The sequence below is a fragment of the Oryza glaberrima genome, chromosome 7 (assembly GCF_000147395.1).
Source record: "Oryza glaberrima chromosome 7, OglaRS2, whole genome shotgun sequence".
NCBI classification, from domain to species: Eukaryota; Viridiplantae; Streptophyta; class Magnoliopsida; order Poales; family Poaceae; genus Oryza; species Oryza glaberrima.
This window is the reverse complement of record NC_068332.1, coordinates 21,451,638-21,568,982: the sequence shown is the minus strand read 5'-3', so window position 1 is coordinate 21,568,982 and position 117,345 is coordinate 21,451,638. Positions and strand designations below refer to the sequence as shown.

Sequence of the window (117,345 nt, the reverse complement as noted above, 5' to 3'; positions counted from 1 at the left end):
GTGATGGCTGTTGAGAGCGTGGGCTGGTCCGTGTTGTGTTTTGTTGTGTTGTGTTGTCCCCATTTTGTCTGCATGCAGGCCTGCCCGATCTGTGATGTGTTCAGCAGCCGTTGCGCTGCTTATCTGGACTGTTCCTGCTCAGTGACAGCGTTGTCTCACCGGTTGAAAACTCGGACGTTAGAAAGCTAAGCTTGGCTATTTACTTTCCTGCTTGCCAGGCCATTTTTACCGAATTCTCCCTCAGTTCCATTTTGTGCATGCGCAGTTCAGGAATTTGGCACTGGCTCACCATACCCATTCGCCGGCAGGTTGGGGACTAGCAGTTGACAAAAATCATGGTTAGTTCGTCTCCCCTAAAAATGGATGCTACTAGCCCAAATGTCCAATGCCGAGGTGCTGATTTGGGTGCTTTCTGCTGGTGAAATGGAGTATGTACCAAGCGATACCATTAAGCCCGGGCAGTGAAGAGCTTCTTCTTGCTGCTAGTAAGAGCTTGGGCGAACGTCTTACTAGCTCGGGAGTTAGTCCCTGTTTGATTCAGCTTAGAATTATTATAATCTAAATTATTATGAGTAAACTGAAATAAACAGATAGCTTATTATGATAGATTACTACAATCTATAAGCCAAATTACTATAATCTGACAATCCACTCTAAAGGTGTTTTTTCTAGATTATTGGATGGCTAACAACTAACATACAACTAATAATCCAGAGAAAAAAAGTTAACAGCTTATTCTATGTCGGCTTATTATAATCCAACTTATAGTAATCTGACTCAATAATCTAGATTGCAATAATCTTAAGCTGAAACAAACAGTGCCTTAGGCTCTGTTGCCGCTTACAATATATTTTTTTTATAAACGTTCTACAAATATTGATTTCATCCTGTGATTAAATCTTTATTTTTTATGATAACTTTAAGTTAATTAAATCAACTGAATCAAATGGTTACGATCTTTGTTACTGGGTAACAATATTTTAAGTACGCCTAACATTGGTCTTCTGGTATACCACTAATGTGTTTATCGGTCATTGCATGGTTTCGTTCATAACGTTACACACTACTATTTTATGGTTGCCGGCTGAGTACTGGAATTTCGTTAGAAGAACTTCTAAGTTTAAAATATGGTGCAAAACAAAGCTGGCAAGTGGCAACAACCGTAGACTCCAAGTCTTGGAGTGCAATGCGTAGCCAACCAGACAATCACCGACGCATGGGTAGATCAGCATCTGGACGGACTTGCTAGTGCTTCTCAGCTTAGCAACGACGCGTGTAAATTGCGGCCATATAGCCTATAGCAACATGCGAACTACCGCTTGCGTTTGCGTGGACAAAAAATGGTTTTCCATTTCACCTACTACGCGCAAGCAACCAACGGGCCAAAGCAAGCAGAGACGGTGGTAGTACTACGGTGAGCTGCGTGTGTGCTGTGCAGATGTAATGCATTTTTTCCACCGACATGAATTAACTAACGACATCAATTATCAGCGAGCATAATTGACACCCATATATGTATACTAATGCATGCACTGTTTGGTACTAATATAATATGGTTCCAATTTGATGATTAATATCATTGGCATGTGCAAACGTACATGATTATTACATCCACAAATTACTACATGAAGCCAGTAAATTATAGATATTTAAATCCGAGTACCTAGGAAAATACCGTAAAATATTCGATGGAAGAGAGCAAGATATCCCTTCAAATAGCTTATTCTAACATGGAATTCCTATATCTTAAAATTATTTTTTTAAGTTGATGAGAAAATCCATAAACGCTCTATGGAGTACTAGTAGGAGAAATAGAAGTCAGTTTTTGACTATCCGATATAGTATACCCCAAGAGAGTTTTTACACTAGTTACAGTTTGCCTTGCAGTGATAGTCACGGATTGTGGAGTTAAAAATCACGGCAAAATTGAAGTTATTACTCACCCGTGACCGTAGCACGGACGTACGCACGATTCCCTGCACCTGGGGGGGGCGGGGGGGGGGGGGGGGGGGGGGGGGGGGGTCCTTGGGCCACGGCTGTTGCTGTTGCTGTTGCCGCTGTCCTCCAGCACAGAGCGATGCGAAATTGATTGTTCCAGGCTGGTGTTTTCTCCCATCCCTTCTTCCATAGTACCATACCTGCTTGGCTGCGTGCACCGCAGCAACGAGTGTACCCCAAACCACGTTATTGTGGATCGATCATGAGTGATTAGCCTTTTCACGGGAGGAATGCGTAAATAAATGATGGATAAACCTGCAGGCCAGTGTCGGTACCGCATTTAATTAGGGAATCATCGAGCTGTGGTTTATTATTAGTCGAGCGGAAGAAAAGGGATTTGTAGCGGCAACGGCAACGATAGCGGCATCGGCATCTTCTTTGCAAGTCTTGCAGTTGCTTGGAGCCACGTTCTGGAATCGGCACAGGAATATTTTGTCAGAATAAAGATGTAGATCCGCATCTAATAGTAGTCTTGAAAAAGAAAAAAAAGTAGTGGTATTACCAAGCCAAGAGAAGTTTCAGCATAGAGCAGGTAAATATAGGCAGTATGCCAGTAAATCCATCTCTTTCTTTGGCCTTCTAACAGCATGTGTGAAGCTGCTTTTTGAGAGGCATAGATAGATCTCATGATCTCATCAGCTAGAGCAAAGATGCCCAACACCATCATGGGAGTTTCAGCGCATCAGACCACGCCTCATCGCATCTTCTCATGCCATCTGCATATGCAAATAACCAAATACTCTCCCCGTCTCTAAATATTTAACGCCATTGACTTTTTTAAACATGTTTTACTGTTCGTCGTATTTAAAAACTTTTATAAAATATGTAAAACTATATATATAAAAGTATATATTTAACAATGAATCAAATGATAGGAAAAAAATTAATAATTATTTAAATTTTTTGAATAAAACAAACGGTTAAATATGTTTAAAAAAGTCAACAGCGTTAAATATTTAGTTAGTATGAAATATGCCTGACATCCTACAGGTTACAGCTAACAGGGGCAGGGCCGTGCCAATTGCCAAATCAAAATGCAGAGCAACAGGTTGCCTTCCGGACGCCGCATTAGGGCTTGAGAGTTCAATATTATGGTCGGCTGTCGGTAGAGGTTACACTTACACATGTCGCCTGGGAAAGCAAACTGAAGCATCGATCTTCAGGGATGAAATTTCTGCAGAAAAATGTTAAGTGGGAAACCAAAAGAGACCCGTCAGAACACTGATAATTGGTAACTGACGAGTACATGACTAACCTAACCATATGTGCAAGATAAGAAGTACATGAAACATTCATGACAAATAAAACGTTTGCTTCCAAATGCCAGCAAATACAATAAAGTAGGTCGTATGTGGTCATATTTAGGCCCTGATTGGGGGAGCTTTTCCCAGCTACAGCTTTTCCCTTCTGCTAGAAGCTGCCCCAAACAGTCCACAGCTTCTAAGAATCTGTAGTTACAGATTCTGAAAAATAAATTAAGAAGCCAAAAGCTGGAGAAGCTTGGTTTTAGAGCTTTTCTAGATTCTTAGAAGCTGGCTACCAAACAGCTGCTTCTCAGAATCTAAAGCTCCCCAAACAGGCCCTGCAGGAAGATTGACATCTCCTGTCAGTATGTTGTGTTGTAGCAGCTATTACCACTAGAGTTTCTACAGCAATCATTATAACCTTCAGAATCTTAATGAAACCTTTGCTGGATTCAGGCATGAACTTTGATGTTCATATTGCAATATAAATGAGCAATACAGCGACTAACAAATAATGAAAAACAATAATGAGGCTCATCTTGCTTTGCTTTGGACAACTTTTTCATATCTTTGGACCATCAAGAAAGAAAAATGCATATTAGCTTACATGTCTTCGAATTGACATTGACAGATTAGCTTTATAACTTTATATGTAGCCCTCATTAATCATTTGAAATCAAACATTGAATACCATTGGAAGTCTCAATGCACTTTCACTAAAATATGAATAGAAGATCCATGTGATGCTATTAAAAGCAACAAATAAAATGTAGTACTAATAGAAATGCACCTCACAGATCAAGACAGTAATATTTCTTTCATCGTCAAAATATACTCCAAACATATTTTTCTTCAGCGAGCGGACAGCGAGTAATATAGAACACATTTTAATTAGTCAACATGAGCACAGCGAGCGATGCAGCCCAGTACATCTTCATTGACTACAAACATATACATCAGTTTTCCACTTCTTTCTTCTGCCAATATACAAGAATTTTTCGTATTTTCAGAAGAGAGATGAAGAGACAAGTTAATGTAAAATATTTCCTAGAAGACAAGTACCAAATGGTATATATTTTGAACCATTAGCTTTAATTATATCAGCCTGTACCATGCATAAACATTTGAAAAGAAACATACACATGTAACACATTGTTTACAGGAAAAACTTCCACCCGATCAGATTCAAAATGCTACAGGCACCATATACTAAAACAAGGCGGCTCATCTATCTGGGTTGGAGGTTTAACAAATATGAATATCTCAGCAAATTGAGCAGACAAACTAACTATATACCATTGTCAGTGTTCTCTTCCTTATTCAGAAAACAATTAATCCGTGTGTTTCTGCTTTGAAATACAAGTCACCAACGTCAACAGGTTAGTGTTATCTGGTAGTCATGCTCAATAATACGAAGAATATATTCTATTTATCAACTATCTTTGAGTGTACTTTGCTAAAACTTCAAACAAATTTTGCTGTTCTTGTTTAGAATATCCAGGATGAAGCTGAGGAAGGTTGCTAACAAATATTTTGGCATCAGTCAACTTTCCATTCCTACAATAGCCCTCCACTATTGAATTGTAAGTTCTCTCATTGGGCTTGCAACCTTGAGTGACCATATAGCGTACTAACTCAATAGCTTCCTCAAACATTGAGTTGGAGACATAACTCTTGACAAAAATATTGTATGTTACAACATCTGGTTTCAGACCTGAACATTTCATCTCAGAGAACAATCTTGATGCTTCTTTCATCTGTCCTTTTCTTCCATATGCATAGATCACAGTGTTATAAGAATATCTATCAGGGCGCACACCACTTGACTTGATCTCAGTGAGAATATTTTCACACTTTTCACAATCACCTAAACGAGAATACATATGCATCAAGCTATTGTAGGTAGCAGCACTGAGGTTGATAGCACTTTCCTTCATCAGTGAAAGAATCTTCTCAACCTTCCTGACCATCCTGTTTTTCCCATATATGGAAACCATGGCATTAAGAACATTAATATCCAATGAACACCGCTTCTGTCTTAGTTCCAGGAAAGCCTTTTCGGCCTCAGCTAAATTATTAACTTTGCTGTTGACCAAGATCAATGTTTTCACTAGCCAATTATGTGGTTCTATCCTCTCTGAATATATATCATCTGATAAAGCTTTCATTTTGTCTAACCTCTTTGCATTTGCATACGCATGAAGCAATGAAGAATAACTATACTCATCTGGCTTACAATCTCGCTCCTCCATCTCAGCAAACAACTTTTCTGCTTGTTCCCAACGCCCACCACGAGCCAGGGCAGACAGAACAGCATTATAAGTTGAAACATCAGGGTATATACCGGCTTCCATCATCCTCTTGTATATCTGCATTGCTAGGTCAAACAAACCACATCGACTATACGAACTAATAAGTGAAACATACGTATCCCTCTCAGGGATGTAACCAGCTTTCTTCATCTCCTTGAACACCCCAGACACTTCAGAATCCAAACCATTCTGCCCAAACACAGCTAAGAGCGTGTTCCAGGTCACAATATCCGGCACAAAACCAGCAGACCTGAGCTCATCAAAGACAGCCATCATCTCTGGGAACTTCCCCCTCACCCCATGCATCTTGATCAATGCATTGTATGTGCACAGGTTTGGCTTGCATCCGTTCCTCACCATTTCATCATATTCCACAATTGCTGCATCAATTTTGCCAGCTCTGTCAAGGCCAGAGATCAATGTCGTGTATGTCACCACATCTGGCTTGATTCCCTTCACCTCCATCTCCTGCTTGAGCGCAACTGCCTGTTCCAACAACCCATCCTTCACATACGACGAAATGAGTGAGTTGTAGGTCACCACACTGGGTGGGCAGCCCACACGCTCCATCTCCTGGATCACCTCAATTGCTTCGTCGTGCCTTCGCGCCTTACCATATACATCGAGCAGCGAATTGAATGTGACCTTGTCAGGTTCGAACCCAGAAGCCTTCATTTCATCGAACACCTGTGCTGCCTCCTTGTAAAGCGCCCTACGGCGGCAACAGCTGATGAGCGTGTTATACGTATACCTATCCGGCGCGACGCCGTGTTCCTTCATAGAGGCGACGAGCTCCACCACCTCCTTCCATGGAACGGCCATCTTGGAGTACACGTGGAGCACGACGTTGTAGGTGACGATGGCGGGCTGGACTCCGCTGTCCACCATGCGCCTGAACACGGCGACCGCGTCCCGGAACCGGCCGGCCCGGGAGAACGCGGAGACGAGGGCCGTGTACGCGCCGGCGTCGGGGCCCGGCGCGGCGTCGAGGAGCGCGGATGCCTCGGCGAGGCGCCCCGCGCGCGCCATGACGCGGATGGCGGTGGCGAGGACGCGCGGGTGGTGGAGCACGCCCTCGCCATGGAGCTCGCGCGCGGCGTGGAGGGCGGCGAGCGCGGCGCCCGGCTGGCCGCGTGAGCCGAGGGCGCCTACCACGGCAGCCAGCTCGGGCGCGGGGAGCCCTGACAGGAGGTCCCGCGGGGAGGTGGCGCGCCCCGGATCGTCGAGGAGGGCGAGCAGCGCTCGGCGCGCCGGGAGTGAGAGTAACGGCGGGAGGTGCCATGGCTGCTGTCCTCCTCCTCCTGGGCGGCCGAGGCGGGGCTTGCGGGAGGTGGAGGAAGACGGCGCGGGGTGGGAGGACGAGAGGAGGGAGAAGATGCGGGGAGGAGGGGAGGAGTGCGCGGAGGCCTGGGAGATGGGGGAAGACGGCGGCGGGGCGGGCGCGCGGAGAGGGAGAGGGAAGGCGAGCGTGTCGGCCATGGCGGAGGCGGGGGGATTCGCCGGGGTTTAGGGGTTATGGACGCCGGCGGGGTGGTCGCCGCCGTGGATGGAGGAGGATTGGGTGGACGTGGGCAACTCCGCGGTTTGGATGGATTGGAGATTTGGAGATGGCGGGTGGTGGTAGTGGGCCGGGGAGGGACGGGCTGAAGTGATGGTGGGCTCTTGCGTAGTGGGCATCACTGGGCGGGGTTGGGAACGTGACTACGGGCTACTGGGCCTAACACAGCCTAAGACGAGGGCCCCGTTTGATTTGAGGGATAAGTCCATTTTACCACCCTAAACTCTTCGCTTTGTCTAAAATACACCCTCAAACTTCAAAACCGGGTATTTAACACCCTTAAACTTTCAGTACCGTTCATTTTTCATCCCTAATGGTTTGTAGGGCAGTATTGGTACAGTAGGATGCCACGGGGTTGGTGGCGAACTCGACGCGGTCTAGATCTAGGGGCTAGAGGCATCGATGGCGTGGGAGAGGTTGAAAGAACGGGAGCTGGGCTGCAGTGGAAGACGAGCGGACGGGAGTGGAGGTCCGCATGTCCGTCGAGGCGGAGTTCGAGCTTACCTGACCTGCCCCAAGTTGAGCATGCGATGGAACTCGAGGAGACAATGGCGACGGTCGAATTTTTTCCTTGCTGCTACCGTGGATCAATCTTTCCTCCATTGGACAAAGTTGGTTTTTTCTTTCTGCGAGCTAGTAGAATGGATCGATTGGTTCAGAATCGATTTTTCCCTTTGTGCAGGCATTGATGGACTGGTAAGCGACTCATTTCCGTTGTTTAGGTGAGCAATCGAGTCGAAGAAGCAGATCATCTGTCTCATGCAGTCCTACCCGAATGCGGCAAGGGAAGAGGACACGCAGCTGTAGCTCAGAGCTCGAGCTCCAGGCAAGGACAGCCACGAGACAGAGTTTGGCACATGCCGACAGAGGTGGAGCTCCACATGCGCGGCGGAGGCCGATGAGGAACACTCGGGTCTCAGGGAGGCACGGATCTCAAGCTTGAGCTCACCTGTGCCGAGATACCAAAGGAAGGGCTCGGGAATGTGCCGCTCAACCTTGACCTCGCCTGCGCCAAGCTGCCGGAGAGTGAGGCGTAGTTCGTTGTGCTCAATAGAGAGAAGGAAGAAAGGAAAAATGACAGGTGGGTCCTAGGTTGACTGGATTGCCTCCTAAGCAAAAACCAGAGCGGTTTGGATGAGGGGTATAAATTGCATGGTTTTAAGAGATGAGGGGCGTCTAATACCCGGTTTTAAAGTTAAGGGTGTATTTTAGATAAGTATAATAGTTGAGGGGTGTAAAATGGACTTATCCCGATTTGAACGGACTATTATACCATGGATTGTCTACAAATTAATTATTTTTATAAATAGAATTTTCAGAAATAGCTTAGAACAAATGCTCTAAATAGTGCAGTAGAATAATGATTTCGAGGAAATGTTATTTTCTGTGAGTTTTTGAAGTTACCAGCTTTTAGTGTTTTTTAAGATAAGGGGAAGAGTTTTGTTAAAAATAAAATTAAATCCGACCCAACTAGGGATGCACAAAAGTCTAGAAAAATAAAATAGAAAAAAACACTAACACAAACCTTAAACATATCATGTTGTCTTGTAGCAGCTCACTCAAATAGAACCAAGACAAGAGGTTAATCCTAGTTATTTACTCCGAAACAACGCCCTCGAGAAATACATGACATTTTGTCTGCCGCTGCTATTGGAACACAAGGCTAGATTGTTATTCGAAGCCTGACATCACACCTTCAACAAAGGAATAACACATAAGCAGCGATGTTGTGGAATCATTGGGTTTTCACTCTGGAGTGATTGCTAGTACTCTGTGCCATCATCTGGATGGACTTAGCACAATCCACTCACAATCTGATCATAACCACAATTCCACAAAACCGCCTTTAGCATTCGCTGACCAAGCAACCAATATATCAGATTGCTAACTATACAGACCAAGCAGTACCCATGTGTAGCCACCAAGGACAAAGTACTAGCCTACTGGATCTGCCACCACCAAGCGAATGAAAGAAGCCATCATCGAACCGGACTACCGAAAACATGAATAAAATTATCGTTGAACAGATCAGTATGGAACTTATTGGCACAACCGGATAAGAGGGTGCCATTGCGCCCTTCATCAGCTAGACCAATATCCCTTCTTGGATCTCGTTCGGATTGATGTGATGTCCTCCGCATTGCATGTTTATCGACCCAAACAAAGCGGATTGCCGGTTGGAAGAGAGGATCAGCGGTGAAGGGGTGTCCTTGCTAACTACCGATTCAACTCCTCCGACATCCATGGCGAGCACGGTCACAACAGCGATCGACCGATCTTCCTGCTAATTCGCACATGGTGTTGATCTCTCCGATCTACTTCATCGTGGTGTTGGGCGGTAAAAAAAACTACCACCATCGTCACCAACGGCGGCGGCGGAGGCAGAACAGGCGTTGAGGCAGCTGGTGACGACTAGGGCTGCTGAGGCTCCTTTGGAGTCACCCACGGGAGGCAACCTGAGAGGTCCGCGTGTGCCAGATTTTAGTGTGACAGGGGTATTAAGGATATGTTAAACTAGGGAATTTTAATGTGCCAGATTTAGACCGGTGCGTGTTTTTCGCGTCAACACATGGGAATTTTAAGAGCTCTAATCCAATGTTTAAAATAGCGGGTCTAATAATTTTTAAGTAAAAGTTGAAGGTTGGATGGTTTTCTTTTTTTACTCTAAATTTCTAGGATTTCTCTAATTTTATTAGAGCGTCACGCGATAATGTAGTAGTGTTTACAAGATATTTAATAGAATTTTAGTATATAATAGATTTCTAGGGTTTCTCTAATTTATTTGAGAAAAAGTTTAATGTAATTTTAGTATATAACAGATAGATTTAAAAGACGGTTTAAAAGAACATTGATTGGATATTTCTTATAGTTCTTAATTTAACTAAATATATTTATATTTGGGAAGTAATATATTTTATCTTTATATTGTAGAAATTCATATTTGAATGTATGTTTTTCTGTCTGTTTTATGTACATGTATATGTTTTTTCTTCCAGCGAAGATTAGGAAAGTTTTGTTTTCAATCACGTACAACGTTTGTACGTACGGAAAGAAAGCAGTTACATTTGTAACGTGCAAACTCATTCGGACATGAGGAAGTTATTATTTTTTAATCTAATGATGTAAAATAATGGATCCATCAATTTAAGTGAAAATTAACGATGAGATTAGATAGTGCATGTGGTGACTTCGGAGTGTTTGTAGGAGTGCCATGTAGCGGCTTAAGATCGTTTGTAAGAAGTTTAATGGATTTTTAGGATATAAAAGATTATAGGGGAGGTTCATTACTTTCGATTGGTCAACAACGCAAGCAACTAACAAACAAACTAACAATAGAGTCATAACATGCAATGCAAATTAATGTATGGATCACCTGATTAATTGGGTCGTCGTTCCATTCCCAGCCGATCGATCGCTTCAACTATTCGATATATATAGCTGCCCTAAGCAGGATCGGTTATTTATCGATCGATTGATTGATGTGTGGTTATGGCCAGCGGTGTGGTGATGGTGATGGTAGTGGTGACGGCGACAGCGATGGCGATGGCGGTGCAGGGGAGCCGTCACTCGGATTTCTTCGTGGAGGGCGAGGTGTACTGCGACACGTGCCGTGCCGGGTTCGTGACGAACGTGACGACGGCGATCCAGGGCGCGCGGGTGCGGCTGGAGTGCCGGCACTACATGAGCGCGAGCGGGTCGGTGGAGAGATCGGCGGAGGGGACGACGGACGCGACGGGGCACTACCGCATGGAGCTGGTGGAGGTGGACAACCGCGGTGCCGAGTTGGTGTGCGCGGTGGCGCTGCTCAGCAGCCCGGTGCCCGAATGCCACGAGATGGAGGTGGGTCGCGACCGCGCGCCGGTCACCCTCGTTCAGGACGTCGGCCTCGCCACCATGGTCCGCCGCGCCAATCCTCTCGGCTTCCTCCAGACTATGTTAGCTAGATACGCCAATACGGATACGCGATACGTGGATACGAAGATGTGACATTTGTGAAAAACTAAGGATAGGGGGATACGTCTATATATATATTAACAATATAAAAATTTAATATAAAAATTTATGAACTCTTGCATGGAAATAAGCTCGTATAATGTCATAGAAATATTTTCTAATAATTGTAATTGACTAAGGTTGGTGAAGCGATTTAACCCCAAGAATGATGATGCAGACTGAAGACTGCCAACTTGCCAATAACTTGCCAACAGGTTTATTCCAAGAGTGGAATGAACATACACGTCGAGAGTGTTAGATGCATTAGCACTTGATATTCCAATCCGAAATTTCATCCGATCTAAAAGTAGCACTTTGTACCAAGAAAATAGAAAGAGGGACAAGAAGTTAAAAAAGAAAAAGAAAATCATTGCTAACACTAGCATAGCTGCATGGGAGAGGCCAACAACTGAATCGACCGATGGAACTTGCTTGCCTCACGGCTGAAGTAAGTGGTTGCCTGGTTGGAGATGGCGCCGGCGGCGGACGGCGGTGCTATGCCTGGCGGCGGCAGCACTGCATTCAGCATCCGGTGTTACGCCCGCATATGGCGACGGCGCACAACTCTGCGATTGGCGTCCGTCAGCGGCAGCGGCGCTAGGAGTCGCGAGCCGCGTGGGGTGTCGGGCCATATGCGAGAACCACGGAAGCGACGAACGGCGTGGAGTTGCAGGATAAAGCGATGTTTAGTTCTCTCGATCGTATCCAGAAGGTATCTCAACGTATCGGGGGAGTATCCAGATTTTTTTGATTTTTCTGAAAATCACCAATATCGCCGATACGCATGGGATACGTATCGGATACGATACGTATCCGTATCCTTCCACGTATCAGATACGGATACGTAGCTTTTGGGAAGTATCCAGGTAATTCTCAAGAGCTACGCGCTCGGCACCGCACCAAGCTACTAGCTACCTCGTACAGTGCTCCCTATATTATTATTTCCTCTTCTTGCTTTTATATTTATATTATATCCGTGCGTTGTAACGGGTGAAAAGATTCTAATGATAATATATATTTTTCATGTATAATCATGTTAATAACAATGTTTGTATTTTAATGAGTGGTTTGTTTTTTTATAAACGGTGTTTTTTTTCTTGCGCGATTTTCTCAAACCATTTTTTAGAAATGACGTATTTCTTTCTAATATTTTTTTCCCTAGCATGTTTTTTTTTGCATTTTTTACTGACGACAAAAACCATATTTTTTTCTCCCTTTTTTCTTTTATTTTTTTGTGTTTTTTGCCTGTTTTTTCTAACAATTATTTTCTCGCGCTTTTTTTTGCTTGATTTTTCAAATGTCCTTTTTTGCTTTTTTTTTTCCAATATAGGAGAATATATGACGAAATAAAAGCAGTATAGTAGATGGCAAAAAAACGATGGATCCTATCCGATTCAAGCATCTATCAATTTAGTATTTTCTCTGACAGTTTTTTCAAAGCAATTTGTTTTTTAATAGACGGTGTTTTTTGCACGGTTTTTTCAAACCATTTTTTAGAAATGGCGCGTTTTTCTGACCGTTTTTTTCTCGCATGTTTTTTAACAAAATTTACCGACGATGGAAATAATTTTTCTCGCGCATTTTTTTATTTGTTTTATGGAAGATGGAAAACATTTTTTAGCGTTTTTTTTGTGCTTTTTCTGACTTTTTTCTCACAGGTTTTATTGAACGGTTTTTATTTTCTCGTGCATTTTCTATTTTTAAATAGTTAGATTAGATTAGAGATAGAGAAGAGATATATACTAATTAGAAATCGCACTATGTTTCGCACTTTTTATTTTTTTCTCGCGTGCATTTTTTATTTTATACGAACCAGCTTCTTATTTTTTAGGAACCATTTTTGTCGTCACTTTTTCTTTTGCCTTTAAAGGAATCACATTTTTTTTTCTCTTTTTTTCTGTTTTAAAGGAATTGGATCTAGTGTTTTTTTCACCACTTTTTTTTGCCGACAAAAATACCAGACGAAAAAAATTTGTCCGATCCAAAACAAAACTGGCGAAAAAACCGGGCGAAAAAAGAAAAGAAAAACCAAATCTGTCCGATCAAAAAAGGGCGAAAAAAAGAAAAGGAAAACAAATCCGATTCCACGGTAAAAAAAGGGCGAAAAGAAATAAAAAAGGAATCTGTCCGATTCCTAAAAAAACGGGCGCAAAAAAAAAACCAGGTGAAAAAAAAGTCCGGCCAAAAAAACGAATCCGCATGGACGCGGTAAAAAAAGAGCAAAAATATTAAAAAAAACAAATCTATCAGATTAAAAAAAATAATTATATGCGACGTGGTAAAAAAAATCGAATCCTAATATATTTGACGCGGTACTATATATCTCTATCTTCTCTATCTCTACTACTTAAAAAATTTAAAACGTTTCCTATGTCCATAATAACGAAAAAAGGGCGAAAAAAACATTAAAACAAAAAACAAAGTTCGATTCAATTTACTTCCGTCGTCCGTGAAAATCTTATCTTATCTTAATCTCAATACTACATATATATATATATATATATATATATACATATATATACTACTTAAAAAATTTAAAAATAAAAGAAATTTCCGTCGTCCGTTGGGAAAAAAACCGATAAAAACAAAAGATCGGAAAAAAAAAGTCCGACTCCTCCAATGGAAAAAAAAAGAGAGAAAAAACAAAAAACGAAGAGAAAAAAACTTCCATCGCAAAAAAAAGATGTCCGACTCTAAAAAAATCCGACTCCTCGGCGTAGAAAAATAAAGGCGAGAAAAAACAAAATAAGAGAAAAAAACTTCTACTATAAAAAAGAAAAAAAAGGTCCTCCGTCCCCGCCTGTGCGATGAAACGCCAGCCAAAGAAAAAAAAACGAAATTGAGCAAAGGGATAAACTAGATTGAAGTTCCTAAAATTAAAAGAGGATAAATGATATTGAAACTCCCATAACTCGAAAAGAGGGAATAAAATATATTGAAATTTCTCGACAAAATTGTCTAAATTCGAAGAACCCTAATTTCAGGTAAGAACCATAAGAGTCAAATCCAAATCAATTAAGATAAGGGTTCGGGTTACTTACCGGATTTGAAGCCCATGAGCTCACCGGAGCTTTCCGGGAAGCGGCATCGCCGCACCTTCACCTCCTCGCAGTCGTGTCGGGTTCCCTGCGCGTGCGCTGTCCTGGAGCACCTCTCCACCGTCCTTTGCCGAAGACGGGAAGCGTCGGCTTGGCATCGCCCCTACCGCCGACGAGGTCCAGGCCGCTCGGCGCTCGTCGCCGTTTGCACGCCCACCTAGCCGGACCGCCGACGTCGTGGCACGGCTTTGCGCCGCCCTTGGGTGTGCCCCCTAGCCGGCGAAGCAGGAGCCGCTCAGTGGTCGTCGTTGCACGCGCGCACCAGCTTGCCGGACCACCGTCGTTCCGCTCGCTCGTCGCCGGAGAGAAATGGGATCAAGAGAGATGGATTTGGGAGCTAGGGTTTTGCCCCTCTCCCCGGTCGACGCTTCATTCGTCGCGGGGACGATTGGAGCCGTCCATTAGATCGGACGGCTCAGATTCGCCCAGCGTTGGGCCGTCACCGCCGTTGATTACGCTGCGCCCAATGGGCCGCGGAAGTGTATCGGACCGTCCCCGCATATGTGGGCCGCGCTCAGCTGCTCAGCTTGTGGGCCGTCGAATTGACTCAACTCGCCGAAGATGGGCCAGCCCAAGTTTGGGCCGGCTTGGGAAGACCTGGGCCGAAAGCAAATTTGATCAAACAATGTGGCTCACATTTTTCAAATTAAAGTCCATTGGATAAACTCTTAAGTAGGCTCGAAAAATAAATCTAAAACTAAATCCTAAATCCATGCTAATTGATCAAATTAGACTCGGTTCTACCTATTTGTTAATATATCAAATTAGACTTGATTTTTACAGATTTGAGGTTTTCAAGGTGTCACACTATCAAACGGTGTTTTTCTTGTTGCAACGCACGCACTATTGCTAGTTAGAAATAATGTGTAAGATAGCTAGACGACGATATAAACTTACATAAGGGGATGTGGTTTATCATAATTTAAATAGTATATAGAATGATGATCCAAATGTAAAAGTAATATGATGTGGCTTTATGAGAGAAGATAATGAGGGAGATAATTGCGACCATAGATTAATCATTTGATGGCTAGAAACAATTTGAGGTGATATGGCTTAATGAGAAAAGAGAGAAATAACATTAACTAAGTGAGGATGAATTGTCTAGGTATATGGATATTATACAAAATGATGGAGAGATATATTGAAATATTTTGAGAATTATGTGGAATGATGATTTAATATGCTCGGATTTTTAAAGCTCTAAAATTTTAGTGAGGGTGAACTATATAAGCATATAGGATATTATAAAAAGTGATGGAGAAATATATTGAAATATTATGTGAATTATGTGTGATGATAATTTAATTATCATGCTTGTATTTTAAAGCTCTAAAACTTAATAAATTAGCATGCTTACATGAGGTTTGAGATGTAATAATTGTTAGTGGATGATGTGGTATTTTTGCATGTTGAGCTTTAGAATTTAGAAAACCTTAACTTTATAGAAAGATAGGATATTAAGATAATGGAAAATGTATTTCATCTCCAGACTCCGGTCATATACCCTATAGTTCAACAAATACTTTCACTCATCACTCATTCTTTCATCTACCTAAAGTTCAACAAATACTTTCACTCATCACTTATCACACATTCTTTCATGCCTCACTCAACGGTCTAGATTATCCGATTGAGATCTGACGGCCGGAATAGCTCCCGCGTAATCTCGCCCATGCGCCCCGAAATTTCGCCCGTTTTTCATCCCGATCGATTCTAGATCACGAAAAAAATCGGCCCCTATCAGTTCGCTTTTTTTCTAATAAGCCAAAACGGTAATAAGCCAAAATGGCTTATTAGGGAATAAGCCAAAATGGCTTATTAGGGAATAAAAATAAATTTGTAGGTAAAACTTATATATATATATATATATATATATATATATATATATATATATATATATATATGTTCTTTGTAATTTAAAAGCCAATGCTAAAAAAGAAACTACGTAGAAAATATCTTAAAATCAATATCAAAATTAAGTTTGAAAATTTAAAATTTGGCTTATTGGGCCGCCCTCGGCGCCGCCGCTCCCTCGCAGCCTCGCCCTTCACCTCTCCGCTGACGCCGCCCGTGCCTCACCGCCTATGTCGTTCCACCGCGCCACTACGGCTCCTCCCTCCCCGTCGTCCCTATCGCCCTCTCGCCGCGCCACTTCCCCATCGGCCGCCCCGATGCACGCCGCGTCCCCCCGCGCCACTACGACGCCTCCCTCCCCGGCGTCCCCATCCCCCCCCCCCCCCCCCCCCCTCGCCGCACCACTTCCCCATCCGCCGCCCCGATGCACGCCGTCGCGTCGCCCGCGCCTCACCGCCCCCGGCGTCCCCCGCGCCAGCGGCAGAATGGCGCAGGCCACTTCATGTTCCCCAGGTACTTCGAATCTGAGGCCTCCTGGTTGTGGAACAAGGAATCACTAGCACCCTCCTCCCTCTCTGCTCTACTCTTCTTCTTGCAAATGGCTGCTTCTGGATTCCTGTGTCCTGCCTGATGCTTGCTTGCTTGTGCTTTGCAAAGGATTAACGCCTAGACGTCGTGCATTGGATCTGGCGGGAGTGCAATTGAATTCCTCATGCTACTCATTTCAGATGATTCAGCCACCTGTAGAAAATGTTGAGTGCATGATAAAAAAAAACTAAATTTTCCTGTTGTTTACTTGTAAATTGGGATTTGCACTACAGCAATCTACAAAATCTACATTTTTCTTATCTGTTGGAATGGGGCGGTGTGGATTTTTGGTTAATTTTTCCAACGGCAGGATTTTAGCTCGATGATACATCACGGCAGATACACTTGGTTCTGTTCAAGAAAGATTAACTATGCATTCTTTATTTACTGATTAATATTAGTATGCTTTACATTCTAGCGTGTGAAACTGTTAATGTTAGTACTGCATTTCCTTTACTTGGTTGTAGGATTCATGTGGTCTCACTTGTGTTGATGTCTTAGCAAATATAATTCAGATTGCCCTGGATGACATAGCATATGAATGATCTGAGATGTCTTATACCCCGAATATTTACATGCAGGATTATCATTACTTATTTGCGTTTGTTGCACCGTCATTTCATTTATGTAGGTATTGCCTCGTGATGAAGCAACATTTCGGTTTGTCAATGAAGCCAACAAGACCAAGAGCGGTAGTTCTCTGTGTCACAAGGTAGCTGACCATTATTAGATCGAACAATGGTTTTATCAGGACCTAGCATACATATTCAGACAGGTGGTCTACGGCGTGGCAGCGGTGCGGTCACAAGTTCCACCACGGTGAGTGCCTTTCTGCGTTCATATCTCCCTGTACTGATTTGATCTTGACTAGCATAATTATATGCTATCATGTTTGCACACACTGCAATTATTTCTCATATTTTTACCTCCAATCGTATGGCAGCAGGTTCATGGTAGCACATGGGTTTGGTAAATCTATTCCAACGAGAAATGGTAGTGTTTGATCATTCCCTTCGTTTTGTATAGCTTTGGTTAACCTTCTGGGTGAGGTGCACTACAATTCCTTGTATGCCATTGAAGTTGAGTGCTTCTGCTTTTTTGTGATATGGGAGTGAAGAAAAGGTTTCCTACAATTCCTCTACTTGGCCTCAGATCAAATGATTTGAGGGGCAGAAAATGAAACATGATGGTATTCAGTATCAAAGCTAAGTTTTTTTATTCTTTTTGCAGTCATAAAATTTGATGGAATACTAATGCCTGTTGCAGGGTAATTTGCCCTCAATTTGAGGTATTGCCATGAGTATTATCATTTTCTCCCTGCAAATTGCAACAAGGTAATTTGCTGCTAGAAACTTTGCGCATCTATTTTTTAGGAAAAAGTACGAATTACCCCATCGAACTATCGTGGTCGTCCGAATTACCCCCCTGAACCACAAAACAAGACATTCTTCACCCCCAACTATACAAACCGGACGAATTACCCCCCTCGACCTAATCCGTGGTGGTTTTGGTCTATGTGGCGTACGCGTGGCAGTCCAGTTAGCATTTTATTTATTAAAAAAATATGGGACCCACATGTCATAGTCTCTCATCTCTCTCTCCTCTGTCTCTCTCACTCTCCGTCTCTCTCACACATCCTCTCTCTCTCGCGCGCGGGTCAAGCGGCAGCGGCGGCGCACACGGCAGGCAGCGGCGCGGAACGGGCGGTGGGCAGGGGCGCGCGGGTCAAGCGGCAGCGGCGGTGCGCACGGCGGGCGGCGGCGCGGGACGGGCGGTGGGCAGGGGCGGGCAGGCGAGCGGTCGGCACGAAGGGCGCGGACGGCAGCGCTCATGGTGGTGCGGGGACGGGCGGGGGCGGGCAGGCAGGCGGTCGGCGTGGACAGCGCGGACGGCTCCCGTCCCGCACCGCCGCCCGCCGTGCGCGCCGCCGCCGCCGCTTGACCCGCGCGCCCTTGCCCACCGCCCGTCCCGCGCGCCCTTGCCCACCGCCCGTCCCGCGCTGTCCCACGCCGCCGCCCGCCGTGCACGCCGCCGTTGCCACTTGACCCGCGCGGCGCGCGCCCCTGCCCACCGCCCGTCCCGCGCCATCCCGCGCCGCCGCCCGCCGTGTGAGAGAGATAGAGATAGAGAGTGAGAGTGAGAGTGAGAGTGAGAGAGAGAGGAGAGACTATGACAGGTGGGTCCCACATTTTTTAAATAAATAAAATGTTGACTGGACTGCCACGTGTACGCCATGTAGACCAAAACCACCACGGATTGGATCGAGGGGGGTAATTCGTCCGGTTTGCATAGTTAGGGGTGAAGAATGTCCGGTTTTGTGGTTCAGGGGGGTAATTTGGACGACCGCGATAGATCGGAGGGGTAATTCGTACGTTTTCCATTTTTTAACACCGTACCAGAGTTTCCTGTAGTATATATTACAAATTGATCAATAATTGCTGGTTATAACATTTACAAGGTGTTTTTTAAATGGCTACTTCGTTATAACATGGTGTTCTGTTCATGTGAACTTGTGAAGTGGCTGAGAAAGTCTTTTTAGCTAAAATGCAGTGTGCTATGTTGTGAAGAGTGAAATGAAGTAATGGCAAAAGGGTGAGACATGGGCTTATAGTTCCAGTGATATGAAATCGTTCATCCCTGTCTTGATTCCTAGAAGATTTTTTTTTCCAAGTAGCTTTGATGAAATGTAGCAATGAGTCAATGACCAAATTTGTAATAATCTTTGTATGGATCTGAACACCATCGATATGATTTTTTTAATGAACCTCTTGTATTATAAATGGTTGTTTGCGGCTTTTTGTGGTTTACTGCTATTTTGATGGATGTCTTTGTCTCCTATGTCACTTGTACTTGTGAATTTGTGGTTATAGTAGTCGTTGCTCCAAATGTTGCCGTAGCATTAGTATGGACATGCTATTATTACGTGACATATGTTTCATATCAAACTGTTATTTGGGTTTATATTCACGCCCTCGTGCTATGTGCTCAAAGGATAGCGGCCAACGTGTGCCTTATCTATCCCGTTACCACTCGCCGCTCATCTTCCTACACATAAAATTTCTAATCCACTTTTTAAGTTCAAATTATTTACTCCAATTATGAAAATTTGTACTTGAAAATTTTAAATTTTCATTTCAATTTTTAAAACTTTCAACCTTTTGATTTTTGTTTGGCAAATATTTAAATTAGAGGCCTGAAAATGCATCTTTTAAATAAATATTGGCGATAGTCCATTCTATTAAACCCACCCAGTATATTATTCTTGCCAAGAATATGTCTGACATATGACATATATTGAATTAAGACTCAATTGCACAGATCATACAAGAAATAGTTTTTGCTAACATGATATTTTAAAATTCTTTAAAGAGAAATAAACTTGCACCGTAGTGTTTAGCACGGGCATATTACTAGTGGTACAATAATGGAAAAGGCTCTCTACCTTCTAGAGGTCATGTTTAAATGGATTTAACCCAAATATGTTTTCACTTTGCAGTGACTCAATTGTGAAAAGAAAAATTGGCACGTCACACAGATTTATGACTGCTAAATTCTTATGAATAAGTGTAGGCGTGTAGCAACTTTTTCTAGATTGACTGCTAAATCAATTTACCATCTTTTATTGGATTGTCAATTTTTCTAGATTTTTTGTAGATCAATTCAATTTTTGATTGGATTATACCATCCACATAGTGTATCTCATATGTTTGGGAATTGGTCGTGCGTGTTAATAAAAAAAATTAAGGAACTATTTTTTTAGGGGCTTCCGCTATATGTTGGGCTCTTTGGCTTAGTAGAAATGAATGATTTTTGCTAAAAACACCCTCAAAAACTTATTTGTAGGTACTTTTCAAGGCAACATATTAGCTCCAGGGTTAGGCTCAACTACAAAGGCATGATGATGATATAAAGCTAATAAATGATGCATGTCGTAAACTTGAATCGACGATTATGCACCTTTTTACCAACTTCGGAGGGAGATTCTGAAATACTATAATTCAGTAATTGTGGATTCTTTTATCTTGTGTTGATGTTTATTAGTTTGTGTTTATTTTATGTTATGTCAGTGCGTGCTATGTGTGTTTATGTGTGGATTTTGTAATAATTGGTTGTAGCTTATTGAGTAAAGGTCGGATTGTTTATTCTATTATCTTAAAAAAAGTATAGCAAATTGGCTAGAAAATAAGATGCATGTGATGGACAAACCAGCTAGTAAAACGTGCTTTGTCTCAGTCGTAGGCTTGTAGCCTTACGTAACAAACTCTAATGATTGGATTTTGGATCCTCTTACTTGCATGGTAAAGTCAAATGAGCACAGTATCTATGACTCTGGGGATTTTGTAGCTGTCCAATTGTGCAACGAATGGACAAAATATGTGCTACATTATCCGATAGAAAATTTGAGCCGCTACAGGATATGTATACTTCTCTGCACCATAACTACAGTGAATCACTTTAGATAATTGTAGCAACATACTCGTGCTACCATTCTCTGCCTTAATTTGTACATGCAAGGCTAGTACTCCCTCCGTCCCACAATATAAGGGATTTTGAGTTTTTACATGTAACGTTTAATTACTCGTCTTATTCAATTTTTTTTGTAAATATAAAAATAAAAAGTTGTGCTTAAAATACTGTGGATAATAAAGTAAATCACAAATAAAATAAATAATAATTTTTTAAAAATTGAATAAAACGAGTGGTCAAACGAAACGTTGTAATCAAAAACTCAAAATCTCTTATATTATGAGATGTGATGGAGGGAGTACAAGTTACGGGATCCTTTTCTTGAGCTATATTGTTTAAATTATGAAATTCTAGATTTTGACTTTAACGACCAAAACCAAACTGACGATAGCCTTCCAGAAGGCGACATTTAGTGTTGGGGTTGTCAACGATGGGAGCACCGATATCAGTGATGCTTATGGGCGTCACGCATCTTCTTGGAGACGATGTTAGCTGATGCCTTCTTCCCCAACTTCGTATCTCGGGGTTGACTCTCTAAGTGAAAATCTAGTTATAAATGTTCAGAACAATGATGGCAATATCTACAATGTCATGATCTTTTTGGAGACATACATTGGAGATAGTGTGCTGGTGAGGCATTATTGGTATCGGATTAGCTTTGATGGCTATGACGTTGGGTAAATGACTAATTTACTTAGTTACCTTCAATGTTATTTTCTGCTTTGGTTTAACGTTAGTCACTCATGGTGATGTATGCCAAATTCGATTATAGAAATAATTGACGTTGGGAAAAACTAAGGACTACATATAACTTGTACACGTTGGGCAAAACAATGGTTATGCAGATAGAAGTATTCTTTAATCTTTAAAGTGATATTCATTTTTTAATCAAACTGTGAATTTTTTTTTCATTTGTAGTCATTTGCCCTGTAATTTTTATGACAATTGATTGTAGTTTCTTTAAAGAAAAACCGAAATAAATTCTATTGTGTTAAAAATGAAAGAAACAGATGGCAGCGTTAAACTCCACCAGGGCTTGCAAAAACAGACGGATCTTGTGCAGGAGCATGAATCCGGTGCAAATCTAATGGTGAAAGTTCAAATGATTCACAAGAAAAAAAAATGGGTTAAGTATTGCACTTTCAGGAAAAGAAAGATGGCACACAGCGTCTCTCCTCAAGCAAGAAATGGACTTATTTAGTGATTTGCAATTGCACACGAGATGCAGTGAAAAGAGATGTGTAATTTTAACATCAAGATCCCTTGTTTAATCTCCAACACATTCAAAATCCTTTATGAAAATAAAAAATGTCTGGAGGACGTCTTTCCCTCCGAATCTCCCTTTTTTTTATTTACAATTGCACACCCTAAAGTTATCGATCGGAGCACACGCGTGACGACGTGAGCAGCCTCTGCTTTCTCTACCGGTTGTATACATACATGCTCAACGAGCTGTATGTATATAATTGGATGGTTAGTACTTCATATATACTAACGTGGAGGATCTCATCCTGGCCGGCGTCGTGGCTTCTTGGCCGGTGAAGGGCTCTCCGCCTCATCGTCGTCGTCGGCCTCCTCGCCGCACCGTCGTTGCTCGCCGGCGATCTCCTTGATGGGCGCCACGTTTAGGTCGAAAGCGGCGCCCACGCTCGCCGCCGTCTCTGCACTCGAGACCGTCGCCGACACCGATGGGCCATGCAAGTAGTGGAACCTCTTGTGCCCGCCCAGCGCCTGCCCGGTGGCGAATCCTCGCCGGCACAGCGAGCAGACGTGCCGCCGCCGCCGCCCGTCCGCCTCCGAGGCGGCGGCGGCGTCGGCGGCGACGCCGCCTGATGATGCCGGAGCAGCAGCAACGACGACGTCTCTGTGCGCGGGCGGCGCCGCCGCCGCCGCCGATGGCTTGCGGTGGCTCGCCTTGTGTCCGCCGAGCGCCTGGTACGACGCGAACGCCTTGCCGCAGAGCGAGCACCGGAAGTGGAGCTCCGGCGGCGGCGGCGCCAGCGCCAGCGCCAGCGCGGTGCTCTCCCCGCGCGCCGCGGCGGCGAGCGCCATGAGGCACAGGGAGATGAGGTCGCCGCCGTCGGCGGCGCCGCCGCCTTGCTCCATCACGTCACGCTATCCAACACACACAGCTCGTGTCGTGAAAATTGAAGGCGATACGTTTGCATGCGATTGCGTCTGTCCGTGGTGTGTGCTCTTATTTATGCGTGTAAAAAAACACGAATTGGAAAACTCTATTTATACTCTCGTTTTGCATGTCAATTAAAACGTTATCAACTTTTTTTTAAAAAAAATAGTATGATAGATCAATATGTTATACTCCCTCCGTCCCATAATAGAAGAGATTTTGACTTTTTTTTTCACTATTAACCATTCGTCTTATTAAAAAAATTTAGAATTATTATTTATTTTATTTGCGACTTACTTATTATCCAAAGTACTTTAATCACAATTTTTCTTGTTTATATTTGCACAAATTTTTCTAATAAGACGAGTAATCAAACAGTGCAAACAAAAGTCAAAATCCCTTATATTATGAGATGGAGGGAGTATGTCACTTCACAACCATGCCTATTCAAATTCAACTTATACATGTAAAAATTCTTTTTATAGTCGAATTTATTATTTTTTTTCAAATTATATAAGTCAGTTTAATTTATATGTTTGTGAAAAGATATATCATATATTAATCTATCTTGATATTTTTTTTAAAAAAAATTATAACTTTTTAAACGCTACGTACAAAACAAAACGAGGATGTCCTCTCGAGGAAAAAAACATCTACTTGCGAATCATAGACGTCGCAAATGGCACGAAGAAATCGCGCGCGTCAAATCAAAGCAGCGCACAATGGCTGACGACGCGAACAAACTCCCGAGGTAAGAAGCTTGGAATTTGATCTGAACCATAAAAAAAAAAGATATATGGCGATCGATATGTCGTAATTTCCAGTTTTCCACCAACCCACACGTGCACTTTTCTGTATATAATTCTCGACGTCATTTTCATCTCATTATGAGTTTACAAATTACAACCGGTCCAAGTTCGATCTCAACTTGCGAATTTTACATATGCAACTTGCGGATTTATGCATACCCTGAATAGTGAATACCCTGAAACCGGTGCCTTTTCTACGGAAGAGGGATGGGCCACTGTCTCCTGAAGCAATACATATGATTCTCGACGTCATTTTCATCTCATGATGAGTTTACACCCGGTCCAAATTCGATCTCAACTTGCGAATTTTATATGTGCAACTTGCGGATTTATGCATACCCTGAATACTCTGAAACCGGTGTCTTTTCTACGGAAGAAGGATGGACCACTGTCTCCTGAAGCAACAAACACAGCTGCGTGCTCTTTGACTAGTTCAAAATTTGTCCAAAGGAAAACTCGATTCTGAAACCAGCAGGGATAAAGTTCTAGAACGATCATTTTATCAGTCCCCTTGTGCGGCATGACCTGCTTTTGTTTTACCTTCACCAGGTAGAATAAACATGCATATGACGAGTGCAATGAAGAGCACACGGAGCGCCAATCTTGAAAGATGAAAATCATAGCCTCATAGGCGAGTAATTGTATATGTACTACTCTATAGGCTCTTTAAAAAATAATTTGTAACGAATAAATTCATTTCATCATTATTAAAAAATATAGGAATGAGTGTATTTTGCACACATCTACACACTATCGCAAAGGTCAAAATAACACCATCAACACCGAGAAATTGGACATTCTGCCGCTTCCAAGATTGGGTTTTGCCACAATGCCATTCCGCGGAATGGCGTCGTTAAAATGCCACTTTCAACCTATGCCAAACCGTTGCTTTGCCATATTCGCCATTTCACAAGATTTTTACCATTTTTTGCACTTCAACTGACCAAAATGCCCCTCTCTCCTACAGTTTCTTTCTCTTCTCCGGTGAACATGTGGGATGAGGAGGAGACCACGACGGCAGTGGTGGCGCTAACCTCAGGCTCGGTGCCACCACCGCCGGAGCTCTCCTCCTCGTCGTCCTCCTCTTGCTCTGCAAATTTAAGAACACAATCTTTGAGCTCAAACCACACACAATCTCCACAATCCGGAGAGCTAGCGAGGGCGAGGGCGAGCGCGAGGGCTGCGGCTCACCTCCCGCCGCCTTGGTCGCTGGCGAGGGTTTCGGCTCACCTCCTGCCGCCTTGGTCGTCGGCTCGTCGGTCTCCATCCCCGCCGCAGTCACCGTGCCGACCGAGCCCGAGACGACGATGCAGGTCCCGTCCTACCACGAGCTCCTCCTGGAGCTAGCCTTCTTGGGCCATGGTGGCGTGCAGCCTCCGGCGCGCGGCGGAGACGCTAGCGGAGGAGATGGTGATGAGCGGCGCACGGTGGTCAGCGGGAGGAAGCAGCGTGTTGGCCGGCGGGCGCGACGACGGAGGAGATTGTGGCGCGTGACGCGGTGGCCGGCTTAGGGTTTCCTTCTCTTTCTCCGATGTGCGGGCGGCGGGCTTCGGCCATGGGGGCGGGACGTCGCCGGCGGTGAGCTTGGGCAGTGTGGGCGCCGGCAGCACAAACGACTCACTTGTGACAGCCGGAGGGGTATTTTAGTCAGCTCGGGTGGAAAATTAGGTGGAAATAGAGAGAATTGGCCCAAATGGCAAAACAAATGTTTGGCATCTCTTGTGAGTGGCATTTTAACGACGCCATTCCGCGGAATGGCATTGTGGCGAAACCCACTATTGGCAGTGGCCTAATGTCCAATTTCTCATCAACACCAGTACACCACACCATGACACAAAACTGTCTCAAATTCCAAAAAGATTAATGCATAGAATTTGGAGAGAAACCGGATTTGGTGATTATGGGACCTCCTGGATGACATCTTCAAGGAGAAACGCAACACATGGAGCAATGCTGATGTCTGTCCAGATCTCAAGGGGATACTATACAAGGTTTTCACCCGATGGTCTCATCAAAGAGGGAAAGAGACACTTCCAAGAGGGAATACGACGCCCAAAGGCATCGCCATTGTCTGCCACAAGATTGGGCTAGACTTTTGCCTTCCACCCACCCCGGTTGTTCTACAACTACTGCTCCAAAGCTCCCATACCAAGTACCGACTATCAACGTGTAGACACCGTTGTACCAACATCCCCCTCCCCCGTTAGCTAGCCCCTACATGCCTTCATGTGCCAATGCTGCAACTATAACTGTATCACGCTATCATCGTTGCAAGCCTCCACCTTAGAGCGTCATTGTTGCCGGTCACCATCCCCGAGCATCTAGACCTCAGGGGGCCCGGAACTTCCGACATTCTTTGACAGCACACCAGAAAAACGGTCATAACTCTTTGCTCCAGAGTCCGTTTTCAACAAAGTTGGGCTCTGCGGAAGGCTTATTGAGAGGGTTATTGTCGATAGGGGATACCCGTAGACCGGATATAGAGGGTACTGGGGTACGCTGGTATGAAGATCTACGTAATACGACATCAAGCAGACAGAAAACAAAGATTATACTGGTTCAGGCCCCTTGATAGGTAATAGCCCTAATCCAGTTGATATGGGATTATATGATGGAAACCACAGATTACAGAGGGAAAAACAGAACTCGATGATACCGACGAGATCGTAATCGAATAGGTTCGATTAGATCTCCCGGCGACTTGGCTCCTATAGGCTTCAACTCCGTAGGCTGTGGTGGATGTGCTGACTATGAGATTCGATGCCTTAGGTCCTCCCGGGGGGTCCCTTTTATATCGCAGGTCAACTGGTCTCCAAGTAGGACTCGGAGACATCGGACCCGGCATGATACAATGACGACCCAGTTTTGTCCGAGTAGGACTCCTTCCATCTGTGAACTCCATGATGAATTTCCTTAACGTATGCCGAAAACGTCCGTATACACGCAAGTATACCATATCGATATGTGACGTATATCGAAGGGTAGAGGGTATACCTTACCCGTAACCCTGACAGTAGCCCCCGACTTCTGCTTAAATGAACTCGTGTAACCGATCGTGACTTCTGATGTTGAGGTTGTTGTCGTTCTCGGTGTGAGGACCGAGAGACAAGGAGTAATTGACAACGCCAAGTGAAACTCAACGGTCATGAGTGAATTTAAATTGAAGTCCGAAAAACTACCGCGCGTAACGGACCCAGAAATTTCCGGCGGCCATCTCTCTCCTTTCCTTGGAATCCGCACCGTCGGAAGTGCGACTATTTAAGGGAGTTTTGGGGATCCATTTTGAAGTCCGCCTGTTGTGAAAAAACTCTCCAGCCTCCAAGCGTTCCTCGTCTTCTCCGCTCCCGCAAAAACCCTAGCTAGCTCATCTCGGTCCTTTCTCTGGCGATCCCCGGCGGCAATAGACCTCGACAAGTCTACCTCCACCAGCGCGTCGCTGAAGAAACTACAGGAGGATGGCGCCCTTCCCGGTCGCGGGACCATGGAGAGAGAAGCAGGAGGTATTGAACCCCGGCCTGTCCTAGGTCGCATGGTTGTGATCGAGGACTATATTCTCTGTGGTTTTCTTCCTCCGCCTTCTGAATTTCTTCTCTTGGTCTTGAATGTCTACGGCCTTTCTTTGCTCCATTTGAACCCCAATTCCATCGCCTTCCTCAGTATTTTTTCGCATCTTTGTGAGGCCTACATTGGGGTAGAGCCATTTCTTGACCTCTTTCGTTTCTACTACGAGTTGCGTTGGATGGAATCCAACAGGGTATCCGGATGCGTCGGTTTCCGACTCCGGGATGGCCTGAAGTCGCGCTATATCCTTTTCCAGTGCCCTTCTTCTCGTAGCAAATGGCGGGCGAGGTGGTTCTATCTTCAGATAGAAAATTCGGATCCAGTCTTCGTTGTTCCTGAGGAACAACCAGACAAGATTTCGTCTCGGACCGCAAAACCCGCCTTAACCCCTTCTCTTCAGTCCTTCATCGATGCCATCGATGACCTCCGAGTACGAGGTTTGTCGGGGTATGAAGTCGCTGCCAACTTCATTGGTAGGCGGATCCAGCCGCTCCAGGCTCGAGCCCACCCAGCCTTTGACTATTCTGGGCCGGAGGACGCAACCCGGGTTTCTCCTCAGGGTATTTTTCTTGTATTTAAATTGACTTCCTTATGTGCGTGTTCCTCCTGACTTATCGAATTCTGGTTCTCGATCTACATGTTTGAATAGCGAAACCGTGGAGCGCCGCGTCGGCCAATTGATGATCAGCGGCCCGACAACGGCGAGCAAAATCCCCGTCCCCCTTTGCGAGAAGGGGGCAGCCGAACGCGAAGCTGCCATCAATGTAAGTGTACTCAGCGGCCCTTTCGCATTTTTCTTCGGGGATCGCATTGTGACTTCATGAAGTGTAGGCTCTCCCTCTGACTGATATCATTGGGCCGCTCGTGGATCATTAGGCAGCGGCGTCGCTGAAGGAGGACGTCACCAAGGAGGCGTCCGATGTTGCTGTCGCTGCTGCCACAACGAGTGGCGGCAACGTTCCGAAAAGGGGGAAGAAATTCTCCTCCGTGATCAGAAATTGTCGGAAGACACCCACCCCCTCGGTAAGCTCTCTTGGTCCTTCATCGCGTAGTCGGAAAACTTCCACCTCACATCATGCCCGTTATACTCCAGGGCTCGGATGCGTGTCCCCCGCCTCCGCGACGGCAGCGGCTTGTGACGCTTGGCGAGAAGTGAATGAATTTGAGGTTTTGTCGGTTCGTCAAACTCTTGCAGCCTTTCACAGGGCGGCGCGGGCGAAGGCGGCGCAAGACGGATCTGGAGGGACTTCTAGCGCGTCTCCTGCCGTGGCCTCGACGGATGTTGTGGTCGTGCCCAGGAGCCGTGAGGCAACGCCTAGCGGCCCAGCCAGCGATCTCGTGGCTGGTCGGGGTCCGCCGGCTGCCGTCCTCACCTAGGAGGAGCTCCAGGTCGAGATGGGGCGCCTTCTTGAGGCTGGTGCTCGCGGCATTAGCCGCGAGATCGCGGAGGCGAGGGCGGCGACAGCGTCGTCGGCGAATGAGCGCGCCGACCGGCTGACGCGCGATTTGGCGGAGGTTCGTGATGACCTCCAGAAGATGAGGGAGCTAGTGGCCGGCAATGAGCGACAACGACAAGGGCTCAAGCATCGTATGTCGGAGCTTGAGAACAACTTGTCGGAAAACTGTGGCTCGCTGCGGGTCACCTACACTGGTCTGCACCAGCTCGCCGGGGAGTGTGGCGTTAAGACTACCATCCCGGCGAATCCCAACGAGTTCTCGCTGATGTCTTCGCTTGCAGAACTGGCGATAGCGATGGAGGCGATCCCCTCCAAGCACGCGGCCAGGATCGGAGAGGAGACGTCCAGCGGGACCTATACCGGGGTGTGCCATGTCCTCGCGTGTGTGAGGCTGGCGCACCCTAAACTTGATCTCCAGAAGATCTTGGATCAAGGGGCGGCTAGCGACGCGCGCAAGGATGTGATGGAAGAAGTGGGCGATCTGGGGGAGTCCGTCCTCCCGCTTTTTGAAGAGTAGAATTTCGGCTCCCTTGTACTCCTTAGTCATGCTTTGTAAAACTCTAATTGGTTCCAACCGCCTTTGTGCGTGCAGTCATCACCTTAGTTTTCTTTAGCATTTTGATCTCGAGTACTTTGTTGTCGTTTGTAGAGACGTTGATGTCGAGGATGTCCAGCAGCGCGGGCAACCTGAGTTGCCAGTGTTATTTTTGTTGGCGACGACTTCCTTAGGTTGGTTATTTTTGTTTTCATCTCCTTTACTCTTCCGTCTGGATTGACTTGCTTTGCTGTGTTCTCGGGAGAGAAGAGCAGTTTGCCTTAGTCGTTTCTATGCTGAGCAGACCTCGAGAGTGCGCTTGCTGACCAAGATCGCCGCATCCAGTATTGGAGGATGAAATTTGAGGTCGCGGAACTCGAGAGGACTATGCTGGAGGTGAAGAAAGACCAGGCCATGCAAACACTCCGAGGTCGCGAGGTGTGGTTCAGCTCGTATCTGAAGAGTTGCTGCACGTCCATGACAAGGGTCTGTAGAGAGCTCCGAGTACCCCGTGGGGATCCCGAGGAATTAGCGGCCGGATACATCTCGTGGCTGAATGGGGCCTACGCTCAGCTCAAAGGCATCGGCCAGCGTATCGAGGACGCCCTGAAGCAGGAGTGCCGTCGATCGAGCCGATATGCCGGGGGGCATGTACTGGCTTGCATACGAGATCATCGTTCGCAACTGCACCTCGAGTTCCTCCACGAAGGGTTTTCTCGTTCTCGGAGAACTCCTACGGAGATAGATGGCCTGGTGAAGTCGATGGCGCCGTTGGCAGAGAAGGTCTTCCAATCCATGAACTGGCGTTGGACTTCCTGGTAGTCTCCGTGTCCTGTGACAAATGTCTTAGGGAAAAGTGTAATATAATTTTGGATTTTTATGGAATTGTAAGAAGTACTTGTGAAATAGAAAAGAAATATATCTAACTAAGCTTTCTTACTCTGGACGTAGTGTGTAAGAGTGTCTTCTCACTTCGCGACTTCGATCAGTCGTTTGAGCTATACACTCTCCCTAGCCCCCAGCCTTGTCATCGGAGAATTCTTCTCGGAAGATAAAGCTCTTGGACCTTTGACCTGCCTCGGCTGAACAAGCACTAATCCTAGCCCCCAGCCGTGAAGTTGGAAAATTAATTTCCGATTACACGGCTTGGTTAATACACACGGCGAGAACTCTTACACGACCAGATCTTACATGGTCTTTCGTCTCTACAGGATCCGACAAGGCCGTATCGGCTCTGGGCGTCCCCAGCCGAAGTTCCCTTAGGTTCCTCGGAGGCCTTGTCAAGACGGCGTAAAGGGATATGAGGATAGGTTTCAACGCTAGGTGTCATCTGGGTAAGGGATCATCGGGAAGGAACACTTTGATTGTAATTTGTACCTGAAAATAGGCTTTATTGAAGCTGTAACATGTCTTACAAGTATGGATACTATTGACTTATACATAGAATTTACGTAATTGATCAATGTTCCAGGAATTTCCCAACTCGCGACCATTGCCGTCTGCAATCTTGAATGCGCCTGGCCTTTAGACTTGTGTGATCGTGTACGGTCCTTCCCATTTGGGTGAGAGCTTGTTTCGCCCTGTTTGGCTTTGAACCTGTTGGAGGACATAGTCGCCGATCGACAACGTGCGTGCTCGGATGCGCTTCTCGTGGTAACAGCGAAGGGCCTGTTGGTAGCTGGCTGCTCGAACGGCAACTCGTTCGCGATGTTCCTCGAGTAGATTCACATCGTCGTTTCGCTGCTCCTCCTGATCCTCATCGGAGTACTTCTGTCCTCGTGTACTTTGATGTCGTAGCTCGGTGGGGAGCATGGCCTCTGAGCCGTACACGAGGAAGAATGGTGTCTTCTTGTTAGACGTTGTCGGTGTGGTACGCACGGCCCATAGTACTGATGGGAGTTCTTCGACCCACTTCTTGTCGTGTGACATGAGCCTGTCGTAGACGCGGGTCTTGATTCCTTGTAGTACTATGTTGTTTGCCCTCTCGACCTGTCCATTGCTCTGAGGGTGAGAAACCGAGGCGAAGCAGATCTTGACTCCCAGCCTGATGCAGTAATCCTGGAAATCGGCACTGATGAACTGGGAGCCGTTGTCCGTTATGATACGGTGAGGCAATCCGAATCTGCAAAATATCCCTTTGATGAATTTGATTGCGTTGTCGGCCTTGATTTCCCCCGTGGGTGTTGCTTGATTCCACTTAGTGAATTTGTCGATTGCCACGAATAGGAACCTGTAGCCGCCCTGTCCTCGTGGGAATGGCCCGAGTATATCTAGCCCCCAGCACGAGAACGGCCAAGTAAGAGGGATAGTCTGGAGTGCTTGCACTGGTAGCTTTGTGTGTTTACTGTGGAATTGACAGGCTTCACACCGCTGAACCATGTCGCAGGCATCTTTGAGGGCGGTTGGCCAGAAAAACCCTTGTCGAAAAGCTTTTCCGACTAATGTCCGACCAGCGGCATGTGACCCACAGATCCCTTCATGTATGTCGAGGAGGAGATGTCTGCCGTCGTCGGACGAGACGCATTTAGGAGTACCCCGTTTGGCGACTTCTTGTATAGATTGTTGCCGATCATACAGTAGATTTTTGCTTTACGGGTTATTTTCTCGGCTTCTGCGTCGTCCTCGGGCAACTCTTCGCTGCCTATGAATTTAATGAGTGGGGTGCGCCAGTCGTCTGTGGTCTCGATATCGGCAACGACGCGCTCTGCCTCTGTAGCCCCCGAGCTGTTGTTGAGGGCGACCGGACTATCTTCGCCGCTTGCCTCTTTCACTGATGTCCTTGTCAGGACGTCCAGAAAGGTGCCAAGTTCGAGTGGCTCTCGTCTGGACGCACACCGTGCTAGATCATCTGGCTCGATGTTGTCCTTGCGGTATACGTGTCGGACCTCGATCCCATTGAACCTTTTTTCCAGCTTCCTGACTTCTGCGAGATACTTGGATAACTCGGGGCTAGAGCACTTGTAATCTTTATGCACCTGGTTCGTGACTAGTTCGGAATCCCCTTTCACGACCAGTCGCCTAACTTCGAGTGCAGCTGCAGCTCTTATCCCGGCGAGTAGTCCTTCGTACTCGGCTGTGTTATTGGTCGCCCTGAAGTTGAGGTGAATTGCATGCTTGAATTGATCTCCCGAAGGTGATGTCAAGATGAATCATGTCCCTGCTCCTTGGCTGTTGAGTGCGACATCGAACACCATTGTCCACGTTTCGTTGTCGATTTGGTTGTCTGACCTGTTATCAGGCATGGTCCAATCGGCTACGAAGTCGGCGAGTAACTGGGACTTGATGGCTGTTCGTGGCACAAAGTGGACATCAAATTGGCTTAGCTCGACTACCCATTTTGCAATGCGGCCGACAACGTCTTTGTTTCTCACGACTTCACCGAGAGGGAAGGAGGATACAACTGTGACCCTGTGGGCTTGGAAGTAGTGGCGTAGCTTTCTTGATATCATGATTACCGCGTAGAGCAGTTTTTGGATCTGTGGATATCTTGTCTTTGCGTCGTGGAGAGCTTCGCTGACGTAGTAGACTGGTTGTTGCACCTTCTCTCTCTCAACAACAATGATAATGGTAACGGAATATGGCGTGGCGGCGATATAGAGAAATAATTCTTCATTAGGTTGGGGGGCAACAAGTACAGGGGGATTTGATAGGTAGCGCTTGAGTGCAATGAATGCCTCTTCGGCTTCCGGTGTCCATACAAATTTGTCTTGCTTCTTCAGCAGAGCGAAGAAAGATTGTCCTCGCTCTCCCATCCTAGCGACGAACCTGCTTAGTGCCGCCATGCATCCGGTTAGCTTCTGTACTTCCTTGAGTCTTGTAGGTGACTTCATGTTCTCGATTGCCTTGATCTTCTCGGGATTTGCTTCTATTCCTCTGCCAGAGACGAGGAAACCGAGCAGCTTGCCCGATGGTACTCCGAACGTGCACTTCTCTAGATTGAGCATGAGGCGATATCGTTAGAGGTTGTCGAACGTTTCCCGCAGATCGTCAATCAATGAGTCGCTTGTCTTGGTCTTGACAACAATTTCATCGACGTAGGCCTCGACATTGTTTCCGAGTTGGTCGCTAAGTGCGCCCTGAACCATGCGTTGGAAAGTGTTTCCTGCGGTTATTAGTCCAAACGGCATCTTCACGTAGCAGAATACCCCGAACGGCGTGATGAATGATGTCTTCTCCTCGTCCTCTTTCATCATGCTGATTTGGTGGTAGCTGGAGTAAGCGTCGAGGAAGCTCAACAACTCACAACCGGTTGTTGAGTCCACCAGTTGGTCTATTCGAGGAAGAGGGAAGTGATCCTTGGGACACGCCTTGTTGAGGTCGGTGAAATCGACACGCATTCTCCATTTCCCGTTGGCCTTCCGCACCATGACTGGGTTGGCTAGCCACTCTGGATGGAATACCTCTCTGATGAAACCAGCTTTGAGAAGCTTGTCGAGCTCTTCTCGTATGGCTTGTTTTCGATCTGGTGCAAATCTCCGCAGTTTTTGCTTTACTGGCTTGGCGTCGGGTTGCACCATGAGTTTGTGCTCAATCACCTCCCTGGGTACCCCCGGCATGTCGGACGGCTGCCAAGCGAACACGTCAGCATTGTCGCGAAGGAAGGTGATGAGCGCGAGTTCCTATTTCTCGCCTTGTGATGCCCCGATCTTGACGGTCTTGTCGGGGTTGGCACTGGAGAGTGGAACGATGTTGATTGCGCCGTCCGGTTTCGGCGTCTTGTTTGTCTTGCTCACTTTATTGGGTGGCTCAGCTGTGGCAGGTGGACTGGGCGTGTGCTCGACCATGTCGATGCTCCGCTTGTCGCACTGCACTGCTAGCTTAGCATTCCCTTGAATAGTGATTGTTCCTTTCGGTCCCGGCATCTTGAGCACTTGATACGCGTAGTGAGATGCGGTCATGAACTTCGCGAGTGTAGTTCTCCCAATGATGGCATTGTATGTTGTATTGAATTCAGCGACATCAAAGGTGATCTGCTTTGTTCGGAAGTTATTTGCTTGGCTGAAAGTTATAGACAACGTAATTTTACCCAATGGTTTGGACGATGACTGAGGAGTGATTCCATGGAAGGGTTGATTGGTGGGTGTCAACTCGCTTCGTGGGATCCCCATCGCGTCCAAGGAACTGGCGAAGAGGAGGTTAATTGAGCTGCCGCCGTCGATCAAAACTCGCACGACCTTGATATTCTGAATAGTGGGTTCGACCACGATCGGATATCGCCCTGGGATGACAGCAGTCTTGGGGTGGTCCTCTTCTGAGAATTCTATCTTCTGTTCAGACCACTTCATCTTGGGCGCAGCTCCCTGCCACGTCGAACAGACTTCACGTTCCACTTTCTTGTATTCTCGCTTTGAGGAGTATGTCGTGGAACCTCCGAAGATGTGCGAGACATGGAGATCGGAGTCTAGGTATGCTGAGTCCGATTCCTGAGTAGCCGCCTCAGCGTCCTTCTCGACCACACGTACTCGCTTGCCTTTTTCCAATGCCATGTGTTTTGCGAGCGACTTTTTGAAGACGAGGCAATCTTCTAGAGAGTGTTTGTCCGACTTGTGTATAGGGCACCATGTTTTCTTCGTGTCGCTGCCTTGTGGGTCTGGGCGCTTGGGAGGGTCTGCGTATTCAGTTGCGAGAACTTCCGCTTGAGCTTTCCTTTTCCCACTCTTGCGATTTTTCTTCTTGCTTGACTCAGGTGCGTCCTTGGCTAGTTTCTTCTCTCCTCCGGTCTTCAGTTTGTCGTTCTTGCGTCTCAGTGCGTTGTCCGCGTGAGCGCATCGATCGACAATTTTGAATAATCTTCGAGTAGTCGTGACACACCTCGTTGCCAACTCCTAGGTAGTATAGCGATCTCTGACACCGAACTTGAAGGCGCGGATTACAGAAGCGTCGGTGATTTCGGGGATTGTATTTATGCACTCACTAAAGCACCGAACATAATCCCTCAAGGATTCACCCGGGTTCTGTGTCAACGCATGTAGGTCGTCTTCGATCGCGTGGCGCTTGTAAGTTCCTTGGAAGTTGGCGACGAACTGCTGCCACAGGTCTGCCCACGAAGAAATCGAGTAAGGCGGGAGATGCATCAGCCATGAACGCGCAGAGCCTTTCAATGCAGTTGGCAAATAATTCGCCAACGCGTTGTTGTTTGCTTCGGCAGCGTAGAGTACCGTGGAGTAAACCTGAAGGAATTCTTCTGGGTCGGTACTCCCATCGTACTTCTCTATTGCTCCTGGTCGGAATCTCTCAGGCCATCGGACATCATGCAGCGAATGACTGAAAGCTCTACACCCAGCGCTGGGGGCAGTGGGTTGTCGGCGATCGTACGTCCTTCGTGGATGTCTATCTGATGATGAGAATAAGGAAGATGACGACGATGACGATGGGTCACTTGGTTCCGGTGTACGATTACGAGGGCGTCGGCCAGGTTCTCGAGAATCCTGTCGTTGTCTCCCGTTGTTGTCCCGGTGCCGATCTCCGTCGTCGTCGTCATTATGGCGGCGTCCTCGACTAGTATCGCCCAGCACCCATCGTTCGCGATCATCGTGATCGTGGCGGTTATCATGGTCTCGGTCTTCGCTCGAACGGCCTCCTCGTTCTTCGTTATCGTGACGTCGTGAAGAGACGCGATGTCGGGAATGGTTCTCATTGTCTCGTGCACGTCGTGCCTCTCGGCGGCCATTCAGGTGATCACGGAGATCGCCGGTGCCACGAGGTAAAGGGGTGGCTCGATGAGGCGATTCCCGCTGTTCAGGGTTTTCGCCATCAGCACCGCCAGTTGGTGGCTGTTCCGGGTGCGCTGCAGCAACGGCCTCTTCGAACACGTTGCTGAGGTTAGTCACTGATTCCCGTAGCCGTTCTGTCCACCGTGCGAGATCGTCATTCTGAACGGGATCGTAGGGGGTTTCCCTCAATATTGCGTTGACGGCCCTGATGTGCTGGGCCAATGTAGTCACTTGATTTTCCGCTTCCGTGTTAGCGCGCGCTGACGTGCCGGTCCCGTCGATAGCCAATACCTCGCGTGGCGTACTTGTCGACGATGAGTCATAGTCTTCGAGCAGGTGCAGGACTGACGGTTCGTGGGGATCGATGTCGATTACCCCAACGAATCGATCTGAGATCAGCGTTGCTCCTTGTTCCTTGTCCTCATCCCTGAGGGGGATACGTGACTGCTGGACCTTAGGAGGTGACGTCTTCATGGCACTGAGAAAGACCTTGCAGCTCGAGAGGTCGTGATTCTTTGTCTTGTGAACAGGACAATAGACATCACGAGTTGGAGAAGTACGCTGAATTCCACGCTCTTTGCAGGCATGAATTTCAGCGTGGACGTTGAGAAAAACCCAGCAGGCTTGCAAGGTGTGTTTTCTGGTTTTGTGGATAGGACACCAGGACCTTGTCACCACGGAAGTCATCCTCGCCGGCTCGTGATTCTTGTCGGAAAGACAAGGTTTGGCCGCACTAGGATCCTTCTCGGGCTCGGATGTCGTCGACGTTCCGTTCTCCGCTTCGGCGGGAGGATCCTTCGACATGGAGTCATCCTAGGTTCTAGCCACTGCATTCTTGCTTCCGGTCATTGATGGACCAGACGAGATCAGCACCGTGGTGTAAACCGGGAAGACGGTTTCGCCGACTTGAGTCCACACCAGCATTGTTGAAGCAGGAACTCCTTTGTTGAGGTTGGTGTTGACGCTGTTGTCGACGAAGCTGGATGACATAGTAGTAGAACCTTGAGCACCAAGTCCCCCTACCTGGCGTGCCACTGTCGACGGGGGATACCCGTAGACCAGATATAGAGGGTACTAGGGTACGCTGGTACGAGGATCTACGTAATACGACATCAAGCAGACAAAAAACAAAGATTATACTGGTTCAGGCCCCTTGATAGGTAATAGCCCTAATCCAGTTGATATGGGATTATATGATGGAAACCACAGATTATAGAGAGAAAAGCAGAACTCGATGATACCGACGAGATCGTAATCGAACAGGTTCGATTAGATCTCCCGGCAACTTGGCTCCTGTAGGCTTCAACTCCGTAGGATGTGGTGGATGTGCTGACTATGAGATTCGATGCCTTAGGTCCTCCCGAGGGGTCCCTTTTATATCGCAGGTCAACTAGTCTCCAAGTAGGACTCGGAGACATCGGACCCGGCACGATACAATGACGACCCAGTTCTGTCCGAGTAGGACTCCTTCCATCTGTGAACTCCATGATGAATTTCCTTAACGTATGCTGAAAACGTCCTTATACGCGCAAGTATACCATATCGATATGTGACGTATATCAAAGGGTAGAGGGTATACCTTACCCGTAACCCTGACAGTTATCCAACCCAACCAAGCTCTGAACCACTCATAGGTTAGTTTAAGGCTCTGGTTTCTCTCAAGGTAACACTTGCATGGGTCACTTTGAGTACCGAGAGATAAACAAACACATCAACAATGCATCACTCTTAATAGTACGGAATTCGTATACTCAAATGCAAATAGGAAATCTATACCACTTGGAATGTTTTCTTGTCATCTTCTTGCTTCACCTTGACAGTTGCCAACACCAACGCCATCTCACTACTAGGACTATTCTCACCTATAACTCATTAAGCACATTAATCCAAAATTGACTATATATTTGTCTTGATCAATGACCACTTTGGCTTTTGGCTTGATGTTCATCAACGAATTACATCCTATTGATCTTCGGCATTCCATCTTGCGCTCTTCAAATAATTGATGTGGATTACTCACGGCTTCAAATGGCCTCGCACGGTCCATCGTGACAAAGTCTTTGCTCGCCCTTCACCACCAGATTGAGTCCATCGGCGCCAAGCCTCTTGCTTTCCCTTCACCTCCTCATGATCCATTGTAGCCGAGTCTTGATTGCCCTTCACGATCTTGCCATATATAGCCACTCATACCCCGTGTCCCCGTATCGTCAATATCTTTACTTGCTCCTCATCAAGCTGTAATGTCCATCTTCTACCTTCAATCTTTCAGCTTGATGTCGAAACTCAACCTAATATCTTCCAACATGGGTTGTCATAAATCACCAAAATAATCACCACACTCTTAGGGTAATAGATCTTCCAATCTCCTCTTACAAAGGCAATTCTAGGGAATAGATCTTTCAGGCTGCACCCCCTCCTCCATAGCCGCATCTTGCCGCCTCGCCTCCATATGGACCAAGCCGAGTCACGACGCATCCAAGCTCTCGTTGTTATGTTGTAGTTTGCTCTCCTCAACCTCTGTGGAATCCGCTATCGGGGTGTCAGATCTAGCCACATTGATATCGGATATGGCAACCTACTATTGTTGTCACTGTTGGCCACCTTGCGCCACCTCCACCCCAGCCATCGACCCAGTACACCTCAGCTCTCAAAAAGCACCAGATCTAGTCGTCGAGTTCAATAGTGAAGCCACCACGCCGCTTGTCATCGTCACTGCCACCTAATCTCCATGGCGGAGCTAGGAGGCAAACGGGATATGTTGCCACCGTATCGTTCCGTGCGTGGTTTCTGGTGGCATCGAGACGGAGGAGGGAGGGTGGTGGTGACGACGACTAGGGTTGAAGCCCCCCACCCCCCCTCCCCGGTGCGGTTGTCTACACGGGGGGCGATGTGAGAGGCCAAGTCAGTATAAAATAAAGTCTTTGTAGGATAGAGGTTGTACTGATATGTGTTCTTGCTTCCGGGTGTTTGAATTATCACAGAGAAAACTCACCATATGCAGTAGAACTTATTGGTAAGTATTGAAGCGGCTCCGATTTAAAGCTAATGGAGGTATATGCGGTAAGCGGGACACATGCACCGTATGTCTATGTCATGAGGACTCACGTAGACCAACAATTTCAAGCACCAACTTTGGATGATTGGATCCATATATATGACTATATGAGTCATGACATATTTCTAAAATGCTTTGTCCAAACCAGTCAAACCTTGAAAGTTTTGACCAGAAGAAATTAGCGACGTCGAGACTAAGCACATTCGCCATTGATGAAACGTTTCGTCCTTGAGTTCTCTACTTTACTACTACCTCCGTATATATTAATGTATGACGTTATTAATTTTTTACCTAATGTTTAACCATTCATCTTATTTAAAAAATTTATGTAATTATTATTTATTTTATTGTGACTTGATTCATCATCAAATGTTCTTTAAACATGACATAAATATTTTCATATTTACACAAAATTTTTTAATAAAACGAATGATCAAACGTTGGTCGAAAAGTCAACGGTGTCATACATTAAAATACGGAGGGAGCACTACTTACTAGATTGAGTTTTGACGTCATATGTCCATATTGCTCATTCGGGCTTCCGTCATTCTCAGCCGCCAACCATCTCCCCCAAACCATCTCCCCCAAACCAGAATAATTGCTACCTCTGATATGGGTTGACATGTTCCCAGCCCAGTTTCACAAACCCAACCTGAAATCGAAAAAGTCTAATTTAGTTCCCTTAGTAAATGTCAGATCTAATTCATATCTTTCAACCACAAACCTGGTTATATTGATTTTTCCAACTATTAAAACCGTGTAAAATGACTCTCTCAACTGTTTTGAACTTGACGTCCACATGGTATCCCAATCATCGGAGAAATGAAAAATAGACATAAGACCCACATGTAAGTGGTGAGTGAAAGAAATAGGAAAATTATGGGGTCCACATTACCACATGTTAGCACTCAACACCCACTCATTCTTTCTTCGCTGTTTCGCACGGACAGGTGCAAGAACTACAGTAGGCAAGCCGGCGCAGGTCCGCTCAACACTGCTTCCCACTGAGGAAGCGGTTTTGTAGTTGAGGGATAAAAAAATAAAAATCATATCCAACCTATATTTTTGAGGGTGTTAAATTAGACTTTATTCGGTATGCAATTGTTTGCTTCAAATGGGCTTCACTTTGAACCTTGTTTGATTTTAATGGCCCATGATTGGCACTGCTTATGGGCTCAGAATCTGCCCAATCAAAAATTCATAAGGCTTATTCCTGATGCATTCCCTGAGCAATACAGCAAAAACTAGCAACAAAACAAACTGGATCCTTCGTTGGCAGTAGGACCGTAGGACGGTAGGAGTAGTAGAAGTAGTTGGCAGTTGGTACAGTACAGCCGCCTGCAACTGCAATGCAATGAACTGAGCTTGTGAAACAGTGAAACTGCACACTTTTTGCACTGCATCTCACCAGTCACCAGACCAGGTAACTGCTATTGCAGCAGCTGCAACAAGAGCAGTCAAAGGACGACATGAATACAGCTAAAGAGCCGAGCTCTCGATTATGAGGTCACGGGCGCAAAGGAGCTTGAGCTGAAATTGCAGCTGCTGGATGCCCAATTAATGAAGTGATTTGCAACTCCTAACCATCAACTAATCCGCAACGATCGTGATTTGCTAGGATTAATCCCTTTCCTGCAGGTCTCTTCGCGGCATAATTAGGTGACGTTAACGCTGACCGGCTTCCCCCTTTTTCCTGGGACAGTTGCAGAGGTGCCGTTCAGACGACGGTAAAAATATACTAAAACGACAGATTTTCCCTGATTTCGTCACCGCGAATCGCGTCACCGTGATGTCGATGCGTTTGATTCGGCGCAGTTATGCAACAGATTTGAGGTTTTGTACGTAATCATGGCTCATTTACTCGAGTAAATTACGCCGATACAGGGCGCAATTGGTAAGCTCTGGTCGTGAAATTTTTACTGAGTTCTGACGCAATGGGCTTGGACTGGGACGGTGAAACGTATTCGTTGTTGTGCCAGGACAAAGAGATGCGAGATGCGTCATGGGTTATTCTGAATTGTTGCTGTTGTTGATTCGGAGGAAACGAAGATGGAATTGCGTGTTGAGGCCAGATGGAAGGGTCAGAGCAAGCAGGACAACATTTTCATTTTTGGGCTGATTGGTTTAGGTATGGAGGAAAGGACTTGTTCTGTTGATGGATTGCAGGAGCATTTTAATATGACCAGTGGACGAATCTTCTGAATTTTAAATGGGAATGGGTGTAATCAGGCAGGATCATGGTAGTTATGGTAGTGAAGAGTGAAATGTCATCTCTACAATAAATGTTGTTTCTAGCGAAATGTACGTTCTCTTGGAAAAATTTCTGACCAAAATATATGACCTTGTTTTTCCTCTATAAATCAAACAATTTCACATGAAAATTCTATGCATTTTTTCACATAAATTAAGCTCTCTATCTCTCTGTTATGAGATAGGAGTAATGTTTTTTTTAAGAATCTTTGGCTTGATTCTAAACTTGGGTGGGTGGTTTCCGTTACCACATCCTGTTGATAAGCCCGTTACCGTGATAACTGACCTTTAGGGAGACCTTGTTTCAACTATCACTCTGGTTATGGAATTGTGTTTTTTTAAGAATCGGTTTGCTATGTAAGTTAATGAATTTCATGCAAACTCTACTAGCATGATTCTAAACTTGGATAGGCAGTTACTGTTATCGCACCTCATTGATAAGCCTGGTTACCGCGGTAATTGATGTATCAAGACTCTCTCTTATTACGCAATTATGCTTTTTAAGAATCTATGTGCTCATATAAGCTTGTGAATTCCATGCAAACTTTACTAGCATGATTCTAAACTTGGTCCATACGTTACGCGGTTTGCGTTACCATATCCCGTTGATAAGTCCGGTTACCGCGATAACCGACAATAATGAAGACCTTTGACTTGGATTTGAGCTAATGAGACAAGCATTAGTAGCTTCCAATCCAGATGATATCCTTCCATGTTTGTACCAACATTGACCAATGATGGCTACCAAGTGTACTAATGTACTGACATTTTCTTAGGGCCCCAACAACATAAAATTGACCGGAGTAGACCACCTCATCAGTGTGGGCCCAGCGGCGCAGCCACCACAAAATCCCCTGCGTGTCTTCCGAGTTTTAAAACCGAACAGCCAAAAAGAAGACCAAAGGGAAAAAAAACCTGACCATTTCTTGATTTCTTCTTCTCCCTTCTCTCTCTCCATCACTCCATGGACCAAGAGAAGCATCAAGCCATGGCCGGCGCTGCCGACGCCGCCGGCGGCGGTGGCTCTGTTGCGAAGGACACGGGCGACGATTTTGAGTTCTGTGTACTGTCGTCCGGTGGGCTCGTCTCTGCCGGCGCCGGCGCCGCGGCGGCCGACATGTGCGTGGCCGACGAGGTGTTCTCCCAGGGGAAGCTGCTGCCTCTAAGGCTCTCGTCGGCGGCGGCTGGCGATGCGGCCGGGCTTGGTGTTCTGCCGCGGTCGGAGTCGGTGGCGTCCACCGTGGGGTTCGGCTCGCGGTCCGACAGCCGGAGCGCGAGCTCCAGCGGCAGCAGCAGCGGCTGCGTCAGCCGGAGCGAGTCGTCCAAGAGCGCCTCCTCCGACCACTCCGCCGCGCATCCGCCGCCGCAGCAGCAGCAGCAGCCGCGGCGGTCTCTGTCGAGCAGCCTGTTCTACGCGCACCCGAGCCCGTCGCCGCAGCTGCGCACCCGGCCGCCGCGCCGCAGCACCGGGTCGGCTCCCCCGCCGCCGCCGGCCACCGCGTGGGGCATCTTCCGCCTCGGCGTCGTCGGCGCCCCGGACGTGTACCCTCCACGCTCCACAGATTCCAAGAACGCCGCCGCCGCAGCAAAAGTCGGCAGCAGCAGGAGCGCACGGTTCGAGCCGGCGAGCACCGCCGCCGACAAGAAGCATCCGGTGGTGGGTCTCTTCGGCGACAGCTTCGGGTGCAAGTGCTCCCCCGACGTGGTGGAGCCAGTCACCTTGCCGGCGGCGGCGAAGAGGGCCAAGGCCAAGAACAAGAACAAGGCCGGCGACAAGAAAGCTCAGAGTGTTCGTCGCAGCAGGATCCTGGACTGGCTCGAGGAACTAACCATCACCAAGAAGTAGTAAATCTTTCGCGTAAAAGATCGTGTAATTTTTTTTTCTCCGAGTTACTCTGTGATCAAGGTAACATCATCATTTTAGTTCTCAAGTTTCGATCATTAGAATTTCATTCCTCTGATTAACCGGCCGCAGTCCTTAAGACAAAAGTTTTCTTTCAACTTGTTTTGTACAGATTACCCTTAATCCGTATATTAATTACCTTCGGAATTGTCGCGATGACACCTGCAGAGGTCGCAGTATATATTCTTGTTTCAGATGTCGTTTACTTTTCTTTTTTGTTTCTAGAACCTTACACATTATCTCATCAGTCATCACCGTTCGCGTGTTGACGCTTGTCGAATTGTCTATACGGCGCGAGATACCACTGGTGTCACGTCGAAGCGAAATAACCGCGTCGGGTTCGGGTTCTTGTCCTCCTCAAATAACCAATTTACGAACCCACTACTTATATCAAGTAATAACTCATAATAATTTTTTATGTTATGGTTAGATTTATCGTATCTATAAATACAAGTGAGTCGATTCATAAACCTATTTACAGATTAAATTGATAGGTAACTTATGAATCAATCTACTAATTACCTATTTATTTTACATGTAAGTGAGTTCTCATAGGTTGATCCGCTTGCATACCTATCGCGAGTGGAGACGGGGACAGCCACGCGTGCACAGCGTAACGTACAATTACGTGGTGTTGCCGCCTACCACCGAGCACACGGCAGCAGCGAGCAGCCGAACCGAACGCGTGGTTCCACCGCGCGTCGCCGGAATTTGCGTGCCGACGGCGACCGCCCGCGGGTCGGTGCGGTGCAGCAGAATCCGCTCTCCCGACGGCGACGTACACACGGCGTCCATCCCTTTCCCAAAATCTCACCTGGAACGCGAAAAAACAAAACGAGAAAAAGGCCACTGTAGCTGGCTGGCTGGAGCTCATGTGCAACGCATGCATTGTCTCGCCGGTTGGTTCGTGCTGCACTGCGTATTCACTCTTCAGATACTTGTGGTTTTTTTTGTTCCTTTTTCCTGCGTAGATCGAGATTAGGTGAGGTGAGCGTGAGCGATTCTTGGAGCGGTTCGTGAGCTTTTCTTTCGACGATTAGGATTAGCTCATCCAACCTCACCTAATCTCATATCCTTTTACACGGCATTTTGGGTCGCTACTTTCTGAAAAAAAAAAAAAGGTTGTTGTTGCCACATACTACAGCTTGGTGGTCGATCTCATGGCTTGCTTGCCGGATTCAAACTTTAGTGGAAAGAGAGATGCCCAAATGTGCACGTCGTTTCTCACCTGATGCCTTTTCGTTTGCCACTTTGCCGGCCCAGTGAAAAGGCATACTCCCTCCGTCCCAATATATTAAAACCTAGGATCGAATAAGATATTTTCTAATACTACAAATCTGGATAGGCTTCTCAATATATTAAAACCTAGGATTGAATGGGACATTTTCTAGGACTACGGCCTGTCCAGATTCGTAGTACTAGGAAATGTCCCATCTAATTCTATGTTTTAATATATTGGGACGGAGGGAGTATATTATGGGATATAGCAATCGAGTGAAATGCACGGTAATCAAATCAGTAGAGCGTGAGGTGAGTGAGGTCAGTGTACATAGAGGTTAAAGAGAAAAAATTAAAGTAAGAAAGCTACGCCTACACTAGATTACTAGTTGCTGTAAAAGAATTTTTGTGTAGGAGAAAGTTTGGAAAGCATTGGCGTGCATGTCTCTGGGAATGGGAGACGTATGATGTGCACTGCACCCCGCTGCTTAAACAAAGAAGTTAATCATGGCTGCTACGCGAGAAAGGCTGCACCGGTGTTTTGTTTGCACAATTCCCGAGGCCACTAAAAGTGTTACTACTCCACTACTACACAAAACTAATCAATCCAATCTATACTAGCCTAATCCAATTGTGCAGGATTACGTACAAGTAGGACCGGCCGACAGGCATTGCTTCCAGGGTTACATTGCATGCCTCTCAACTGCACACAAGGTTATGTACTGTCACGAAATGTTTGGATCTCGTCGTCCCCATAGCCAACCTGGTAGTACTTTCAGTATCAGTACATGACACAGCAACAGAAAATGAAAAAAAAGGGTCAAAAACTGTTGCTGGCAGCTGCGTCCTGAAAACAACATTCACTAACAGAGGATCTGAGGGTTGCCTTGACGGTGAAATGGTAGACACTCTAGACTTAAAATCTCGTGCTAATTAAAGAGCGTGGATGTTTTACTGCAAACAGAACTGAATGTTTGCTGTGCGATTCACCAGTAGTCACCACGCTTCATCGCTGTGGCTGTGCAGTGTAGGACGTGCCCGTCTTTTCGCTGGTATAATCGATAGCCTGTGTTAGCCTGTGGTGTGACAAGCCAGTGTGGAGGTAAAAAAGTACCGGGTTGTTTGGGCTTTGGACACCAAGACGTGCTCTATGAGCATCGTGCTGTTACTTGCGTAGGGGCCGTGGCTGTTACACTGAAGAGCAACGGCCAATCTGTGGCAGGTTGAGTTGACTTAAGCGAGTGATTTCTAATCCAGCTTTCTGTAGCATGGAATATTTCTGCAGCAACCTAGCAGGGTCGGTCCATTTCCAACACCATGTTGAAGCTGTCATGGCACAATCATCGATCTTAATAAAACGTTACTCCCTCAGTCTATAGCCTCATTGTTTTCGAATTGTTTATTAGTAAAAAAAATAATTTATAAGTACATATTTTCTATGCGTGTTCTTAGTGACTAAAAACAAATATGGTAAAATAAACTTCTTAAAAAAAATAAAATTAAGTTCTAAATTTTAAATTTTGACTTATAAGTATAAACATAAACAAAACAATGAGGCTTCTAATGTGGAATGGTAGGTTGCTATATTTTGAAATGGAGGGAATATAACCTAAATAAATATTGTCATATCATGTTTTTGCTATAAACTTTGTGCTTTTAAATCATCAAAAAACATTCAAATTCATTGCGTGGTTTTCATGGTTTGCCGGGTGACAAGGCAACTTGGGCTGCATCCCTACTCCTTAGCTTAAATAGCCATTGAAAATGCATTTCAAAGCTTCAAAAACAAAAAGATAACAAAGATAAAATTGTACCCTACGGTTGGAAAAAATTCTGGCTCCACCATGGCTGGAGGTGGATCCACCCATGCTATGGCAAAATACGCTTCCCACATTCAAAACGGATGCAAGTGAGACAGGGTTGCGATTTGCATATACACCGTACAAGTTTTTCCTTGTTTTAGTACGGAGTAGAAAATAAACTAGCATGCAGGGTTTTTGATGTGGGATATGTGCTGCTCGCTGGCATCCCTAGCTACTCAAAACAATTGATTAGGCCATAAATCAGTACACGGACTGATCAAATATTATAGATTATGAAGTTATATAGCTTAGAAAGAAGTTATCGAAGCAACAACCAATATGTTTTTTAAAGTAAATTTCAAGAAAATACAGATAATTTCACCAAATTATCATAAAACTATACATTTAAGGTGATGTATCACAAAGCTATAGGTTTAAAACTAAGTATCATAAATCTACATATTTAAACAATAAAATTACCCCGAAACTATCCTTTTGGCCTTTTGGGGTTTAATCTTTACCAATAATATTAATATTATGTTTGAGTTATATACGTTTAAGATTTGTGATTAAATTAATGTTAAATCTATAATTTTGTAATAACTTTGTTACTAAATATGTAGTTTTGCAATACTCTATCCAAAATTTATAATTTTGTAACAAATTTGATATTAAATCTGTAGTTTTGGGATATATCTATAATTGTGTGAAATTCATTCTTTTTTGAGAAATTATATTTTTAAAAGCGTGGCACGAATAATCCACTTCTCTTTTGTTTAAAAAACAAAAGCATTGTGAAGTGAGTATAACTTAACCGATAAGGTTTCTTATGTTGTAACATGCTCACTCGAGTTCAAGTTTCAAGTTTGACATGGACGCTCTGTATTATGGCTAATTATTTTTTCAGTGGCACAGAACATATTCGTCGATAGTGAGGTTTGATACTTTTAAAATCTTCCACCCATGAAAAATTAGGAACGGTAACAAACCAAAATTTGGTCGAATGGATTAGTGGGCGGGGTGGCTAGGTGGCTCACCAACGCAGGCCCGTCTATACTGTGTAGGCCACGGGTGACAGGTTGAGGTTTGTTCTGGCTGTGGACGTACCAGCGACAGAGCTAGGGTTGGTGCAATAAGGGCAGTAGCAACGCAAGCTGCACGTATGAGGAACTAAAAAAGCCACATAGGCTTTAGACATGGGTCCAAAATTAGTTTCCACACAGTGCAAATGGCCTCATGAGTGATTTTAATTTTTCGCTTTAGCCCCTACCACTTTTGATTTCAACCCTCATATTTTTCTCAATTTACAAAGAAGTGCAAATTTTACACTAACCCTCCTAAAATTGAGAAAAGAATATAAATCACCACTATCACCGGGTCCACCCCCACAACCCTCTCCCCTTCTCACGCACACCATCTCGACAAGTTCATTGGCAACAAACTCCGCCACCAACGCGCTCTCCCCAGTTACCCCACCTGGGCAACGAACTTTGCACCGGCGACCTCTCCACCCTAGCGATGAGCTCTGCCACCGCTAGCACCTCTCTCATCCCCAGTGACAAGAACAATATCGTGACGGCCACTACCTCCGGCGTCTCCCAACTTCCCCACCTCAGCAACGAACTATGTCCGCGGCGGCCTCTCCCCATCATGCCCCTCCACTTTCGGACGCCGCTCGAGACCACAAGGAAACCGTATCCAGCACCACCGCCTGATGTCATGGCCTGATCTGGCCTCGAGCTCGATATCCATGGTCGGATTTGGCCTCTCTTATCCCTTGCCAACAAGTGCCGATCGAGCATAGTGCATCGCTGTCGGCCATCGCCTTCGTCGACAACCTCACTCCTGTCACCTCTCTACTGCTGCCGCCATGCCTCCATCATTGTTGGCTTGTTGCTGCCAAGCTCAGGTGGAGAGAGAGAGAGAGAGAAGGGCTTTTGAGCTCGAGTGGGACCGCTACTAAGCTCAGGTGAAGAGAGAGAAGGGTTTTTGAACTTGTAACTCACAAGTAAGACCGATCTTCCAAGTGAAGACATGGTCCCCACCCAACTCTCTCTTCCATGGCAAGAGGCGTCCTATGTGGCGGGCTAGAGCCACACACCACGTAGACGCACTATGAACAGCCTAACAGGGATATAGCTCATTCCCTCCTCGGCCTTGCCACACCGTGATCACCCAACGACACGACAACTATGGGCTTTTTTCGTTTATTGCCAGAAAAAACCCTTACCATTTGTAGGTAAAGCCAAAATTTGGCAAGATCAAGAAATGCAGATGGCCCAGACTAGGTTGACCCGAGGCTTGACCCACTGCAGCTCAGATTTTTACCTAACATTGTCATTTTGCAAACAGCTAGAACAAAGGCCTGAGCATACACAAACAACAACTCGTACCATTCGAATTACTTACTAACAGTAAAGGATCCCAGCTTAGATAGATCAGGGACCCAACAAGACAGTTCCGAAGATGCAGTCAAGAACATCAAAGATCCTGGAGCCCATCTAATTAGCGGTGGCTCACTATCTGTGCTTCCCCAGCGAGCAACCTGCATGTCCGACCATATTATCATCTCTTTCAAACAACTACGATCTCCGTCCTAAAATATAGCTACTTCCGGTTATACATGGAGAAGTGCAGTAGCTATATTTTGGGACAAAGGGAGTACAAAAACTATATTTGACATACCTTTCCACTCCTAACATTCCAAGCATATACACTGCCATCACCAGAGCCTGCATGAAAAATAAATATTAGGTAATGAAAGAGGATGTGCCAAATAATCACAAAGAATGTTAGAGAAAAGTGGGTCACCAGATATTATATGGTTTCCATCAGGGCTGAATGATGCTTCCAGCGTCGAATTGCTTACCACTGGCTTCACATTGTATGTTGCTATCTGAAAAAGGAAAAGGTCAAAGTCTCCACATAACAAGTCTGCAAAATATAAATTACCAAAGATAGTTTGCATGCTTACATTATTGCCATGAAATGAATCTAGCACATGAACACGCCCAGCTTTGGTGGTTAAAAGAAGCCGCCTGCCATCACTGCTGAACTTTATGACATTGGCTTCTGAATCATCATTACCGACAGAGAAAATATCAAAAGGCCCCTGTGGATGTAAGAAGTTAAATGGGTTGGGTAATTAAGATCAAACAACATACTCATTCCCATTACCTTCTCAAAATTTCGAGCATCAAACATCCTTATGTAGCCACCATATGCAATTGCAAAAACCAAACCCTGATCATCATAAGAAACTGCAGGCCTCCCCTGAACACGCAGCAAACCCTACAAAATCCAAGAGATGCTTTGCTAGTAAACACTCCCCAACCATACCATCCACATTTCTACTGTAACATGCCCAATGCTCAATAAAGGTACAGAACCTCAGAGAAATAAAATGGATGCATACATATATGACTTGTTTAGGATTGTGAGGAACCCAATTTCCGTTTTCAGAAAAAAAGATGATGTACGTAATTAAAGGGGCTTGTAAGTATTTAGTTGCAAAAATCATACATCTGGGCTTCAGAATGATATTTCACCATCGGATGGACTGATGGAGGACAATAAGAAGTCTTTTTAACCGATAATCAGAAATAAGATAAAATAAATCTGTAAAAGCCTTAATTGACTGTAAACTGCAGGTTGCCAAATTGACGTGAAAGTAGTCAAGCAGTCAAACAGTAAACTTATTGAGGAGAAATGTACCTGTGCTTTTTCAACCCTTGAATCCCATAGGAGAACTGTTCGATCAAGTGAACCAGAGAGAATGTTCCCGTTCTCAGAGCACAATGAGATAGAAACAACCCTGATTAAGACAGATAGTATCCTCTGTTGGTATTGGCTAACCGACATATTTTATTGGAATTTATATTTATTATAAAGTTTGGCAAACCTGTCTAGATGGCCTTTGAAATATCTCAAAAAACAGTTATTGACCAGTGAGAGTAGACGGAGAGAATCTGCACAGTTAATTATTTTAAGTATTTGTATACATGACTTATATCACTCTGAAGCTATGACAATATAGGACTTACCATCCCATCCATTTTTTGAAGAATGCAAGACATAAGTTGGGTTTTCAGTGAAGCACACAAGCTCAACCCCATATTTTTTGCTATTAATCGTCTTCAAACACCTGAAAGTAGGTAAGTGATTCAAATACATATAACTGAATATTGACCGCCAAAATAAAATCACTACTTGACAAAATTTAGATATAAATCAAATACTTTGAAAACAGATACAGTATTGAAAGAAAAAAAATACAAGCACTAGAATAGGTAAGCCCTTGCCCTTCAGAATAAAATGTATGTAGTACTGCAGTACAGTAAAACAGGAGCTGAAATTGTTGTACAAAAAAAAATCAAGACTGAGTGACTGACAACTAAATGCAAAAAGGGCAATTACTACCTTCTTTGATTTTTATAAGGCTTATTCTAATTTTAAAGAGTCCTCAAGATTAAATTTTGACCGTTGTTTTCTCATAAAATATATTCTAGGTACCCATAAAAAATATTGAGCAAAAGAGCTTTGAAATGTGTCTATATTGGCTTTTACACTAAATGTACTTGTAACTTGATAAATCCTTGATCAAAATCAACAAACTTGAGTTTTGAAATCAAAATACACCTTATAAAAATCAACAGAGGGGATGAAAGTAAGAGCTGTTCAAACTGTTTACACAATTGGAGACACAAAAAAGAACATTGAGATTAATTGTTTATACTCACACAGCATTTTGAATGTCATATAGGCGAATTGATTCATCATCACATGCTGTCACGAGGTAATTTGTAGCCTTGCTGTGGAAATCCATAGAACTGATTCTTCCATTCTGAAATACAAATAAGCCCCATAAGAAGAATGAAATGGCCAGTGCAGAGAATATTTTAACTAAGTCAGTAGATACTAGGCAACATTCTAATGTAAAGTGAAATATGTACAAATGGTTCATCAAAGAATATGTACTGAATATACATTAATTTTCAGAGTACACATTGAGATTGCTAATTGACGTCCCGACCAACATACCCGCAAGGAATTATTGAAGAAAGAGCAGCCAAGAAACTGACAGGTGTGATTGTACATGATGGGTGAAAGGCCCGAATTAAACAACAGTAGCATGCTCTACAGTTAGACTAGATGAATTTCTTTGTTCTTCACATTCTCTGTTTAGTTTCACTCACACTTTATGAATTGCTAATATCTCACGATATGAAATGTAAATATATTAAGTACACCAAGAGATAAACTGATATCTTTTCGATTGGTTAACATTGTTTACAGGACTTATTACATGCAAAAAAAGTTTCCAGTCCAAGCTACCACTTAGCTGTCAGGGTTGATCTACTTAGCCCTCTGACTGCGAAAGTGTCTAGATAACCCCATGAACTATCTAATACCATCTAAATAAACCCGATAAGGTTTTACACATGCCTTTTGCCACCATAGCAGCTAATGTGTCAATGCTTCACCAAATCTATACTCCATTTGAAAGATGCGATGGTGGTTATGGCAATGAATCTGCCACCACACCTCTTCATATTGCAGCAATGTTATTGGGTTGCCACATAAATAATCAAGGCGAGCACTACATATAGTAAAAAACAAATTAATGTTGTTTATTTCAGGAAATAATATTATGTAACATTTTGTTTTATCCCTAAAAAGCTAGGATTTAGCTAGTAAGTTGTAATCAAATTCTAAAGCTGCTATATCAGAGAGAAAAGGGGTGAATAGAAAAGTAGGATAAGAGAAGGCAAATGAAAGAAAAAAAAAAGAGAGAATTGTTTCAGTTCCGTGGTGTTCCACGTAAGCACCTTAGGGGGTTATTTAGTTTTTTTTTCTAATTCAGGATTTCAGGGGTTAAGTAAGTGAACACCATTATGGCTATTTCTTTATTTAGTTTTTGTTCCTCTTAAGATGGAACCAACTAGAGGGTTGCACTGTTTTGTATCAAAGGTAGAATGTATGGCAAACTATTTGAACTAGTATAATTCACAAATACCAACATGCCATCTCTAAATATGGCATCTTCATATTTAGTTCAAAATAATTGCCCGTAATAGCATATATTGTTCAAGAACATGTCCTCTACCACCACAAGTGTCCATGGAGTGACATCGATTATGAATGAACTCACTAGGCACTCCAATCCAATGAAACCTTAAGCCCCTTCTATTAAAATTCATCCACTAAACTAAACTAAAGTTGATATATTCGACAAGCAGCGCCTTTCGATTCATCGATACATCACCTAAGAGCCATGACAGCAATGATAACCCATGTAACACTTAGAAGAAAATGGCACAAGCAAAGCAAAAGGGAAACACCAATTCCAGTAGTCGATAGAAGCAAAAAACACCGTGTAACAGCAGAATCTTACATAGTCCCGGAAGGCCAGCCCAACCTCCATGCACTTGAACATCTCATCGGTGACCTCCATGCTCACCATGGTCACCCGCTCCTCCCTCTCCCGCCCTAGAAAAATCAACAGCAAGGGGCGGACCCCCCAAATTTTTTTGGGGGAAAAAACTGTTATTAGTCCTAAGGTTAAGACAAAGAGAAAACCTAGCTTCCAGATAGAGAAGAGAAGATCAAAGTTAAGGCAAAGAGAGGAGGTGTGGGGTAGAGAAGGATGAGAATGAGAGAGGATGCGCGTCGGCGCCGGTGCTCACCGGAGGCGGAAGCAGCAGGAACACCGCACCGCCGCTCGCGGGATGGATGGAGATCGGCCGCAGGCGACGGGGCGAACTCCTCGAGGAGACGGGAGTCGAGGCCGAGGCGACGCCGGGACGGGGAGATGGACTCGGGGTCAGAGGCGAGAGTATGCGATGGAAGCAGCAGGGCGCCCGGCGACGGAGACCGGCGCGACGACGGCGCAGGCGGCGAGCCAAGGAGACGACGCGGGCCGCGGCGGCGTCGTCGGGTAGCGGAGGCCGCGACGCACGCAGCCTCAGCGTCCGCGGAGTCGGTGGATAAATGGACCGGGCCCAGCCGTGCTGTCCCGGGCACGATGGCGCGTGGGCCGTGCCGTGCCTGGACCGGCCCGCGGTACGGCACGGCCTGCTCGGCACACCGGCCCACGTGCCACCATCGTGCCCGTTCCGGCACGGCACGGGACGGCTCGATAAAGCAGCCGTGACTAACGGGCCGCCGTGCCGTGCAGGTGCGGCCCAGTTTACCACTAAAACGCGGGATGTATAGGTATGGGAAAAAGTACACCGACGGTCCCTCAACTTGTCATCTGAGTTACAAAATCGTCCCCCAACCATAAAACCAGATATCCAGCGTCCCTCAACTTATAAAACCATTTATTCTAGCCGCCCCTCCCCCGCCGCCCGCCGCTCGCGCCGCCCCTCCCCCACCGAATGCCGCGCAGCTCCTCTCCCCACCGTCGTTGCGTCGCCCGTCGTCGGCCGCCAACGCCCTCCTCCTCTCCCACCTCGCACTGCTGGCCTCGCAGAGAAGGGAGAGAGAGAGAGATGAGAAGGGTGAGAAGAGGGGAAAAGAGAGAGGAAGCTGATGTGGCAATGCTGACACGTGGGTCCCACACTGACTCAGCCGCCACAAAGGATAAAACCGGCGGTCAAAACCACCGAAGGATCTAAAATGAACGGTTTTGTAAGTTGAGGAACGCCGGATATCTGGTTTTGTGGTTGGGGGACGATTTTGTAACTCGATGACAAGTTGAGGGACCTTCGGTGTACTTTTTCCTATATTATGTATGGGTTTGGCCCAAGTTTGTTGCTTGGGTCACAATGGGCTCCGATCCATTTTGGCCCAAGAAAATGACCCCGAGCCGAGCGAAGCATCGAGGAATTCCCAGGCAGCCGCCAGCCGGCCGATCCCCCGTCGCTCGCCTCACTTCGTCGGCTCGTCGTCGTCGTCGATGCCGTTCACCGGAGGACTGGGGGCGGCGGCCAGCCGTTCGTTGCAGCGCGGCGGCGAGATACTTCTTCTCCATCCACCGGCCGCCCGTCGATCGCACATTCGCACGTACGCGACGCTCCGCCCGCACTGGCCGGCTACACCATGCTGAATCGGGTCAGGACTCTCCACACCCTTCATACAATTTGCTTCTATATATATCCAACTATATTCAGGAGAACTAGGGGTTTCGATTGATCGTCTGAATTCATTTTTGTCAAATCGTAATGCGTTAGTAGTTGGGGATAGAAATTGGGGTACTAGGCTACTAGTAATTACGAACCGGAATTAATATCGAATGACCTAGATTGCCATTTCACCAATGTGCATACACTGATATGCGCAGAGCCACATATCGATTTGCTGGGGTGAATTAGAACTTTCTAAAAAAAAAAAGAACTCGAGACAATCTGGAGTATACATGGATTCTGCGTCTCTAGTTCAGTACGCGATCCATGGCTAGCTATGCGTGCTCGAAAGTCGAAACCAGCTGACTCAGACCATGGTTTTTTCAATTTGGGATTATTATAATCTAGATTATTGAGTCAGATTACTATAAGTTAGATTGTAATAATCTGTAATAGAATAAGCGGTTAGTTGTTTCTTTCCTAGATTATTAGAGTCTAGATTATTGGGTTTGCAAGTCTAAAGAGGGAGTGGGGTGGCATGGTGGGTAATTTTTCACTCAATAATCTAGAAAAAGCTCACCTAAATAAGCTTATCAGATTATAATAAGTTAGGCTCCAGATTATAATAAGCTACTTCAATAAATTGTCTGTTTCTTTCAGTTTACTCCCAATAATCTGGATTATAATAATCCCAAGCTGAAAGAAATAGGGCCTCAGTGACTTTATTTTCACCATATTTGTTCAGTTTTCTCTCCAAGTAGTACTTCTCTTCAATTTCTACCTACATTATATTGACACACTAGCTAGTTTATGTGCGGATATTCTCGATCGGTTGGCAACATATTTAAAATGGATATTTGTTTTTCCACATTATCGTATCTTGGATTAATTTTGGTTGTTCAACACACACCATACATCAACTATAACATACACCCTTTGTCCGGCTGGTTGTTCATAGAGTATCAATTACACAGTAGCAAACCGAAAAAAAAATCGTTTAGTTTACAGGAAACTTTGTAAATCTTGAAAGAGAAACACTTATATGTATCTGTTTCTTGATGCACTCTTGGATGGAAGTGAGACGTACGTACTGATCAAATACCCGTACGAGAAGTTTTTTTTTTCTTTCTGTGGCTGCCGATGAAGCTCATAGAAGATATCTAATAGCACAACTGCATCAAATGAAAGTAAATATTCGATTAGAGTACTAGCTAGCTTGTTCCAGACAGCTGAAATTGATCGCCTTTCGATCGAACATATATAGAATAGGAAGGATATCTTGATAAGCATAGATGCATGGGGGATAATTAAACATGCTAAGTCTCTTTTGGGATCGATTTGAGTTTTGCTTTTCAAACCGCAGGAAAAATGAAAGTAATTATTGCTAATTCTCTAGATTTGATCTAAAGTTGCTACTACTTCCATTAATTGGTCATGACAAATTGGCATTTGGACATTCTAATTTACACGGTATTTGAGATGAAACTTTGACCACTATTTTCTATCAAAATATATTTGTAAAGTTCAATAAAATTATAATACCTTCTGAAGAAAATCTATACACACATATATATGATGATTTCTATTATTTATACAACTAAGTATACAGAGGATAATGATTCTTAAAATTTTAAAAATACAAATTAAGTCCAAAACAACATGTTATTATGACATGAGGGAATTTAATTCTTTAATTACTAGTTTTTTAAGAGGACTACAAATTAGAGTAAACCATATACGAACTTATTTTTTAGATAATGGATTATATTAAACACGGCCTCTACAAGTCACAAGCACAAGTATATAAGACTCTCCTGTTATATAGGTAAAGCATAAATAAGTTTTAAAGGCGGACAACAAGCAAGAGGAACTTATGATTAGTCTCAGTACTACTTACATGCATGCATTCTAATCAGTCTAGCTAAACATATATAGTTTGATAACTATATGCTCCATCTGCTAGCTAACTTTGTTGCTCATAGCAAAGTTATGGAATAATATGAGGTAAACATGATTTTTATATATATTGAGAAATGGAGTGATAATTGAATATTCAATATATGCATGAAGCACTCAGAAATGGTTTGCAGTTTTGTTTTGCCACTTGCCATGCATATATGTGCTAGAATGGGTAGATGTCTGCTTAATTTGCACCAGATATGTGGATAATTGTTCAAATTATTGTAGAAATATGGAAGATCAATTATATCCCCATATATGCAGTTTTGCCAGACTAGCTAGCAAAGTCACAACTCACAACGAAGCTGAGAATGCACTTTCTTGCTACATCTTAATTTGTCTGAGTAGATATATATTCCTATGCATCATCACGTGGTCTCTCAAAACAGGAGAGCATAAATTCAAGCATAGGCTGATCAACTCTTTAATTTGTGTTAGTAGCTACTACCACTGAGCTTATGCTAATAAGGGCTAGGGGTACCGTACGTACCACGGGCATTTCTTACTTGTTTCTGAAGGAGTATACTATACCTTCGTCCTAAATATAGCTGATTCTGGACTAGACAAACAATTGTTCACATATATATAGCCATAAGTTTTATATTTGGGATGGAGGTAATAGAAGCACCAATTGCAACAAGAGATAGCATGAAAAAAAAAACCATTAGCAAGAGCTTTTAGAAAATTTCTTTTGAGAGCATTGATGAATTCATGAATTGTTTGAAGAGAACATATCGAATTGTACAAAGCCATCCAAAGATTATCTTCCAAGCTGTACATTATAGTGACATGATCTGAAAAGTTATCCTCGACCATATAAAAAAATGACATATATTTCTTATCAAATTTTCAGGAGCATGCATGATTGCAAGTTTTTTTTCTTCATTCATTCATTCTAGAGTAAGAACTAGAGAGAGATTCTCATTACATGATCAAAACGACGAATCGTCTAAGCAAAATCAACAGGTAAAAGCCAACTTAACAAGACCATCTTTCCACAATGAGCATACACAAAAACAAACCCTAAATCCAAATATCCATGCAAAAGTAGGCACGCACACACGCCTACACGGCCACTCACCTTGTCGCCGGCCGTACACATGCGGCATGCCGTCCACGCGCGCGGCGTCCCGAGCTGATCAGGACGGCGCCCATGCCGAGGCGAACACGACGTTGTGCCCCTTCCACGTGAGCACGAGGTCGTCGTCCTCCCGCTTCATCCCCCACCCGGCCGCGTGGTCGTTCAGCATCGCCTTCACCTCGCCGGCGGCCTCCTCGCCGAAAGCCGCCGCGCGGAACCCGGCGGCGCGCATCCGCTGGCCCCACCTCGCCCTGTCCTCCTGCCGCTCCACCCTCTCCACCCCTTCCTGCGCCAGCACGTTCTCCACCTTCCACCCCACCTCCGCCTCGTACCACCGCCGCTGCTCGCTCCCCTTGGGGAGGAACGTGTCCACGGCGTCGTACGGGATCCACAGGAAGTTGAACGCCGCGCGCAGCCGCCCCACCACGTCGCCCGCGGTGAAGTCGGCGTCCTCGTCCACCACCACCACCAGCGTCGGGTCGAGCGCCCGGAGAGATTTGAGGAGCATGGTACGGAGGGACACCGGCGGCTGCGCCGTCGTCAGGCTGACCGAGCCGGCCGTCTCGTCCGGGACGGTGTGGAGGAGCATGTGGCAGTTCACGACCAGCGCCTCGCCGCCATCGGAGACGAGCTGCTGCACCCGGAGCTGGTCGACGAGGGACGTGAGCGCGTCGGCCGGCGAGGTGGGCACCACCCGGAAGTCCATGGACATGTTGCGGGACCGCGCGAAGTTGACCAGCTTCGCGCCCAGCTCCTCGTAGGGCATGTCGAGCGCCGGCGGCGGCGCGCTGGGCGCGACGTCGGCGACGGTGAGGCGGAGGATCGGGGGCCCCTCGGCGCGGCCGGCGAGCATGTCGATGAGCGTCGGGATCTGCATGCAGTGCGTCGTGCTGAGGTCGACGATGTGCACGACGGGGAACCCCTCGACGGCCTCGACGATGGCGGCGTTGGCCGCCGTGTACCCGAACCGGTGCCACGGCGTGAGGTCGATGAAGCTGGCGAGCTCGATGGCCGTGAACCGGTGCACGTGGAGCGCCGCCGACTCGACGGCGTCTGCTACCGCCGCGGTCACCGCCTTGCACGCCCCGGTCCTGGATGCCCGCGACACGAGCGCGCACAGGAACGCCGCCGTGAGCCGCTGGTTGGAGTCCCCGTCCGCCGGCGCGATGTTGTTGAGCACCCACAGGATCTGCTGCGTCAGCGTGGCGTCGTTGGCCTCGATGGCGTTGGCGCAGTGCACCAGCAGCTGCTCCATGCAGCCCGTGCTGTTGAGGTTCCCCAACGAGATCTTCGACGCCGCCGCCGACGACGGGAAGTAGCCGCTCCCACCCAACGTCGTCGTCGACGACGACGACGACCACGGCCGCGCTCCTCCTCCTCCCCTCGTCGCGCCGACGTCAAGGTACAACCCTAACCCTAGTCCATGCCCATTAGGGTGCAGAGGCGGTGGAGGTGGCGCGGTGTGCGTGAACTGCATCATGTAGTGGTGGCACCAGCGCGGCGCAAGCAGTGCAGAGACGCGATTAGAAAACAGCGGAGACGCAGAGCTAGTACACTTTGAGCGGTTTGAGGCACGGATTTGGTGCTTGTACAAGGCATATATAGAGGGCTGTGCACTTGTTGCTCGGAGGCGCCACACGTGGTCTCATACTCTCATCCCAAGCTGCCGCTGCTAGCTATATACTGCTACCTAGCTAAGCCAAATTCCATTAGAACTTTGGGAACAACATGGATCCAAGGGAGGGAATGGAGAGAAAGAGAAGCTGGCCAGTGATCTAGTACAAGGAATATTTCAGTGAAGGATCGATCGAGCAGAGATGCAACTGTAGATGGTTTGTACTATCTAGCTGGGGAAAAAATGGCAAGAAACTAATGAATTCTTCGATCTCCCATGTACTTACCATCTACAAAGAAGGATATATCGAGATCTGAGAGCACTGTTATGGTAGCTAATTAACCAGAAGCTAGGAATAATTAGCCAATCGAGATGGCATGCGGTTCTAGCTAGCTAGGAGCCAGCTTGAATTCAAGATTCAAGCTGCGGAGATTTCTGCTTGATTGTCTACAAGAGAATTTTATCTAGGATCGATGAACTAGCAGATCAGGGAGCAGTTGGGAAAGCGAGGAGAGGATAGATGGGGAATGCTTAGGGGAGGGGAAGGGGAAGGGAAGAAGAGGTTACAAGTCACTAATTATAGAGGGAATTATGTAGTGGTTTCTTGGATTGTTCTGGATGGCCAGCTATTCATATATTTGTCTATATAGTAACTAGTAATTATCAAGATCGCTAGCATGTCACATTATGAACAATATTTTATAATTACTCTGCTTGGTAAAAATATATAATGCCTGTAAAATAATGTATAATTGTCAACACGCCAAATTAAAGGTTAAAATGACATCTAGTGGCCCCCGTTTTTTACAAGTCTGATAGCCCATTCGGACTTCAAAATCATTCTTATTACCTCATCTGAATTATCTCTCATTTTTTCTGCAATGATTTAAGCTGTCTATGATAGAGTAATTTTGCTTCTCTCTAAAAGATAGCTTTGTCGTATTTACAAAAGGAGACATGGGTTGTCGTGATTGTAATTTATTCGATTTTCTTTGGAAAAAAAAAACTTAATTCAGAGAACGATAAAAAATATATGAGTTAAATATAACAACATACTGATCCTAGCCTCCTACAAAACACACATGCTCGTGTGAGGGTACATCTACCTGTATTGTGTTGCACATAGCTAGCTAGTATAAAATTGTGAATATAAAAAACTTTTCTATAGATTACCTTTTAAAGAAAGAAAGTATGGAGGCAAAACAGGAGTTCGATCATAATTAAGTATCATAACCTCATGGAGGATGACGCAGATCGACGTACGGTTGAACCGGTGCACTGTACAGTTGCGTGTAAATATGTACGCTAAGGAATTTTATGCACATATTAAATTTTTGTAATCCGTTTTCAAAAAAGAAAATGTAACCCGATTATTTTAGAGAGAGGGAGAGAGAGATAGAGAGATCACGGGGCATATCATGGTGAAATGATTTGGTCAGTTCGCGTTGGGCCCTACATGGAACAAAGCTACAACTAGTTTAGTAATTAGAGAGAGGGTCCATTCTATTTAATATCCTCATTGTTGCAACTGGAAAACGACTCTTTGTATGGATCTAAACTTACGCGTCCAAGCACTGGAAACTATTCAGCTGAAGAATTTTGTAGACCAGGTATGCTGCTCTGCAGCGCGTAGACACACACACACACACACTAACAATTCGACCAAATTGATTGATAGATGGCACTTGTGACATATAAGTTGCTTATAATAGAATAGTAGGCTTACACTTCGAATATTTCCATTTGTTCTTAATTTGCCATAGAATAAGAGTGCATTTGTTTAAAGTTAATCAAGCAAATCATCTTCTTAGTTAATTACCCAATGTCGTTATGATTTTTTAAGGCTATCTACATAACCATATCCTCGATATGCCTTTAGTTAAGTGCATGTTAATTTGCGTGCCAATGTCGGTATGTGTCATTGCTAGTTGTTGGAAACCATCGGGATAAAATTCCAATAGTTATACATTACTACATCCGTCTCATAGCTAAAAATAGATACATTTTAGAATGAAGGTAATAAGATTTCTTCACTACCTGTGTTAATATCGGTGGTGCTGCCACTACTTTATAGCAATTAGATCCAAAACAAGAATTCAGATATAGGATCATAAAGTGGTAGAACTACTGCAGAAACTTTTATTGGTTCTGCTTATTAACCAGTTGTAGGCGTTGGTTTCTCAGTCGGAACCAATTTAAGAGTACTAATGCCTAATAGCATAGGTGCCGGTTTAAAATCCGATACTTATAAAACTATAAGTACCGGTTATTATACTACAACCATCACCTATAAATCCGAACTGGTGCCGGTTATGCTATCCACCCAGCACCTATAAATTAGAATGTGTCGGTTATTTACTTAAAACCGGAACCTATTAAGTTTTATAAATATCGGTTTTTCAATAACCGGTACCAACACTCATAAAATCAGCACCTATACCTATTAAAACCGGTACCTATTATCTGGAAGGTATTTGGGTAAATACTATAGATATCGGTTTTTTTTTTTAAGAACTGGCATACTCTAGTGAACCAATGTTGCGGTATAATTAATCTCAGTTAGGACGATCCATTATTACCACAGTTGTAATGACAGAGGATGTTTTTGGTAGATTTCAAACATACAATTCCAAGGGAGGTGTGAGCCTATCATCACGCAAGCTTGAAGTAGGGATCAGAAGAATTTATAGTACGACTTATAAATATACTTCCTTTGTTTCAAAATATTTGACACCGTTGACTTTTTAGTACATGTTTGATCATTCGTCTTATTTAAAAACTTTAAGTAATTATTAATTCTTTTCATATCATTTGATTTATTGTTAAATATACTTTCATGTACACATATAGTTTTACATATTTCATAAATTTTTCTGAATAAGACGAACGGTCAAACATGTGCTAAAAAATTAACGGTGTCAAATATTTTGAAACGGAGGGAGTATCTACGTACGGATGTCTGCATGCATACACACACATACATGCATGCATGATGTGTGTGTATTTATGCCTCTCTGTAGCAGTAAAAGGAAGAAAGAAAGAAAGATGCCAATTGGCAGACCCCACCCAAAAACACATTGTTGTACGTGTATTCTGTACACCAAAACAGAAGCAGATCGAAGCATTCATTTCCGGCCCTACTGATCACACAACACTACTACTCGCTACATCGCTACAGCGATCGATCAGCTGTGATCTGTCCCCCGCGCGCACGGCTCGCGTTCAATGCGTCACACACATGATATGATGCGCGGTGCACACACCGGCATCAGCTGCGCGTAGTACACGCCCACCTACAGTGGTATACGGCTCCGCTCCCATGTATCATGGGGAGATTTCAGTTCGGCTCCCGCGCATGACGGCACTGTAATTTTCTTTTTACATTTTAGCTATTTTAATATTTTATCTTATAAATAACCCTTTGAAAAAACTTATTTTAGAAATAAATTATTTTTTCTTGATACCCACGGCTGAGAACCTATCTATAAGAAAAAATATTTACAATTTAAACTATTTTTGAAACAATATTTTTTGAATAGATCCTCGGTGCCAGTTTTGTTGGCATTGACCACTCTATACATCTCGACTGTTTGGGACGTGATGATGTTGGCTGCTAGTGTCATTGGCGCTGAGGGCTGAGATGTTAAGATCTCGACCTCGACGCTACAGTCATCGAGTCATTCCAAGATCAAGTTAGTTTAAGAATCTATTTGTAAAATAAATTTATAGAACAATCAAAATATAGGGGAAAAAACCAGCATGACTGCACGGACGATCTGCGGTCCGCGACGTGAGCGATTAAATGCACGGAGTTTACGTGACACCGGCCGTGGCGGGCCGGAGGAGTACGTACGCGCTGCAACGCGCGTACGATCTCCCGTGAACCGCGGGGCTCGTACGTACGTACTCACCGGCCGTTGGAGAGAGGCCCCCGCGGCCGCGCGCGGCGCCCCCACCGACCGGATCGTCTCCACTCACGTTTGTCCACCGTACCACGCCCGATCACGAACAAACGGATGGATGGATCGATGCATCTGCGCGCGCGACGAGAGCAAGAGTGAATGAGCTCATGTGCGCACGCATGGCTAGCTGCCTGCCTGCCCTGCATCTGCGTGACACTGTTGAGAGTAGTAACAACCCGGAGATTCCTCGTGACTGCTGCTGCATGTCAGCAGTTTTGCCGTCGTACGTAGCAGATGCAGGCAAAAGCTCAAACCGGGACCACATGTCAGCTTCATTAGGCCATTCCCAACCCAATGACTAGGATGAGTGTTCATAGCATTAAATAAGTTGTCACCTAGGATGAAAAATAATGTGACAACTGAATAAATAAGAAAAGAGAAGGAAACCATGTCTTGCATGAGACGTGGTTTCTACACAACATCCAATACATTATACGAGATAAGTAGCATTAAATTTAAGTATGGAATAGTGGTGTTTGCATTGGGAGAGTGGTGTCTAGTACTAATTTCTTGATAATGTGGAGTTTATATAAACTATGTCTAGTGTCTTGGGTTGGGAATGACATTATTAGTTTAGCTGTAGGCAAGCTCTATAGCTACGTACAACTTACTACTAGTCTACTACCGCTGAGTACGAACAGGAAGCTAGCTGCCGGGCTTGAGCTTTGTTCCTTTGTCTGAAATATCTAGCTTATCTGATATGCAGTTGGGCGTAGTATATGTGCGGTAAACACCATTTGATTCGTGGGAAGAATTGGCACGAACTGGACCACGGACTCACGGAATTAGTACTGATCAGCGTGCACTTAGCTTGCTAGCCATGTAGCACATATGTACATGCAGGCTGCAGCGAAAGAATCTGATGATGCTCTGTGTCACAAGATCAAGACGGTGTTTGACGTGCACCGTGGATCTTATTATTATCAATGCCTGAATTCACCCTAGTTAATTATGTGTTCTAGAATTCTGATACCTACCTCCATCTCTCTTAACTCTTGCAGAGTGTGTCTGACTGAAAGTGATGACCTCTTGCATGCACGTGGTATAATTCACATATATATCGATATAAGATGCATTTTTTTTCCCAAGCGAAAATGGGGGGAAAAAGTTGGAAAAAAAGATGTTTAATTTTCAGTCACCTGAAAATATATAACCACAAATTCCGTTCACTTTTAAATGGCTTAGATTGTGCAAAGATTCGTACAATGCAACAACCTTATCTTCTCCCCCTTGCGGCACGCTTCTCCAACCCATCGCGAGCTCATGCAAGCGTACGTGTAAGGCCACCTTAGATATGTCTCCTCGGTTCTGCCACTCTTCTGTAAGACGAACGACGATGAGCTATCCTTGGCATGCCTTCTTTATCTTCTGTGGCTCTCCCGTTCCTAGTCACTCCAGATATTCCACGACCCAACCACCAATCAAGTGACTTAACCCTGTTTGATTCATCTTAGAATTATTATAATTTAGATTATAAGAAGTAAGTTCAAACAACAAATAGATTAGTATGATAGATTATCATAATCTATAAGCCAGATTAGTGTAATCTAATAATCTTCTCTGGAGGAGCCTTTTTCTAATTATTGGTGGCTAAAGACCCACTACCCTTAGATGCCTCCAATAATCCAGAGAAACAAACAGCTCACAGCTTATTCTATGCCATCTTATTATAATCCATCTTAGAGTAATCTAAATTTAATAATTTAAATTACAATAATCTTAAGCTGAAACAAAAGGCCTTAGGTGGTGCCACCGTGCCTTGCCACTCGCTCGTTTCGCTGTCACCCCTTCCATCCCTCTAATGTCGAGTAAACCTCCTTCCCCCTCCATCAACCCCTACCATAAAATCCTAACCTACAACACCATTTGCTCTCGTGCCGTCATTGAAGCACGGATCTTGATATATGTGGATCTTATGTTGAGCAAATTTGACCAGAATTTTGAGGATTTTAGGCGAGAAGAAATCTTGTGATCCCCCCTTCCAAAAAAAAAAGGGAAATAATATAAAACCCAATCGAGGTGAGCACTATCGTTTGCCCTTTAGCTTAGCTGTACCTAAAATTTAAATTTTAAATCTTAATTTTAGAGTTGATTTTGATATTTTTTTCATCGTAGTTTATTTTTTAATGTTAGTTTTTAAGTCGCTAAAATACATATAAAATTTATTTTCTGTCCAATAAGAATTATGGTTTACAATCAATTTTAGGTAAAACAATGTAAGCGGTAACGATGCGATAGAGTATTATGGTTTATAATTAGTTTTAGGTGAAATGATATGTAATTGCTGCTTAATTACTCTTCTGCCTCAACTGATATGGACGGTACTTTCAAGTTCTCCGAACGTGCATATATACCATGTTTTTGCTGGCTTTCATATATAGATTTGCAATTGTCATCATCTTTATCTTTACTATTAGTGTTTTTTCACACCCTGATACTTTTAGACTCGGATGGAATCGAAAGTACCAAAATTGACACTTTGAATGTAGTATCAAGCGATAACTTCTGTGTAACCGTAAATATCAACCACTACTGGGAAAACCATTTTACTGGACAATACTCCCTCCTTCCCATAAAAAACTAACTTAGTACTGGATGTAACACATCCTAATACAACGAATCTGGACATACATCTGTCCAGATTTGTTGTACTAGAATATGCCACATCTAGTCCTAGATTCACTTTTTTTGGACGGAGGGAGTAGCAAATAATTTTTCTAGGCGGATAGACCTCTCGGAGCCAAACGTCCGTCTACGAAAAATCCATCATAGTTTGAATAATCATTTTCTCCTTTTCCTTAACTAGCCTAAGAGCCTGTGCGTTGCAATGAAAAACAAATTGAGTTTCTAACATTAAATCAATTAGTCCAAGTAATACAACAATTTTTTGTATTGAATAAGTAGGTGATTTTAAAATTTAGAGGGAACCAATAATAAAATGGAGGACTCGTTAAAAGGTTGTGTAATAGTATAGATTGTGAGATCCAAATATCAGCAATAGGGGTGGTGTGAGAATAGACACATCACTACTAACATATTTTAAGTAGTATAGATTTGCAATTGTCATCATCTTATATTATACATACAACAATAGATAGTAAGTGCTGATATATATTTTTTTTCATTTGACATATGTTCATGCATCTCTAGTCTCTACATAGTTTCGCCAAAGGTAATTGAAGCTTATCCATTCAGAATCTTGACGTGTATATTTACTTCTGCATATTCTTACACATCCACACTAGTTAAGAATTGTGATATTGAAATTTACTCGGCAGATAACAACGACGTTTATCGGCACGCAACGCATACGTACGTACATAATTCCAGCAAACGCTAGCTAGCTAGTAGCTTAGTTCAACCCAGAGAATTAATTAAATTACTGATGTCGTGATCGTCTGAAAAGGTGATGTTGTTGGTTACTTGTCGAAATTTTCCTACATCAATTACGTTACAATATAGCATTCACACGTGTCGACCCTTAGTCTAATTAAGCGTACGCTTTTGATTATACGATGCACCTAACAAGTATCAGGCATTGGCAGGACCGAGCTACGAATGCTGCATCGTCAAAACACCAGAATCCATCAACCGAAAAAGGCAGATCGATTTCAGAGATTAGGTTGATGATGACTTAAACAACATCAAAATTATGGTCACATCAGAACAACAGCTTGTGATCCATGGCATCCCAAATGTCCCGGTCAAACGTGGCAAAAGTTGGGTCCTGCCTGTTCCTTCTTGGACTTAACCAAATGCAAGTATATATGCTTGCTGCAATGACCACTACTACACAGTCCCAGAAAAGGCGATTGAAACAATCTTGATTTTGCACGCATGGAAAGGTGACCAACTTTGTCAGTAGAAGAATCTGATGGAAAGCACATAGGGCGAAGAAGATAGGGTTAAGCATGTCTATTATACTAGTCCCCATTATGATCAGCCACTAACTAAACAGGATTTTGTTTAAGGCTACAAGGGCAAGATGACAAGTAGCTAGGCTAAGGCACTTCAGCTTTTTCTCAAGGGGCAATTCTCCTTGTCATTCTGTTACAGAAGACTGCAAGAGACTGGCTCTGTGGCAACAGGTCTTTTATATTTGGCAGAGAAGGATTACTGCAATTGTTTTAGCTCAACTAGAGGATAAAAGGGCAAGGGGACAAGCAACTAGGCTAAGGCATTTGAACTTTTCTAGGGAAATTCTCTTTAGCTACTGAATCCCCATGGATTTTTGCAAAAGGACATGGCAAGAAACAAGATGTGCTAGTGCTGTGAAAGCAATGCAAGAAGAGTGTGCATGTGCTCGAGGGCTTGGAGAGACACTTTCCTATCTGTGGATATGCCCCAGACATGAGGAGTCCAAAAGAGTGAGGACAAATGCTTGGGATTCTGAGCTGATGCAAAAGGAGTTGCAGATGCATAGTTTAGTTATCAGTGTGTTTGTGTGTCTGTGTGTGTTTTTCTGATCATTCCATGGCACTCATTCAGTCACTACTGATCTGTTACTCTGATCTGTTATTCCTGTCTCTGCTTGCATGGTAGTTTGAAGCTAGTACTTGTACTGGCTTCATTCCAATCATTGTTTAGGGTATATGTCACTAAATTCCATGTGTCCTGTGCATGAGCTAGCATAGCTGTCATGCTCGGAGAAAGAGGGGCTTATACTGCTAATTTGTTTTTCTTATCCTTGGAGTCTTGTAGTATTTTTGTAACACCAAATTGGGATCAGAAATACTCCATTCAACTAACTAAGGTACTCTGTATGCATGCAGGCTAAACAAATACTAGTGCCTTGTACTCGCCCGTTGGGCACTAATATTGGTGATACTTTGCCGACAAGTACGATACAAGTACAATGCATTTTATTCCGGATTCAGGTTTCAGACACTAGATAATAGATACATATGCCGTGATACTGACATAGTGCCATATCCAAATCTCCCTGTTTAAGGTATATTTAGACTTGAAACATACACGCATCGGAGTTTGGATTAGGCCGTAATCCATTCCGATTATATTCGAGAGCATAATAATTTATTTATTCATAACTTCGTTTCGCTATGAGGTTAGACTGTAAATCTGTAGTAATTCATAGATTTAGTTCGGTCCAAGCAAGATGCCTGAGCCACAAGTATTTGGGCTGCCACGGCCCAGTTTCTCCTGACATGATAAGGGCCTAGCAGTAAGGCTCACACCACTTGGGCAACTCAATTCGGCCTGGTAACTGTGTGGCCGTGTGGACCACACAGTTACCACGGGTGGCGATATGGGCTGCAGCGATCGGAGCAACGGCGACTTGGCGGGATCACAAATCACAATCGAAACGTGATAAACAGCCCACTGGAACCGTGGCCCGGCACGTCGCACGCGTGACGCGTGGGGGGGTGCTCGTCTCGCCTCCTCCGCCGCTCGCCGCGGCCGCGCCGCGGGTGGGTTGGGTATCATGGCCGCGCGGTCCCACGGGCCACGAGCCACGGCCACGGAGCTGGGGCTCACCCGGCCTCTCCTGTACGGTTTTTTCCCGGCTGCCGCGGGCCCGCGGCTACGTCCTGTGCCTACGAGGCCACGATACGTGACAGCGTAAGTTCTTTGGTACTTGCACCAAAGGGCCTATTTGGATGGCTACCATGTCAATTTTTATGTTAGTATCAAAACTTAGGTAAATTTTTAGCACTACCAATTTTTTTAGGACAAGATTGTATTTGGTTTGCTACCAATATAAAGCCAACATATGAATTGTAGTGAAGATTGTTCTAGATTGATCCGAAATCTAGCATAGGCATTACCAATAAATTGGTTTCAATCCAAACCAAGCATGAATTATCTATTCATTTGTCGTGTGATTTCTAACAACAAATCATCTAGATTTTTTATACCCTTAGAATTATATCTGACGGACTACAAAGGGCCTGTTCACTTTGATGCCATTTTCAACCTTACCAAATTTTGGTAAAGTTACAAAAAAAAATGGCTACATTTAGTTTGCTACCAAATTTTGGTAACTATATAAGAAATCCTGCCAAAATTTTGGCAAGTTACCAAAATTTTGGTAACTTTGCCATATTTTGGCAATGATAAGGTTTTTTTGGCATCAAAGTGAACAGGCTCAAAAGAAAATAAAAAAAAACACATATTTACTTACACATTATTTTTATTAAAATTATAGTGTACTTACATATCATATCAACTGAATTTACAAATGTAATTTTAGTTATATAGGACTGTAATTTTATATTTTTAAAGAAAATAAGAAATACATATTTACTTACATAATATTTTTATCAAAATTACAGTACACTTAGAGCAGGTACAATAGTAGGCTATAAACTAGCTATAAACATATTTTTAAAGAGATGAAAGAGGAGAGAGAAGTGCAGCGGGCTACAAATTTGTATCCAGTTGTAGCACGAACTCTAATATACAATAGGTGTATGACATGTGGGACCATATATTAATAGCGTAGTATATAACTATTGTATGAATTGGCTATTAAATTAACTATAAATGATTTAGAGCTGGTAGTTGGCTATACTATTAAACTTGCTCTTACATATCATATCAACTGAATTTACAAATGTAATTTTAGTTATATAGGACTGTAATTTTATATTTATATTTTTATTTTAGTTTCAAACATCAAACGATCGAGAACATGTGTGACCGTTCCCTGCATTTGTCACCCTGCGTTTGCTGTCTACAGTTACACACAGGAGCCACGCCCCACGAATGTCAAATAAACGAAAGCACACAGGGTTCTCGAGGTCAATTTAGCGGTTGAAAAATCGACAAATATCAAGTGAAAAATTTGTCGACGGATTTACAGCAAAAACTGAACCAAGTATAAGTACTATTTAAACTACCAATATTAATATTTGTAGGGCTACGTTTTGGTAGCAATTCAAAACGGCCCCAAATCACCAACCAGGTAATTAACCAGTAACCAACCAATTGACTAGTATTTTCTCCGTTCTAAAATAAATCAATTATATGATACTATAATACTATGAATCTAAATAAAAATCTAAGTTCGTAGTATTATAATATATTGATATTGTTGTATTATAACAATTTATTTTGAGATGAATAGAGTAAGTGCTTGCAAATACTCTCACCGTCCCAAAAAACGAATCTAAGACTGGATATGACATATTCTAGTACGATAAATCTAGATATATGTATATCCAGATTCATATTACTAAAGTATGTGAGATCCGGTAACTAGATTATTTTTTTGGACGAAGGGAGTATGCTTGTAGCAGTACTCAACCACTGGTCCACGCCTCTCTGCTTAATCATCAACTGTACTTCTCATAGCTAGCGCGACGAGCTAGGACGTACTAGTGCACAGGGGCTATACTACATTAGTACCAGCATCTACGAGGGTCGTCGACGCACTGCTTCCTCCGTTGATTCACCAGTGCTACGTGAACTATATACGACGTAGAGAGGCGTTGTCACCAGTGCTTTCGATTGTGATTCATTTAGAGCAGGTACAATACAATGATTTAGCAGGCTCCAAAAAGTTACACATCATCGTATTCCTATATGAAGGAAAGAGAAACCAGAAAAAGAAAGGGAACGGGCGACTAATCTAGCGCCAACGATAGCATGGCTCCATATGCGCATGCAACTAGTACTAGCGATTAAAAATACATTTTTTGGGCCCCACACCACCCCATCCGATCACGTGTGGTTTGCTCTCCTTCTCCTTCCGCCCAAGTAGTATTTCCCATCTCCGAGCAGTGCAGTTGTGCAACACAGGTTCAGATCAAGCACGCGGAATCGCTCTCCTCTTCCTCCTCCATATCTTCTCCGACGCAACGGCGCTTCTTCCTAGCATCGTCGTCGGTGCCACCGTTCGCCACGGCGTGCAGATGAAGGCCATCTGAAAGCGTCAGCACTTCCTTCCGTTCATTAAAAGACCGATCCTAGTTTCCAGCCTCTGGGCGACACCGCTGTGTGCTAGATCTGCGCCGGTCGCTTGATCGACGCCCACCGCATGAAGCTGGCGTTGTCTCCACGCTAAATCTTGCTGTCTTGCGGGTGATTTCGTTGATTAAAACAAACAATCGGCTAGGGAGTGGTTCAGTAGTTCTGATGTACTCTGTACCGGTGGATTTGGTTTTTTTTTTCTTGGTTTTTTTCTCTATTTCTGCCTGATCTCAGATGTATGCGTATCTTGTTTACAAAAGGTGGATTTTGTTTCCGTGTAATTTTTTCGCCGCTAAGTGTATTTTTTTTTACCTCGCTCCATCTGATTTTCGATAGCTTCCATTCAATTATATTCATGTAGACATAAGAACTCATGTTTCAAAACATGAATGGCCACAAACATGAAGTTCACTTTTGATCATACACAGTAAGTACTCATAAAATATGTGTATGTATAATTAAATATTTCTTTCATGAGATGTAGTAAGCACAATAGCTAGTCTATTATATTAGTTGTCTGTAATATTAGCTATAAAATGATATAGAGATAATAGAGCCAGCAGCAGACTATACTATTGACCTTGCTCTTACTCCAGTATATACTCGCAACGAGTTGCATGTGTATCATGTGCCCAGCCGTCCAAGAACGATTCGGCTCTTCAAATTGGCCACTATCAAGCCAGCACGCTCTCGAAGGGACAGCATAAATGAATCGATCTAGCGAAATCTAAAGTTGAATTCTTTTCCCAGTTCAAGCAAGCGCAAGAGCGAACAAACGGAAGTGGCTCTCGTCGGTGATCCACGCGCGTTAAGGGTGGGGAGAGGAAGAGAGTACACGCGCGAATGAAGAATCAACACCGTACCAGCGGGGATTCCGATGCGATTGACGATTTTTGTTGATATATGTTCCCATACATGTTTTCTCCGTGGGAATCAATGTTTATATCCTATTCGATACTCCCATTTCTTTTACTTCGCGGGACAAAAACCCAAGGCCGTAATAGTTGTAACTTTCTTTAGTGGGTTTTCTTTGTTAGAAATTCTAGTCATAAATCGGTATATTTTAATCCAATAGCATAACATAATAAACATGATATATATAATAAAGAATGGTTTTTCTACGGTGATAAACATAAATATGCTAGCAAGAACAGTAGCAACTAAAAATATGTTTAACACTGAAATAAGAAAAACATAACAGAGAAAGCTCCGGATCCAGAAGAGGAATTGTTGGTGTTGTTATCCCCGCTGCCGTTGTCGTCATTCCGTCCTCCTCCGTTGGCGCCGTTCTCGGTAGTGGTTGACTTGATTCAAGTTGTTGGTGCAGAGGAAAAAGAATGTGACGTACGTGCTCCCAAAAGGTGCATTAGCTTGACTCACGGAAGTAGAGGTCGTAGTAGTAATATCTTTTTGCTCCGGTTAGGTCATACACAATGCTCCTACATGGTGAAACTGTAGAAGCCTTTAGCTCACCCCATAAGAGCCGCGCTGCTAGGGCGAGTGGGTTCATCAGGCTCCCCGTGTCTTCTACAAGACATGGTGGTCTCAGGTAGGAAATATTGAATATATAAGCACATATAGATTTAATTTATTATATAAATAAATCATGACATTGAACATGTATACTAGCAGATCCACATCATACGATCTAGACATGTAAACTATACAGTAAACCATGAGCAGGTCAAATAGATGAAACATCATGAACACGTACCAAGGGTTCTGGTTATACTGTGGATCAAGTTGATGAGGAGCAACGCGCGCTGCAGGAACAACGTGCAGTGCCAAATGTTATCGTTGGTGCGCAGCCCTCGAGCATAGAGGAAGACGAGCTGTCGTAGAAGACCAGCAAGCAGTTGCGCAAGGCGCTTTCCAAAAACCTTATTGCTGCCTTCTCCCGGTGTAGGACGTCGAAGGCGAAGGTTCCGGAGACCTGCTCTCCCGATTGCTAGTGCACGCAGGCAAATGGGATGGAGTAGACTACAAGCGACGGCGCAGTACAAAGGAGGAGTCAAACTCTAGATTGATTTCCCGTATATTGCGGGAGTCGGCGGCTCGGTTTATATAGAGATATCGGGATGCGTGATCAGGACGCCTACATGATCTTCACACCACATAACCAAACCGGATAAGTCACGCGTAACTTAATCGAATTCCACATCGTTCCACGCATGCATTGGATTATTCGGTTTATTTTCAAAAACAAAACTGAATTTTGTAGCAAAACAAAACTGCAAAAGGAAATTGCATTTGCACAAAGGTGAGGAACCAATGTTGGCGGGCCATTCATGCAGATGTCGCGTACGCAAGCCATCTAGCCGGGTGACGAGCGAGCATGTGCATGTGTATGTGTTCCACTTGTTCTCTCTATCACACATGTCCATGCATGCTATCTCATGAGGTGGGCTTTTATGATTTTCTAAAGAATTAATCTTTAAAGGCAAATTTTGCTACAAGACATCGCAATTGTGTGATTTTAACCCAGGGACACCGCAAAAACAAAGGTTTGGGCAAAAACAAAGCTTTGCCGATGGACACCGTGCCGTCTAAATGAAACTTGTCGTGCTGACGTGGCAAGCGGAGCCCTTTTTTGACGTGGTCAGACCGAAATGCCCCTGCGCCTTATCTCCGCCGCCGCTGCTGGCACGAGCGGCGTGAGGTCCTCCCGGTCAACCGACACGTCGGCGGCGAAGGAGAGCTTCTTCTTCTTCTTGCCGTTGCTGCTGCTCCACTGCACGTGGGTGGATAGGCGGAGGCGGAGGATGCTGCCGGCTCGGTGCGTTCTTGGGGAGGTGGAAGGGGATAGCGATGGGTGGGTGGCATGGTGGTTGCAGTGGTCGCAGCTCCACTGGTAGTCGCCGAGCTTGACGCGGAACGCGACTTGCGTGTCGTTCTTCTCCTCGAGGAGGATCAAGTACCGCGCCGAGAGGATCGGCCGTTCGCCGGCGGCACGGCGCCAACCGCAGAGGCACAACGGCGAGCGGGTCGGCTTCTTGGTGGACACGACACCGATGATCACCACCACGGGGAACCGCGTCTGCTCATGCTCGGACGCTTGGAACGCCGTGCCGCGCAGGAGTTCGGTGTCGACGGCGTCGGCGTCGCAGCGATACACGGCGCAGATCCTATCGACGCGCTGGTGGTCGGGGACGAGGCGGGCGCGGCTGTCGCTAAGCGCGAACGAGCCACGGCACTCATCAGCCTTGGTGTCCACGGACGACGCCGGGGACGGTCTCCCACATCATCGCGCCACCGCCACTGCCCCTGCCACCACCACTACCCCCATGGCGAGGAGCCAGTGACACCGCCCCGCCGAGGGATGGGTCCCAGCGGAGGAGGAAGTGGGGGCCGACGAGGAAGTTGTGGGTGTTGTGGGCGAGAGGCGAGAAGGAGAGCGGCGGCGCGGCATCCCGGTGCCGGAGGGAGGACGACGGCATGACTATCGAGGAATGGGTTGTTGAGGCGGACGTGGTCCTCCTTGGTGGTCTGAGTTAATAAGAGAAAAGAGGCTAGGGGTAGGGGAGGAAATAGGAATAAATATGTGGGCTACGTGGGCTGGGACATCCTGTTGTGGGCTGGAGTGTCTCCACCCGGTTACTTCGGATTTTGAAGAGCCCAGCTACGAGTATCCCCATTGGAAAATGGGTGTCTCATGAAGGCTGTGTTTAGTTCCACATCAAAATTGAAAGTTTGACTAAAATTGAAAGTTTGAAAAAAAAATGAAAGTTTATGTGTGTAGGAAAGTTTTGATATGATGGAAAAGTTTAAGGGTGTGTTTAGTTGACTCTAAAATTGAAAGCTTGGTTGAAATTGGAACGATGTGATGGAAAAGTTGGAAATTTATGTGTGTAGAAAAGTTTTGATGTAATGGAAAAATTGGAAGTTTAAAGAAAAATTTTGCAACTAAACACGGCCTAAAGTTTAAACACGGCCTAAAGTTTAAAGAAAAAGTTTGAAACTAAACAAGGGTGAAGTGTTTTCAGTTAGTGAGAGCACTAATATAGCTAGTGACTCTCATGGTACATGCCCTAACCAAACAACCACGGAGTATTGTCTTCAGCACACATGCTGACATGCATTGTGACTTTTGTGACGCGGATACTACTCATCTCGCCCTGCACGAGCCGTGCCGCCGTGGGATGGTGTACCACGGACGTTCGTACGGATGCCGCATGCCTCGCTACCGCTGCCCGCCCGGCCCAGCGTCGTACGTGCAGACGTACATGAGCCTGCGGACCAACGCGGCCGTGCTCCCGAGACACGAGGCCGCGACCACCGGCACGGCAGAAAAGGCCGCACCACGCAGCGGGGGGCGGCCGTCCGCGGGTCGCGTCAAGTCGTCGCCTCGCCCAGACGCCCACGCACGCGTGCGCCCACCCCGAAACGCGGCGCCGCGGAACTATCGCCCTGCGCAAAGCTGAACCGCCGTATCCAATCCAACCCCACCCCCACACCCCACTCGCCACCTCCCACGCTTCGTCTCCCCCTCTTTTTTCTTCTACCCCACCTAGAGTTTCAATACTACCCACTTGGATTAGTTATTATACGCAATATGGAGTACTATATATAGCTGTTTTGTTGTCTTTAACCATGGCGATGAAGCAGCTGGCCAACACTAAGAGCAAGGCTAATAGTATAGCCCACTACTAGCTTCAATTCATCTAAGTCAATCTAATAGCTAATTTATACAATAGTTACTTAGAGCTGGTACAATAGCATGCTATAAGCTATCTATAAACAGGCAACATATCCTATGCACACAGGCCCTCGCGTGTACACACGTGCACACCAATTAAAAAATGTCACCAAAAAATCTAGAAAAAATCATACACATACTTTCAATTGTATTACACCTAGGGTTAAAATCTTAACGTCAAATTCATTATATTTTAGCCGTAACAAAAAAACAAAAAATCTGACAGTTTTAAGGTTGCAATTTTGTCAGAATTTTATCTTTTTTGTTATTCTCTATGTAGAATGAATTTGAAGATGCGACTTTGCACGTAGATGTAATACTATTGAAAGTACATGTATGAATTTTCCTAGAACTTTTTGTGATAATTTTTAGTTGGTGTACACGGTGTGTACACGCGAGGGCCTGTGTGCATAGGATACGCTCCCCTATAAACATATTTTAAAGATATAAAGGAAGAGAGAGAAGAGCAGCTGGCTATAGCCAGCTACAGCACGGACTCTAAGACATAATGTGTGTATGACAGGTGGGACCAAATATTAATAGTACAGTAAGTAGCTATTGTATGAATTGGCTATTACGTTGGCTATTGATGATTTGGAGTTAGTAGTGGACTATAGTGTTAAACTTGCTCTTACTATACTATTAATATATGATCTCATCTATCATACACACACTACGTCTTAGAGTCCGTGCTGCAGTTAGCTACAGATCTATAGTCCGCTGCTCTTCTCTCTCATCTTTTATCTCATTAAAATACGTTTATAACTAGCTAATAGCTTACTATTGTACGTGCTCTAATCATGTACTATACGCTAAACGCTTTTGATAATTAAGTTGAGGATAAGATCGATCACGACGCGAGGTTAATCTGTTCGCTTTTATTCGACGTTTTGATGCTAACAAAGTAGGGGGAGAAAAAAAACATAAGGTACTGTAAAGAGTCAAGTAGAAGCAGTGCACGCGCACCGTCGACTTTTACACGGCCAAAAAATGGCTAAGGGATACCTCGCCGGCGAGAGGCTACCAAAGAGTTCGCCGGGATGCAGCAAAGAAAGCATATGAGAATTGAGCAGGTTAATTAGCTAGCTAGCCTAGACAAAAAGATTCAGCAGCTCGGGCTCCCTCTCGCCGCCGCCGACGACGCCGCACGTCGTGACGGATCCCTCGGAGTTCATCGACGGCGTGTCGGCCCGCCTGCCGCCGGATCGCCGGTCCCCGGGCGCCGGCGGGGAGCCGGGGCTGAGCCACAGGCCGAGGTCGCACGACGGTTCCGGCTGGGGCGCCGCGGCGGCGGCGTCATGCGGAGTACCGGGGTTCTTGGTCGTCGTCGTCGTCGTCGACCGCTTCGCCGTCGAGAACGTGGAGCACCCGCCCACGGCGCGCCTCGCCGTGGAGGCGAACACGTCGCGGCCACCGGCGGCGGCGGCGTCGACCTGGTCCGGCAGCGGTTGGATGCCTCCGCCGCGCAGCACGGTGTCGACCGCCGCCTGGCAGAGGTGCCAGCTCCCGCCGGAGAGCAGCCCGACCGCGCCGCCCACCGGGTTGATCGTCCTCCCCGCCGCCTCGTACAGCAGCGACTGGAACACCGCTGCAACCAACCACGCCATCCCATCAGCCAAGAACACGCGCGCGCACTCGCCGGTAAACCATCCATCGTAGTACGGATCCCCACCCTTACCTGCGCGCTGCGGCTCGGGGACGGCGGTGAGGAAGGACATGAGGCCGGCGCGGCCAAAGAACTTGGCGACGAACACGGTGGCGTGGCCCTGCGCCTCGGCGCCGTCGATCCACTGCAGGCACGGCCGCAACACGCACCCCTCGCTGCACCCCTTCCGCAGCACGCGGCAGCCGTTGCAGCTCATCCCCGACGTCGCACACCCACGCAGCCTCGACCTCGAGCTCAGCCATGGGAGACTCACCACACTCGAGTATATAACACGACGAGGTAACCTAACCAAGGGGGTTGGCTTAACCGCGGGTTAACGGAGGTGAGGTTACCGCGGCCTCGTGGGCGGAACAAGTTCCAGCCTCCCGGGCTCCTGGGTTGCGGGGGGTGCGGCTCCGCGTCTCCGCGGCCGGTCGGGGAGCGCGCGGGCCGTCGGATCGGGATCGGGCGGCGCGGGGTGCGGACGCGAGCCTCGGGTGGTGCGCCTCGCGTTCGCCCCGTCCGTCCTGCTGGCTTTTTGGGGCTGGGCGATCGAGTGTTTTTCGCCGCTGCTTTTTGGGGGGTTTGCGGGATGCGTGGATCCGCACATTGGGACGCGCTGCGCGTGGAATGGATGGATGGATGGAGGGAACCTTGTGTGGGGGCCACTTTGCTGCGGTTGCGGGTGGCTGCGGCTGGGTAGTCGGTGCGGTGCGGAGCGATGGATGGACGGGGCGCGGAAATTCACCGTGCCACCGTATCAGCTTGCTGGTATGTGTAACGTACGTAAGCATCTCGGCTTTCGTGTTTACAAGTCTACTACGCGAGGTAAGGTTTGTAAATGAAGAGCTTACCCGATATGCAATCTGCGGTCAATACTCATTTCACAGGAAACCCACGTAGTATTCTTATTACTCCCTCCGGATTAATAATACTTGACGTTTTGGAAAACCTGGTCTTTAAAAAGTAACTTTGACAACTAATTTTTATTATAAAATATATAGAAATTTCAACAAATATATGATTTTATTGAAGTAATTTCTAAGATTAATCTATACATGTGGTTTTCATATTTTTAAGATAAATATTTTAGAAATTATTCGTAGTCAAAGATTTTAAAGTTTGACTTTACACTTGTCCAAAACGACTAATATTATCGGCCTGGAGGGAGTATATTATTTAGAAATTGCTAAATTTCAATCACCTAAAATCTTAGGGCTGGTTTGGTTTGAGGTCTAAATTAGGCTTACCAATATTTGACAATTTCAATAGTGTTTAGTGTATATTTGGTTTGACGCCAAAATTTGGCATGCCTAAAAAAATAGGCCATTTGAATAGTGAACTTAGGCAATTTTGGCTTCAATCCAAGCACAACTTTGCCTTACCAAAATTAGTCATACCAAAACTTGACAAAATTTGGTAAGATTTATATTTAGGCCACAAACCAAACCAACCCTTAATCTATCTATTTGTCTGTCTATCTGTCTATCTATCTATTTATCTATCTATCTATATAGAGTTTTATACTAGCTTGAAAAGAAGCCCCCATGCTATCTTCGTGGTTTAGAAAAATTACCACAATAATTTTAAAATAAAATCTAAGCTGTTAGATCGTGTTAGCACCAAATTATAACAATGTATGTTAATAGCAATAGTTGTATACAAAGGCAATAGAAACTGAAGAAGATAGTTGTACATTAAATTCTAATTCTACTATTAACATCTACGTTTATAAAGTATAGCATATATAAAAACATGAGCTAATTGTCCAATTTAACTAGGACACATAAGATTACATCGGGAAATTTCTCTAGTTTGCAGTTAAATTTGTTTGTGTATAAAATTCATGCTAAGTTTCGTGACGATAATAGAGTCTTCTCTGTCTCTGGCTACGGTAACGACAACGACTGTGATGCTAGATTTAGAGTTTAGATATGAGAGTTAGGGGAGGCGTTGGAGAAGGGGAAAAAAGAGGGTTTCACTGGACTTGGAGAAATGACCGTGGATGACTTGCAAGAAAGACATGCGGCATGAGGGCATCTCGTAGTCGATTGCACGTACAGAGGAGGAGAAAGGGGAGGAAGGAGGCTGGCTTTGTGGGGCTCCGCCCGTGCTAGGGAAGCGGCAAACTCACCGCCCTGGGAAGAATTAGAGATGTGATAAGCTATGTATCAAAATTCTCTTTGGCTGTACTGGTAGCCGCAAATCTCTTCTCTATGTTTTTCGAGGTGTGGTCCTAATCATCAGTTGTAGCTACAAATTCTAAGACGATGGGCAAGAGCGGAGATCAAGAGGAGAGCACGTCTAATCTTGCAGGATTCAACGAATATACTCCCTCCATCTTAGATTTTGTAGCTACAACGGATGATTAGGACCACACCTCAAAAAACATATACAAGAGATTTGCGGCTACCAATACAGCCAAATAGTACAACTTCACAATTTTAATTTTGATATATAGATTATCACATCTCTAATTCTTCCCACGGTTGTGGGTTTGTCGCTTCCCATCCCAGAATTTGCAGCTACAAACCTACAACGGATGATTAGTACTACACCTTGAAAAAAATGTGTACAAGAGATTTGTGATTACCGGTACAGTTAAAAAGTACAAACTCACAATTTAAATTTTGATAAATAACTTATCACACCTCTAATTCTTTTCACCAAGGCGGGCTCGTCGCTTTTGGCCCCTTTGGGGGAATAAGAAAAAAAAAATTTCCTTGAAGCACACAGTACAGCTGCCATTAATTTTGACAATTCGACAATTTACAAAAACTAATTTTACAAATAAACCGTCGCCGAAACTTATTTCAAAATGACCATTTTGTTCAGCGTTAAATCGTATGGATGCTGAACTTAAACACCTCAGCGCCAAATAGCATGACGCTGAATGTACGTTGGCACGCTGATTCAGTCTTCTATCTATTGTGGCAGCGATTTATTTATAAAATTAGTTTTTATAAAGGATCAAATTGTCAAAATTAGTGGTACAGCTGCAGCCTCAGCGCAAGTGGCCAAAGGCATCTTGGCTTTCTGTTTCCGCCGCACTCTCTCAAAAGGCTCCAACGCGCCCCGGTGCTTCCCCTCGTCTCGGCGTCCTGGCAGGTCGCCATCCAGGGGACGCGAGGAATCACAATCTTCTCCCTCTCATCCTCCTCTGGTAGTCCGGTGGCCCTGGCGTTTAGCGACTCCTAAAAAAATCTGATACGAGAGTACTGGGGAAACCGATCTTCTGTGACGTTTCTAGACGACTAGACCGGGTTTGCGGGCTTGGCTTCATGGTTGACATGCTGCGAGCTAATTGGGTGTTCGATGCTGTCGAAGTTTGATTGGCAGGTGATCAGATTCGGCTTTGGATTTGGAGTGCGGCATGCCGTTTTCATCCTCAAAATCACTTTAGGGCCTGATTGGAAAACAGGGACTTATTCACATCGGATGTTTGGACACTAATTTAGAGTATTAAACATACACTAATTATAAAACCCATTCTAAGATCTTGGACTAATTCGCAAGACAAGTCTTTTGAGTCTAATTACGCCATGATTTGACAATGTGATGCTATAGTAAACTTTTCATAATTATGGATTAATTAGGTTTAAAAAATTCGTCCCGCAGATTAGCTCTCATTTATGAAATTAGTTTTTTTATTAGTCTATGTTTAATACTCCAAATTAACGTCCAAACATTTGACGTGACATGGACTAAAAAGTTTTAGCCCCATCTAAACACCCACTAAGCCACCTCTTGTCATGCTTTCTCCTTCTTGGAAGCAGGCTGGATCTCTGCTCGTGGACCTGTGGTAACAATTTTTTAGAAAAAGTATACCGAAGGTCCCTCAACTTGTCATTGGTTTATCGTATACGAGGTCATCCGAGGTCTCTCAGTGGTTTTGACCCCGGTTTTGGTCTACGTGGCGGCTGAGTCAGTGTGGGACCCACATGGGCCCCACATGTCAGCTGGCCACGTCATCACTCTCTCCCCTCCTCTCCCTTTCTCCTCTCTCACTCTTCTCCTGTTTGGGTAGGCAGCTGGGGAGGACGTCGGTGGGTTGCTGCCTTCGGTGGGGAGAGGAGGGAGAGGACGAGGGCGTCGGTGGCCGGCGACGGGCGACACGACGACGGCGGCTGGCGACTGGCGACGCGCCGCTGCCATTGCTCTCGTCCGCCATTGCAGAAGCCACAGGCACGGAGGTGGACCGCCATCGAGGGATGAGGTAGGCAAGCAAGGGGGGCGGGGAGGCCGGCGTCGACCTCCTCACCGGCCGTGATGTCGCCATCAAGTCCTTCCTCAACCGGCGACGTGGCGGCCAGCGAGGGGAGCAAGGCATCGGCGGGAGAGCAAGGCGTCGGCGGCGGTGAGGCGGTTCTTGGCCGCGGCCAGCTTGACCCGGAGTTTGAGGTTAGAAATCAACACGAAGAATCAATCAAGAAGCATTCAAATTAGCACATTCCAATTGGCAACCTATAAACGAAAGAGTGCTCCTAATAATCAAGCAAAAAATGAGAGAGGTTCAACCTCTGAGGTTAATTAGAAATCAACATGAAGAAAGAAGCATTCGGATTAGCACATTCCAATTTGCAACCTAAATGAAATAGTACTAATAATCAAGCAAAAAAGAAAAGGAAGTGAGAAACCAAATGGGATGGATGGATGGAGTACTGACTCGGTTTGGCAGATCTTGTTGAAGAAATGGGCGTCGTAGACACCGACGGCATCGGCGAAGTGGACGACGCCGGGGAAGTAGTGCTTCTCGACGTGGGCGAGCGCGGCGTTGCGCCGCCGCCGCTCCCGGCCGCCCGACCGCGTCGTCGTCATCACTATCAGCATCCACCTCGACCCGCTGCCCTCCTCCTCCTCGTCGCCCACGTCCACCACCGCGCCGTTCCCGACCCCGGCCGCCTTCGCCACCGCCGCATCCGGCACAAGGCTCACCTGCTGGTTCACGGCGACGTGGGACGCGGCAAGCTGGTGGTGCGGCTGGAATAGGAGAAGAACAAGTAGCGCGAAGAAGGAGAATAGCGGGCAGCGTGACGCGGCGACGAGGACGACGGCGCCCAAGCTCACTCGCCCTGCGGGCGCCGCGAAGAACTTCATGGTGCTGACGATCTCCGCGGCGGCGGCAAGCCAGGTGCATCGTCGGGTGGCACGAATCCTACGGGGACGACGGCTTCCCAATCTTCACCGAGACCAAGTGCACATCGGCGCCGCGTCGTCGCCGCCGCCACCGCCTTGCTCCCCTGCTCTCGCGTCGTCGCCGTCGCCGCCGCCGCCGGCCGCCGGACCTCCTCTCCCGTCTCGCCCCGTTGGTCTCCTCCCCACCCGTCGGCCGGCGGCGCCGGCCTACCCACAGCACCAGAGAGAAGAGTGAGAAAGAGAAGAGGAAGGGAGAGGAGGGGAAAGAGAGAGGAACTGACGTGGACAGGCTGACATGTGGGGCCCACGTGTGTCCCACGCTGACTTAGCGCCACGTAGACCAAAACCGGGTCAAAACCACCGAAGGACCTCGAGTGACCGGTTTTTTATAGTTAAGGGACTCCGCATATCTGGTTTTGCGGTTCGAGGATGTTTTTTATCCCGATAACAAGTTGAGGGACCTTCGGTGTAGGGTTTAGGGTTGTGCGCACCGGATCGTCGAGAGACTGCACAGGCCTACCAAACATGGGCTGTGTTTAGATCCAAAGTTTGGATCCAAACTTCAGTCATTTTCCATCACATCAACCTGTCATACACATACAACTTTTCAGTCACATCATCTCCAATTTCAACCAAAATCCAAACTTTGCGCTGAACTAAACACAGCCATGAAAACTATCGCTAATATTGATGGTAAACGAGGGTGGTTTTATAGCACTAGCACCGTGCGATAAAGTTTGGTTCACGCTAAAATTAAAAATTTGGTTAAAATTGGAACGATGTGATGGAAAAGTTAGAAGAGGCAAGCACCCACTCAACTAGATGCTAAACATTTCATTAGGTCGTTCTGAGGTGGAATCGAACCACTCTGTTGCGATTATTAAGGCAGGGTGCTACTGTACCAGTAGTAGAGTGGCCAAGTTTGTGTGTGTAGGATTTTTGATGTGATGAAAAAGTTAAAAGTTTGAAGAAAAAATTTATAACTAAACTTGGCCTTACTTTATTATTAATAATCCAACTAGGATTGTACTGATATGGATCGGCTTATAACCTGCTAACTACGAGTAAGTTTTATTATACCTGCTCTTACCAAAGTCTTGTGCACTGTAGCATGATAATACTTGCATGTAGTAATATTTGGGGCTTTTAACTATTTGCCACTTAACTATTTGCCACCCCTATCTCAATGACATATGGGTCCACATGTGCCTATAACATATGAGTCCAGTGACAAAAAGTTAATTGCCACATCAAAATTTGGCAAATGGTTAAATATCTCAGTAATATTTGGTCGACGTGCAAGTGGAATTGTTTCGGAACAGGATCGATCATGCAGGCAGGATCAGCGAGAATCTGTAGAATCTGGCAGCCGTGGCATGGTGCTCCGTGCACGCAGGCTTAGCCTCGCTAGCCGCCCTGCAGCCGTCGGCGAGTTTCTCTGCTCCCTGCTGTGCTGTCTGCGAGCGCTGCGCCCGAGGCCGCCCCGACACCGCTGAGTCGCTGACACCTCGCGCCAAGCCTGGACCAAAGCACCGGCTGCACGAGCCGAACGTATCCAGGGCTTTGGCTCGTACTCGTACTACGCCCAGTGCATCATTTAACTCGTCACAGCTTTGACAGGAATGTTCAAAAAAAAAAAGCTTTGACAGGGAGCAGGCAACAGGAGTATGTGAATGTTCATCGATCTGCAGAATTCATCTAACCTGGACAAAGCTCACCTGTTACAGCTAGTACCTCTTCTTGCTACAGTAGCAATTTCCTGATGAACTTTGCAGTTGTTGAGTTTGAGAATAACACAGTACTCTACAGAATGGTTTGGCAAGATCAATGAAAAACACAGTACTCTACAGAATGGTTCTGAATTCTAGTCCAAGTGCATCCAATTGCACACCCTACTACACCCTACAGGTCAACTGGAAACTTTGAGCTGTTCTAAAGATTTCTTGTCTCAGAATCTGGACGAACCAACAAGTCTACAATAGCGTGCACTTTTGTGCACTCCCAAGAGGGACAAAAATTCAGTAGCTATAGCAGCTACTAGTAGTAGAGAGTTGCTGGAACAATACACTGGACGGAGGGGGCGCCCAGCAGCAGCTGCTGGCTCTCAGTAATATATTGAGAGGGTGCGGTGATGTGACAACGCCATGTTCTGAACGCCACATGACCAGAGCCATAGATCGATGTCAATGCTCAGAAGCTGCCAAGAACACCAAGAGCAAGAGCAATGTTAGTTCCTATAGTTAAATAAAATAGCCGCATTGACTGCTTTATAGTATGCCTCAAACGTAGAGTTACATGGATAAGGTGAGAAAACTCCTACTAGATGAATGTCTTGACCGTAAACTAAAGCAGAATGGTCAATTTTGCTCTTTTTCAATGCTTAAGAGTAAATATAATATAACCTTTTCTGATTGCTCATCAATGTAGCGGAGCGTGCAGTGACTAGGGGTGTGTTTGTTGCTAGCCACACTTTACCACAACTAACGTTCGGCAAGTTGTGATAGCCACAAAAATTGTTAGTCACAGTGTGGCAAAGTTGCCAAGAAAATTGACTCTGACATGTGGGGCATATGCTATTGAAAAAGTGTGGCAAACCACAACTGTGGCAGTAAACCAAACACATGCCTAACAAACTGCGGCAGACAAAAAATGTGGTGTGGCAAAGTGTGGCCATGAACCAAACACCCCCTCTTTGTATCTACCAAGAAATGGTATGAAAGTATTAGGTGATAGTGATTCAGATGTGCCTACCTGCTTTCCAAACTTCTTGTTGATGAGCTCTCTCATTTTTTCCACGGCATATACAGAACAAGCACGAATCTCCACTTCCTCTTCACTTCCAGGCACAATCTCACTGCTCGAATCAATTGAGCAAGATAAATTGGAGCCATATTTCAGTATGCCAAGCTCCCTCAAGACAGCAGGAACAATATAGTCTGCAAATATGGTGATGGACTTGATGTCGTGGAACTCGCCATAGTTTTGTCCCTTAAAAGCACCCCACAGATCAGCAACAAATATCTGAGCTCTCTTATACAAGAAAACCTGGTGTCCTTTGTAAAGTGAATGATCCCGAAAACCTGCCAAAATTATATCTTAGAACAATTTATCTCGCTGTACAGATGTGCTTACTGCCCATTGAAAATAGCAAAATGAAACAACGCAGTATGAACAGGTGAAAAGAATGGTGGAAATGTAAACATGCTAAGCTGGACTGCCTCTAGCAAAGAATTCCCTATTAGGCTAAGGTGAGAGGTGGAACTTGGAAGCTGGAAGCAGACAATTTAATGCATTAGTCCTTATTTTCAAATAGACATTAAAAAGGAAATAATCATAATCATGATAAACCGGCCAGGTAATATAAACATAAATCTTCAATTCTACTCAAGCTTCTGCACCAAGCGAAATGAACCAAGAATCAAGGAATCAATGAGCAAATTACTCAAATAAGTTCTAACCACTTGCTGGAACAATTTCATTTTAAAGATTCCAATCATCAGGCATTCAAGTAAACTAATAAAAAAAGAATGTCAAGAACAAAATGGCTGTAGTCAGAACAAAGATTTGCTTGACGAGGGACTTTTCTAAAAGGGAAATCAAAATGACTTTTAAAACAATCAATTGGACATGGCATCAGATGACATGTTTGAAACACAGCCTATGCAGGGGTGCATGGCCCACACAAGATTAAGCTACATGCCTGGAATGCTGCAAGTGCAACCTGACCACACCAACTCATTACTGTGTCCTCCCAGATCCACAGTAGCGGGCCAAATCTGGATGCACAACCAGTGGTTGTACGGCCATTTCTCTAGTCCTGTTTCACTACCATACATCTCATTGGCCCATTGGACAAATGGCCCATCTACAGAACAATGCTATAATCCTCTCAGTAAATACAGCTCCCCTCGTCAGGGATATGGTGTCTTCAGGGGCATCTAAAAGCCTACAAGAAGTTCTCAAAAACCAAGCTTGCAACAGTTTAGATCAGACAGATCAACTGGGGTCAGATAGTATCTTCAATTTTTGTTTTCTCTCTCTGTAATATAGCTGGACAAATCCTGGTTGGGACTCTTGGACTAGTTAAAACTAGTGCTACCAAGTAGAGGATAAGTGTAACGGAAGATTTACCAGGAAAATGACGGGTAATAAGTTCGATTAGAGTAGCAGCAGAGTTTCCAGCAGACTTCACTAGATTTGCAGCTTCACCTCCAAAGCTTCTTTCAAGTTCCATACCAACCTAAATGCATCCACCAGAATAAGAGATAATTTACAAATAAGAGATTCTTGGATGTAGCCATGTAGCCTATGCAATTGCTTGGCAACAAACCTATGGCAAAAATAATAACTATTATAGGAGCATAATTAGATCCTATCAACAATCTCAAGATGATTCCAGAAACAACTAGATGACTAAATTCATCATAATAGAGATGGTGAGTGTCTTTATGCTTTTAGGTGATGACACTGACAAATTTCAAAATGCATGAAGCAGAATACAGGGTTCTAGAGATCAACTTTTCAATGAACCAATTAAGTGCGACAGAACAGTACCTCATGAAGAAGCCGTACTCTTTCCTCCTCAATTGGCAGTGGGCGTGGCCAGTTCAGCAGTTGTCGGAGCTGAGGCCCTACATTTTAAAAACGTTTTTTTTAGTTTATGAGATACTTACAGAGTATTCAAAATGCATCTCAGCTAATAAAAAAAGAATACCTCCCACTGTCCCAAAATATAAGCACTTCTAGAGTCTTTCAGTGAGATTAAGGAGAGGTGAAACTAAATGATATATTGTTGTGATTAGTTGAGATGAGGAAGTAGGTGGAGAAGTTGCTATATTTTGGAACATATCTTGAACGCTAGAAGTTGCTATATTTTGAGATAGAGGGCGTAACTTTTTTATGATAGAAGGATGTAGAGCGTGAATAAGGGGCCTGAGAAGATCTAAAGTTGCACCATATGCAGGCTATCATAATGTATAACTATTGATTCCATGTCACCACAACTGGTACAATAATCCCATATTTCAGTATACTGATGTCAATAAAAACCATAAAATATACTTGTTATATAATGCAAGATGTCCGTATAGAAGAAAAGTTACCAGTGTAACTCTGGAGACGATCTGCATCAAGGGCTGTCTTATCTTTCTCTAAGGCTAACTTTAGTCCAGAAGCCAAATGGTCATAGCTCAGATCCTTATCTGTTTCAGTTACAAACATTATGATATTACTGATCATGGTTCTACAAGAAACAAACATAGAAATGAAAAAGGCTATACTGCAGCTTAATAGTAAGAACATCAATTTCAGGTCACTGGAAGCTAGTAGTAGCCTAGTACACCTATAATTCATGGAGATTACAGAACCACTAGTACACAATCTGGAAAGGCTATAGTTGATACAGGAGTAAAAGAATTGAAATCAGATAATTACAGTGGTTGATACTTGATACCTGTTGGTCCTATTTTGTATATCCTTAGGTACGAGTACGACTAACTTTTACATGTTCGAAACGATGCAGCATTGCTAGAACTTATACCTGGCCAGAAGCAGAAGTTCAGAGCATCCAGGACGAAGAGGTACTGGACAGTGAGGGGGCCATCGTCAAAATAGTGAATTCCTTCGAAGTCCCATTCAACTTTTGGAACATTTCCTTGAATTTTGTCCACCACCTTCTCGACCTCTGTAAGGGAAAAATTAATAAAAATACATGAGGATTGTACATGCGCTTTCCTTTGCAAAACAAAGGAAACATTAGCGTCAATTTGTAGGCACTAATCAAAAGCATTTGCTTCCCATAAAATCTCAAGTTCTTCTCTCAAAAGAAATACTTGGAAACTATTTGAAACAACAAACACCCAGAAAAGGATAAATAGCCAACAAGGAATTTCAGGCACAGAACTCTGAATCAATCAGAGATCGTTGCAAGGCTAACTAAACTACTAGAGTCAACTACTCATTATCTAAAATAAATCTAGAACAACTATGGCATGCATTCCAGACCAGAAATCATACTGCTACATAGACAGACAACATCGAGCAATCCCCTATTTTCTTTACAAAAATAAAACGTTGGGGGTAATCCTAAACCCTATCACCTGAGAAACATCCGGAAGCCGCGAGCAAAAAGAGAGAGAGAGAGAGAGAGAGAGAGAGAGCATACCTAACATGTCGACCTTGACGTGGGAGGAGCGGCTGGCCACCCACGCCGCCGACGCGCGCACGGCCTCCATGGCGAGACGGAGACGGCGAGGCGATTCGGATAAGGCAATGAGGGGAGCGCGGGGTTGGGGGAGGCGGCTGGAGGGCGGGGGACGGGGGGCGCGTGGTTTTAGCGGTTTCCGGTGGTGGGGTTTTGGGGTGGTTTGGTTGGGGGTGTGGCTCCTGTGGTCGCTGTCGGCTCGGGCTCTCGTTTCCAAGGGCCTCGGAGAAATTGCCGTTCGCGCGGCCCAGCGACTGGCTGTGGTGGTGCGCCGTGCGGTCGGTCGGTCAGTCTGTCTGGTTTGACCCAACGGCCGCCCCAGCGAAATGACCGAACTGCCCCCCCCAATTTAAGGGGTACGATGGAGAAGGTGGTGAGGTGACAGGTCCCTGGCCCAACTGAGCCCATGACCCATTTAGAGCATGCCCAACATGGGATTATAAGTTTAAGATTCATCGTAGAACTTGTTTTTTAAAGTCCATTTAAAGATAGGAACGGGCATCGGTTGTAGCAACAAGCTCAAATTAGAGTGATAATCTGGACCCACTCGTCAAACACTCAATGATCATAAGCTTATAAGCTTTGATTCTCTTTTGCTTTATTATTTAACTAGAAAAAATACCTGTGTGTTGCAACGGAATAAAAATAAATTACATTAAACAACAAATTTGCAAGGTTCCAATTTCTTCATGATTTAAACAAAGCATATCCTTTGCGTGGAATTACCAATTAACCTGTTCAAAATAGTCTAAATCGGCTATGATATTAGCACGACACCTATGTGGTATCTTCAGTAAGCTGACACATAATACAGTCGCAAATTAAAGTCTGCATCAAATACTACAAAACATGACACATCAAAGAAATTATAGTTAGTTCACTTTAATTCTAACATACGCCATACATTAACTCGTCGACCCAATTCCATGTGATGTCAAACCAATCGATCAAATAAATTATTTTAGCGAATGCATAAGAATAAAAGAAGATGTCATGCTGAGCTTAACGGGTTCTCTCTTCCAGTTCACATGTGTCGAACCCTCCATCACCATAAGAACCCAGAAAACTGAAAGCACATGCAAACAAATATAACTGCATATGGATTTGGACACTATTCATTGAAGTAAGATTCTATAATCATTTGACTTGAAAACTAATTCTTATTAAAATTTACCACTGTTTCGCCAAATAAAATTTGGAGTAGGCCTTTTACTGTTGAGCGTGCATGGCTCACGTGCACGATATCGGCTCGAACTTGTGCGCAGGCAACCGCAGGACCGATCTAGACGCGTATGTTCTGCGCAAACGTGTTTCTCTCCTACTCCAACATGGATGCACACACCCATTCGATCATCGTGTTCTCTCCTATTCTTGCACGGACAACGAACAAAGCGGAGAGCCGGAGAGTATGAGGATGTGGGATGACGCGCGATGATGCAATAATGGGTGACACACGAAATTTTTTCCGGAATACTTGCATATTTTTAAGTAGGTAGGTATAGAATTAAATTAATTTACAAGTAAAATAAGTGTGGATAAAATAATATGACTGGATTTAATTTTTATTAAATTACTTATGATTAATTACACTATTTAGAATTTTCTAGGATTTTTCAGAGCTCAAATGCTAATTTTAATAATACAAATATAATTATAGTAATTAATTTAAATTAAAAATAAACTAAAAACCATCTCCTAAGTCAGGCCCGCTTCCTCTCCTTCCCCAAGCCGGCCCGCTTCCTCTCCTCTATCTTCTTCTCCCTCCTAGGCCGGCATCCTTTTCTCACGCTCGGCCTAGCCTGAGCCACTCCCATCTCCCCTACTGATGCATGGGACCCAGTGCCACAGTGTCATCTTCAACCTCCAGACCAAAATCCCGATGTTGTACATCGATATGGGAGTCGCATCCGGTTCTGAATCCGGCCTCGTCGCTGCTTCCCTTACCAAATTGGATGCGAAAATGGAATCCCCTAATCCTCCTCTTACTTTCCCCATTGAAATCCCCAAATATTCTAAAGGAAATCACGTGAATTTTGGCAATGTTTCTAATCCAGAGAACTCGGTAAAACCCTAGCCTCAATAGGAAAGACTCGGACAAACAACGGGCTTGATTAGGATTCAAGTCGACGGACGAAAAATCCACCGAAAGCCTTATGTATTTTGTAAGTAGGTATAGATATAGATGCGTCCACTTATAGGATGGATAGTGGATTATATACAATGCTAAACTTTTCATCCAATTGCTCTTACACTAGTGGGTGTCATCTTAACATCCCTTCCTGAAAATATAGGTCGTGCATGCCCTTAACAACCACATGAAGCTTGTAGCTTCCGTTACATCAGATGCTAGCAGATAATGAAATAGCAGAAACATCACATAACCACATTAAATTCCGGTATCACATTTGTGTTGTCTAATCTAGCTAGATGTATAAGGAAGGATTACAACTTGGCTAGTGTAACGTTTGACACTTGGTTGGGTTGCCCAGCCTGCTTAACTAGGCAAGAAAATACTAACCAAGGTGAGCTCTAGCTTATTGTGGATGTTATGGGGCCTAGGTGGTCCACGGAGGGCCTTTGGGCTATATCCCGGGGGTAGGCTAAGGGCCTAGGCCCATGCGACAGCATAATGTAAATGGAAGGAGATAGGAAATAAGGGAACCTATCCCGCCTGATGTACTCAGATGTATAAGGAAGGATTACAACTTGGCTAGCGTAACGTTTGACACTTGGTTGGGTTGCCCAGCTGCTTAACTAGGCAAGAAAATACTAGCCAAGGTGAGCTCTAGCTTATTGTGGATGTTATGGGGCCTAGGTGGTCCACAGGATGCCTTTGGGCTATATCCCGGGGGTAGGCTGAGGGCCTAGGCCCATGCGATAGCAAAATGTAAATGGAAGGTGATAGGAAATAAGGGAACCTATCCCGCCTGATGTACTCAGATAGCATGTAAGGGATACCACATCACACTTACCACCGGACGCACCCTTACTATATAAGGGGTGGCGGTATGAACCCTAGGGGGTGACATACACTCTCACTCATATTCACTGGACATAGATACAATCCACATACAACTGGATTAGGGTATTACCTTGTATTGAGGGCCTAAATCAGTATAAACATCTGTGTCACCATCTCTCCTTAATCTTGCGCACCCTATAAATTTTATTGCTGATATTAGAAATCGACATTTATGGGAGAGAGGAGATTTGTTTGGTTGTTTCGCCTATGAGAGAAGTTATCCACTAAATTTGTATGCTTGACGATGGAGGAGAGCCAAATCTACTCTCCTAGCCAGGGCAAGCAAATTCTTGCCAAAACTACCTTTCTCTTGGCAAAGCTAGCCTTTTGAACCACATACCAAACATCAGGCCTAGCCAAGCAAGGGTAGGAACGTTCTAGCCTAGGATCCAAATGCTTTCCTAAATAATATGAAGTTGAAAGGAAAAATATAGAGTTACCTTTTATATCTTGAAAAGGTTGAAAAATAGTAAGTAGCAGGGCCTGTGCAATGTTCACTCAGTCGGACCCTCCCCACCCTACCTACCCAAATTAAAATCTAAATTATCAAGGGGTGAGATTGCTACAAGATTTGTGTAACAAAATGAAAACAAATATTCTCTCCTCCACCCTGTTGCCATCGCTCCTACTCAACCACATCTTGAGTAATGTTGCCATTTGTCCTTTCCCTTGCTTGCACCATTGTAACCCATTTTCTTGAACACCGGTGTGCTTTCCTCGCTCTGCAACTCCTAACTCTTCTTTAGCTCCTCACCTCTGATGAGTTGCCCCTAATTAACCCAGATGACCCAATTCAACTTACTTGTCAGAGTTTAAGTCATTTCTATCGCACCACTGAGAAAACTGCTAGCATTTCTATATGTTGTCTCCTCTCCCTCTTCATCAACTGGAGATTGAAAACAATATTTGAGATTCAAAGAAACTCAATCACATGATGAGTAAAAAAAATGTCACCAACATCACAACTAGCATTTAGATTCATAATACAATCGATAGAATCACAAATTATAGATTGATACATGGTGCATACATGTATGATGGAAAATTTAAGCTAGGGAAATTTCTAGCTCCCTAGAAATATAGAAAACCATCTAACCATGACATATATACCATGTCAACTGTCTCCATCGCCCAACCAAAACAACTAGATAACAATCTAAACATGAACAAGTATTGCGCTGGTTAGGGGAGTGTCATCATCCGCGCTTTGGCCTCCGAATGTGAGCTCTCAGCCTCGTCTCCCACCATCGTTGCCACAACAGGCACGTTCAGGTCAAAGTCTTTCAACACTAGCTTCAGTGCTCCTGTAACCTTGGTCTTCACAACGTTCTTCTCCTTGACAGAGCCTGCTTCAACACCACCCACATAGTGCACCCGCATGTGTCCTCCTAGCGCCTGCCCAGATGGGAACTCAAGGCGACAGATAGAGCACTTGTGCCCCTTAACCACCATGGTCCCATCGGAGGACAACTCATCACCGGCCACCACTTGCGCAAATAGGTTGCGGTGGCACGTCATGTGCCCACCCAACGCCTGGTAACACCAGTACACCTTGCCGCACACCGAGCACTCATAAGCCCGTTGGCTTGGTTTCACCAGCTCCAAAGTGTCAACACCCACACCTTTTACGTCTCCCATCCCTCGGATGTCCTTGGTCTCGTCCCGAATGCCATGTGCGAGCATCAAGAGAGAAGTCGCCAAGTACTCCTCCTCAGAATCACTGCCGATGGCGACACTACCAGAGATGTTACGACTCTTGCTAGTGTCAAAATCGTGGTGCTTGGATGGGAACACCTGATGGGCTCGGAAGTCCACCGGCGTTGGAGACAACGGAGGTACCAATGGCTTCTCGTTTAGCCCCATAGTGGTATGAAATCGACCTCACACAAACGCTAAGAATGGGAGGAACAATAATAGGAAAAGGGTAGGTGCGTGCAAGTGAGATGAGAAGGCATGGGTTGTGGTGGCCATATATAGCGCATGGCAGGGTGAGTGGTGCAGGGCATGGAGTGCCAAATAGGCAACGGGCATGGTGCAAGCGGTAAGTGTGAATGGGCCCACCGACAATGACATGTTTGCAGTTGGTTCGAAGTCTATCGTGTCGTCTGGGTTGTGAGACTTGGTGGTAAAGTCACCAGCATTTGGAAGGTGATCTGACGGTTTGTGGCCGCTGGGTATCAGATTGTGAGATATGTGCCGTTTGATATGACGTGGCAGGGTTGAGACAGCTTGTCACCTTGTGTTTGTTATAGTATGTGATAGGATAAAAAGGATGGTACATGCGCTTGTTAGTTTGTGCATGCTTGAGATTTTTGACAAATTTTCTTCTTTTTTGGGAGGTTGTGTGCATTAATTGCTCTTATATCTACTTTAAGAAACCTTAGAAGATATTAAAGGATATCTTTATTAAATTGGTGGGAGAATAAAATGCATTTATATTCCTAAATATTTGTATGGGGATATAAATCTATCTGCTTTTATGGAAGTATATATATTATTGGACTGCCAAATTTATTCATTTTATCTTTTCGAGAAAAGTGAGTTATTACGATTGAATTAGTTTGAAATATTTTATTATCTTGCAATAAATGCAAAAGGTTGTTGTGTGAACATTAATGTGTTTTGAACTATAGTAGGGTTCAATAATTTGACATGAGAAATTTTTAAGGGGGTAGGGACAAAATTTCAAAAACAAATTAATTTAAGAGTTCATTTAAGAGTTCTATCGAATGTTATGAATGATTGTTTTTTATGAATTTCAAAATTCGAACAAAACTCTACTGCATTTTTGCTCATCCCTAGATGACTTTGTCAGACAACAAGGTGGTAGGACGAGGTGAACGAGGATGTATGTAACATTGTCCAGTGCTAGCGATGTTGGGCATAGAGGTTATTCACTCAGTGTTCCTTGATTGCGAATTCCTCACATCTAGAGGGGCAAGGAAGAACGGCTTCTATGGAGCTACCACTGATGCAATTGACCTATGTCTACACATGAAGAGGATTGAGCCATCATGAAGAAAGTGCTTTCGTATAAAGGACATTTTTTAAACTAATGATCTGTTCAGATTACTATCAAAATTAACATTTTCAAAAGTTGCTAATTCCAAAATTTCGGTAAATTGGTAGCATTGTCAAGATTTTATAGAATAGTTTAAATGTATTGTTGCCAAAATTTTCTATGCATTATCAATGTTTGATAACAAACTAAATGCAGCCATATATTTATCAACTTTATCAAATAATGTAATGATTTAAAATGACATTAATCTGAACATGCCCTAAGGTGGCTAGGCTCTAGAACCGATCAATGGATCTAAAAGTTTGGAAACCTTTGTTTGAAATTCTATACTCTTTTGGTATTGTCGAGTCTTTTGGTGTTGTAGTGATTTTCCTGTAGCACTTGACTTAGGACATTCATCGTTTACCAGAGATGACCAAGATTGTCCCTGATGTCGATTAGTACTGCCCTCTACAATAGCTAGTTTAGAATATTCCAATCCTTAAACTAAACTGAATATTCAACCACAATTAATTTACCCTTTAGCGTGAGCAAATATGATTACACAAAATTGCTGAAATATCACAGATCAATACTTCAGATAGATAGCGTTGGAATCATCTCCAGCTCCTCATAAAGTGTCTTTAGGGAATGTGCAAAAGCTTAAGATGGCCTTGCTAGCTAGCCGAGGTGAGACTGATGCTAGCCGCTGCTGTTTTGCTCGTTGGAACAGGCCACTCTATTATCTGTTCTTTTGAGAGCATCCAAGTGGTTGGGGTGACAGCTCCTCATAAAGATAGAAATGACAAAAAATAGAAGGGTTGAGGCACCTAGCTACTTGTACTGAAAGCTTAGATTAACTGTTTCAAAAGAAAAAGGTTAGATTAACTTAGAGGAGTCGATAATGGAGGGTGCCGGACTGCCGGTCATGCGCTGGGCACATCAGACACGACTCTTGTTTGTGTGGACCTCAATTCCGAAAATACATAGACAATGAAATAGTTAATATTAGGGATGAAGATGATACGAAAACGGACGAACACCATCTTTATCACTTTTATTTTCATATTTTTTTCGGAATTGGAAATCCCGGATAAAAAACAGAATCAAATATTGTCGAAAATAAAAACAGAGCGAAAACGGACCGGCACTGATATAGTAACAAAAATTTATCGGAATAAAAAAACCCCTCAAACTAAGCTTTAAACTATGTCAAATCCAATTCTCAAGTCTCATATTTTAACATTACATCACAAAACACAATCATGTCAAGTCCAATTCTTAAGTTTGAATTAGGTGTATTGGGTTGGGCTGAATTAAGTGACTTGAATTAGTATGCTGAATTGGGATAGGCTAGGGAGGAATTATAGACTACGGTATGGGCCTTCTTAATTCCGGAAATTCCAAGAAATTTTCCAACCGATTCCGAGTTCCGACAAAAACTGCCATTATCATATTCGATTCCGTTTCCGATAAAATATTTCCGAATTCGTTTCCGTTTCCGTTTTCGAAAAATTCTAACCGACAGATACTGTTTTCGAAAATAGGATCGGAATCCAGAAAGTTTCCATACTGTTTTTATCCTTAGTTAATGTGTGTGATATTATAGGTACCGGATCTAATACCTTTGATACTGTAGCGCCCGTTCCGTCTTGGCGCCTAGCGGGAAAACTAGCTCTTAAAAATCCTATTTGCGAAATCCGTTTCTTTGCTTGTTGTCTAGTGCCCGTGCCATCTCAGGTCTCAAATCCCCGATCCATCGTCGAGTTCAATCCCGAATCCAAATCCTTCCCAAATCAAATCCCTCCACAAAAGTCTATTTTGCCTCCCTAGGGTTCGATGGGCCGAATCCCCCTCGGCCCATCTCCCCCTCCCTCCCGGCTCGCTCTCTCTCTCTCTCTCTCTCTCTCTCTCTCTCCCTCTCCCCCGCTCTGCCCGAGCGCTGCTCGCGCGAGCGCGCGAGCCGCGCCGAGCCCTCCCTCCTGCTCCCGCTGCCGTTCCCGCCGACGCCGCCCAAATAGCCGTGGCTTCCCGCGCGCGCGCGCCGTGGTGGCCGACCGCCTGGTCGCCGCCGCCATCAGGCTCTGCCCGCGCCTGCCGCCCGTGTCGCCGCTCCGCTCCAAGCCGGTCCGCCGTCATCGCCGTCGTCACAACCCGGCCCCGCCACTCCGCGCGCTAGCCTCCAAGGGCCGGAGGCAGAGCCCTCCGCCCTCTCTGCCGCGTCGCCCTCTCTCCCTCCTCCTTTTCCCGAAATGGCAAGGAGGCAAGCCTCCTTTCCCTCTTCCTTTCTCCCTTTTCCTCCCATCGCCGACGTCATCCTCCCCCCCCTCTGTCGCCGTTTTGGCTACGAGCGCCGAGCGCCAGCTCGCGCCTTGACCGCCCAAGGTCGGTTTCCAAACCGTCATTGCCGCCCTTTAAAGCCCAGGTGCCCTCCCTCCCTTTCTCTTCTCGTTTTGTCCCATCGTCTCCACTCCATTGTCGCCGCCTCCCGTGCTCTGTTCGCCGTCGCCGTTCGCCGTCGCGCGTGTCGGAGGAGCCGGCACGAGCGAGGACACGGAAGGGGACTCCGGGCGCACCCTCTCCTTCCTCTTCCCCGGCCCGAGGCCGGAGAGATCGCTCCCGTGCCGTCGGCCTCTCGTCACCGCGCCCTTCCCCGCACGGTAGTGTCGCCCTCCGTTCTCCCTCCTCGTTCCATCTCCTCCCCTTAGACTCGGGTAGTAGCACGAGTAGCCTTCCCGTAGCTAGCTGGCGCCGCCCCGACCGTTGCCGCTGCCCGCCGTGTGCTCGTCGCCGTCGCCGCCCGAGCTCGGAAGCGCCGCTCGTCGCCGGCCCCGCTCGGCATAGCTCCGCCCAATCCGTCGCTAGCAACGGATTCCCGTAGCCGCGTAGATGCTCTCACCGCCGGGAATCGACCCCTCGTGACCTCATCGCCGTTTCCCCCTTCTCCTGCCGCCGGTTGCCGCTGCCGCAATCCGCCGCCGTCGAGCATCCCCCGGCGAATCCGAGCCGTTGGCTCGTCTCCTCTCGTCCCGTGCAACCTCCCGGTGTGCTCGCTTTCGCCTGTATCGCCGTGGTTCGCTCCGCCGCTCGCCGCCGCCGCCCGCCGTCCGTTTCGGCCGACGTCGTCGTCTACCTCCCGCCGGCCCGCGTGGCAGCCACGTAGGCGCCACGTCGGCGCCACCTCGGCCACGACCGGATCGGCTGACCCGGCCAGCCGCCCCCTCCGTTTCTCTCCCCGTGCGCGCGGTCCACCGCGAGCCGTGAGGCTGCGCGTGGGCCCGTCGCACCGCGTCCTCCGCGAACCGCGCGCATGCGCCGCGCCCCCCTCCCCAAACCCTAGCACGCCCGCGTACACCTCGCTCACGGTGAGCCGAGCCGCCGACAAGCGGGTCCCACTCGGGACCACGCGGAATGGACCCGGCCCACCGGCTCTTTCTCTCCCCTCCCCGCTCGCACGCGCCATGGGCCGCCTTCTTGGGCCGGCCGGCCCATTAAGCTCGGCCGAGCCGCCCCTTTCTCTCGGGCCGCGCCCTAGCCGCCCGAGGGAAGTCTAATTTCCCTCCCTCTTTCTTTTCTTTTCTTTTCTTTTTCAAAAAGGGTTTAAATAAATCCTTTTCCTTTAGACAAAAATCCAATAATCTTAGAAATTCAATATCTTCCCAACCGTAAGTCCGTTGACTCCGTTCAACTTCCAAAATTCCTCAAATCTCGAGATCTATCTAATGGCACACTTAGAGGTCAATAATAGGGCTTTATTTTCGCCGTTTGTTGAGTTGCCCCGTTTCGCGTGTAGTGTCGGAGCCCGAAGATCCGCAGTGCGAGGATTTCGAGGATCAAGCTCCAGATCTCGAGCAAGGCAAGCCACCTTTGAACATCTTGAGCCTATATTTGAACTTAATTAATTTGCTTGCAAAATATTATGCATTGATAGGATTGCACTTGATCTGTTTGCCCCGTCTGCAAGGCAGACCGGTGGGCCTACCCAACTTGTTGCATCTGATCCTTCCACTGTTAATTGTTATACCATGTTCCCTTGTAACCACCTAGTTGCACCCCGATATTCGTGCGCTCTGTGCGAGTATCGACGGTCGCCTTCAAACTTAAAATCTGAGTAAGTTCTTGGGTAAAACTTGGGTTTTTACAAAAGACTTGGAAAACCCGACACCTGGGTCGGTGCTTGCGAACTAAATGAATTTCCAAAACCGCGGACCGGGGAACGTACCGGGAGTACGGTTTCCCGCTCTTGCACTTAAGGACCGTTTCCTTGGAATTTCATCCGAACATAAGACAAGTACGACCACATGGGTGGAATGGGACACCCCTGGCTGAGTAATTAGCCGATCGGGGGAGCCTTGATGCCAAGAGACATGTGGATTCGCCGGGGTGGTGTCGGGGAGGACCCCTGGGCTTCCTGGCACAGTATGGTCTGGGACCTAATCTGGTGTTGGTCTGGGACCCCTCTCGTTGGCATATGGCGAACCTGTGTCGGCTTTCGAAATGCCTTGTCATGAAAGCCCTAAGGTCTCTAGTCGTGGCCGTTCTGCACGGGCTGGATGATCCGGGTTAGTAATGTCGTGTGGGTAAAGTGTACCCCCTCTGCAGAGGTTATTAAGCTGTCCGAACAGCCGTGCCCACGGTCATGGGCGGATGTGAGGTGATTCATAGCGTAGTTTTGTTTGACTACTGCCTTGTGAAATTTTGCTGTTGTGAAATGGGTTTGATGTTTGGAAAATCTGCGGCTGATGGGACTAGCCAGGCCCGGGTGGCCGTTTGAAAGCTATTGGCCGGGTGCCAATCTTGATCAATTCAAAAGATTGATACATTGCACAAACTCCGACCGGACGAGACGCACTTTCTCATCCGTGTCGTTTGAGAAGCACTCACTTAGTTGTTTCAGGAAAGAGTTCAAATAAAATCAATTGCAAAAACAGCAGCCCTTCTTTGAAGCCTGCATTAAACACTTATTTCCCATGGCTTGCTGAGTACTCTCGTACTCACCCTTGCTCCATATAAATAATTTCCCCCCCCCCCCAGTTGCTGAAGAAGATGAAGCGGATCCCGCTGACGAGGAGTTCCTTCAGGAGCAAGCCGGCTACGATGAGTTTTAGGGTTTCGGCCTAGTTCCCAAGTCGCGCCTGTGATGTGTGGTCCAAGTCTTGGCTTCCGCGTTCCTTTTGTAATGCAGTTGTGAGCTCGGGATCTGTCCGCAGCCCAACATGACTGTACCCCTACTCTATAATAAAGAGACCTCTGTTGCTGTGATATTCTGTCTTCCTGTTATACCAGCACTGTTTCCTGAGACTGGTATCAATTAACAGGTTAATTTGGAGCGTCACGGGCTAGTTCCGCTCGGGACTAGTTCGGGGCGTGACAGATACTAAATATGATATTTCGTAGGTACTATGCTTATGTTGTACGAAAAATAAACGGCATCGTATATTTTGAAAAGGGGTAGTACTAAACACCGTGGGCATTAAACTTGGGACGAAACGTGAACCGACGTGTGCAATAGCGTGATCGTTTACACTACTTGTTTGCACAATGTGGCGGCAAAGGCCCAATCATTAGCTCACTTAGTTGCACCCCAGTATAGCTGAGATAGCGAGCTGATTCAGTGATGATCTCGCTCTCCGCGCGCGAGTGAGTACACGCGTACGAGAATCTAAACCACACACACAGGCAGATCGATCAAGGCATATATACTACTCTGCTTGCTGTGTAGCTAGCAGCAGCTGTGCCACTCACTCTCGACGTGGAGGTATTACGCAGAAATGTGCAGAATCATATGCTTAATACTTTACCAAGTCGCATTAATTTTTCAATGGGAAGCAGCATTAGCTGTGCCTTGATTATTGCTAGCTTCCCCCACATGCTCGTTCACAAAACGCTTTAAGTGCGTTTGATTTGGGGCGCAGATACGTGCGGTGTCTCCCTAATCGTCTCCGTGGAGAATAATCCCCACGAGGTAATGTCTACTTATGTTGCTGGAATTTGATAACATTATCATCGGTAGTATAATAGTTGGATGTAGGTCTCGTTGCTCGATCCAGTTGGATCGGTCATAAATGAGATGATCTCTTTCTGACTTGTTAAAGATGATAATGGGGATTTGGACTCAACATGGATGACAGGGTGAGGTGAATTACTGCGTGCTGATTGATGAACTCGGTTTATACATTCGTGCAGTGGAGAAATATTGTCACTAGCTAGTTTATACTACCTCAGATGATTGATCAACCTACCATCTTGTAACTTCTCTAATGCAGATATACTACTGAATGTGTTTCTGTCAATTAATAGAATCCATAGTTTGAGCATAACGCTAAGAACTTTCGTAAAGTGTCAGAACCAACGAACAATAAACAGGCAAATTGAGGGGAAGAAACGCACCTCACTGACATCTCAGGCTGATAGGGATCCGCTAATGTTTTCGTCCTCTGGTTTACTTCCATTTAGTTAACATTACAGATAAAGATTGCGTCAGGCTTATATGCCTGCAGGGTGCAAATGATGTGAGAAATGAGAATACAGATTAGTACCCTAAAAAGTAGGGATGGCAATGGGTCCGGTCGGGTTGGGTGCGGGTAGAGCAAGTCCGTACCTGACCCGCTTTTGCCCGCCCGATTGATACCCGATAGGATTGGCGGGTAGAAATTCATACCCATGCCCATACCTGTTGGGTATGGTATACCTGGTGGATACCCAGTGGGTTTCATATGATTAATATCTCAATAGAAAGGTAACTAAATAAAGAGCAATAAAATCAGTAAATCGTAAAATTATCACCAATGGTTTAAAAGAGCAATACAAATTATAAACAAGCTAGCATAATTTCATCAAAGTTCAAGATTTTAATAGATCAAAGGAAAATAGGTATGAGAGATAGACCAAAATCAACCTCTACATTAATTTCGGGTCGGGTATGGATTACCCACGAGTAAAATATAAAACCCGGCTATTACCCATTAGATTTTCAGGTTACGGCCAGGCGTACCTACGGGCAAAAAAATTAACCCCATACCCATTCCCATCGGATCGGGTACCCACGGATACCCGAATCCGTAGGTAAAATTGCCATCCCTACTGAAAAGGAATACTTGTCCCAGCCAAATTCTGGTCTTAAGGTATGTCTCCCTTACGGCTTATCGAACGTGCACCTGGATGCGACAGCGAAGCAGATGGCCATCCTTGCTGAAAGACAAGAAGTGATGTTACATGGGTATTTGAGGGCTGGGGCACTTCAATTAAAAGAAGAAAAAAAATAATGTACGCTGAAGTTGTCATACATAGTTCTTCAACAAATATATCACGGAAGACAATTTACCTTTTGTTAGCGCCGTCCCAAAGGCCATAAAACTGTCACATCCACCAGTTGCAAATGTGCCGTATCTGCAAATGTGGGATATTTGAGGCCATTAAAGAAAACAAAGTAATCGAAACAATTGGAGAGAGATCAAGGGAATTTCTTTGCATTGAGTGGGATGAAATTGTATTTGACAACATAAACGATGTTCCTTGCATTCCCAGATAATCAATGGCAACCACCTATGAGCATGCAGACTATGTAGAATAAAAATATGATCACGTGGCAATGCTAGTAATGTCTCATCTTCAGTAAATAGCTATTCATGAAAGTTTTCCTTTTGCAGCTTAAGTGCATACTTAGTCAGAGAACATATTCAAATTAATCATAGCAACTCGTCGTTCCGAAGGACCCAGAGCGAATACTTTACTTTCAAATGATCGCATAACACAACGTGAAATATATTCCATGATCAGATCGACTATACAGAAATATAAACAGTAACTACAGAAGGATAAATGTTCGGCCTAAAATGGATAAAAACCACAAGTAAACAATTTAATCTGTTGTAGCACTGTGATAAAAGTTTCTCTTAAACCAAGAAGGAAGTTCCTTCTAAGATACTAGATAGGATTATCCTCCTTACCAGTAAAACCTGAACTCAGCTAGCACATTATGAGGTCGAATTGACAAATTTCAGAAGATAAGACATTTTTTATTGGCAGGGTTTAGAAGACCTACCCCATCTAGAAACTATATCATGAATTCCAACTAGCGACTTCTAAAAAAAATGAATTTTACAAAGTCAAACAACACTTTCTAGCCACACGAAAACGCAATAACGAGTACCTACCTGCATGTAGGACTGTAGGAGTATTCGACACAGCGAGCTGGGGAATCATGGGGCCCCATTATATTATTTCCACCAGAACTGCTGGCCAACCTGAAAAAACACAGTTTCAGGAACACATAAGCATCAGTTTCACTTCGATTTTTGTTACTGATCAGACCTAACAGAAAAGAGAAATATGAATTAGCACAACTCCGAATTTTCAATGGTGCTCGCTGGTTTTATAACTCACAAATGTCCTGAAACTATATTCATATCCAACTTTTCTCATTATAAATGTGCGTCTCCAGAATGGAGAAGAGAATTTTCAGAGAACCCAATTCTATTCAGAGCAACGCAAAGTCGCAAATAATACTTGATTACACTTGCAGTAGTCTTGCCCCAATTGAATCGCTCATCCAAAAACCAATCGAAGTCGAACGGGACGGAATGGACAAGGAGACCGCCGTCACCTTCACAGGCGGCGTCGTCGCTGACGACGCGTACATGAACCAGAAGAAATAACTAGGGTTTCCTATTCCCAAACAAGCAGCAAGAGCGATAGAGAGGCGGATTGGTAGCAAACTTGTCGTCACTGGTATCAGTCCTAGCCTTCGGTTTCATAATCGAATTGATTTAAGTCCCAAATTATGTACTGGTATACATGGTAAAAATTAAAAAACTGGAGCCCAGGACAATTTCTAGCTCCCTAGAATTGCAGTAAACCATCTAAACACGGCATGTTTATCATGCCATCCGTCTCCATCGCCCAACTAGAAGTGAACTAAAATAAATCAATCAATCGAATTAACAACCCGGTATCAATCTGAAACCTAAACCGGAACGGCTAAGCACCTAAACCATCAAAACCACAAGCCGCCGCCGCCGCCGCCACCGCCGCGGGTTAGACGAGAAGTAGCAGACGTGCTCTCTTGGCCTCCGGTGGTGAGCTCTCGGCCTCGTCCCCCGGCGTCGTCGCCGCGGCCGGCAGGTTCAGGTCGAAGTCCTTCAGCACCGCTGTCGCCACCGCCGCCGCCGCCGCCGCCTTGGTCTTCAGGGAGTTCTTCTCCTTGACGGCGTCTCCGACGGCGCCGCCCTCATAGTGCAGCCGCTTGTGCCCGCCCAGCGCCTGCCCGGACGGGAACGTGCGGAGGCAGATGGAGCACCGGTGCACCTTCGCCTCGCCGGTGATCATCCCGCCGGAGGACGGCTCCTCGCCGGCCGCCGGTTCGGCCGCCGGCGACGGCGGCTTGCGGTGGCTCGTCTTGTGCCCGCCCAGCGCCTGGTAGGACCCGTACACCTTGCCGCACACCGAGCACCCGTACCCATGCTGGCTCGGCTTCGCCGCCGCCGCGACGCCGACGACCTCGGCCTCGTCGCGGACGCCACGCGCGAGCATCAAGAGGCAGGCCGCGAGGTACTCCTCCTCGGACTCGCCGCCACCGGAGCTGCCACTGCTCCCGCTGCTTCCGCCGCCGCCGCCGCGGCGCTTGGAGCGGCGGCCCCCGCAGGCCCACGAGTCCATCGGCGGCGTGGACGGCGGCGGCACCGGTGGCTTCCCGTCGAGCGCCATGGGCAGAGCAGAGCTGAACGAGAACGATCGGTCTCTCTCGGCGGAGTTGACTAAGAGCGATGAGATTGGGGTGGACAAGTAGCAGGGGGAGAGTGGTGGTGGTGTGCGTGGGCGAGGTGGAGAGAGGCGTGGGTTCGGGTGGCCATATATATAGGGGGGCGCGGGGCGCGGTGGAGTGACTGGTGCGGGGATGCGGAGTGGCGGCCGGCGGCGGGGCGCGCGGGAAGGGTGGGTGGGACCCACAGCAGCAGCACGACTCCGAGTCGGAGGGCGAGGCGAAGTCCAACGTGTCATCCAGGTCTGTGAAATGATACAATTTTTTTGAGAACTCATGCCCACTTTATTTAAAAGAAAAGAGTTTAGAAGCATAGAGCATGAGCTATAGTTACATCCTCCTTGGGAGTAACAAGAAGTCCTCTCCTGGTAGGACAACCAGAATTGTGACATATATGAGAAATGTTTGAACAATCAAAAGCCATTTGAGATAGACTAGAAAGCTCCCTAGCAGATTTTGCCAAATTGTCCGCCATCTTGTTCATTTCTCTGGGGATCCATTGAATCTTGATGTTTCTTCCCTGCAAAATATTATGAATTCTTGACAAAGCAGGTCTTAAAGACCAATGTCCTGGATCTGTCATGTAGTCTTCTTTTTGGATTGCATCCACCACCATGATGTTATCAGAAAGAAAGACTGGACTTTGAATCTGCAATTGGTGACAAATCTAAATTGCTAACATGAGGGCGTTCATTTCAGCTAACAGAGGAGATCCTGACATCAAGCTTGTTGCCTTTATAACAATGGTATTATGGTTTTCAGAGTTATGTATAAAAATTCCAATCCCTGTCTTGCCCTCTTTCCACGACGCATCCACATAGCATCTCGTACCTGCAAAAATGTTTGAAGTGTATGTTCTTTTGTGTTGAGAGATTTCTTCAGTTTCTTGAGAGTCTCCATGAGTCTGCTCCTCCAAAGACTGTATATTTTCGTATGTTTTCACCAAAGCAGCTGCTGCATTACAGACTTGCTGTGGCTCCCACTTCCTGGTTTTGAAGCTTTCCTCGTTTCTTGCTTTCCAAATCTGCCAAAGCAAAACTAACAAGTTGTGCAAATTTGCTCCATTAGCCAGAAGATAAGCAATAATGTCCTGAATGGAGTTTAAAGAGGAAAGACCATCTACTCGAATGTTAAAGACAGAGATAAACCAACATAAACGAGAAAAGTTGCAATGAAAAAACAAATGCATTTCATCCTCTTTTTGGCCACATCGAAAGCAGTTTGGGCTAATATCCTTGATTCTGTGATTAATTCTTGCCGCTGTAGGAAGAGCTTGTCTTAGAAGTCGCCATCCAAAAGTTTTAACCCTGGGAGGAATAATGTTGTTCTTCCAGATTAGCTTAAGGAGGTTTTTCACCAAGTTGTTGGCCTGATTTTGTACCGGGTGCATATCATTGTATATCTTCTTGTATGCACTTTTTATGTTGCAATCTCCTGAAGAAGTGTATTTCCAGCACAGTTTGTCTTCTCCTTCTCCATATATTATCTGAACCTGCATAATGGATTGGATAGCTATATTGTCGAATAAATGAGTAATTTTCTGAATGTCCCAATTTTTCCTTTCATCCCAAAGGTCAGAGACAAAATTAGGCATCTGAGAAGGAAGATTATCCAAATTTATGTGATCATGAATGTTTTTCCAAATAGAACACCAGGGCTGATTCCAAATAGAAACGTTACCTTGGGAGATTTGCCATATAGAAGCTTCTTCAAGAATTTCTCTTACCTGCAAGATGGAAGACCAAAAGGCAGATTTTGGCATATTTTTCCCTGCCTTCCAGAAAGAAGTGTTTGGAAAATATTTGGCTCTTAAAATACATGAAAGAAAATCATTTGGGTTTATCAGTAATCTCCAGGTAGTTTGAACAAGAATGCTTTTGTTAACCGCCATCAAATCTCTAATGCCAAGTCCTCCTTCAGCAATTGGCTTGCATATGTCATCCCATGATTTCAAGGCCATCCCTTTTCTTCCTCCATCAGCTTGGATTCCTGTCCACCAAAATTTTCTTATAATGGCAGTTAGCTTAGAGATTAATTTCTTAGAGAACAACATAGTGGACATGTAGTAAATTAGAATAGAAGCAAAAACCGACTTGATAAGAGCTAATCTCCCTGCATGAGAAAGGCTGTTAGCTTTATAAACAGTGAGCTTACTTTTGAATTTATCAACAATAAAGTGATAAGCAGCTTTCCTATTTTTTGAGCCAAGAAGAATAGGATGCCCCAAATGTTTAGTGGAATGATTAATAAGAGAGACAGGAAAAATATGAAGGATATCTTGTCTTGCTTTCTCTGGAGTTTTGTTACTGAATAGAATTGAGGATTTACTCCAATTCGGGGTTTGTCCAGATTTATTGCAGAAATCTCTGATGATGTCTGAGATCTTTTGAGCCTCTTCCACTTGAGCATGTCCTGTTATTATGAGATCATCTACATACATAAGAGAATGGATAGGAGGTCCATTTGGCCCAAGTTTTATTCCTGAAATGTACTCCCTCTGAATGGCTTCTGTCAGCTGATCAGATAATTCATTTATAGCAAGAACAAAAAGATAAGGAGATAAAGGACAACCTTGTCGTATTCCTCTCTGCGCTGAAAAGTACCCGTACGATTGGCCATTTATGATCACTGAAAAGTTAGCGGAGTTAATACAAGAAAGGACAAGACGAATGAAATTACCATGAAACCCTTTACGACGAAGAGCATCCACTATGAAACTTCATTCTATTCTGTCAAAGGCTTTAGAAAGATCAATCTTTAAAAGAAAAGCCTTTTGATCATACGAAGTAAGATTAAAGGAGTGGGCAATTTCTTGAGCATCACAATATTATTGGATATACGTCTTCCTTTAACAAAGGCTTGCTGCGTATCTGCAATCAAATCAGGTAACTTGTCTTGGATGTAATTAGCTAAAGATTTAGCGATGATTTTATAAGACACATTACATAAACTTATGGGTCTATAATCAGCAGGAGTACTGGGATTAGAGTGCTTTGGAATTAGAACAATATTTGTTGAATTCATACCTGTTTGAAACTTACATGTCTCATAAAATTGTGCCACCATTTTGGTAACATCTTCTTTATCCATTGCCATGCTGCTCTATAGAAAGCCACATTGAGTCCATCTGGTCCAGGAGAAGCATCTCTTTTCATTTGCTTTAAGATTTGAAGAATTTCATCTTCATTGGGAGGATCAGTAGGCAGAAAGATCTCTGATTGATCATTAGTACCATGGGAAGAGGAGGCTTCATTTTCATTGGTGCTCTGAAACAGATTAGAGAAATAAGAAATGAAAGCTGTAGCAATCTCATCTGGATCATTTGTGATACTATTATTTTGGATAATGGTTGAGATTCTATTCTTTCTCCTTTTCTGAGCAGCCTGATGGAAGAAGGAAGTACTCCTATCTCCTTGTTGAACCCAATGCTTCTTACTTCTCTGCTTGTAGTAATCTGCCAACTTCTGCATGGTACTATCATGTTGCTGCTCAAGTCTTTGCTCTTCTATTTGGTATAGATCTCTGTTTGGAGAACCCTGAATTTTTAGGAGATCATTTTCAATTTGATCTAGTTGCTGCTGAAGAGGTTTCTTTTTCTTACTCCAGGAAGTTAAAGATCTTGCTAAAAGAGTTGTTCTCCTTTGAAAATGATATCTTTCTGTTTTCTGCCAAGCTGCTTTAGCTTCTTGATTAAAATCAGATTCAAGCAACCACCAATTTTCAAATTTGAATGATCTCCTAGGTCCCCTGTTTTTTGGATTAAGGATAGCAATTATGGGGGCATGATCACTGTAAAGCATGGGAAGGTGGTACACCGTTGTGTTAAGAAAATTCATACACCATTCCACATTGGCAAGGCATCCGTCTAGTCTTTGGAGCACTAAATCTTTTCCCTGTTGTTTATTAGACCAAGTATAGGCTGGCCCATTGGCCCATTGAAATGATACAATGGTTGGTGGTTTGCGGGGTTCCGGGTTGTAGGATCTGAGACGGTCGATTGGGATGTGATGGCTTGCTTCCGATGGAATACAGCCTAATACAGGGATGAACAAATCGAGTCATTGGGATGAAGCGGTGGTCGTATATACTGCAGTAAAGCACAATAGCAACGGATGTTCTATCTAGGTTATCCATGGTGGATCAAATAACCGATTTTTTTTAGCTATTTATCAATCAATGCATTACTTCACACATTTCTTTTCTTCAAAAATCACATGAATTTTAGACACCTGAAAGGCTGAAATCGTATCAAAATAAGTGCCAATGCAATACTCCTCGACCGTATATTTCCCCTAATCCCCATACAAAGCTCACTCATACCGTCACGGTGCTCCTCCCTACCCTACCTCATCCTCATCAGCACAAAAGTTACCAATGATGCTGGCAAGGCTCACCGGACCATCGTCCTTTCCTCCCTAAACCAGGTAACATTGAGATGTCCCGTTCCCATCATCTTTTCTATGTCCAACGATGTACTCCCTCCATCTAAAAAAAACAAACTCTAGGTTTCCGTGTCCAACTTTGACTATCCGTCTTATATGAAATTTTTTTATAATTCATATTTTTATTGTTGTTAGATGATAAAACATGATTAATATTTTATACGTGACTTGTCTTTTTAATTTTTTTTCATAATTTTTTCAAATAAGACGGACGGTCAAACGTTGGACACAGAAACCAGGGTTTTTCTTTTTTTTTTGGGACGGAGGGAGTAAGCCACTAGAGACGCCACCACCAACCCGCCATCTGACCACTCTGACTTTCACAACCCTAGCACCCTTCACTATCCTCACAACTCCAGCACCAACGCTTATGTCTCATCACGCAGTCCACCCATTCCATTGTCTCATAAGATATCCTCATGTCCCCTCTCCATTATCTCCTAGTCCCAAAACCCTGATTCATAGATACTCTATACCAAAGTTTATGTGTCACTAGCATCGAAGGAGCGGAAGAGCTCGTTATTAATATAAGAAGATAGTTGTCCTTACTCCTTACCGTTGCTGTCATGGGTAAGTTACACTTTCTCTCCATTCACCTCATCCCGAGCTTGAGAACGACTTGATCCCTGACCATTGTTCGTGTAATTTTCTCTTCTAAAATCTGTTTAGTGATGTATTCTTTATCTGAATTTTATTTGTTTGACGTCCAACATCATATAACAAGGAAAGGAGGGAGTAGTAATATTTTTCACACTCAAGCTAGCATATGCCCGGCGCAGAAAAGGAAGCTGGCCCCACATTTGTCACGTATAGCTCCACGGCACCACCGCAAAATTCTCGTTGCGAATCCTTGCAAAGCGTATGCACGTGTGCCGTGTACATGGCACCAGACCAGATCCATCTGCTACTAGCACCTTGCAGTCCTGAGACTCCTGATTCCTTGCTACTTGGTCCCCAGGCTACCAATGGGAACTGAACACGCTTCAGTACTCGAGCAGCAAGACACTGGCCAGTACTCACAGGCACTTGCCACGCGGCGGACGCTGGGTGCACCGACGGCCCAGGGCTCGACCAACCGGCGATCGATCAACTGCCAGGACAGCGACAACGGCGTGCCGCTAGCTACTGGGCACGCCGGGGGAGCAGGCACGTTATTGGGCGTGGTCGCCCCAGGTGTGCCGCACGGGCGAGACACCTAACCTGCCACGAGAGCCTTCGCAGGGGAGAGAGCTCCACACGTATACGGTGATCACAGGCCGCCCCATGAACAACAATGATTTAACCAGTTGATACATATCTGAACTCTGAACTGTTGTTTTCTGGCAACATTAAAATGGACGGTTTGAAGAACCTTTATTAAAATGTTCACGCAGGAAAGTTCTAATCCACAATATATGACGTTCAAATCATCTTTTTCTGTCCAAGAATTAAACACTAACAAATCCACAGCTATTTCGGCTTGGAAGCAAGAGCATTCCGTCGTCAGTATGCAATACGTACGTCATATAAAAGGTCAAATCCTTGGTTTGGTAGAATAAGGACTAGTACAAAGTACAAACTCATTAATTCTGCTCCTGAGACTACAGAAACACTAACACTAGCATTAATTTGGGACAAAACGTGAGCCAACGTGTGCACAACGGACGGTTGGTACCGCGTGCCCGTGCAGCGGCGTGCTCAATTATACTTTGTAGCACAATTTGGCGGCATGGCTCAATCATTAGCACACTTAGTTGCGCCCCAGTATGGCAGTATAGCCATAGCTGATCACTTAGATCAGTGATGATCTCGCTTCGCGCTTTAATAACCACACGGGTACCAGAATCTAAAACACAAAGGCAGATCGACAAAGGCATATATATACAACTGCTGCTGTAACTAACTGCAGCCTGCAGCTGTGCCACTCACTCTCGACGTGGGGTATTAGTATTTCGCAGAATCAAAAGCTAATACTTTACTCAGGGCATTAATTTTCAATTGGAAGCAACATTAGCTGTGCCTTGATTGCTAGCTTCTTCCCACATGCTCGCTCACGAACGCTTTAAGTGCGCTCGATAGGGGAGCAGATCCGCACGGTGCCTCCCTAATCGTCTCCGTGGAGAATAATCCCCACGAGTTGCTGTCTACATATGTTGGTGGAATTCCATAATATTATTAGCAGTATAATACTAGGTTTGTGGATCTCGCTGCTCGATCCAGTTGGATCTGTCATAAATGAGCTGATCCTTTTCTCCTTTATTAAAGACGATCAAGAGGGATTTGGACTCGACATGGCAGGGTGAGGCGAACTACGTACTGAACTGAGTTTATACGTTGAGAATTACCAGCAGTTTGTACCTTTGGGAATTTTAGTGATTTAATAACCCCAAGCTATACCGTCTTCTGTCTTTCGCAATGCACATACTACCGCACAAGGATAGTGTATACTGTCTTAGTCTGTCACATGGCCAGTGTTACTATCAAGAACATAATCCACAGTTTCACCTAACGGTTAACGCTGAGCACTCAAGTTTGGAAAGCGTCAGAACTAACGAAGGAAGCAGGCGAATTGGGGGAAGACACGCACCTCACTAGCATTGCTTCATCTCAAACTGATGGGGACGCTACTGATGGCGGTTCAGTGAATGTGATCTTGGGCCTGGGCTTTACTTGTACTTCGTTGACATCACGGATAAAGATTGCGTCAGGCGGATGGCTGCATTGTACAAAATAATGCTGGTGAGAACCAGTTTCAACTGTTAATACTTAATACTGACAGAGAATAGTTGGGTTAGACAAATTCTGGTCTTACGGTATGTCTCCCTCCTCGTAAGTATAACTGGATGCAACAGCAAGCAGACGGCCATCCCTACTGAAAGACAGAGCAGCGATGCTGGATGGGTATCTGGGAAACTGCAACCAAAAGATGAAAAAGAAAAGAACTAAGGCATTCTGATGTCGTGAACTTGTGATACAGAATAGAGAATTAGAGATCTTCAAAAAATAGTTCGCGGGACTATTACTTGAAACAGTTTCCTTCTGTTAGCGCCATCCCAAAGGTTCACAAATCTATCACATCCACCAGTGGCAAATGTGCCGTGTCTGCATATGTTAGATGAGGCCATTAAAGAAACGGAAAATAATCAACCGTTTGTGAGGGATCAGTGGGGATTTCATTACACTGGGTGGAAGGAAATTGCGTTGACAGGATAGACTTTGGTCTCTCCATCCTCAGGCACTCGATGACACTTGAAACTATACCTGGATAGAATAAAGGCATGTAACTACGTATATAAATGGAACACAGCAGAATATGTAGATTAAAAAGATGATCTCCGGCAAAGCTAATAATATCAGCTTAAGTAAATAGCTATCAGGAAAGAGTTTTCCTTCAGCAGCTTAGGTGCATACTTCTTATAGGGAGCAGATTCAGATTGATCGTAGAACTCCATAGCAACTCGTCCTTCCACAGAACCCAAAGCAAATCCTGTATCAAAGTTATGTCAAGGAATTCAAAGCCTAAACTAGTAAGTAAAACTTTGGAACCTTACTCAATGGTGCTTTGCTGAATTTTAATAAGAAACTAAAAGAAGATTTAAAAGACGGCATAAAAATAAAAGATAGCTGTCACTTAGTTCAAGAGATGATATCCTCGCATTACCTACTTTAGAAAATGAATATTTGAAATCGAAATAAAATATCTATTGCATGAGTCATCCTGTGCCTTTTGTCCTGAAAAATGGTGCCTTCATGTTCAGTAGTCGGGACCACTATTGGGGAACATTTTTTACGTGCAAGATAAAATTTAAGGCTAGAGCCCTTGCAAAAACTAGAAAAATATCTCTTGTTATTAAATTTATAATTATTGCCACTGCCATGCAAATCAGCAAATGTAATCAGAAATTAGGCGTGGGAAGATGAAACAGTCAAATGCTCTGGTAATGAAGAATACATGGATGTGCATTCATGATTTCCACATCAATTGCATATGTCAATAACAGACATATGAGATGCCTCCACATACCTCAGAATATTAGGAAACACATCAGGTATATTGTAAAGAAGCAACAGAGCCGAAATGACCAATACAAAAATGATGGTTTGAAGCAACTTGTATATCAGCTGAAGTCAGGCACACGAAAACAATAACAATATAATCGAATGAATTTCAAGCACCTTATATTTCAATCATACATGCAAGTATGGAACTCAAGAGCTAGGGGAACAGCAACCATGTAGAAATTTATTACAAGCTAGTATGACTTGAGTTTCATAGTCTATTTCCAACTGACCAATAAGGATCTTCAATATCAAACTAGACAAGCATTCTTTACCTAGCACAGTTTTATGTTGCTCACAAATAAAAAAGAGTGAACATATCTTGGGCATTATTTAGCACATATAGATCTTAAGTGTTCGAAGAAATACTCGAATCAAGTAACAGTGCCTTACCAGTTCCATTCGGATAGCATTGAACACACCGTGTTTGATACCTTAGTGGAGACTCCCTCTGTTGCTCAGGCCTAGACATACTGCGCAAATCATAAACATTCACATGCCTTCCTGCTGTTGCGACAACCAAGTTATATCCTGATACTGAAAGTGAGTACACACGTTCAGGTTGGTTATGTGTCCCAACAAGTGTATGATGACTTGTCCCATTGACACCTCTTGGATCCCAGCACATTATAGTCTTATCCCAGCTGCCAGTGATAACTTGTCCTGGCGTGAAACATGGTAGAGGTAAACACAAAATGCTCCATGATATCATTAAGAAGCAACAAATTGTAAGGCAATGATTGCACTAACTGAATTAAGGTTTTACAGGAAATGACTGCCACATATATAAGGAGACATTTTAAGCTTTGATATGGTTGGTTTCTTAATATCTTCATGCAAGTGGCTACTTCAATGCAGTGACGCAAATAAACATGAAGTAAAATTAGTTAATTATAACTTGATGTCATTATAAATCATCATAGTATAATGGCATCAGGCATCAGCTTCTTGCTTAAAATTTCAAAAGTAGTGTGTACATACATTAAGAATGTTATATTGGAAGATTCAAGAGGTACATAGAATTTACCAAAACATTTCACAAAGTGGTGATTGAAGTGATGTAGCAGTAAGCAAGGATCACTTCACACAGTAGCAAATTTCTTAAGCCTAAATTCATGCACTGTTTACTATAATATTCATCAACGATACATGTGCAGGTATAACAAGTAAACAACATGGCCCATTAGATAGCTATCCTGCTAAGATTAATCAATATTCATTCAACAGTTACTGACGACCATTCTGGATAGTGAATTGGGACCACACAATTGAAGAATTCACATTCAAATGACCTTTGAATACAACATGATTGAATGATCATGTCAACCATAAAAAGAATATAAGCAATAACTACAGAAGATGGATATTATAAGCAACTACTCCTACATGGAATGGGTATTTGATAAACTGTTCAACCTAAAATGGTAAAGAACATAGCCAAACTATTTAAAAACTCTTGTAGCACGGTGACAAAAGATGGTTATGTGTCTTTAACAAAGAAGGAATTTCATTCTGAAATCAGATTAACCAGCTTACTAGGATAGGATTACCCTTCTCAGGAGGGACTAAAACATGAAATCAACTAGTAAATGTTCTGATCCCAATGCTCTAGTACTTTTTAGGATGAAATTAACAAATTCCAAGAGATAGACCTGCCTCATCTAGAAATTTAATCATGAATTCAACTAGCGACTTCTCTAAAAACTGCCAGGTCGGCGGAAGGGACTCCTCTAAAAAGTAAAAACTCAAGTTGGGTGAATCAACGACACTTTTCAGCTAGATGAAAATGCGATAACAGGTACCAGTAGAGTAGGAGTACTCGACACAACTAACTGCGGCATCATGGCGTCCCAAGAAATAATTCCCACCAGAACTGAAGGCCAACCTGCAAAAAAAAAGAAAAAAGTTCCAGGAACACACAAGCCATCAGTTTTGCTTCAACTTACATGAGTGATCTGAACTAACAGAAAAGCAAAATATGAATTAGCACAATTTTGATACTGATCGTTGATCCAAGTTCGTAACATACTATGATCAAGCCCTAAAATTACCCCCATATCCTATTTTTAACATCATAGTGTACGTCCCCGAAATGGAGGATTAGTTTACAGAAAGCCCCAATTCCATTCAGAACAGCACAAAACAATAGTGAACTAAGAGTGCAACCGTTATCTCAACTGAATCGCTCAATGAAGAACAACCGTTATCTCAACTGAATCGCTCAATGAAGAACCAATCGAACGGGACTGGAAGGAGATCGGCATCACCTCCGCACGGTGTTGTCGGCGCTGGCACTGAACCCCGAGGAGTCGTCGTGAAAGCAGCAACCCAGGACGGACGCCGCGTGCATGAACGCCCCCCTGGGCACATTGGCCTCCGCGTCGTAGAGCCGCACCGTCTGCGGGACGGCGAACACACCCGCAACCAAAAGCAAAGCTCCCCCCATCAAAACCCCATGGATCAAATCATCAAATCAAATCAAACCAACCCAAACGCTAGGGTTTGCTTTTTTTCCCAAACAAATAGCAAGCGGCGGCGCGCGCGACCAGCGAGGCGCCGATCCGACCGATCGGAGCGCGTGATTGCTTTGCTCCAGCTCACCTTGTCCCAGGAGGAGACGAGCAGGCGATCGCTGTGCTTGGAGAACCGGAGGCTGGAGACGCCGTCCGACGGCGGCTCCCGCAGCTCCTTCCCCAACCCCATCCCGCCGCCGCCGCCGCCGCTAGCGACGGCGACGCGGACCGGCGGATCGCCGGTGGGAGCGGTGCTCATGCCGGCGGCGATGATTTGGCTAGGGTAGGAAGGATTCGATGCGAGGTCTCGTGGTGGGGGAGAGGAGGGGAGGAGGAGGTTTTCGAAATTTGGAGCGGTGGGGATTTGGCGGGGCGAGGGTTTATATAAAGGAGAAGCTTCTGGAAAGGCCGGCTGGTTTAGCTCGCTCCTCGCCGTGAGATGGGCTGCGAGTTATATCTGTTGGGCCTAGAAAAAATGAGCTTGTACTCGAGTTCACTCGACTAAATTCGGCCCGTTTTGTAAAATCCAGTGCCTAATTAAAGGGAACTCAGTCTGCTGCTTTCAGAAATGTCACCAAGGAATGTAAGTATAGGAAAACCGAAGGAAATTTTTTTTATAAGTTGTAGAGGAATAATTATAGGAAAATTTTCATCCACTTCAACCTTTTAAAAAATTCTAATGGATTGAAGTGTACAAGCATTTCTATTTCTCCATTTTCCCTATTTTTATGGTTGAAATTCCTCCAAACCGAATAGAGCTCTAAGAATGTACTCGTAGAAAACTTGTGGAACATTATTTTTTAAAAATATTGAAAATGGTGTAGATAAGTACATTTCCTTCCTCTATTAGCTACGCAATCTATAAGAACCTATAAATTTCATGAGGGAATTAGCTATTTTTTTTTAGATAATGGGGAATTAGCTAAATACCTGTAGAAACAAAAAAAATCTTTTCGCATTTCAAATATTTGGATAAGCATATGTTATAGGGGAAATTCGTCGAATTTGTGCGAATTCTCTATATTCCACCGGTTCAATTGGTCTCTGAAAATGCAAGGAAATCATGTTCTATGGCATGATTGTGTCCTTTGCATTTTAGTAAAAATATGAAACAGAAAGATTAATCCGTATGGTTTAGACAAGTTGAACTTGGACTCTTGGGTTCACCAACTAGAAATTTCTAGTTCATAAATTCCATGTACAATTAAGACAAACAAATTTCATAGGATGAAGATTTGACTGATACTGTAATTCTGCATTTAGGAATTCAGAGATCATTGAAGCAATTTTAGTCCACAGAACTGAAATATTTTTATAGGATGTGTTCCACGCAGATATATGATACCTGGGGAAACACAATGATCAAGGACCTGGAAGCCGAGCATGACAAATGGTGTATATCTGCATCTAAAACCTCATTAATACTAGGATCTGATTGAGTTTAAAAAATGCAGTAGATCTCACCAACTTCAACTTGCTCTAGTGGCACTCGGAATTCTTGCTCCCTATAGCTAGTCCTCTCTTCCCCATGAAAGCTAGCTTTAATCCTAATTAAAAACCAGTTCTCCATGAATAGCTGTCTTAATAAATAAAAGCAAGAAATATCTCGAGGATTCTAGTGGTATTAACTATCGCCAGCATATGTTCATCTCTACTTTTCTAAGGAAACTAAATTAACTCGCATAATTTGATTATATTTGCCTGTCACATATGACTCATATGCATAATC

At 44.9% G+C, this 117,345-nt stretch overlaps 12 protein-coding genes and 1 pseudogene across 13 annotated transcripts; 2 read left to right on the top strand and 11 right to left on the bottom strand.

Annotated features, from left to right (window-relative positions):
- Nucleotides 1-4,017: 4,017 nt before the first annotated feature.
- LOC127778624 (pentatricopeptide repeat-containing protein At5g02860) lies at nucleotides 4,018-7,147 on the bottom strand. Its single transcript, XM_052305244.1, has one exon. The coding sequence runs from the start codon at nucleotides 7,031-7,033 to the stop codon at nucleotides 4,679-4,681; it is 2,355 nt and encodes a 784-aa protein (XP_052161204.1). The 5' UTR covers nucleotides 7,034-7,147; the 3' UTR covers nucleotides 4,018-4,678.
- Nucleotides 7,148-10,592: 3,445 nt separating this feature from the next.
- Nucleotides 10,593-11,536, top strand: LOC127780649 (pollen-specific protein C13-like; the record flags this gene model as incomplete). The annotated part of the gene is made up of 1 exon (XM_052307584.1): nucleotides 10,593-11,536. A coding segment is annotated over one exon (507 nt), but the record flags the coding sequence as incomplete, so codon positions are not given.
- A 10,859-nt stretch (nucleotides 11,537-22,395) lies between these two features.
- Nucleotides 22,396-23,221, bottom strand: LOC127778389 (zinc finger protein 36-like). Its single transcript, XM_052304982.1, has one exon. The coding sequence runs from the start codon at nucleotides 23,219-23,221 to the stop codon at nucleotides 22,622-22,624; it is 600 nt and encodes a 199-aa protein (XP_052160942.1). The 3' UTR covers nucleotides 22,396-22,621.
- A 19,015-nt stretch (nucleotides 23,222-42,236) lies between these two features.
- LOC127779936 (uncharacterized) lies at nucleotides 42,237-43,685 on the top strand. The gene has a single exon (XM_052306870.1). The coding sequence runs from the start codon at nucleotides 42,588-42,590 to the stop codon at nucleotides 43,467-43,469; it is 882 nt and encodes a 293-aa protein (XP_052162830.1). The 5' UTR covers nucleotides 42,237-42,587; the 3' UTR covers nucleotides 43,470-43,685.
- Nucleotides 43,686-48,918: 5,233 nt separating this feature from the next.
- On the bottom strand, nucleotides 48,919-53,493 carry LOC127778390 (protein ANTHESIS POMOTING FACTOR 1). Its single transcript, XM_052304983.1, has 11 exons — nucleotides 53,233-53,493; nucleotides 52,941-53,035; nucleotides 51,286-51,389; nucleotides 50,590-50,690; nucleotides 50,448-50,514; nucleotides 50,261-50,360; nucleotides 49,724-49,837; nucleotides 49,521-49,658; nucleotides 49,358-49,442; nucleotides 49,232-49,278; nucleotides 48,919-49,091 (listed from the first exon to the last, which is right to left on the bottom strand). Exons 2-11 carry the CDS (start codon nucleotides 53,007-53,009, stop codon nucleotides 48,948-48,950), a joined length of 969 nt encoding a protein of 322 aa, XP_052160943.1. The 5' UTR covers nucleotides 53,010-53,035; nucleotides 53,233-53,493; the 3' UTR covers nucleotides 48,919-48,947.
- A 1,957-nt stretch (nucleotides 53,494-55,450) lies between these two features.
- LOC127778844 (scarecrow-like protein 32) lies at nucleotides 55,451-59,807 on the bottom strand. The gene is made up of 2 exons (XM_052305477.1): nucleotides 57,653-59,807; nucleotides 55,451-55,784 (listed from the first exon to the last, which is right to left on the bottom strand). The coding sequence occupies exon 1, from the start codon at nucleotides 59,130-59,132 to the stop codon at nucleotides 57,711-57,713; it is 1,422 nt and encodes a 473-aa protein (XP_052161437.1). The 5' UTR covers nucleotides 59,133-59,807; the 3' UTR covers nucleotides 55,451-55,784; nucleotides 57,653-57,710.
- A 16,903-nt stretch (nucleotides 59,808-76,710) lies between these two features.
- On the bottom strand, nucleotides 76,711-77,862 carry LOC127778373 (LOB domain-containing protein 37-like). The gene is made up of 2 exons (XM_052304960.1): nucleotides 77,536-77,862; nucleotides 76,711-77,445 (listed from the first exon to the last, which is right to left on the bottom strand). The coding sequence occupies exons 1-2, from the start codon at nucleotides 77,717-77,719 to the stop codon at nucleotides 76,949-76,951; spliced, it is 681 nt and encodes a 226-aa protein (XP_052160920.1). The 5' UTR covers nucleotides 77,720-77,862; the 3' UTR covers nucleotides 76,711-76,948.
- Nucleotides 77,863-81,273: 3,411 nt separating this feature from the next.
- LOC127778374 (uncharacterized) lies at nucleotides 81,274-82,853 on the bottom strand. Its single transcript, XM_052304961.1, has 2 exons — nucleotides 82,169-82,853; nucleotides 81,274-81,885 (listed from the first exon to the last, which is right to left on the bottom strand). Exons 1-2 carry the CDS (start codon nucleotides 82,597-82,599, stop codon nucleotides 81,507-81,509), a joined length of 810 nt encoding a protein of 269 aa, XP_052160921.1. The 5' UTR covers nucleotides 82,600-82,853; the 3' UTR covers nucleotides 81,274-81,506.
- A 1,630-nt stretch (nucleotides 82,854-84,483) lies between these two features.
- Nucleotides 84,484-88,946, bottom strand: LOC127778619 (uncharacterized). 2 transcript variants are annotated; one of them, XM_052305237.1, is made up of 7 exons: nucleotides 88,802-88,946; nucleotides 88,178-88,321; nucleotides 87,741-87,839; nucleotides 87,193-87,269; nucleotides 86,770-86,878; nucleotides 85,390-85,718; nucleotides 84,484-84,835 (listed from the first exon to the last, which is right to left on the bottom strand). In XM_052305237.1, the coding sequence occupies exons 1-7, from the start codon at nucleotides 88,869-88,871 to the stop codon at nucleotides 84,743-84,745; spliced, it is 921 nt and encodes a 306-aa protein (XP_052161197.1). In that variant the 5' UTR covers nucleotides 88,872-88,946; the 3' UTR covers nucleotides 84,484-84,742. The 2 variants fall into 2 exon arrangements, with proteins under 2 accessions (XP_052161197.1, XP_052161198.1); XM_052305238.1 differs by lacking the exon at nucleotides 88,802-88,946 and adding an exon at nucleotides 88,642-88,666.
- Nucleotides 88,947-93,044: 4,098 nt separating this feature from the next.
- LOC127778410 (zinc finger protein AZF3-like) lies at nucleotides 93,045-93,725 on the bottom strand. The gene has a single exon (XM_052305005.1). It carries the CDS (start codon nucleotides 93,723-93,725, stop codon nucleotides 93,045-93,047), a length of 681 nt encoding a protein of 226 aa, XP_052160965.1.
- A 9,878-nt stretch (nucleotides 93,726-103,603) lies between these two features.
- LOC127780753 (zinc finger protein 1-like) lies at nucleotides 103,604-104,568 on the bottom strand. Its single transcript, XM_052307703.1, has one exon. The coding sequence runs from the start codon at nucleotides 104,566-104,568 to the stop codon at nucleotides 103,900-103,902; it is 669 nt and encodes a 222-aa protein (XP_052163663.1). The 3' UTR covers nucleotides 103,604-103,899.
- A 322-nt stretch (nucleotides 104,569-104,890) lies between these two features.
- Nucleotides 104,891-106,357, bottom strand: LOC127780901 (uncharacterized; annotated as a pseudogene).
- Nucleotides 106,358-107,490: 1,133 nt separating this feature from the next.
- On the bottom strand, nucleotides 107,491-115,875 carry LOC127780133 (mitotic checkpoint protein BUB3.2-like). The gene is made up of 10 exons (XM_052307094.1): nucleotides 115,705-115,875; nucleotides 115,371-115,501; nucleotides 114,906-114,988; nucleotides 113,497-113,766; nucleotides 112,456-112,531; nucleotides 112,225-112,305; nucleotides 112,068-112,146; nucleotides 111,857-111,957; nucleotides 111,632-111,760; nucleotides 107,491-108,656 (listed from the first exon to the last, which is right to left on the bottom strand). Exons 1-9 carry the CDS (start codon nucleotides 115,873-115,875, stop codon nucleotides 111,652-111,654), a joined length of 1,101 nt encoding a protein of 366 aa, XP_052163054.1. The 3' UTR covers nucleotides 107,491-108,656; nucleotides 111,632-111,651.
- Between the last annotated feature and the right edge of the window lie 1,470 nt (nucleotides 115,876-117,345).

Excerpts from the sequence above, each read along its gene's own strand:
- LOC127778410 (XM_052305005.1), bottom strand. The coding sequence starts at position 93,725 with ATGGGGCTAAACGAGAAGCCATTGGTACCTCCGTTGTCTCCAACGCCG.
- LOC127778374 (XM_052304961.1), bottom strand. The coding sequence starts at position 82,599 with ATGAAGTTCTTCGCGGCGCCCGCAGGGCGAGTGAGCTTGGGCGCCGTC. Across the intron at positions 81,886-82,168 it reads AACAAGATCTGCCAAACCGA|CTGGCCGCGGCCAAGAACCG; the intron begins GTCAGTACTCCA and ends CTCCGGGTCAAG.
- LOC127778390 (XM_052304983.1), bottom strand. The coding sequence starts at position 53,009 with ATGGTGAGCATGGAGGTCACCGATGAGATGTTCAAGTGCATGGAGGTT. Across the intron at positions 49,279-49,357 it reads TGGAAACCATATAATATCTG|GCTCTGGTGATGGCAGTGTA; the intron begins GTGACCCACTTT and ends TTTTTCATGCAG. Across the intron at positions 49,092-49,231 it reads GGAATGTTAGGAGTGGAAAG|GTTGCTCGCTGGGGAAGCAC; the intron begins GTATGTCAAATA and ends TCGGACATGCAG.
- LOC127778619 (XM_052305237.1), bottom strand. The coding sequence starts at position 88,871 with ATGGAGGCCGTGCGCGCGTCGGCGGCGTGGGTGGCCAGCCGCTCCTCC. Across the intron at positions 85,719-86,769 it reads TATTACCCGTCATTTTCCTG|GTTTTCGGGATCATTCACTT; the intron begins GTAAATCTTCCG and ends TAATTTTGGCAG. Across the intron at positions 84,836-85,389 it reads ACAAGAAGTTTGGAAAGCAG|CTTCTGAGCATTGACATCGA; the intron begins GTAGGCACATCT and ends TGTTCTTGGCAG.
- LOC127780753 (XM_052307703.1), bottom strand. The coding sequence starts at position 104,568 with ATGGCGCTCGACGGGAAGCCACCGGTGCCGCCGCCGTCCACGCCGCCG.
- LOC127778844 (XM_052305477.1), bottom strand. The coding sequence starts at position 59,132 with ATGATGCAGTTCACGCACACCGCGCCACCTCCACCGCCTCTGCACCCT.
- LOC127780133 (XM_052307094.1), bottom strand. The coding sequence starts at position 115,875 with ATGAGCACCGCTCCCACCGGCGATCCGCCGGTCCGCGTCGCCGTCGCT. Across the intron at positions 111,958-112,067 it reads ACAGAAGGAAACTGTTTCAA|TTTCCCAGATACCCATCCAG; the intron begins GTAATAGTCCCG and ends TTTTGGTTGCAG. Across the intron at positions 111,761-111,856 it reads TACGAGGAGGGAGACATACC|CCATCCGCCTGACGCAATCT; the intron begins GTAAGACCAGAA and ends TGTACAATGCAG.
- LOC127778389 (XM_052304982.1), bottom strand. The coding sequence starts at position 23,221 with ATGGAGCAAGGCGGCGGCGCCGCCGACGGCGGCGACCTCATCTCCCTG.
- LOC127778373 (XM_052304960.1), bottom strand. The coding sequence starts at position 77,719 with ATGAGCTGCAACGGCTGCCGCGTGCTGCGGAAGGGGTGCAGCGAGGGG. Across the intron at positions 77,446-77,535 it reads CCCCGAGCCGCAGCGCGCAG|CGGTGTTCCAGTCGCTGCTG; the intron begins GTAAGGGTGGGG and ends GGTTGGTTGCAG.
- LOC127778624 (XM_052305244.1), bottom strand. The coding sequence starts at position 7,033 with ATGGCCGACACGCTCGCCTTCCCTCTCCCTCTCCGCGCGCCCGCCCCG.
- LOC127779936 (XM_052306870.1), top strand. The coding sequence starts at position 42,588 with ATGGACCAAGAGAAGCATCAAGCCATGGCCGGCGCTGCCGACGCCGCC.